The 138,366-nt window shown below is 36.8% G+C and overlaps 2 protein-coding genes across 3 annotated transcripts; both read right to left on the reverse strand.

The window, feature by feature from the left end:
• Positions 1 to 1,041: 1,041 nt before the first annotated feature.
• LOC114135573 (serine hydroxymethyltransferase, mitochondrial-like) lies at positions 1,042 to 29,331 on the reverse strand. 2 transcript variants are annotated; one of them, XM_028002961.1, is made up of 13 exons: positions 29,187 to 29,331; positions 21,671 to 21,862; positions 17,315 to 17,394; positions 15,206 to 15,406; positions 14,878 to 14,959; positions 10,986 to 11,108; positions 9,742 to 9,881; positions 8,903 to 9,065; positions 8,514 to 8,613; positions 4,182 to 4,337; positions 2,797 to 2,904; positions 2,480 to 2,619; positions 1,042 to 2,211 (listed from the first exon to the last, which is right to left on the reverse strand). In XM_028002961.1, exons 1-12 carry the CDS (start codon positions 29,217 to 29,219, stop codon positions 2,492 to 2,494), a joined length of 1,506 nt encoding a protein of 501 aa, XP_027858762.1. In that variant the 5' UTR covers positions 29,220 to 29,331; the 3' UTR covers positions 1,042 to 2,211; positions 2,480 to 2,491. The 2 variants fall into 2 exon arrangements, with proteins under 2 accessions (XP_027858762.1, XP_027858761.1); XM_028002960.1 differs by having other exon boundaries at positions 1,042 to 2,619.
• A 2,416-nt stretch (positions 29,332 to 31,747) lies between these two features.
• Positions 31,748 to 91,072, reverse strand: nxph4 (neurexophilin 4). The gene is made up of 2 exons (XM_028001769.1): positions 90,406 to 91,072; positions 31,748 to 33,132 (listed from the first exon to the last, which is right to left on the reverse strand). Exons 1-2 carry the CDS (start codon positions 90,457 to 90,459, stop codon positions 32,326 to 32,328), a joined length of 861 nt encoding a protein of 286 aa, XP_027857570.1. The 5' UTR covers positions 90,460 to 91,072; the 3' UTR covers positions 31,748 to 32,325.
• Positions 91,073 to 138,366: the final 47,294 nt, after the last annotated feature.

Below are 138,366 nucleotides of genomic sequence, written 5' to 3' on the forward strand. Positions count from 1 at the left end.
GACACAAAGATAAAGTGAATAGAAGGTATTGAAAAAATAAAAAAGCAGCCATGAAATCCCAAAGGAAAGTTTTCCTCTCACATTTTGACAGTGAGCTGCAACATAACTCTCCAAACCAAGTTGAAATCTAGTTTGTAACTTCAGATTTCATTGTCGTGAGGAGCCATTTCTCTTAAAGAATCTGGACCTTTGATTAGCTCTATGGTCCATATTTGGTTTTCAGGAAGAACAGGGGCAGCTGAGGTGCAGAGGAGTAGAGTAGCGGTCTGACAATCTGGAGATTGTGAGTTTACTTTCAGTTAACCCCCGCCACATGTCGGAGTGGCCTTGGGCAAGCGACTGAACTCCAGAATCCTAAAAACAATGCATATAAATGTAATGATGTGTAAGTGTGTGTCACTCATTGTGTACAAATTCTGGAGAAAAAGAAAATCAGCCCAGGTTCAACCAGAAAGTGTAACCTTCAACCACATACAGCTGGATTCAACAGCAAAAAACAAAAACAAACGCGCGCGCACACACACACACACACAAAATAAAACCACAAAGACCTAAAGAAATTTAGAAATACAGCTAAGTAATGCATTACTCCCTATTCTATGGACTCAAACAATAAACCTACACGTTACTGGTTTCATGGGACACAAATAGCCAGAACTGCACATAAACATCTTATATTCCTGCATCTTTCACAATTTTTTTATATGTGCAACAGCTATATAGAATATTTAACTTTCCAAGTCAGAATTAAAATTTACAAGACTATTTTATTTTTATAACTTGAAACTTGTAAAAGATGACTTGGGCCTGATTAGTACCTTTTAATGAAAGACTATAAAAAACTTATGATCTTTAAAACAATACATCTCAGAATGCTAAAAAGTGTTTTATGTTCCCTGTTTGACACTAATCCAAACATAAGAAACTCATGAGCCTTTACTTTTGGAGTAGGTTTGTTTGTCCACGCTTACATCTACATAAAGATTAATCAGGCCCTAATTAAACAATTTTTTGTATAAAATAAATCACCCCACATACAGCTTACCTTTGTATGATTTATTTTATTAGCATTATACAAACAAAATTACTAAAAAATATTCTGTAAAACAAAGCTGCGAAAGGTTTCAGTGTACAATGACAGCGTCTCAGATGATTCATAGACCAACAGTTGATGAATAAACATGTTAGCAAAATACTTCCTGGTATATTTTGGCAAATGCTTAGCTCAAAAGCTGTAATATATGGAAAAAATGTTTTGTAATCAATTTACTTTGTGCTTTGTGCAAAGTAAGAAACAATCTCAGAGTTAAGAAATATTTCCTCATTATGCTTTTTTAACATCATTTCACAAACAGAAATCCCACTTTATCACTGATGCAGTGACCATGACAACAGCACTACACTGTGAACCAGTTAAGACTACAAAACACTCAAACATGTTTTATTAAGCCTATATTTCCTTACTGTTTTAAGGTTAGAAGAATATGATGAAAAATTAGATAAATAAGACATGACAGAAAGAACAGTTAAGAAATCTTTTCAAAACTCTTTAAATGGTCAAATGATGGGAATTCTGTATTTACTTTTTTAAAAACCATGAATAGAAAAGTATATACTCTTTGTAAACAAATTACATGAGAGGTTGGCATGATTAGTCGACATCCGTACAACTGAATTGATTAATTATAATACTGATTTCATAGCAAAGCACAGAACAATTAAAATCTGAAATCTACAACATGCTCCTGTTGTGTAAACAAAGAAACAAGAAAACATAGGTTAAGTGAGTCAAAAATATGCTGGTCATAATTTGTAGTGTTGTAATAAACTACATCATGTTGAAATATATAGTTTCATATAACTTCGGCTCAAAATATTTTTAAATTGCATTTCAAAAAATAATATTCTGACATCTTAAGTAGAATTGCATCTTTTCAGAGAGAAATTAAGACTTTCAAAACAGCAAATGATGCCACAAAACTGTAAAAAAAAAAATCTTATTGTGAAAATAATATAGGTGATGCACATTATAGGAACCTTTAAAAAATTAAGACTTGGACTGTGTCCTGAAGATACAAGTTTGTGTAAAGTCAGACTGAAAAGTGTTTGTGTAGCTTTGATTTGACAAGTTTTTTCCTTTCACACTTGCACTAAAACTGTGTGAAGACAGCTGAGAATAATCTTCTCACGCGCCACAAAGAGCAGCTTCTTCTGTGATACAAAAAAAATGTCAGTTTTTTTTCCAGATTATTTTCTTCAATTGAAAGCCTGTTTTTTTTTTAAATACATCAATGAATGACAGCAAAGTAGTATGAACAGAAAATGTGTCTCTGCAAGTCTGATTGCAAAAAGACAAAAAAATGAACTAAAGTCATCCTAATTCTCAGGCACCAACCACATTTCACTACTATGACATTTTTTCATTTTCTCCCTGCACACTTCTGCCCAGCCAGCTGTCTGCCACCTGGCTGTTACAGACCTGTGACTCCGCCTAATGGTCGCAGAAGCCAGGCATGGGGAACGGCCTGGCAAAAGCCTCCACCCGGTGTCGCAGATCTGCAATGCGCGCCACCGTCTCCGGGTCCTGGAGGAGGAAGTTCTTGAAGTCCTGGAGCTTTGCTGCAGTAGAAAACAGTAAAATACTATGATTTAGTTGCTTCTTTTTGTCTTCCCACCAGCTGGAAAATTGTCTCCTCTCATCCAACTTTCTGATTTAACTCACTAACGCACACATAAATATGTTCACAGCAACCACTGAGTTACAGACTTAATTTACCTCTTTTCAAACAGGCCTACCTGTCTTTTTCTTGACATCCAAAGCGATCTTAAATCCCTCATCCATAAACTCGACAACCTGCACAAAGTCGTCTTCTTTGAACTGTCTGGAAGTCAGAGCTGGAGCACCTAAGATAAAAAATAAAATCTAATTACTTACATTTTCTTTCATGCTTTTGTAATTTCTCCTAGACTTTCTTTTTGTCTCTCAGCTTTGCAGACTATAGTGAAAATATGCTTTTTGAATTGTCAGTTAATCTGAACACTATGTCAGTGTGTCAAAATAACAAATTAAGACAGTTGATGCAATTGTACAGTGAAAATTGTTCAAAACATAAAGTAATATCTGCAAAACATTGCACTGCAGCTCAAAGATTGTGCCTTTAACTGTACTTTCTAGGAAAAACTTTTTTTTGCTTGGGAGCACATATTTTTGTGTTTCAGAAAGAAATGCTTCTTAGCAGTTTAGACCTACTTGGTGGAAAATCTCATTAAAACAGTAGATCTGGAAGTATGCCACTTTCACTACTTTCAGTCAAAACAATAAAAAATAAGTGCTTCCTGTTTTTATCTGTGTATTTAAAGAAATAACCTTGAATAGATATGGAAGTGAAAAGTCCAATGAAAAGTTTGAGGTATTTTTATATACTTTTTCACCTTGTGTACTGTAGGTGAAGTTCAGAAAGGCATAACAATCCATCAGTAGTGCTTTTTAACCAGAACCTTTCTAGAACACAGAAATTCAGATTTTTATTTGAATGAATGGAGTAAATGAGAAGATACTTTATATACTTTATGGTTAAAATGTTATATGATCAAAAAAATCTTTAACCTATAAATACTCAGGTGTTGTAGAAGCACTGACCACAGATCTGAATGGATCAATTTTTCTTTTATCAGTAGATCAAAAACTGATGAAAAAATTGTTAACAGTATAAAACATTTTTACAGTCTATGAACACATCAACCACCAGTCTGCTCTTTAATACAAGCAAAAAGCAACAAAAAATACAGCTAACGGAAGATATACATGCATGAATAAAAGGGGATTATCTTACAACTCTTTCACTTTCTGGTGGATTATAAACTACAACCTTCATTAAAGAATATGCAGAACCCTTTTTTTCCTGCTGATACATTTCTTAGAATAAATTGGAGAAAGAAAATGTCTGATTGTTAAAGATCTAATTATTATCCATCATGCTATACAGAAACACAAACAGTGAAGGCATTTTAGGCAAGATCTTCAACGGATAATGAACTTGCAAAATTAAAACATATTTCTGCAAAAGAGTAAACTAATAAGACAGAATATGTTGGTTTCTCTTTTTCTAATCTAGGCTTCTGATCATAAACTGAGATACGACAAGCCTATTATTTTACTATATAGTGAAAGCAATCCTTACCCAGCCTGAGGCCTCCAGGGGTCAATGCGCTCTTGTCTCCAGGACACGTATTCTTATTGGCCGTGATCGACACGAGCTCCAGCACTCTTTCAGCTCGAGCGCCGTCAATACCTTTTGGCCGCAGGTCCACCAGAACCAGGTGGTTGTCAGTTCCACCTGAAACATTTTAATCCAACATATCATCGACAGCTGTATGACTAAATCTAATCACATTCCTTCTCAGAAATGCTTTTAAACTAATTGCTTTCCTCATTATTTTTACCTTTAAATGAAAAATGTCTTCCAAAACTGACCTCAAGATGTTTTAATTAACGCTCGCCTTGTACAAAACATCTGACAGATGCTACAGAACTAAATGTTCCCACTTGACATGCAGTGTGCAGAGAAACTTATCTAATCAAAGTGATAAATGAATAGTTCATATATTTGAATAGCTTCCACACCCTTAGTAGCCACTAATCTTCCCAGACTCCACACCCAGCAGATATATCATAAACAGATACATCTACTTGCAGATGTGCTCTGAACCTCCAGGAAGAAAGAGCAGGACTGAAAACTATTACAAATCTAACTAATCACAATTATCAAAAAGGTGCCATTAAATAAATGTAGGTATTTTTCACCAAATCAGATTCAAGTTGAGGCAGGATAGAGGGAGTTCCATCCATACGGACTAGATGCAGACATGCTTCAAACACCTGGACTTAGGGTTGCATCCTGTATATCTTAAGTCTAATTTGACACAATTATTGTTTAGATTCATTTTAAAAACATGCAATAAACCATACTTCATTAGTATTTTCATATTATTTGTTTTACATTTTCTTAACATATATTCTTTAAAGTAGCCAAGGTTGAAAACTGTTCAAAAGTGTTTTTTGAGTACTAATTCTCTGAATTTCTTAGGTTTATAGTTGTTTCTCTTTCACCATGATCTATTTTAAACAGTTTAAACACTGTAAACTCAGTATTTTTTTTAATTTCATTTTAAAGCTATATTGTTATAAAAACCTTTTTCATTTAGTAATCTGGTTAATTTTCGTCTTCTGAAACTTGGTCATATGTGGTTTGCACGTACAAAACTTTACAATTAATTGACTTTTTATTATACAAGACAATTAATTACTACAAGGGGGTTATTAAATACATTACAAATTAATTATAGTGCAGGTGGTATATTTCAACACAGGCTTGTTGCACCTCAGTTGAAGCTAGCGTACAGAGACTTAGAAAAGGCTGGCAGTGCATCTCTAACTTAGCTTGGTACGTGTAAATACAGCATTAGAAACCTGAAGAAATCAGACTGCACATCCATTTCCCTCAAACAGAATTGGGAAAAAATATAGTCATTGTGACATTAGATTGAGCTAATTTGATGAGCTAATGCTGAATCCTTCAACATGTTATGCGTACATCTCTGAAGCCACTGTGATTAAAGGTTTATTTAGATGCCTGTAAATACATGTGCAGTTATCTGTCGAAGTTGAATGACTTTATTCTGCTAGTTCGGAACTCAACAAGCTTTTGAAATGATCCACAATTAAATCACTATCAGTTAAATGTCAAAATGAATCCACACTCTCTTTTTTTAATGCCCATTAGTAAAAGCCGCCTACAGCTTACCAGTTCCACAACTAGACCTGTCATGATAAATTTTGCTGGATGATAAATTGACTCAGAAGTTATTGCAATAACCAATAATGTTGTTTTGAGAACATTTTCAAGTAATATAATGGTAATACATAGTAATGCAAGAACACATTCTCAAAGATCAATAAAAACTAAATTCAAATGAACATTTAACACTGGGACTGGGAGACATTTAAAATATAAAAAATAAATAAACAAAACTACACATACAACAATTTTTTTTAAAAAAGTCTTATACATTTATGAATTATTAACAAAAAAAGACTAGTAGTGCACCAGAATGAAGACCATTTTTTTTGTAGAAAGAGAGAGAAAAGAGAAAAACAGTAAATCACGCAAATGTAAATTATTGAACTTGGTGATTAATTGATTTATTGTTTTTGTGACAGGGCCATTCACAACAATAGCTTTGTTGTGGAACTGCCTCCACATTGCTAATGATGAGTTTCAGCAAGCTTAGTTCTGCTTAGGTCTTGCGACTACTAATTATTTCAGTAATTGTTTATTCTGTTTATTAATTGGACAAAAAATTGGCATATTCTGTAAATTTTTTATTGAACCACTTTTTACACAGTATTAGAAATACATTAAGATACATAAATAAGCAAACAATTCCTTTTTAAATAAGAAAAATGAATTTCTTATTTTAAAAAGGAGCACCTTAAAGAGAATTATTATTTATTTTAACTCGTTTGTGCAGCATTTGAACCGGGTGAAGCCAAAACTCCCATTCAGGAGTTCTGTAAAGAACATATTTACATCAAAGGTTTTAAATGCAAAATGCATTTTTTGTACAATTTCGTCTTACTGCTCTGTGTTCTTTTTGAGTCAGTGCACTCCAGTTAATGATTAATCAATTACTAAATTAGTTTACAATTATTTCAATAATCCATTAATCACAATTAATTTGATTGTTTTAGCCCTCTACTAGGGAATCCACATTATTCAGAAAGATTACATAAAAACACACAAAAAACATGGTTTTTAAAAAAGGAACTACATGACGCCATTGATTATAAACATTGGTATCATGGAAAAGGAATATTTTAAAAGATCTTAAGGAAAAGCTTGTTTGTCTGCTTGACAATGGACAAAGAGAGATGCTCATTCCACAGTCGAGGTAAGAGTGATCCCTTCAAGTGAGGATCTCATGGAGACATTCAGAGGTCAGTCCCTGGAGAGAGCAGGCCAGCAGGCCTGAGGGTGACCTTTCCGCTCTGACAACAATGTTTTTCTAAAGACGTTCAGTTTTGCCTGCACTGGGGAGAGGAGTGTGGGAACCACACCTGCTGAGGTCCAGATTCAGTGTCCAGACAGAGGTGAGGTCAAACTGAAGTTAGGTACTTATCAGTTTTATTGTGATTGGAGGTAATGGACCAAGGGAAGCTCACCTGGATCTCATTCCTCTTTACCCTTTAAATCTTTACTTTAAAGTCATGTTGGGTATCTGGAGATCCCTGGTAACTGCAAAAATTGTAGTCCGAGTTTTAGAGAAAGAGACATTAATAATGCATTTTAATAAAGTCAGACCTTCACTGTTTCATTAAAAGTCTGAATGTAAATGTAACTTTCTTTGGAAATTATCTGTAAGTGGTTAGAGTTCATGTTTTTTGCTATGTTTATCTTTCCTTGCTTTAATTGTTCAGATAAACCAGTGTGATCAGTGAGAGATTGGTTCCAATATATAATCACTCAATTTTATCTGAAGTGTTGATATTAAAATTTTGAGAATAATTAGTTTTAAAATGTTTGTAAACATTTCCATACCATCTGAATAAGAAAAATTATTTGCTCCTTCAGATGTTGGTATAGATTGTCAGTCATCCAGGTCTTGGTAATCTGGAGAGTTGCTTTAGTTTATAACTCAATATCTCTCCTTCACATGAATTTTGATATATTTGAGACACACAAGAAAATGTTTACTAAAACTAATAAGAATCTAAGTGCATAAATACAATTAAGAAGCTTTCTCAGTTGCTACATTCAATGCTACATTTTGAGGTTTTATTATTCCCTAAAGATTCATGAGTCAGATTTTATGGACTAAAGAAAGCTTTCTAGGTACTGCAGATCATCATCCTCAAAATAAGAAAACCATTGAATATCTTTGTTTTATTTAATTCCATCATTTAATTTATCAGATTCTTTTCCATTTTGTTAATCATTTCAATACATTGAGGCAGTGATGGATTAGACCCCAGTTGATTTAAAATATATTCATGTTGTACCAAGACCTTCAGGTGGTAGCTTTTGGCAAACTGAATTAAATTTCCATTTTAGCAACAGAACATCTTTTTCTTTTTATTTTACTTACACGACAAAAGGAATTACATGCTGCAGTGTAAGCACAAAACATTTTTAAAAAAAGTATCAACTTAGGGCCATAGATCAAAAAGGAGCTGAGGCCAGCATATTAAATGCTAAACAAGAGTCAAGCATTTGTTCACAATCACATAGCGAACACGTTCATCAGATTTGATTTTTCTGACTGACAAGGCAGCCTTATTGGCATTAGTCCATTTACACATCATGAATTTAAATGCACCTTTGTTTTTTTCTCCTGCTGTGTAATTTGCATTTTTGTGACAAGGGGTTCTCGTGAGTTTGTTTCAGCACTGTTAGATGAATCAGTGTCTTATCTGCAGGTTAAATAAAAGTCAAGTGTAAAACATGTATGATTACCTGATACCAGAGTGTAGTCTTTGCTGAGAAGAGCTGCAGCCATAGCCTTTGCATTCTTTAGTATCTGGGCTATATACTCCCTGAACATAGGAGACTGAGCCTGGACACACAAACAAAGAAACAGTGGGATTAGCCTTAGAGAACTATGATGCCAAGACCAAGTATTTTACTGTCTTTGCTAGAACTGAAGACAGTATCAAAATTTATACAGTTAATAAAAAAAATAGGGGAAGATAAACAGAAAAGATTAAATAACTTTGCAAGAACATAGATCAACAAGATTCAGATTTACTCTTTTCTGGTAGATAACAGCAATAACAGGTCTGCTTTCCATACAAATCAAAACTTTGTATTCACATGTCCACTAAGCATTTTTTTGTTAAACTGACCTGTTTAAGAGCCACTGCTACTCCAGCAATGGCGTGGTTGTGAGGTCCACCCTGCAGGGAGGGAAACACTGCAAAGTTGACTTTGTCTTCCAGGTCGTACATGATTTCTTTTCCTTTCTTGTCCACTGAGTGGACGCCCTTACGGTAAAAGATAAGGCCAGCCCTAAACAGAACAGAGTCATTCCCCAATAAAACACTGCTGCAATTACAAATTTACAGCTGAAAACTCACAACTCTGAACATTATTCTTGATTTAATGATTTGTTATTTTCTACAAGCCGTGCAAACATATTCACACACACTTTTTTTCAGGTTGTTACAACAGAAAATGTCAATGTCTTTCACAAATATGTAGTTTCATAGACCAAAAATAGTGTAGAATGGAGCAGTGGAAAGAAAATAATGAATGGTTTTGTGTCTTATTTTCAAAATAAGACACAAATAAAGAAATAAAAAAATGCAGAAAAACAAGCATTATAGAGAAACAAGATAGTGGAAACATCATCATGCTGTCGGAACATTTTTATTCTCTATTGGATAGAGGTAAATGAAAGGTAATTCTGAAAGAAAACCAAAATATACAGCCATAGCATAGTTTGCTGTGTCTGAATCTAAGCCTTTCAATCAAATGGTTAGATCAAAGCACTTTTAGAAACTGGTCAAAGAAAACCTAGCATCACTTTCTTCTACTTCATAATTGTATGTTACCTTACATTGGAATATCCATTTAAAACACATCAAAGTTTGTGCTTGTAACATGATAATATGTAAAAAAAAAAAAAAAAAAAGGTTCTCGGGGTAGGAATCTTTATGCTTTATGGAACAATGACTGTCGTTACCTGGATCCTCTGAGAGACTTGTGTGTGGTGGAAGTGACCAGGTCAGCATGTTCAAACGGTGAAGGCACTGCCTTTGCAGCTACCAGACCACTAATATGAGCCATGTCCGCGAGCAAGTAGGCATTAATACCTGTGCATAGCTGTGAGGAGAAGGATTGAATAAACAAATGTTTAAATGTTCAATTTTTTGGTATAGTAAGTTATTATTAAAACAAAGAAATTGCTTTAACATCTAACTTAATTATTTGTAAATCAAGGGTAAAGCGTACTTTGTTCAGTTGCCTTTGTTGAAAGTTACGTTAAGGAAGCAGAGTCTCAGCTGTTGTGCATTAGCATTTTCTCTGCATGATTAAGATTTGATAACTAACTCTACATCTGCAGACGTTACCCGTCTTCTCAGAGGCAAGATATTTCAAGATGTGTAATTACACTCTCATTGGCAGTCGTAAGAGGCCTGAAATATGAAGGCAACATTCAATAAATCTATGCTTTCACTTGCCAACATTTATTGAAAAAGACACAAATAATAAATAGCTTGGTAAAATGTAAATGAATCTCTGGCATGGGATCAGAACAGTAAACTGCATTACAATTAATATGCATCATAGTAACATTCCCTTCCTTTAATACATAAACTGGATGTATGTTTGATGGAAAAAAATCAGGGGCAAAGAGTGTCAGAATGCCAACAGTGGAAGAAAATGAAGGTAGCATGACTGTCAAAGTCTAGTGGTTGATAAAAACACAGCTCCATAATGGTAGGACACTCCATCTGATGGTGCTATCTAAAGTGGAGCTCTGCCACAAAGGCAACCAGTCATGGAGTGAATAAAGTAAATTAGCTGGTTGGTATAACAAAAACAGATAAAGGGCCCCCTTGTGCACCATCAAAGAGGACAGTGAAGCGTGTGTTTAAAAGTTGCTGCTGTGAGGCAACAAATGATGAAAGCATCTGTATGTGCATGAAAAGTGTTTTCAAATGTTTTTACACAAAATATCTGAAAAATGAGGGCTACTGGATTTAGAGCTATGCAATTTCTAAAGCTGAATAGAAGTTAGTAAAGTCTGGCAAGGTCTGACCTATTCTTACAGCAGACGGGTGGGTTTGACATCTAAATGAAAAAGGTTGACTGAGTTTTACATTAAGGACAAAGATACTCTGAACTTCTTAACACAGCAAGTGGTGGAGCAAACAGGTAGGGTGAAAGAAGGGTGAGGTTTGAATATTAGTGAGCTCAGTTCACCTTCTTGATGCGGGCATAGTCAATGAGGCGAGCGTAGGCGCTGGTGCCAGCGATGATGAGCCTGGGCCGGAACAGCTTGGCTGTCATTTCCATCTGCTCATAGTCTATGAGTCCCGTTCCAGGCTGCGTAAAAACAGCCAGGTTGAGAGGAGAGAAAAGAAATATTGATAGAAGAAGAAGAAGTAGGGGAGGAATATCAGAATATAAAAGGGAGCATAAGGGTCAGAAGGGGGAAAAAAAGAGAAAATGAGAGGATGAAAAAAAAAAACCTGTTAGATATTTGAAGATCAAGAGCGGGCATATCAACACGAAGAAGAGATTTTTCCATTTGAAGCTCATTTGAAGCAGCTGCAATTGAAGTACTTTGGGCACTTTTAAAAGAGGAAGGAATGTATCTAAGGAAGACATTTACACCAATCATATCATGCAGGAAGATGGAGCAATTGCAGTAATGCACCACTACTTATCCTAATTCAGCCTTTCAGGGGCCTCCTAAACTCGTAAGATGAGGCTGAACGGATCATGCTGGTTTTAAGATTCTCCCCGCTCCTTTTCAATGAACTGGGCAATTTAGGAAACATGGTAGTTAATCTGTTTCACTCAGGACAGAGTTAAAGGAGACATGAACTGACCAGCCTTTCTGTGTCCTTAACCTACAGCTTTACCCATCTAATCTTCCTCCCAGCTTTGGAGGAGAGACAAAGCTGGGAGGACAGCTGGATGAAAGAGAAAAACAAAGTGGGAGACAGACACATTGGAGAAGAAGGGACTAGGAGACAAGAAAAAAAGAGAACAGAAAAGAGGAGAGAAAGCTTTATTTAGACAACCTGATAATCTCCCATCTCAAGAGCACATCTATGGATGCCCTCCTCACTCCATCAACCTGCTCATTGTGAGGACGGAACCAGTGGTGCTGGCCAGCCTGTCGATTTCCCATTATCTCTCTCGCAGAGGGGTCCTGCCTGCCCATACATCAGCAGGTCTGGACAAGCAGAGCCTCATCGCCATCCATCAGTTGCTACCAACACTACCATACAATCACGATCCCTCAGTAGAAAATACATTAAACATTCTGAGGAGTGATCATATCTGTTGGATATAAATACTGTTATGTTTGGGGGACACAGATTTTTGCAGATCACAATTTAAGTCAACAAGTAAATAAATGTTTTAAATCAAGGACTCCTCCACATTTTTTATTCTTACAATTCTAGGCTTTACTTTCCAGAGTTCACAGTTATTTATGTTTGTTGTAAAATATAAAACATGCAGATTGGCAGTTCACCAATTTGTAGCAACTATTTTTACACTTGTTGTGCTTTAAATATAAACTCCAGAGAGAGAAGGAACAACAAGGAAGGAAGACAGGACAAAAAGGGGGATGCATAAAAAAGAAGGAAGGTAGGAAGGGAGGATGCACAAGAAAAGAGGGTGGGAGGACATAAAGGAAGGAAAAGTGCAAGGACAAATACAAGGATAAATTGTAGGAAGAAAAGAAGGAAAGGAAGAAGAAAGTATAAAGGGAAGGATTCCTTGGACACTTGGTAAATGGTGGGAATAAAGTCTGAAATTATATTTTTTTTCACAATTTTTCCATCCTTCATTACAGTAAATGTCCAATAAAATGACATTCATAGACTACCTGCATGACTTTTTTTTTACCTGAATTTCCCCACTATTCTTCTATTTTATTTACTTGTCTAGAAGGCAAAGGTAACTTTATTTATATAGCACATTTTCAGCAACAAGGCAGTTCAAAGTGCTGAAACAAATTAGGAAGAGTAAAAACAGGTATTAGAAAACTACAACTACTTCCAGACTTTGCAATAAACCACGGTCTTAATCATTAACAGCTGCTACACAATCTGGCCAAAAATGAGTGGTGACTGCAGGTCAGAGCAACAAGTGAAGCTCTCCCAGGACCACGATAAGATCAGCCAAAGGTTTCAGTGTGACACACACTCCTCCTTCTGCCAAAACTCACTGTCAGGGCACAATAAGTGGATCTCTGTGTTCAGACAGCACTTTGTGATGAACAGCTGTTTTGTTAGTTGCCCATTGCACATTAAGTTTGTATAATATTGTAGTGGGTGCCAAGAGATTATAAAATATCAAAGTGTCATAATGTTCATCATTACAGTGAAGTCATTTAGTCATTTAGACATTTATTATAAAACAAAACAGACTAGGGTGTGTGGTTTAAATTTGACTCTGTTTTGAAGAAAAAGAAAAAAAAACACATATTGCCAAAAGGTCCTGTTTGATAGGCTCTATAAAGAATGGCAACATTTTATAAACCTGCAAACTATAGTGAGATATTTGTATTTTAAACAGATTAGTGTTTAAATTTCAGCAACCTTTGACCTATTGGGGGCAAAAAATTCACCTGAGCTGCTGCTATAATGACGCCTTTATCAGTATAGGAACTTAACAATAATGTGGCATTACAACACTGGTTTAAAATTGTTGTCAGTAAATTTCCCAAAGAGGAAAAAGAAATGAGGAATGGAAAATATCTGAAAATGGTGGGTTACATGACTTGCTAAATCTGGGAAGAGCATCCAGTCAACTGAGATGAGAAATTACTTTTACAAGGGAGAGTTCCCATAGTAGTAGTCACTCAAATCAGAGCCAACATATAAAAGGAATATACATTACACAAACAAAAAACACTCAATAAGTCAAAGAGAGCCCTAAAGAGATTTGATCAGCGGTCAGTGAGCTGGTCCAACATGAATAATAATCATCTAAAATGATCTAAAATCTTAAATCTTTTAAGATTTCGGAAATTAATATACAATAAGGTAAAATTATACACGCTTTCAGAATTTTTAAATTATTCATCTCCATAATTAATCAGTTATGAAAGTAACAAGAAAGTAAGTTCAGTTAAATTTTAGTTTATTATTAGAATGCCTACTAGCAAAAATTGCTATCTCAAAGCACAAAGCAAAACAAGCAAATCCAGTTTATTTAAAGAAATATAGTGTATTCAATTGCAACATATGGGCATAAAATCTGGATACAAACTGGCAAAAAGTCAGTCAGCAGGAAGCTCCTGATCTTTCAGTAAGTAAATACACATGAATGGCATTATGTTACAATTCAGAAAGCAGAATAAAATGCCTCAACATTTTTCCACAAACAAATTTGATTGTTTATTGAAAAGCAAACGTCACAGTGTATTTGAATCTATGAATGGCTCATAATGTTTTTGAGGGGCTATTAGAATGAGTGTAATTTCCAAACTTTTTCACATACATTCAAATCAGTCCAACAAATCATTTCAGGCATTCTTGTGTTTACTGAGCTGGTCAGTTTCCACAACATTACCTTTGTGCTCACACATTTGTTTGACGTTTGTTGTAATTTTATTAAATGGTTGCACAGCTTTAGTTTATTGTAAATCACAATTATGCACATATGTTTAAGTGGCTTAATGCTTTTATAGAAACATGTCTAATTGTTCCCATTATAAGAGCAGTTATGGAAATCCAATTAAGTGTTGCTACAGTGCAAGCATTGCAAATTGACAGGGATCAAAATAGCGCTAATACATAAATGCAAGAAATACATAAATGCTTTATTCTTATATAAAACAAAAACTTGGAACATGTTATAATTTTTAAAGCCTGGAAGTGCTACTGACAGTTTTTCATTACTTCAGAGTTGAAGTAGGTGAAAAGGCATCAGAACAGCCACTGGAAAAAGACAGCAGTGCTGCCAAGGTTCCCCTTAAGCAGAAAAAGATTCTAAATTAACAAATTTGAAGAAATTTGAAAATTCTGTTTTTGAAATGTGTAAAATTTTATCGCATAAAATTTTTTTTAACCACATCAGGCTTATGTTTCTTTGGTGTGTTTTGAAATGTATGCTGGAGGCATCTGCTTACGTTTAGCTTGTAAGGCATGGACTCAAAGTAGATTGATGTTGCAGAGATCCTCTTCACATCTGACATGTAGCCATGGGTCAGACTGCGGAAAAAAAAAAAAAATTTAATGTGCAACTCTGACAACTTTATGCAATAACAATAAATAGCTTTAATAATAGAAAGTATGTAAAAAAGAAGGAATGAACGATAGTGTTGGTTATTCAAGCCTGAAAGTGACACACTAGCCTTGGTCAACAAAGAAACTGGGGCAGCTTTGAAAAGAAAGAGAATAAGAACAAAAAAAGCCCCAAAGGGGAGAACAAAATAAAAAGCAGCAGTGGATACTGACTGTCCACCATCGGGCAGGTCCAGGCCCATGATGCGGTCATGCGGCTTGAGTACAGCTGTGTAGGCAGCAAAGTTAGCAGGAGAACCCGAGTATGGCTGGACGTTGACGCCCCACTTCTCTGGGTCCAGGTCAAAGGCCTCCAAAGCTCGCTTCTGACACAGAAGCTCGATTTGGTCAACCACTTCTGCTCCACCGTAGTATCTAAGGCCAAAGAAAAAAAAGCAGGAAAAAATATAATTGTCAACAAGAAAAAGAACGAACAAGATGTACTCAACCGGCAAATCTTTATTTGGCCTTAATATTTCAACAGTCAAAACATGAAAGACACTTTTTTGGTCCTTAGGAGGCAAGAAACAGTATTTTTCAGAGAGTAACTGCTATGAAAAGTCAGAAGTTTATGTCTGTTGCTGTAAAACACCAGGTTGGTATCCTGAGTGCAGTTTCTCTTTCCTGTGCAACAAATGCAGCAAGCTCAAAAATGTTGTTTTTTTATATGTTAATGTGCGACTCATCAGAATTTGTTACTTTTGCAGTAGTTGAAATAACTTTACTTAAGTTATAAAGATTATGCAACTGAAATAAAGCTTATGGCTTTAAAATCAAATGTATTCTCCTGTTTCAGTTTCTTAAGGGAAGCTTCTTTTTCTCCGTCAGGACATCAGAATTTGTAAAACTACAAATACAAACACTCACTTGATGATGCTGGTTGGTGACAATGTTACAAGAAAGTTTCAGATTTTAATTCTTAAACTACCATCAATCAGCTTGATGAAAGTTGATGCTAGAAGCAATTAATGAACAACTGTGAAATTTAAGATTTTAAATGAAGCTGAAGCTCTGTGACGTTGTGACAATATCTCTCCGATTGCAGATCAAAAGGACATTTCCCCAGCTTATTCAAATTGGTTAAATAAGAGGGTTTAGATATTGTGCTGCAAACAAGCATTCCTGCTCTACAACTAGAAGTTAACCTTGATCGCCTGGATATAGGCAATATATAATTTTCAGAAAGCATCTCTCAATTTTATGATTTTTCGTTTTTATCAGTTTTACGAGTCAGAGGATATAATTTGCATTAACAGCACGGTTCATTGGAAACCCTTGCAACAAACAATCCCAAAGAGATTAGGGGTTTTAAATAAGTTCTGAGGGGTTAAAGGTTCAGGAAAAAATACCATAATATGCAAAACATTTGTTACTTTATTCATTCATATTAATTCAGACTTGCAAGTTTGTGTCCTTCATTATTACCCTCCTGTTAAAATAGTCCATTACATTTATAATCTATCAGGATCAGCAAAAATGGTTGTTTCTTTACAACCATTACTTCATACAACTCCTGATGTATGAAGTAAGTAATCAAGTAAACTGCACTGAAAACCCAGCAAAAGTGTATATTCATTTGCATGAATTGTTTTGTTATACAAAGCATAACATCAAAATCCATGTCATCAAAATGTTTTATCACTTCCAAAAGCATTAATCAAAAATGGAATCATTAGTTGAAAAAAAGCTTCTCCCATCTTTGACCCAAATGTGTTACGACAAGCTGAGGGCATTTCAGGCTGAAAATACTGAAAACGTTTCAGCGGAATTGCAGATGAAAAAGAGACCGACTGCCGCAGCACAAATCTTTAAAAAGAATCAGATTATGCTTTGTTTCATTACACTAAAGTGTAAAACAGCAGAGAGGGCAAATGTGGGCAGAGGGTTCAAAACTAACACCAAATACAATAGAAAGGAGGCTTATAAGGCTTTTATTTAAGACATCAAACGATGAGTGTTTCACAGTATTAAAGCTTTAATTTTATTGCTGATATGTGAATTATTCAAACAGAATAATCAATTTTAAAAATTATCACACTAAAATAAATGAAAACTCAATTAGAAACGACTGTAAATATATCCAATGTTCCCCATTGGGAATCTTCGTCAGCAACCTAGGGGCGGTGGATTAGTAACATGATTAGGGTATGCAACACACAGAACCCAGTATAAATCAGTATGCATGCATGTATTCCTTTATTTTTGTAGATCTGCAGCAAATGTCCCAAAGCCCAAAGTATCAGCACTGTTAATAAGCTGAGGTGTGGCTGAATAAACACTCACCTTCTCCCTGGATAGCCTTCAGAATATTTGTTGTTCAGACAGGAGCCCTGAGCTTCCAGAGCTGCTCGGCTGCAGAAATTCTGTGATGACAACACACACACACACACTCAGATCAATGACATGAGAGGATAGAAGGGACAAGGATGGCAAATTAAAGTCTGTTAAGTGATAGTGAGAAATCCCCCTTTGGCTAGAAGCAATCATTACAGTATTGAACCTGTGGTCGGCCATAGACTAACACTCAACACTTCTGAGTGTTTATCTCTACACTGCTGGAGGACACACGATAATGTGATAAATGTTTGTGCACATGTTGAGATATATTCATGTGGCCCATTTTTATGTCCTATGTTGAAATGTGCTTTCATAGATAAAGTATTGTTAGTATGTTCAGCTGAAAAATAGGTACAAACCTCTGACATTATGTTAAAGACTCCATCCTCAAGTTAAATAACATCTCAGATTTGGACTAAAACCTGAGCTGTTACTCTTTTAATCATGCCTCACATGTCATTCACATTTCATGAAATGCAAATGATTGTTGTGTAATCACAGTAAAAGACAAACAGTAGTGAAATGATAAGACTTTGGTCCTTATCAGGTACCTTATATTTGTACAGTCAATAGATGGAATAAACAACTAAACTTATCTGTGAGTAAACGTCAGATACCCTGACATCTAGCTTAGGTTTTCCAGTTTAACCTCTGCAGCAAACCTAGTGTATTTTATAACACTGGTCTGTAATACAGCGCTTTGTAAAAATTTGTCTTTTCAGCAGATACAGGGAAGTTGATGTGAAAAATGGATGGAGCAAGATACAAGCAAAAGACCTTATTTAAGGGTTGAGAGGTTTACTTCCCACAGGACAACAATCCCAAACATACAATAGTTTAGATTTGAAAGATATTCCCTTTTTAGAATGGCCCAGTCAAAGTCCAGACCTAAATCCATTTGAGGACATATAGAGTTAAAGGATGCTCGACATTCAATCCGATTGAGTTTTAACTTCTTTTCTAACAAAGTCCTCTAGATGCCGGTAGATCCATAATCAAATTACTTGCACCTGCAAATGCAGAAAAAATTATTGAGTCTGGGGGCTTAATACAAATACACAGGAAACCTTTTTTTGTGAAATAAAAGGTAAAAAAAAGAACAAAAAATTTAAATTCAAATATTATGCATCACACAAAATCCTAGTGAAATACAATGCTAGTGTTTTTTTGTGTTAAAATGCCAAAAAGTTAATTTTCTATAAATTAAGGTTGTTTGACATTTGAAAATCTTGCAACGTTGATATTGTTAAATACTGTGATGATCATAACAATTGTAATGAATATGTTTTTCTTTCTTTCATGCCCACCAATGTGGTGCAACCCTTTGTAACCTTTAGTATTTCTGGTACGACTGTGTATGTCAAGTTTGGGCATCTACGGCAATGAGACTCCATCCAATAACAGTAATAATAATAATTTAAAAACAGATATTGCAACAAGAATATATTTTGCAGACCCAGTGTGAATACTTTTTAAACTGTACAGTCTATCTAGGCAGACATAGAAAAATGCATTCCCCACCCTCTGTTTTGATTGGGTGGTGCTGGTGTATCATGTGTGAGTGGTTATGTTAATGCTTATCAGAAGAGGAAAGAGGAGATCAAGGAAGATAACAGCTCCAGTAACAGCTTTCTGTTGCACCCGTCTGTCATGAAAATAAATGTGCATGTATTAGCAAAGGAAAAGCAGTCGCTTTGAGGTGTGTGTGTTGGGTGGGTGGGTTGGTAACGTGTGTCAAAATGTATGTCTTTTCTTTCAAGGTGTGTCTCCCTGACTGTTGCTCTGATGAGCCATGCAGAGTGAGTTAGAGAGGAAGCAGGATGAAGATCTCAGCTTTATCTCACACTAGAGCGGTCAGGCTTTGTGCTGAGAAGAGGCTGATATACTTCACTGAACAACTACTGTGGCAAAAAAGAAACAAGGGAAGAGAGAAAGAACAACAGAAGATAAAACACTGTCTGCTCTTCTGAATAGTAACAGTCTCCATTTCACATTATAAGGCTCTGGAATAAAAACAAAAAGAATGACAAATTTTGGCTCTAGGGAGTATTCAGATATTCCATCTTATAATGAGTAAAGCTTTCTCTGAGCAATTTTATATAAAAAAGATTATATTTAATAGCTATACAGCCTGCCAATGAGTTCCTAACATTCCTTGGTTCTTGTTAGGCTTTGTGTGAAGTGTTACATCATCGTACGCTTTAGAAACAAGGTCTCTCGCAATTACAATAAAATTGGACATGGGGGGCAGGGGAATTGGGCAAAGTGTTGTGATTTGGCACAATGAACTGAGAAAACATTGAGTGAGTAAAAAAAATTATTTGGACTGGTCCAAGGAAGAAAAATTCAGTAAAAGTACAAACAAAATGGGGCAGCTATGAATTGGAACCACAGTTAGACAAAAACTCTGAATGTCATTCAAAATTTAAAGACTAAAAGGGCCACTGTTTCCCAACCAGGTTCGTCACTCTCTGGCAGGAGTTTGTACACAATCTAAATGATGGAGTGGAATAACCTTCAGCTATCTGACTGTACTGGTCTGAATTAAAATAAAGTGAATTTGACAAAACTAAATATTACACTGAAGTGAATTTGATATGTGTAATCCAGAGGTAAAAAGAGCCTCTTTTAAATAGAATAAATAAATCTTGTGTGGAATACATACATGTGTATGTAGTAAATATGGGTTTATAAAAAGAGATGAAATAATTGACATGAAAAACTGCATACACGTACAAATAAATACTTTATCTTGAAAGGACTGGTTGTAAACATATACTATCAGGGCATGTTATTATTGAGGAATTAGCCTGTATGTGTGTCTGTGTGTTACCAAATGCAGTCTACTACACAGAGTGTTCAGACACGCCTTTCTGCCGTTTGCACCAGTGATGGAGACCGGAAGTGATGTCAATGTAGCACAGCAGTACAGTGACTATAAATTTGAAGCATAAATATTTAATTCTGTGAGTGACTTACGACTGTACCTGATAGTTTGAAACACTCAGGAAAGTCTAATGTGGAGGGCATGTACAAGCTAAAATGAAAAATTTGTACTGGTGAGTTTGTTGTTCTGCTAGCTTTTATGTCAGCGTGCAAAATTATTGAACTGAAGCTTCTGTCTGGTGCAGGTCAAGAGAAAAGAAAAAAAAAAAAACGAATATCTCGGTTTGCACTTCAGAACAGAAAAATAGTAATCATTACCTCTCCAGGAGGTGCATATGAGTAGGATGATGATGTGTTTAGAGCAAACTACATTTCCATAGGAAAGACATAAACTTAATGTAAACAGATCAGGTCACAATCAGAGCAAAATTTATGGTGGAAATAAAAATATATTAGAAGACTGGAGATTTATGTCATTGACACATTAAGAGTTTTATATCTTAAAAATGTTCAACTCATCATTTATCATATCTAGGAAATTTTAATCTGCAGATTACAACAGCTAAATCATGAGTCAGATAAAGTCAGATAAAAGAACGAAGCTTCTTGCTTCCTCCAGTATTCATTATTTTTCCTAAAGCTGTACTACTAGAAGCTGCTCTGCTGAACTGAAATATGTTTTCACACTACAGGTTAGGAATTTTTACATAAGTTTTTTGAATATTGAAGGTATTTAAATAGTTGGATTTTATTATCCATATGCCCTGGTTACCTTCCAAAAGCTGCAGTGTGGAAAATAACTATTTTACTGGGTTTTTTTTTTTTTGTTGTTACTGTACTAAATAGGACAAATTTCTAGATAGGACAAACAAGAGTTTAACATTTGAAACAGGTTATCTATAGTAAACATAGTAGTTAAATTCGTTTTTCATTTCTAATGCCTCTTTACTTTGTAGTAAAAAATACAATTGAACAAAATTTTAGTTTGCTTGGCACCTAAACTAGACCCAGCTTACAAACCAGATGTCAAGTTGAAAACTCTAATTTCAGACAAAGAGACCAAATAACTGAAGTTGTAATTTTTCCACTTCTGAATGAGTTTCTGTGGTAATCAGTGGTTTTCTCTTATTAACTCAAAAACAAAATTAGTGAGTTGAACAAAAAATTTGATGTGTCATCTAAACATAAATCAGTGTGAAAAGGTCTTTATTTAATACAAATTCAGATTTTATCTTCCAGATAATGGAATACAGTGCAGAAGCACAAACATTTTTCCTGATTCAGTTTACCTTTTTCCCCCCCATACTCAGAAATTAATAAAAAAATGCCAAATACATTTTAAAACTGCATAAAGATTATCATAACCATAAACAGAAAGATGAAAATGATTAATTTTTACTGTTGATTTTTAAATACCTCAGACGCAATGAGCTCCAAACCACGGCGCTGTCTGTCCTTCTCCTTCCGCAGCAGAGCCCACATTTCTGGGTCGTCCTCAGCCAGACTCTCCTGTCCGGTCCAGGATCCATCTTCATCCACCGTTCGGGTGGCTGCATGGGACTGCTGGAACCGTACACTGAGACGAATGGAGGGCTGCTGGCACAAGGGCTGGCGGCAAGAACAGAGCGAGGATGACCGAAGTAACACAGATGGAAAATGTTCAAATTAAAGTTTGTCAGTTTTAGAAACACATCTTCTGAAACTGGATTATTGGGCTCAAAGTAGGTTGTGGTTCATAAAGGCCAACACAAATTATAGAAGTATTGGGGGCTGGAAGGAGAGAGAAAGTACTTCTGTTATCAGTTTCAGTGAACATTTTTAACCATTCTAAAGGATGCAGGCAACTTACACATAACATAATGTCTCAGACTTGAATACTTCACATTTCAAAGCAAGAGCCAGATTTTTTTTAATAATATTTTTTTTTTCCCCAAGACTTTTTCTCAGCTCATTTTCTCTTTCACTTCAATGCATAGTCTGGTACAATTAGAAGATTGTGTTTGCACGATATCAATAATCAGCACAGTTATTCAATTATGCTTCCATCAGCAGTTCTACAAACTGAGCGACTGACTTACTGCCTCAATGTACCAGAAGGGATGTATAGAGAGAACAGATTCAGCACTTCCTGCTTATCTAATCTGGACTAGGGCTGGCAAGTTCTGCTGCTGCCGCTGGAATGCCGGATCGCACAAGAGTGCAGAGACTAAAATTTTAACAAGTCCTTTTTAAAACATGAATCCTCCCACTGGGTTGAATTCTGCCTCCACTCCTCAGTTTTTTATCCACATACTGCTTGGACAGCCAAAAAACTTTCAAGCAGAAAAAAGACAACGGTTTACATAAATAGATATGAGAAACTATTACAGTTTTTAAAAAATGGTGCTTTGTGAGAGAACACTTTGGGGGTTAAATTAAACCCATGATTGGTTGATTACATGCAGAATAAACTGGCTTCTTCCTGACATTTAATCAACAACATGATTATAACTGTGCTTCGATCAATCGCTCCACAACCATAACCTGTAGTTATCATCTGTACAGGTGGGCTAGGGTGTGAGGGACAGCCTCCCTTTAATAGCACCATTAAAAAGCAATTAACACAATGCTCAGGACCAACTAAGGACATTCATTTAACAAGAGCTATTATCCTCTTCTCAAATGCGGCAAAAAGTTGAGGGCATTTTACCTTTCAAAGAGGCCTTTTTCTACATTTAAGGTGCAAAAAGAACAAAAAAAAAAAGATTTAAAAGTTTTACTTGATATTTTCAAGAAAAGAAAGGTTGAATAGTGCAAGATAGGAGAGGGACTACAGTGGAGATGCATTGAGAAGTTGTCCTTTGATTAGAATTTGCAACTTTTCAACTTGATTGGCCTGACCAGTGGTCCCTTAGTGGTAATCTAAAGAAATCCAGTCCAATCCACAAATTCTACATAAGTGTGGAAAGAATGATATGCGAAGAATTGAGGTCAGCAGCCTAGAGTGTGGAAGCCTTTTTTTAAGTAAAACAGACTCAAAAGTTAATTACCAGGATGAATTCAAGGTTTAGAAATGTAATCTGAGGAAGCACAAACACGTGAGAAGCTTATTAACAAGAAACTGAATTTTCTACGATATATCTACGATACATTTGTGACTTATTCAGGCTGTGAAAGAGCGAGAGAGCGCAAAACTTAACAGTTTTGTGAGATTCATTACTCGGAAAGGACGGCGCAGGTGTTCAAACCAGAAAATCACAGATTACAAAACAAGCTCAGATTAATATCACAAATGTTAGCCAATAGCTTTTGGCAAATATTTCAGTACTGTTACCAGTAAGACATTCAACAACTTGGACAGAGTCTTACTGCAGTATATATCCACGGACTAATAGCCTGACTGTCTATGAGCTTTAGCATATCTGAGATGCTAGAGGTGTGCAGGAAACATGCATGACAACAACAGGAAGAGGAAATGTGGATTTATTGCAGCAGATGTTTGTGCAATATCTGCCAATAAAATTGCCGTCCCATAACGTTCTACTACTGTTTAGTGCAGAAATAGCTAATCAGAATCAGGTTTTAATATGGATTTTATAGAGAAATTAGAATATCCCAGAAATCTATACAAGAAGATCAAATAACATTATTGTCAAGTTAATTACCAATTTTAAACAAAATCTAACCCGGCATTCCTTCGCTGGTGGCAATGGCAATCTTAGAAAAGAAAGATCTTTGGAAAAGAAAAGTAGGGTTGCCTCTGAGGATCTACATCACACAACGAAATCAGAGGGGTCATTAAATCCTGACAGAAACTCTCATTTGCGCTCTTGCATTTCCACTGGGGCAAACAAAAGCAATGAAAGTCATTGCCTGAAATGACCCCAAAATAAGCCAACGATGCATCCATTATCTGGTAGACAAGGGTCCCTCTGCTTGTTGTAAGCTTCTTTCTTCCCCCTTTCTCATCCTCCTGTCCCCATCCTGTCAGCTGGAGCTGCTAAACAAACTCAAGTATGTAATACACAAATGGTGCCCTTATTAGGCACCAAAATAAAATAGCTCTGGGCTTCTACAGACAACTCACAGGTTGTCCCTGTGATCTGCCTCTCTTCTGCTTCCTTTCTCTGCACTGATGATTACAGAAGATTAATTAATAAACACAAGATAAAGTGATCCAAGAAAAGTGAGAGCCAGCATGTGAGCACCAAATATGTCACAGTGGGACTATTTTTAGACAACAGATTACACTGTTGTTTGAAGGTGAACTCTGCAGAGAGAAAAGGGTTGAATAGACCACATTAACCTGGATGCTAATAACGGGATAACAGACCTCATCTTTGTGATGACCAGAACGTATTTGTTGCTTTTCTTGTCAAATGTGTGTGAAAGGAATAGTACCAATAATTATGAAAGCAGAAGAAAGGAAATCATTTAATTAATCCCAGCTTTGTATTATTGTTTGTCCATTACTCCTAAGGCAAGTCAATTTTACAGATGACTGCTGTCCTTCAGTGGCTATACCAAAACAACAATCAACCCCGCAACACAAGAAAAACAAGTGGGTCTATAGTGGTGGACCGGTAAAAAAAAAAAAAGAAAAAAAGAAGATATGTAAGAAAGAAGAGAAGAAGTGTCAACAGGGTAGAAATCCATCAGTCTGACACATCGATGCCCCTTTTTCCTGTCACTGACTAATAGTCCAACTGTCTGTTACAAATTGCCCTGGGTGACACCAGCCTGAGAAATCTGGATGGGGTGGAGAGGCACAAAGGAACAGAGGCTCAGCCCAGGACGTCTGCTTTCGGATCAAAGGCTGGTCATGCTTTCAGAAACTTCTTAGTCAATAAAAAAAAAGCCCAAAATTAGGCCTTGTAGATTTTGATTTAAATGTTTCAATTTTATGAACATTTTCTTCCGACTTAAAGTAATCAAGTTTCAGAGTATCCTCAGTCCTAGAATCTGTGGATGAAGCTAAAGACTAGGGTGATTGCAAGGAGCTAGGGCTGTTGTAAAAGAATATTTCAGCAATCAAGTACTCTATAGAATATTTTTACGATTATCCGAGGAATCAGATCTCTCTCTCGACGTGATTCCGATGCCACAAAAGCTATTGTAGTCCAACCATCGCAACGCAAAATTCAATAATCCTTATTTCTCACCCCAAACCCAGTGTTAGCAGCACTTCACAACAACCTGCGCAAGTAAGAGCACTGCCCACCACAAATAATCATCCAGCTGGAAAAGGTGTGCTACATAATAAAACACAATTTAGCGAAGCTTCGAATCAGATAAATTTTTCTTGAGGAATTTTAATAATCAAGGTACTTGAATCTTTCGAGGAATCGTTTCAGCCCGACAAGGAGCTCATCACCAAAGATAAGTCATCAAAATACAGAAAATGTATGCAAAAAGCTGGTGAGCAACTCTTAGGGTTTGATTGCTTCAAGCTAAAAAAATATTTTCAATGCTTTAATGAGAAGGGTAAAAATCTTTGGACAAAACACTTTTCTTTTACACTTATACTCCTTTAAGATTCAACCTCATCTCATATTGGCTGAATAAAAACAATTATAAATCAAAATCTGCTAAAGATATGAATAATTTTGGTCTTAACTGTAGAGATAAAGAAAAATGTTAAAAGGAAAATACAAATAAAGCATCTGGGTTGCTTGCCCTTAGTCTACCAAAGAGTGGCAGACCAAGGAATATTGAGATATTGAATGCAGCAAAAATGTGAGGTAATTAAAGAAGCTTATTTTCTTGACCGCCTCCATTCAATCCTAAACATGTATGTTGCACATGTTGCTATTCCACTACAATGGGATATTTGGATTGTAGTTTTTGTTGGTCATCATGCTCTAAGAGTGATACATTCATGAATGCATGCCAATAATATATTTAATCTGTTTGAAACACACTGAAACAGCTAATAGTGCCCAAGATGCTGAAGGTTACAGAGAACATTGCAAGAATAATAATGACAGATGACAAAAGGAGCGATGTGGAAAATATCATAGTGTCATTGCAATATTCAACAGGATATTTAAATTGTATGATTTCCTAATATCACATAACACTACTCATAGAACATTGTACTTTAGTACTCTGTCACCACGACCCCATCACATGTGGAAATGTGTGGCAATCGGACTGCATTTAAATGGTGTAATAATACCAGCATTTTGGAGATTCAAGGCACTAGTAAAAAACTTAAATTACAGTCTAAATACTGTAGGAATGCAGCACATGTTGGTAATGTTATATAAAAATAAATATATGCAGGACTGATGCCTCTAAAACTGCGGGAGGCAACGTTTATAAAAAATATATTTTACATACTTGCTAAAAAGGTCACTATGTTCTAATAGCATAATGCAAAACAGATAATCTGTAAAAAACAAAACACATTTGAAGGACCCATATCACTGAAGTTATATTTCCAAGACCACAAATGACCTATGATGAATTCTGCTGCTGTCCTTCTAAAAATCAGATGTCTACCATAGTTATGGACTGAAAAACTCTCACTAATATGTGTCCCATGAGGACACGACTAAGATAGCACAAATGTACAAATGTCTTGTGTCTGTCAGAACGTACTTAACCAATTTCCACCAACAGGAAAAGCATGCATGCATGTGAACTGACTGAAGTCTTTAATAAGAAATGCACTGAAAAGTACTGACTTGTAAAACTAGGGCTGAGTATATGCCACAAAAATTTGGCTCAAACTTGTCACAGACTGTTTCTGAGTAAAAATGTGAAATTTGCCATATTCCATAAATAGGTTGTGTGATCCAAAATTATACAGTTAATCAGCTAATTTCTATGACATTTCTAACTAAATTCCAAGCTTCTCTCTCTAAACTAAAAATGAGAGTATTTCCACACACTAAACAGGAAAAGAGTTTGTCATTTTAAGAAAAAACAACATAAATTAAAAGCAAATAACCTTATAATATGCAATTTACTATGCTGGTGGAGTTAGAACAGCTCAGTTGTGTATTTTGAGCAGCTAATGTAAGGAAGTGTGAAGTGCTGAAGTTAAAAAATTAGACAGAGCCATAGATTAATGCAAAAAGAACTGTATTTGTCCAATCCATTTGGATATTTTAGAAAAGTTGTACATTCAACATACAATTGCACTGCACTGACAGCTACTCATACCAACACTGCTAATTTTAGTTAATACAAGTTAAGAAGTTGCTGACAACTACTTCCAATGCTGAACACCAAACCTTCATCTACTGCTTAACAATACCAAAGCAGGATGTCAGGAAGTTAATCATTTCTCTGCTTTGAGAGAACATATTAAGCTCTATTGCACTTTCAACAGTACTGGAATAGAACCAGTCATATCTAGTTTTGACATTACGGTCAGTCCAACTTTACATTAAAGTTATCAGAAACAGACATTTGTAACTTAATAAATCCCATTCTTGTTTAAACTAAAATGTGTTTTACATGTTAAAAAATGTAGAAGAAACAACAGTAAACAAATAACTAACCCACCAACTCTATTTCCACAGATAAGTCAACAAAAAGTAAAAATATGAGGGAATAAATATATTTTCAAAAACACTGAGAAATAAAAAGGAAATGTGTTATAGATATTTATTTATGCAGATAAAGTATTTGTTGAGGTTTGGGAACTTTTAACTAATTAGATATTGCATGAAGACTCATTAAGTTGTCATTTCACAAACTTGAATTTAGAGATGCTTTTACCCAGCTGTACATCAGAGTTATAAACAAAGTAGGCAACTTCCATTGATTTCTTCACAGAATTTACTTATACTTTTAAGACATGAAAGTTTCACTAAAATATGTCACAACTATAGACCTGATTCAACATAGTGAGTTCAGTCAAAGATGTGAATTGAAAAAGAATAACTGAGAAAGTTTTGTTGTATTGCAAAGTCTTAAATAGGGTGATTAATGAAAATTAATCATATCCTTGTGTGCATCTCGCACATTTAATAACAAATGTATTCACATACTTTTTAAAAAGGAAAACATACATAATTAATAAAGCATTTTATACTGAACATTTTAAAACAGTTCTCAATTAAGAATAAATAACCATAAGTTTAATCCAGGGTGGATCTTCTGGGCTTTAAACATCTTTCCAAAAGACGTTTGGAGCAGATCAGCTAAAACTTTTGTTGTTCTGTCTGTTCATAGTAGATGCAAGAGGCAACAGCTTATCTCTTCTTAGTCTGTTAAAACGCATGGCCATACCCCAGCCCTGAGCACAATAAATGCACCCTCCCTTTAACTTCATTCAAAAACTTGGGAGAACTTACAAAATGATAAATAAAATGTATTTTTTAAATACTTGCATCCACCTTGGAAGTGTGCCCCTTGTTTAAATACAATTTCCTTTGTCAGTCCAGTAGATTTCACACTCTAAAAATAAACTCTCTGATGTGTAGAAATCTATGAAATGCATAAAAATAAGATATACTAGCTATTCTACCTAGAAAAAGCTATCTGATTTGTTCGTCATTAGATTATTAACGAATAACAAGGACTGTTTCTGAATTATGTGTTTAGGTTCTTGCACTTTCCCCTCATGATGACACAAGGCAGTGGATGTTGCATCATTAGATTCAGGAGTAACTAGTAAGTACTGCAACTAGAAAAGCTAACCTGCTAGCCCATCTGATAGAAAGCAAATGCCAATGTATAAAAAGTAGTAACTGAGCAGGCCAGAGGAGACAGCTAGCTGTATACTGTTACACGCGATAACTTTAAAAGCAGTAACTGTAAACCATAGTTTGCCAGAAGGTGTTCTACTTATACCCCTTGACTCCAAGTTAGTAACGATCCACGCTGACTGCAGCTAGCTAACAGGTCTTCTGTGCAAAAACGCTAGCTTAGTTACACAACAGAAAACACCGAGATGGAAAACATGACAAACAGAAATATTTTAGAGAATAATAGTTACCCGTGTGAGCTGCTTGAAAGCGAATGACAGCATGTTTACAGCTGTGAGGCTGGTGGGTAAAGCGGTGCAACAAGCAAACCTGACACAGACCCAACAGGGAGCTTCAAGCTGTCTGCAACGGCTGGTTACCCTCGTTCCACCGAAAGGGTCGATGGGTATTGTAGGCAGTCAAAATAAATTACATAATTATACATTCTAGGCGTGTAATGTAGTTAGTTACCTCTCCAAAATATTTAATATTTTGATATGTTGATATTTTATTAATTTTACCACATTTAAATAGCATGAAATGTAGTTTTATGATTTAACACAGACATAAATCTGTGTTAATTGTACAACAAAAGGTTGTACAATGTTAGAAATTAAGCCATTTAAAGCAAGGTTTTCAAACTTAATTCCTCAAGGGTCAGTGTCCTACAGCTTTAAGATGTCTCTCTGCTTCAGCACACCTGGCTCCAATATTAACTCATTAGCCAAGCTCTGTATAACTTAGTGAGGCAGTTTCACCATTTAATTCAAGTGTGTAGGCCAGGGAACACTTCTAAAAGTTGCAGGACTCTGGCCCTTGATGAATGCCATTTGAATTCACTGATTTAAAGTAATATTTTAGTCTGAACTATAAAAAGTGAGTTGATAGTAAAGAAATAATGGAAAAATAGTAATATGTGCTCTTTCCTCCCTCAAGGACATTGCAAACAGGTACATTCCCTCCAAAGCCCCTTAATCTGATTAAAGATCTTTCTCAACTGATTGGTGAGCTGTGTGATTGATTACCTTCTAACATGTACAACCATTCCATCAAATCCAAAACAAAATAAAGCTTTTACTCCAAATATAACAATACACCCACAAGATGGGTGTATTTAGGCATGTTAGGCATGTATTAGGCATGCACAGCTCACTTACCTCAGGCAAAGTCACTGATCATGACTCAACAGTATGAAAGAACATCACACTGACAGTCAAACAAGATAGTGTGATGGTCGGGACTGCTTTAATACTTCAGGGACCAGACAATAAGTATTTAATGAAACCATGCATTCTGCTCCCTATCTGAAAAGCCCAACTTTTAGTTTCTGACCTTAAGCTCAAGTACACTTGCGTTATGCAGCAACCATGATCAGAAGCAAACAAACAAATCTACCTTTGAATGATTCGAAAAAAACATAATCTATGTCTATGTCTATGTGTCTACAACTTAATGGTTTTGGCCAAAACTGGCTTTGTCTTCTAAGACCTCCAGTAGATGGACACTCACACTTAGCCAAGTTCTGTAGGAGAGTTCATCCTGTAAAAAGGGAATTTTCTTTTCCACCATTGCCATATGAATGCTCCATATTGCTGGAAAGTGAACAGATGGATGTCAGTTGTTGTTCAGAGGGAATGGTTGGAAAATCAGGCACTCAGTATTATCACCTGTGTTTCCTTAGATTACCAACTGGTTTGATAAAGGGAACTGCATGGCTTCGACTTTGAATCTGGCTATATATTTAGCATTTATTTCTGAATTTAGCATATATTTCTGTATTTGTACTGGATCTATTGGATGTAAAGTGCCTTAAGAAGATCGTTTTTGGACATTGGTACTATTTAAAAAAGCGCACTGAATAAAGGGTTCTAAAAGAAGGAGCCATATTAAATAAAATTTAGGAAAAAAACCTTATCTCACTTAGTTTACCAAAGATGGGTTTTGGTGGTTCGCTCAGTGACAATGAAATGAGACTCACTGCTAAAGCACTAAATAAGTCCCTTAAGAAGAATCATGTTCAGCCCGTTGTGATGTCTGCCAGTCTCAAAAACCTCAGTCCTAAAGGAAATCTGTGAATGTAGCCCTTGTCTTCTAGAAACTTTTAATTTTCAAGCTAAATATCATATTTTACTGACAGAGCAATAGATAATGCTACTCAATTAATCAATTTACAGTTTTAATGAGATGCATTGTTTCAGCATTTTTGGCTCATTCCTATAAAGTTGATATAGAAATTAAATAATTAATTTGAGTTTCAATTCAGTTTATTCACATAGCGCCATTTTACAACAAATGTCATCTCAACGCACTTTACAAGAAAATTTCGTTTCAGTTCAATCACACATGCCAAGTGATACCGGTCATGTCTTTGTAAATGAACAAACCTTTAGAATCATCAAAGTATTGTTTCCATTTCTGCAATATTTTCTTCCTTTGTGGGGTTTGATAAATTAGAATATGTCATCTTCTTTTGCAAGCTTCATAGTTTGCATTGGCAAATAAAAGACATAACATATCCTTCTATAGGAGTTTATTTCCATAAATAGCAATTTCAAAAGAAGAGGAACATTGTCTCAAAGCAGTGTCATGGTAGGTTTTTAAGTGGAAATCCAGCCCATAACAAGCTTCAGCCAATATATTTTAGAAAATTGAAGTAGTGTATCTCCACAGAAAGCTTGAATATGAGTTTCTAATCAGAGTGAAATGTCTTAATTCATTAGTGGCCTTGCACAGTTAGATAACGTTCTGCACAGCTTGTGCTAACCAATCATGCTTTAAGCAACAAATGAAAACATTCAGTCAGTGAGAGACAGACAGTTAAAGAGATTTTAATGTGCTTGTTCAAACAGTATATTGTATGCATATCCAGCATAGCATTTCTCATACATATAACTCTCTTATATCCATGGATTGAAATGTAGAGCTGAGAGAATGATTAACAGTCAGTCTACCATAACATTATGTCTGCCACACAGTGATGGCACAGCACAGCTGCCTGAGAGGCTCAGTCTGTACTCAGAGGGAATAATACCCATTCGGGCTGCTTTTAACTGAATTCTCCAACTGCAGAAAGTAATAACACTGAGAAACATAGATCTAAAAACAATAAAGTCTGCTGGGGATGAGTACATTATTTACAGAAAAGAAAACATAAAAACGAAGGTTAACAAATACAAAGTTGGAAAATATATCAGAGAAATCCACCATTTCCTGTACATTCCATAGCTTTGATTATACATTTATTTAAATCCACAATTCACGTCAGTTCAGAGGGGTAAACAACCCTTGTTTCTTCATCATAATGAGTATCATTTCCATATTCATCCTTTTGCTCATCACTGAGATCATGAACATTGTCTTTTTCCTCCTCCTCGCTTGAGTCTAATGTATTTATCCAAAATAAGGGCGCTCACTTTGGAAGTTGTAGTCCGGACACACTTTTTGAACTAACTTGTAATCGATGCTTAAAAAAGAGATGAAGATGCAGATCACCTTGAAGGGTTTGGCACACAGCCAGGCAGCATGAGACTGAGTGTGCTCTGTGAAGCAGGTCTGAGACGGATCATACAGGCAGGGTTTGGATTTCTTCGACCTGTCGGTTTTCTCGTACTCCACCCGACAGTTGAGGGTCTTCCCCTCTTTGGGGTCAATGGTGGCCTGTTGTGTCTCCTGGATCTGGACGTCCTGCTGGGTGTGGGGGTGCAGATGCTGCTGCGGTAGAACTTCAAACTCTACCACTTTTGATGGCGGCACAATGCTCACTGACACATTCCCAAGGCTGGACGAGTTGTGGCGGAAGTAAACGGTGAATGTACCATTGATGTGATCAACAATCTTCCCCGTCACCAACAGACTGAACTTCATGGTCTTAACGCTGAAATAGAAGTTTCCCCAGCCGAAGATCTTCTTGGTCTTCATGTTTGTCTTTAATGATGGCTTGCGCTTGGAGCGGTAGTCAGCCTGATCCAGTAACAAGGACTGGTTCTGGCCTGAGTAGTAGCGGTTGTAGACAGTGTAGGTGGGCGGCTTGGACTTCAGGGGCGTCTGGTCAATGGATGTGGAAAATATGCCTGTTGGGTATGGAGGCTTGACAACTCCTCCAGCGGTGCCTCCTCCCATGCCATAAGGAAGAGTCTTCATTACTGAGCCAACAGAGCCCGACTCTGAGAAGCCCACTTGCTTCTCCAACCCTTGGACCTGAAAAGACAAAAGAAAACGGGAAAATATTTATTAATATGCAGATGCCTCTTGAAATTTATATTTTTTTTTACATACTCTCCTACACAACAACAATAATAGAATTTACATTTTAAATGTGTTAATTTTCAATTAACTGAGTTTATAGGAATTAGGACTGCTGTAGCGACATCAGGAGCACTGGAAGAAAGAGCGAAAAGTTGCAAAGAATGTGAAAGAATGTGGCCAGTGTTGACTTTTGAATGGGCCTCATTATGTGCAGCTGTTGGATTAATTCCCCTATTATTCTTCAAATCCAAAGAGGAAGGCAGCATCCGTCCAAAACAAATGTTTCTAATAGGAAACTGGTAATCTTGAACCTTGATTAGATTTTTGTTCCTGATTTTGCAAACTGGGATTGCTATGACTGGTGTTCAACATATTGATCTCTGACATATCCAACTTTAAAAGAAAGGGGAAATGCTTTGAAAAAGTCTGTTGTTTTCATAGACAACAGTCTAAAGCCGACATAATCCAGATGAGATCAAATTTTAGCCCAGCAACAAATATAAACACCCTTTCTCGCATTTTGAAAAAACCCCAAAACAAAACAAAAACGTATTGAATTAGTGTGGCAGTATTGTTACATTTCTGGGCTTGTAATTAAGGTGGACCAAGCAAAGTTCTGCCCATAACGTGCATGTTGAATGTGCCATGTCTGAGCTTTTTATTAGTATATTACTTTCCATTTTCAACTACCCCAGGTACAGTGGTAATTCACAGAAAGTTTAAACTCAGTTCAAACCAAGTTCATATTGCTGAAAAGTTATGAAATTTTATCATTTGTTGATTACATTTAAGTATTTTTTGGAATCAGCACTTAAATGACATTATTAAAAGCATGTGCCCATTACTTTTTTCAGAAACCAGGTTGGTTTCCTATGACATTATTGCATCCCTTCATTTCAACTGAATTGGTCATCACAAAACAAATGACCAGAATACAAATTTACCCCAGAAACAATAATTATTTTGCCATATCCATTTAGATATGGCAAAATCTAAAGGTCATCAATATTAAACCATTAACTCCAGACTATCTGAGGTGAAATAGGGAGTAAGGCATTCATTCAAAGTAGTTGTTAATACTTTTACTAAGTTATTTTCTGAGGCATTAAGAACAGCCATAGATGGATAATTAACAGATTTTGCCATTGTTATTCAAAAGTATGCACTTTATGTTCCTTTAAGGCATTTCTCTCAGGCGTTTTTAGTAAATATCTGTGAATGTCTCAAACTTCCTCTGAAATATTGTGGCATTACCACAAGTTCGTAGCTCAAAGAGTGGGTTTTAAATCCCACCAGAGCTTTTCTTCTATTTTATGACGCTGAAAGTGTAAAAATACTGATGTCCACATTAGTAAAATCCCTTTGAGATCTGTTACAGTTAAAATCTTATGAGGAGTCTGACTCTTAGTAATTTATAACGTGTAGTGGCTGTGACAGAATCATTACTGTAGCTTATATAATGAAAATGACAGCTTTTAATTTACAATGTGAACCTCTCTCACACACAGAGTCCCTCAGCAAGCTTCAGATAACCTTGCTGCATTGAGACCTTGCTCCTTAGCATCTGCTGACACTGATGTTCCAGTTTTGACCTCCACAGTGGAAATGCTCACAAAAATGGTTAGGGTAAAAGAAAGTTCCAGGAAGAAAGGTTTGAGGAGATAAACTTTTCAGGTGTCATAGTCAAAAGAGATGTTAATAAAGAGACAATAATTACTCTTCTAATGTTATTTCTAACATTATGTCATACTTTTATTTGTTAATTACTCCATCAGTTGAGAGGCAATAATTCCAACCCTCTTTGTCCCTGTAACAACAGGGAACTCTGGATAACTATACAAAGAAGCTGCAACTAGTGCTTGTTTAATCTTGTTTTATATACATACAACCAAAAATAAACCATGTATGATATTTTTGGTGTTTCCATTTTCATTGAACTCACAATTTCTTTAATTGAAAAATGCTTCTGGGGTCACTCTTTTCTATTCTTTTTTTACCTCACACAAGTTTTATCTCCTCGGGCATTGTCGTTAGATCTCTCTACATTTCATCTGCTCAATTCAAGTAAACAAAACCGTCTATTTTTGCTAACACACTTTAATTTTGTTGTCAGAGTTGTTCGGCAGAGCAAAACAACTCTGCGTGTAAGGTAATAGTTGTGGGTCTTTGTTCAGACAGCTTTCTGCCTTTAATCCACAGCCTGGGTGGTTATTCGCAGAGCTGATTGACTGGAAATCTCGGTCTGCTCTCTTTTATGTCTCATCAATCACAACCATGCCACTTCCACCCATACACACAAACAGTGCAGCATTTGCACATATGCAGACTTCTAGCTCGAAGCTGTCATGAAGTGACAGCAAGAATTATTACAACTATTGAGAGGGGTTACGTGCTCCTCCCCTGAGGATGCTTTTGGATTGAGTTAAAAACTATTTTTTAGCTGATAAACAACCACTTTCTGAGACAAAAACAGCGTTTCAAGTCGAAAGGACTGCATCTTTGTGTGCACTCATGCGAGGACAGTTTCTGTCTTCCATCACTCCTATCCAGAGCACAGTAACCATCGGGCTTGTGCTAGTGTCATTTTCATCAATCACTGACCCTAATAGCAGTCACATATTGCTACTCATTGAAGTAAAAGTACAGCGCTCAATACAGCTCCTAATGTATTCAGTCATTCAATTAAACTCTTTATTTCTGCTTCCCATTCATTAACATGGCTGCAGAGCAGATTTCTAAGTAGATTGATTGGAGCGAAAATAACAGAAAGTTTATTGACCGCTGGAGGAATGAATTACCAACTAAGAAAGGTTTTGATAAATGACAAGTGACTGGAATAATGTCTTACTGCAGATTTTCAACACACCCTTATTCCCTTTTGTGCCATGACGGAAAGCGCATGCAGAGGTCTTGCAATTTTTAAGCCGGCGAATGTGCGACGTGAGCCGACTTTGGCATTGACAGGTAGGAATAAGCCTCGGTTGACGACAGGAAAAACATCAGAATATATACAACAACAAACAGTGTGCACAGTGCATGCAATATGGGTACTTCCTGTGAACGCTCTGTCAGCAGTGCTGTCAGCTAGCTCCATGTGTTGCCATCTGTCAGGCTAAAACTCTGCTGGTGCAGTCCTCCTAATCATTTCTCTGGTGTATGGCGCAGAGCTCGGAGTAGCATAATCATCATAATCCTTAACATCTTCAGGAGAAACATCGCAACGTGAAATGCAACCTAAACTTCAGGGTCAACTGAATGGAGCTGGAAAAGAAAATGATTTCATGATCGGGTCTGAGGTTGACGTAAGTCTGACTGAAGATGGAGAATGAAAGTGTTCACGGTCAGCAACTTTAGCAAACATTGACACAAAGGCAGCGGAAGGGGAAAAGGATGGAGATGGAGGGTAGATGAGTGTGGAGGAAGGGCCTCTTCATTTGTGGCATGGAAGTAATAAAATGCCAGCAGAGACTAAACAGATGGACTTTCCATTAGCATAAATATGAAATTTTTTGTGGCTGACAGTAAATCCATTTAAAGGGTGAGGGTTTGTTAGAAGAAATATCTGATATTTTCTCTTGACATAAAAATCTATAAATTATGGACTTTTTGAGACAGGGAATGTTTGCTGTAAGGTCATATCAGGCTGTTGCATCCAGGAAAGGGTTTGGAAATGAAGCACTGTGCTTTTCTTTACCTTCAGGTGCCAATCAATTAAATTACAATAACTTGGAGAGTGGTACCCAGAGGGGTACTGTTGGCATGATAAAGGGACAAAAAAAAAAAGTTCAATAAGATCAAACTCAGGCTTATAGGTTGCAGCCAAAAATAAAAAGTGATATTCAAAGGCCTGGTGAAACATCAAAATTATATATTTCGTTGAAGTTAAAGTTAGAAATATGGAGAGGAAGCGAGACATAAAACCTACATTAGGTCCAAAGGTTTCAGAATTTTTCAATGTGACAACTTTTGAAGAAGTTTTTCTCAGGAGTTATAATCAATGCTGGATTTTATATCCTTTATTTAACTCTGCTGTTGCATGGGAAGAATACGATAAGTTGAAGACAAATCATTTTAGAACTTTCTGGCAACAAAACAACTCAAAATAATAAGATTAATGGAAAAAGATTACTGACCAGGTCATAAGGTCATATTACATTGTGTTGAACAAAAATAATATGCAAAATATAACTGCACATTCTAATTAACTTAAGTTATCCAGTTCTTACTATGATTTCTCTAAAGATGTTAAGTTCATGCCACAAGTTATGAGCTTAAAAAATTATTACATGTTGCTACCAGCTTTAGCAGAAGTATTTTGAGCAAAGAATCACAAAAGGTATTTATGTAGGTAAGCATGGTGGTGGGTTATAACATGCAAAAAGTTAATATTTTGTCTGAGAGCTTTAGAGAAGGGATCAATGGTTGGATAGCTGGGTCAAATTATCAACAAAACTGCAGCTCTTTGAGATGTTCTACAGTGGTGAGTTTCTCTCAGTATTGATTCAAGGAAGGAACATTGCTGCCTCTCAAAAGAAGCAAGGTTATCTGATAGACGGGGAGTGAAGTCTGGAACCACAAATCCCAGTAGAGTTGAAAAGGAGGCAGCATGGACACAGAGCAGAAGCAGAGGGGAGAGAGAGAAGGAGGAGGTTCAAACCATCTCTTCCATCAGTCATAATAGGACAGTGTCAGGTTGTTAGCTAACAAGTTGGATGAACTCCAAGCCCTGACAAGAACTCAGATACTCTGTTCTACTGAGACATGGCTGCAAGATCACATCCATTGAAGAGAAGCAGGAAAAGAAAAGGAAATATTGTCAATAACAAATGGTGTCATCATGTTACTGATGACATGATGACATGTCATCAGTCATCAGTAACATGCTACTGTGAAGTGTCATCTCTGCAACCTAGATATTGAACTCTTAGCAGTAAGTTTCCGTTCATATTTTTCTCAAGAAGTACAGCACGCTTCTGCAGGTCGTACTTTTTAGGTAAGGCTTTGAATTTAGGTCCTTAGAGGTTTGCTATAAGATGCTGCCAGTCTTTAATAAGTCTGTTGTCAAGAGTGTAATCTGTTCTGCCATCATCGGTTGAGCGACTCTTCATAAAATCAGGAACCTGGTGGACAACCCTGAGCATCTTCTTCATCATAATCTCAGACAACATCACTGTCTTGTGTCGGGATTCTTCAAAGTTGATGTGATACTGACTGCTACAGGAAGTCCTTTCTGTCCACAGTCATCAGCATCTACAACTCTTTGAAGAAAATTATGAGTTACAAGAGCATTTAATTTCCCTGTGGGATCCTTAAAATATTGAATTTAAGTTTATTTTGAACTGCAAAGATAACCAAGTATAGGCACATGAACGTTCAAAACTGGAAGAAAGTGCCTTGGTGTGATGAATCACTTTCCTTTACATTTCATGAATGATTGGGTGTATGAAGACATGCTAGCCAACAGAAGAAGTGTGATGCTTTGTGCAATGTTTTGTCATAAACCCTTGGGTTGAGCCTTTAATGTAGGTAGTGATTTGACACACAACTACAATACATATGTATTGTTGCAGACTACCTACAATGTGTATAAATATTTTTTTTAAATTGTATTTTCAGATGACTGTGACCTTCTTCAGCTGGGTAATACACCCAAGTATAAAGATTGAGGAAGCACAATAATGAGTTGGAGGTTTTGGCTTGGCTTTCAAATTGGTCTAGATCTCAATTTCTTATCTGTGGGTTGAACTAAACTTATAACTCCAATCCATAGAGGCCCCAACTCACAATTTACAGCATCTAAGGATTCACTACCATCATCTTAGTGCTTGATACTACAACATACGTTGAGGGATCTTGTATAGTCAATGGAGTGTTTCAAATATGCAAAATCAAATTTTGATCATAAGTGCAGTTTATGTAAAGTTGTGCTTACATGGCTGATGTAGCGTGGACCATTCTGATGTTTGTAACTTTGGTCTTTGATCAACAAGTATGTAAACATAGCTGAGTCAGATTTTTTCTGAAATTATATATTAAACTCACAGTGTTTTTACAGCCACAACTGTATGAGATTTAGTCCTGAGTGTCGAAAATTAACATTCTTGCAAACAAAAAAATGCAAATGAGGACAAAACAAAGATGCAAATAAACATAGTCTCTAAAAGATTAAGATCTACCAAAATTTAGAGTCTGTAAATTGACTTATAATACTTTCAATCTTCAATTTAGAGCATTCTACATTTCAGTATTTTTCTGAGTAATCTGAGTATTAATCTTGTTCTTATTAAGTGTGGCATTGCACAAGGCTGCACAAAGGGCATCAGCAGAAAAAGACAAATTGATTATCATGTGCCCCCTTTGATGGAAATCTGCAGAACTCCCCACAGAGAGATTCCTTTACACATGTTTAACACAGCATTAGCGTGAATATTCTTGTTTGGTTGGATCCTAGAGGAAACAGCAGCAGAAGGTGATATAAGTATGGTGGCAGACTTATACATATGTATGATGCAGGCAACTCAATAACAGCAGTATCATAAAAGGAACAATCAGATTACTGAGCTTGGGAGATAGAAGGATATAGTGAAGAAAATGTTATTAGTGAAGAAGAGAGCAGAGAAGAGGGGAGGGTAAGGAGATCTTGTACATTTTCTTGGAAAGGAGAACATGAATCATCTTATAACTTCATTTGTAGCTTCATATGAGCAAAAGGCATACTTAGTTGCTGCCTAGATGGAAGGCCTTTAACTTACTTGGAAGTACATGTAAGAATAAAATGTCTGTTCAATAAGGAGACTGCAGGAACAGCAAAGATAATTAGACCAAAGTAACAAGACTCACCTTACTGAAAATATAGAGACTGGCTTAGAGAGAGAAAAAGATCCTTGCTGATTAAATAAGGTCAAATGAGCTCCACAATTGACTGCTAAAAGCTGATCTCACACATATCACCACAATTAAGGTCTCTTTTTAACATTAAGAATGCTTTGGATCAATTGTTAACACCGCTGCCTCTCCTCTCACTACTTTCATGCTCTATTTATCGGCTATCTGATCCCCTGTCTGCAGTTTGCTCAATCTTCCATTCATCTATAACTTCCACGCATGATGGCAAAAATATTCAGAGGAAATGAACAAGCTGGCTCTCCAGCCCACATCCGAGTCCCAACCCCACCAAGGACTGATGTGAAGATGAGAACTGATGTCTCCAAGCTTTCTCTGAGGCCTGCTCCATAGTTTAATTGGAATTTTATTGGTGACAATCAATTCATTTCTACCCTTGCTCCAGGGTGCATTGATCCGCTGTCACACAGACGAGTCAAATGTACAACTCCACGCCCACCACACTACAAACCACAGGTTCTAATTTTACAGATTGCTTTCCCGTTTCAAGAGCGTTACCAAACTTTAAGAGTCAGAAGCTGATGAGTGAGAAAATGTGTGCTAACAGAAGATAAATGTGTTTGGAAGAAAAATTCCTGATTTGAATTACTTTTTGCATTAAGAAGGTTAATGATGTTTATCAAATGGCCTTGTTGCAACTTAATGCCAAAACATTATTGACACTTTGAAGCGTTAGAATTTGGAATAATTTAGCAAAGGAGAAAATTACCTTTTTTGAATTACTTAAATACAGATAAATAGAGAAACAAGGATGTAAATCTATAGCGTGTTTTTCTAGTTAAAATCACCACTTAAAGCATATTAACTCTTTAGAACGCTTTTACACCTTCACACATTCATAAACTGATGCAGTTTATGAATGTGATGGGGAGGCAACTGGAGTTTAGTGACATGGCAGGAGAGAAAGCTGGAATCAAATCTACAACTTTCTGATTGCCGTACAGCAATCAGAAAGTCTCAATCAACTAAATAATCTGCAATTATTTCCATGATCTTAACTTCTCAGTTCAAAGACAGTGAATGTTCCTGAAGCTTCTGTTTATAACAACAACTGACTAACCTTTCCTATTCTTTTTAAACCAATGCCCTATACTCATTTTTGGATCCTACCATGTTCAAGACTAACTGTATTTGCAGTCGTTTCACAGATATCTCTGTATCTGCACAGTGCTTCTACAGACAAGCTATACAGTTTGGTACACTGAAACTGCCTGAAGCAACCGTCACTGATCCGTTTTATTAGAAGAATCTGGGTCTTTGGCCACTGCAAATTGCTTCTGGATTTTTGACTTCTTCATTCTGTTCAGTGGAGCAAGACCTGAAATGTCCTCCAGGGAATGTGGGTATTTTTTCTTCTTGTAGAGTAACATTTATTAGGTTTATTCAAATATACATCAGGTGGTTTTAGAAAAAGTCTCTCTTGTCATATTTTGCTGTTTTGCTTTCCAGAAAGCAAATTGAGACTCTAAAAATGTTATAAAGTAGACCATTAGGACTTTCTTTTTAATTATTGCCACTGTCAAAGCAACATGACATTTACTATTGATTGTCAGATCAATAGTAAATATTCACTTATGTAAATTACTAACAATATTTGTAATTTACATATATTGTAAATGTTGTACTGTAATTTCTTCTATTCTGTAATTTCTTCTAGTCTGCCCTCTTCAAAAATATGTTGGAAAAGCCAGAAATGACAGAGTCACAATGCTTTCCAGCAATTGGCGGATCTTTGCTGTGATTCTGAATAGACATCTTAAATCACTCCATGAATGAGGCAGGTCCCAGTGAGTTACCACCGCAGATATAACTCAGCACAGTCTTTACCCATTGATTGTTATGCGATTATCACTACAGTCATTTCAGTTAACTGTAAAGTGATGAGGGAGGCATACATACTATTAATGACCAGACATAACACAAAAATTCATACACACAGCAGACCAAAAGGTTGTTTTTGTTTTTCTTACTGTAGCTAAATCAAAGGAACATTTCTGTAAAGAAGTTTTAACTTAATTTGATGACCTCTAGGACTTTGAGATTTCTCAAAAAACACCACCTGCACTCCAGTTTTTGTTTGTAAACTCTTTGTGGTAATATAAAAATGGAGATTCTATATGCTATAGTTCAAAACATATAATTTATGACAACCAATTTTTTAGAAAATACCATCTCAGAAAACTCATCAGTTAAAGTCATTAGTGCATACTGTATTGGAGTAAATAGTTTTGAAGTGCTCCATATGTTTTTATAGAGGATATCTTTAGCAGTGAAAATTTAATGGCATGGACTTTTATGCCTGAGTTATCAGTTATATAAAAAAATGTATAAAACTGAGATGGTATTTATTTTGGTTTATTTTGTTAAAAGCATTAAATTGTCAAATGATTAAAACACAATGTTCTGATTATCATTTCATCCACCCAGCTACAGGCAGTAATTTTTTTGAAAAACATTGCTAAAATATAATTTCAAATTATTGTTGTAAATTTTGTGTCCCCTACCGCATTGTTTTATGAGCAAGTGTGTCATAGTAGACCTTATGTCTACATTTTGATCTGGCATATGTTTTGCAGAAAAAAAGCATGTTAACTTGTACTGTTTAAAGCATTTATTTAAAGTTCTTTCACAATAAGCCTGATCTACCACTAAACAGAGCAGTAACTTCACTGTGTTTAAGAAATAAAAAAAATATCAGAAAACTTTGCAAACTTTTAACACTCCTCTTAAAAAGAAAAAAAAAACTGGAGTGCTAAAACTAAATTTAATTACAAAAAGCACAATAAAGCCACGAGGAAAATAGATAAACCAGACCTGTAGGGGAAAAACAGAGTAAGGGAAAGAAGCAGGAAAAAGGCATGAAGGAAAGAGAGGCAAGAAGGCAAGGAGAAAAAAAGGCAGTAAAAGCGATTTCGCAGTCCAGTGGCGTCTCTGGATTATCATGAAAATGAAAGCTACTGAGTCAGGGAGTATCAGAGAGCAAGGAAATGGAGCCCAGGCAGATAACACAGCAAGAGAGAAAAAGAAAACGAATAAAAGAATAAAAGTCCAAGGGGGGAAAAAAAGAAAAGAGAGATGTGTAAGACAATATGAGGCGAAAGTGCAAAGAAAGAAAAAAAAGGTAAAAAGACAATATATATACGACACACAGTGAGATTATGAGTGCAATAATACAAAAATGAGAATCACTTCAGCCCAAAGAGAATAATCAGAGGTTTCTTGAGAAGTAATATCTCTAATATTGTTTCAAGAAGACCTGCTCAGTTCTGAAATAATTTGAGTTAGGCTCAAGTTCTTTTTTGAATTTAGGAGAAAACTTAATAAGTTTTCTCAAGAGAAAAACTTTCTCTTTTTAAGTTTTTATAAGAAAGAAACAAAAGAAGAAATGATTGTGTAAAACTAAAATCTGGCATGAGATTAAAAGGAAAGAGAAAAAATATATACATTCTAGTTCAAGTGCAATAAGAAGATGTCATAGTAAAGATAATTTCAGAAAGAGAAAAGTTGAGAAATCCCATTGTAGCCATTAAAACTAAAGCTTTTGAATCAACTGTCTTTACTCTTTTGCTTATTTGTTTAGTCACAAAAAGTCACCAAATGATATGAAGATGTTTAAAGCACACCATCATGATGCATCATGTCCCTCTGCTTGCTTTTCCATCTGCTGTTTGAATTTCATCAATCAGTCAGGAACAAATCACCTCATCTCAGCTTTGCACACACCTCACTGTTAAATGTTAAAAAAAACTGAAAACGTACATTAGAATGTAAAATGTGATTCTACCACAATGGGACTGCACCTTTTAGTGTATAAAAGTCAACATATATGGTTACACCATCATATTTATAAGCTTTACCACATATTTCGAACTGGATTTAAATTTAAACTTTAACTGACCCTTTCCAACACTCAAATAAGCCATAATACCGTATAAAACCACAGCTGCATTTCTGGCTGAATGCTAAAACTTGCTGTCAGTCTGAAAGGTTAACTTCAAGTCTTTTGCAGCCTCCAATAGGTTTTCCTTTAGGATTGCCCATGATTTTAGCTTCACTCCTCTGTCCAGTAACTCTTACCAGCTTCTCTGTCCCTGAAGAAGAAAAGCATGATTGATCTGGATGGCTTTATTTTCCCTCTGATAATGAAGTAAAGAACCTGAGTGTTATTTTTGAGCAGGATATGTCAGTTTAATCTTTTATACATTCAATGGGCTCAAACTGCTGAAGTGTCCTCTTGTTTAATATTTAGCCCACTTCTGGATGAGTCAGCCATCTGTAAAAGGACTTCAAAACATCAAGTGTAATTTTTAATCCACTTGTCCACTTAAAAGTAACCATGCCATTAGGGTTGCATAAGAAAACAAATATCCAGATATGTTTTGTATTGTGAGGTAGAAAGTGTATTTTATTTAATTTTTCTTTGTTTTATTTATGGCTTTTGCAGATTTAGGTTTAAGCAAATCTTTTTACTTGGCCAATAGGTTTTTTTTCTGGCTATTTACATTTTGGTATGACACGTTCACAGTCCCACCTCGAATCCAATGGAAAGTCTGTAAGCAAATCTGTCAAGGGAGCAAAGGATTAAGGTGATAGCAAGGAGGCCATCATACCTCAAGTAATAATTTTGCACATAACTATAGAAGTGTATTATCATGGAAATGTAACAACTTTAACAACATAAATAGGCCAATGTAAAGAAACTTAAAAAACCAAAAGATTATTTAGTTAAAATTGTATTTTATATTATATAAATGTGCAGCTTTTACATTTAGCCTTTAAATTTAGCTAAATCCCGTTAATTAAAATGTAAAATGCAGTCAACGTTTTCCAGGATTAAAGGACTAATGTCTCAGCCAGATCTAGAGAAACTTATCCATGCGTTTATCTTCAGTCGCATTGATTACTGCAACAGCATCTTCACAGGTCTGTCCAACAAATCAATTAAACAGCTGCAGCTGATCCAGAATGCTGCTGCTCGCGTTCTCACTAAAACCAGGAAGATAGAGCACATAACACCAGTTTTAAAGTCCCTCCACTGGCTCCCTGTAGCTCAAAAAATAGACTTTAAAATACTGTTGTTAGTTTATAAATCACTGAACGGCTCAGCACCACAATACATTAAAGATCTGCTGTTGTTGTATCAACCTTCCAGACCTCTCAGGTCTTCTGGTTCTGGTCTGCTCTGCATCCCCAGAACCAGAACCAAACGAGGAGAAGCAGCTTTCAGCATCTATGCACCACAAATTTGGAACAAACTTCCAGAAAACTGTAAAACAGCTGAAACACTGACTTCTTTTAAATCTCAACTGAAAACCCACCTGTTTAGAATTGTATTTGAAATGTAATCAATTACAAATTTATTGATGTAACTTGACTTAATGACTGATTCTATAGTGCTTTGTGTTTCTGTGTTTGTAGTGATGTAAAGCACTTTGAAATGCCTTGCTGCTGAAATGAGCTATACAAATAAAATTTGATTGATTGATTGATTGATTGATTGATTGAACGTTTTGCCAATTTGTTATTTATGTGGGGAAGTGATTAGATTAGGTCCTAAAGATGCCATTTGTATATGTCCTTAATTTGTGTTCATACACTCAACCACTCATTTAATCATGGCTTGAAAGAAGTCTGGAATATTTGTAAATTTATTTTACATGTCTGCCTCCTACTATTTTATTTGTTTGTTTTTTTAACCAGCTAATTTTTAAAACAACACAACAGCAACAACTGAATTATTTTAGAGATAAAAGCAGCATCTAACCTCTTTAGCGCCTCACATTAGGCCAAAAAATGAGTCATATAAAATAAAGTCTGCATTAGAAATCAAGCAGTGGAAAAGAGTTTCTGAAAAGTCAGACAGACTAAACTTTATCATCAAAATGGTGTGGAAAACGTTTACGTAAAAGAAAAAGTTTAACCTAATGAAACTCACAGTGTTCACAATCCTCACAATGTATTTAATCAATCAAAATTCAATTAAAACCTAAAAGCAGTGTGTCATATGTGTCTGCCTCTAGCATGCTGATAAGAATACAATTTTCATTTGCTCAGATTTTCTCTTCTATTTGTAGTCAAACATGTCGTTATAATATAACTATAACACAGTTACACATTCACATTTAAGTTTTTTTAAAAAAGATCTTTTTTCATGCCAATTTGAATTAGCATCTGCTAAAGATGACTCAACAATGAAATCATTCACCCTTTGACCATCTCTCATAAGGATTCATGTTGTTGAATTTTACTCCAAATTAGGCTTTTCTTTTTGCTTCATATTCTGAACCAGTCCCATCTGCCCTCCCAAGCTGTAAAGTTACACACTGAACCCTGTACCCATCAACCAGTGACTCATTAGTTTTAAAAACATTTTTAGGCACGTCTGAAAACTGACAAAATGCATGAATGTAACAAAGTTAACATATTGTCATTCTTTTTCACACTGATAATCCACCAAGGTTGGTACTTCTAGAGAGATTTGAGAAATTACATAATCAGTGTTAGGCTCTTCTTAACACTGTCTGTTGTAAATGACTGAGAGGTAGAGCTACACAAGACAAAAAAAATCCCTTGTGCCAAATAAACCCACAGCTTTATCATCAAAGTTGGCATTAGCCTTTTAAATGGTGGATTTGCTTCAACAGTGAAAGAGCTAAAAAAATATATATCTTTTACATGGCAGCAGAGAAATAATCTTAAACAAAACAGAAATCAATTTAGTAGTTTTTAAATTCTAGATTTTATACATAAAATATACCTATATTTATACATAAAACATATATATATATATATATATATATATATATATATATATATATATATATTCCTCTATTCCCTTCTCACCTACCGCGGGTGGTTCTTATCCTCTGAGCTCGGGTCCTCTACCAGAGGCCTGGGAGCTTGAGGGTCCTGCGCAGTATCTTGGCTGTGCCAAGGACTGCACATTTCCGGACTGAGATGTCTGATGTTATTCCTGGGATCTGTTGTAGCCATTGGTCCAGTTTGGGGGTGACTGCCCCGAGGGCCCCGATGACCACAGGCACCACTGTGGTCTTCACCTTCCAGGCCCTCTCCAGTTCCTCCCTGAGGCCCTGGTATTTCTCTAGTTTCTCATGCTCCTTTTTCCTGATGTTGCAGTCGCTTGGTATTGCTACATCTACCACAACGGCTTTCCTCTGTTGTTTATCCACTACGACAATGTCTGGTTGGTTCGCCATTACCATTTTGTCTGTCTGGATCTGGAAGTCCCACAGGATCTTAGCTCTGGCGTTCTCCGTCACCTTTGGGGGTGTTTCCCACTTTGATTTCGGGGTTTCCAGTCCATATTCTGCACAGATGTTTCTGTACACTATGCCTGCAACTTGGTTATGTCGTTCCATGTATGCTTTCCCTGCCAGTATCTTGCACCCTGCTGTTATGTGCTGGACTGTCTCAGGGGCCTCCTTGCACAACCTACACCTAGATCTGGGCCTCTATTGCTCTGGTGTTTAGGGCCTGTTCCTGGGCGGCCAGGATGAGGGCCTCTGTGCTGTCCTTGAGTCCAGCTTTTTCCAGCCATTGGTAGGATTTACTGATATCAGCCACTTGGGTTATTTGCTGGTGGTACATCCCATGTAGGGGCTTGTCCTCCCATGATGGTATCTCTGGCACCTCAACCTCCGTTCCCTGTTGCCTGAGATATTCATTGAGCACATTGTCTGTTGAGGCTTTGTCCCTGATGTATTTATGGATCTTAGTTGTTTCGTTCTGGACTGTGGTTCTCACACTCACTAGTCCTCTGCCTCCTTCCTTGTGGCTCGTGTACAGTCTCAGGGTGCTGGATTTGGGATGGAACCCTCCATGCATTGTTAGTAGTTTTCTAGTCTTAATATCCGTGGCTTTTATCTCCTCCTTTGGCCAGCTAATTATTCCAGCAGGGTATCTGATTACTGGCAGGGCATAGCTGTTTATCGCACGGATTTTGTTCTTGCCATTGAGCTGGCTTCTCAGGACTTGCCTTATTCGTTGGAGGTATTTAGCTGTGGCTCCTTTCCTTGTGACCTCATCGAGGTTGCCATTTGCTTGTGGTATACCTAGGTACTTGTAACTGTCCTTTATGTCTGCTATTGTTCCTTCTGGGAGTGAGACCCCTTCTGTGCGGATGACCTTCCCCCTCTTGGTGATCAGCCGACCACACTTCTCTAGTCCGAATGACATCCCAATGTCCGTGCTGTAGATCCTGGTGGTGTGGATCAGTGAGTCGATGTCTCGCTCACTCTTGGCATACAGCTTGATGTCATCCATGTAGAGAAGGCCCCATTTTTGAGTCGGTATCCGTAGCCAGTCTTGTTGATAATTTGGCTGAGGGGGTTCAGGCCTATGCAGAACAGTAGCGGGGACAGAGCATCTCCTTGGTATATGCCACATTTGATGGACACTTGTGCAAGTGATTTGCAGTTGGCTTCAAGGGTGGTTTTCCACAGCCTCATCGAGTTTGCAATGAAGGCTCTCAGAGTCATGTTGATGTTATACATCTCTAAGCATTCAATGATCCAAGTATGCGGCATTGAGTCATAGGCTTTCTTGTAATCAATCCAAGCACAGGTGTCGGGTTTTGCAGTCTTGGGCAACTGTGCGGTCTACGAGGAGTTGGTGTTTGGCTCCTCTACTATTTACACCGATACCTTTCTGTGCCGTGCTCCATGTGTTTGCTTATCTTGGCCGCTATGATGCCTGACATGAGCTTCCATGTTGTGGAGAGGCAGGTTATTGGTCGGTAGTTGGGTGGGACTGGACCCTTTGATGGATCCTTCTGGATCCATCAAAGGGTCTGGATGTTTGGCAGTTTCGGGTGCTTCAGGTATGGGCATCTGCCTGTAATTTCTGGGTACTGGTCTTTTCATTGTACCCTTGTGGAACTCTGACAATTGGCTCACTTCCCTCCTTGTTACCTTGATTTTAGCCTCTAACAGTCTTTTCCATGGTGGGTATTAGGTCTCATGGCTGCTCTTATAGCCAAGTGTCTCAAGGATCACTGATGCTGAGTTGTAGATCAGCTCATTGGTTTCTGTTATGGTGTTGGTAGGGATTGTTCTCAATGCTGCATTCACATTCTCAATGATCTCTGATGGTACTTCACTCAGCCGTTGTAATTGGCGCCGAGGAGGTCTGGTTGTCATTCGGGTCATGATTTTCTCTCTCAGGTCAGCAGCTGTCTCGTTCAACTCTGATTCGCTCAATGGGGCCGTGTATCCCCTGACTGGGTGGGGACTTGTAGTTAAGTCCCCACAGTTCTGACATCCAGGTTCCTCCTTTTTGCCGTAGCATTTGTGTTGTATCTCGTCAATCTCAAGTTGTGATAGCAGTTGCCGTTTGCGGATGTTGGAACACTGAGCTACTAGTTGTTTAGCGCTTAGTGTTGACTGGGGATGTCGAAGTAACCATTCCTTCACCAGTCTTTGCATGTAGCCTCTCTGATTAGGGTTAGTTGAGTAGTAGCATTCCAACAGATCCACATTTTCATCTCTCGCCCATTTCCGTCTTGTTCCAGTAGCCCATTTGTCATCAAGGTGCTCTGGTTCCCCAACACCTGACGCAGACCTTGTTTGGCCGGGCGACGTCTGAGCCGGCATGTTATGCATATTAGTATCTCTCATGGTATGAGGTAGGCAGTAGCTTGAAGGGTCTTGCCTAAGGACCCAGACTGGATTATATATATATATATATCTATATATATATATATATATATATATATATAGGCCTATTAGCAAAACAGAAATGGTGATCAATAAGTGGAGGTAATTAAAAACGTTTGGGATGCTATGCAGAATGCAAACAATAAAAACTGCTGGCTGTCTTACATATTAAATGTTAAAGCTATTTTTCTAGTATCTCTCATGGTATGAGGTAGGCAGTAGCTTGAAGGGTCTTGCCTAAGGACCCAGACTGGATTATATATATATATATATATATATATATATATATATATATATATATATATATATAGGCCTATTAGCAAAACAGAAATGGTGATCAATAAGTGGAGGTAATTAAAAACGTTTGGGATGCTATGCAGAATGCAAACAATAAAAACTGCTGGCTGTCTTACATATTAAATGTTAAAGCTATTTTTTGTCACCAAAGTATTTCCATATAACAAGGACAGCTGACAACATCATAAATATCAAGTCATTTTTGCTGGGAAAAAAAAGTAATTAAGATTAGTATGTTCATGAGGACTGTGAACTTTTAACTTTTTAGGTAAACTGTGGTCACTTTTTGGAGAAACAAGCTAAAACATTTTTTCTCAGGGGTCAAAGCTTTGTGACTTCTGTGAGCATGTTTTGCTGTTATGCACTCATATCCGTCTGTGTGTGTACTCACTATAGGCAACATATGCCTCTATGACTCTCTCATTTAAATTTTAACATAAAGCAAGGGCCCAAACCAAGAAAATTCATAGATTATGTAAGGTTGTGTCTGCATCCTGTTTTTGTATGCTTCTGGGTACCACAGGCTGAGTCCAGACACAACCGTGTGGAGCTGAAGAAAGTACCCACAGCTTAAAATGGCCTCCATCTATTTCAAATATTGTTGAAATTTAAAAATACATGTTGCAAATTTAATTGAGAGACATATCTGTACATTGACATGTTTAAAGAGAATTTAGATTTTTTTTTTGTCAGATCTACGTTAAATTCAGAGTATTGAACGTGACTACATTCACAATTGTAGTCCAATGAATCGCTTTCCAACCAGAATTTTAGTAAGATTGCTTTCTGACAAATAAAACACAGAAATATGTAAATGGTAGCCCAAATTAAAATAAGGTTTATGTGAGCAATGAAATCAGGAGAATTAAACAGATGTAAATAAAATGGGAAAGGCCATGTTGAAAATGCTATGCAATGACATTTAATATGTTTACTGGTGGCTGATGGCATATTCTATACAATTTAACATTATTCAATAAAAAATGTAAATGAACAACAACAGGTTTATGCTCTCAATGTGAATTTAAAACAAATGGTGAACTATGAAGAGAACTTAGTTTTGTCCTCTATGAACTGAAGTTAGACCAGCTTCTTGTTTAGTGTGAACTTCAGGTTTAACACTTGAAGTGTTTTAAATTTTGTTCTGAGTTCTTTTGACACCCTTTAGATTTACCTGATATGCTTTTATTGAGATACCACAATATTACCAGTCCAGCCTATCTTTTATCTTAGAAAATAAAAGTCATGATACAGCCAACAAATGTTCAAATTAATGTTGTGAAGTATAGTGCTTAACTAAAATAGACTAAGTAAAATAAAATTTGGTTAAATATGTTGTTATGGCTACTCACTTAATTTATCAACTTAATTTATGTAAAATAATCCAACTGCATAATGTCAATACCAATAGCTGTATTTTTTTTTTTTTTTTTTTACCAAAGTCTGGTTTAAAATCTCTCTACACAATTAGTTAAAGCCTTTGCTAGATTGCCCTTTTCAGTAGCCAAACTTTAGCACACATGGATTAACAATGGGCTGTACTCCTCTTTTATTCCTCGTACTGATCAGATCAGCATGTTGGGGTGTTTTTTCCCCCCAGTTGTCTGGGTGGGCAGACTTCCCATGTGTCTCCAATGATGCCACAGTAGTACCTGATCAATCATTAAGGAATGTCGTTAGGGACACATATGAAATGAAGAGAGGGATTGTAGGCAGAGCATGACTTGTTTGCATGCAGGATGGTAGGCAATGCATCAAAAGATGACAGCTTGCCCATTCTTCCCTTAAATAAGAATGGGGAGACTCTTGCTGGCTGTGGCTTAACTTTAATCATTCATCTAAATAACTGTTGCAGAAGTCTGCTGCAGGAGCGGCTGCAGAGTCAGGCCGGCTGCCAGGGGCTTCCAGAATATGAAATCTGACACTCTGCTCCTGGATTTCTCATTTGTAAATGTGTAAACATATATTCAACTCAGATTGCAAAAGCACAAAAAGTACTTGTCTTCATCCAGCTCTCCCGCCTCTTCTCTCACTCATCCCCCTTCTTGTAGATTTATGTATTGAAGGAGTTGAAAATTCATCGAGGTTAGACGAAGCAGTAAAAGTGTGGAAGAACAGCTCTGTCTGCAGCTGACATGTTAAGCAGCTAAGTGACAGTGATTGATGCCCTGTGTTTCGTAACTTACCAAGCGCAAATTCACACACGCTCTGCCGACAGATAAACAGCAGCAACATTGGAGATAAATAAAGAGTCGAATAAACAAGAGGGACTGGAACAGAAAAAAATACCATATCTGCATAATGAATAGATAGAGATGGAAAGAAGGATGGAGCAGGGAGGAAAAGATTCCCAGCGGGTGAAACTGAGCCCGGGAGACGTCAGCTGGGGAGGGATACAGGGACACGCAGGCTCGTGACAACTCCGACAAGTCGCCCAGGCGGCAAACTAAAGCCCGGCTTCCTCAGATTTGTTTCCAGTGCTCATCAGTAGGAGAGCTGAATGACGGATGGACTGGCACTGGGCACAACGCGAGTGTGTCAAAGTTACTCGCTGTAATAAAGACCTGTTCTTTTTCATTCCGTTGGTTTTTCCTTTTTTCCAACCACCTGCAGTTCTGCTACTGCAAACTTGTTTCATTTCATTTTAAACTATATTCAGTCGTGTCTTGCCCTGCTTTCTCTCTGTAGCGTGCAACATTTTCATATTTAGTTTTTAATGTTTGTCTCTCTCTTTATTTGTTCTAAATGTTGTTTATTCAATTTTCTCCATTGTGAGCATGAATAAGATCTATAAAGCTGTCAGTTGTTCAGTTTTGTCATCATAGAGTTATTTAGTTTGTTGAAATAACTCTAGACTGCTTACAGGTTTAATCAAAAGAATGCATACTGAGTAAGAACATGCAAAGCTTTGCGCATTGTAAAGTCACGCCCTGGAAAATCTGACAACATATTGCTGCCATGTAGACCGTGATGGAAACATCTGTGAATGTTGACAGTGTGTGTTTACTGATCATTTTGCTTTGCTTAAATACAATACAAGGCCCAGTGGAACCCAAATATGAAATATAACATTCTGTAATGGGATCCGCTTTGTTCACAATACACAGACAATGCATGCCAGCTCATAAATTCACTTGATTCATTTGCACATCAAGCATAGATGTATATAAATATATCAGTAATTTGTTTCAAGTACAGGTCCAACTCATCCCTGACTGGTACATAGCTGCATTAAAGTCAAATTCATGCAATTATACAAAAAACATGGAAGTCACATGCGATCACCAAGCTCATTACGAAGAAGTGGAATGTGCATTTGCAATGAACTTTAGTAATTTCTATCAAGTGTCCAAAAGCTCAAATTGCACATGAAATTAAAGATAAACTCAGAACTGTGTTGGTGGATGCGTTGTTGGGCCCATGTTTTTTGTGATTCTGCTCTTTCCTTTCTAACACCGAGATCATGACGTTAGAGACCATACAGAGCGAGTTTTGTTATTACTATAAATAAATTATTCCTTTCACTATACGATGACTTCCTTGAACTATATGAGGGATTGCTGCAAAGCTAATAATTCAGTACTATCATCCGTCCATTGTCATCACAAACTTGTTCAGGGGGAGGGATTGTTGCACCGCCAATTACTAAAATTAGTCAGATTGGTTACCTTAGACAAAAACCTTTTTACCAGATTGTATGTATATGACTGGATTGATCTGGTATTTATTTCTGTAAAGAAGTTTATTATCACAATAATACTTTCAAATTTTAAAAATGTACAAACATAGTAAGGTGCATCTTTTGAGTAAAATGTTATTACCTCCAGTGTCAAGAAAATCCGAGCTCATCCCACTTCCCCATGCTGGAGATTTTAGTTTAACAGTAATAATAAATAAAGTTATCTTTAAAATGAATCACTCAAGTGACATCAAGGCCCAACAGTAGACTTAAGTGTCAATAAAGTTAGTTTAACAGTAATAATAAATAAAATTATCTTTAAAATGAATCACTCAAGTGACATCTAGGCCCAACAGTAGACTTAAGTGTCAATAAAATAAATCTAGTTGTGTGTGTTGTTTTTGTCTCATGCAAACTTTGCTTTAATTCTACTTTTTTCTATCTAATCATAAGAAATCATAGTCAGTCAGAGAGAGTCATTAAACAGGAAAAGCAGGTTTCCTGGAAAAAGAGGAAGTTTCCAGCCTGCAGATTTATAAAAATAGCTGAGACTATTTTAAAGCATGAAAGTTTTAAAAAATTAAATCTAAACATTTTGAGTAATTTGATAAGATTCAAAGTAAAATACTTATATTAATATTGATTTACTTGTAATAATACTTACACTTATATTTGTGGGAACTACAAGAAAAACAAGTAACTGTAACTTTAGTAGTAAATAATTAGAATCATGTATTATTCTTGGTTTCTTTTCAGAAAAACATCTGTAATAACTCACATTAAGATTATAATAAGAGTAACTAATAAGTTATGGTTATAAAATCATAAATGAATGATAGATCAGAGAAGCTGAAGAAAATAAATGTGATATAAGTTATGGTTATAAAATTATAAATGAATGCTAAATCAGAGAAGCTAAAGAAAATAAATGTGATATTAATGTGATTTTGACATTGAACTTGAAATGGTGTAAAAGGTTGTAAAACTGCAATTAAACATCACTAATATGTTGGAGGTAGATGGTAGGTGAAAGGTGACAGGAAGGGAAACAGGGGAACTAACAGGAGAGCCGAGATGATCAGCACCTTATATGGAAACAGGAGGTTGAGCAGCCCTGAGACATTGGCACAGACATCATGACATGATGTCTCTTAAGACAGTGACGGATATGAGATCATCTGTCTAAGCAGACAGATGAACCCTATATAAGGTGGGTGCAAAAGAGGAACCTTTCGTTGGATCCTCCGGGCAGCTTCGAGCCAAGATCGAGATGGACAAAGAACTCTGCAGCTGAAGAAGAGCCGGGGCCACGGAGCCGGAGACTGTCCTGCACATGGAGACCAACCCGTCTGGCCCACAATCTGTGGCTTCGAATCGCACTTCTCTCATCGGCTGGGTTCTGACCCCAAAGACAAAGATGAAGACAAAGACAAGGAAGAAGAACTGGTGCCTTTTTTCCTGCCAGCACCAAGTCCTGTGTGACCTCAGCATCCATGCGGAGAGGAGGCTCATCAGACCTGCGGAGATCCTGGCCTTCATCGATCGGCATCTTCCTCCTGTTGCAACACCTTCTTCATCATCAAGCCAGGTCTGGGGTTCGAAACACCAAACTCCGTCCGTCTCGCTCTAAGGTTCCTTTTTTAGTTCTCAGTATCAGCAGTAGGGAAAGATAGACTAGATGACTGATTTTACTTATTTGATTATTTCTGCTACTGAATTAAGCTGTACTGACCCTTGCAAAAATGCCTTACTAATAAAATATTTAGCATAAAGAAAATCTAAAAGATGTTGTGGACATTCAGTTAATGAGTCACCTTAAAGTTCTTTGATGGTTGTAAAATAGCTGTGATGTTTGATTCTGGAGAGGAAGATGTGGAAAATGTTTTTAGGTTGCTGGTAGCCCATATTTAAAACCTCATCCTTGGGACTCGACCGAGTCACTAAAACCTACCTGGTTCAATAACAAATGCAAGTTGCAAAATAGAGAACGAGCGACCGTTAACAGGTGTGCTCTGTGAAACTAGTTGGCTGTAGGCTGCTCAGTCTGGCTAATTCACAGGGGGAAGAAGGGTGGGACACCTGGATGTAGGCCGTCAGATAACCAGGCGAATCGTTTCTCGAAACCAGCTTAAACAGAGTTTACTTCGGTTCTGGACAGGGTAAATCCCAGCAGATTTAGGAAACTCAACGGACCCGTTAGACGGAGAGCTGGTAGCACATCTCCCCTCTCAGAAGAGGAAGTACGAGAGTGAGAGAGTAGAGACAGAAAGGAGGGGGGGGGTGTTGCGCAACAACACCAGACATATTCAAACAATAACCACAACTAGCAGGTACAGCAATCAGGAATAGGTGTACTCTGCAAATTGGAAGCCAAAGTAAGAGAAAATGTCACATATCCAGCAACAAGACTTATTAAAAGGCCCAGAGGCTTCATGTGTTTATCTTTATAAACAGTCTTGAAAGATGCTTCAAGAGGAAATAAAGTCACATTTTTACAGATGCTTAAACAAAGGTCACTTATCACTTCCACACTCAAAACCCCAGCTGACCTGAACTCACTTATTTTCAGATTCACAGGGAATGGAGAGAAACAAATTGGATGTAATCAAAGAACATCTGTAAGAAACCAAATGGTACAACATATCTTGTCCCTTTGATAAAACATCTTGTTACTATCTGGCTAGCAAAGTTTTAGACCTTTAGACCTTTTAGATTTTAGCAATCTTTTAGAGCTGCTTCTGTAAATAATTTTTTAATAAATCTGTTGATATGTGTTTTTGATTAATTGACACATGTAGATGTTTTTTTTGTTCTTTTTTTTTTTTTTTTTGAAAAATTCCAAACCTTTGAATATGACAAATATGGAATTCATTATATTTCTAAACATGTGCTTTAAACAAAGATCTTTACTTTTAATGGAAAACACAGGTACAAAGGGGCAACCTCAGAATGACAAAAATAAATCAAAAAAATTATTTGTATTCATTTTTTACTCCATATTAATCATTACGAGAATTTTAGATGGGACAAAAATACATCTAATACAACTCCCTCCGCAAACAGAGGGAGCCTCAGGCCTTCCTCTGATGCAGATTATATCAATGGGTTGGTCCAAATGGTTTTCCACTTGGACCCGCTTCCTTTCGAGGATGTCTCCAGCTAGCACTCACTGAGAGCGTCTGTAATCAGAACTGTGACTATAATAATAATAATAATAATAATAATAATAATAATAATAATAATGGAAGAAGTGGGTTGTGGTCTAAGAGAGAAATTCAAATGATTGACTTTTTTTTACAAAGGTAACAAAGGGCAATTTCAGAATAACGAAAGTAAATCAAAAAAAAATTGCATTTATTTTTTACTCCATAGTAATCATTATGAGAATTTTACTTGTGATAAAAATAAAGAGGAAATAAACCAAAACAGAAATACTGTAATTTAAGTCATGAATACAACTCCAAGAGAAAGATACTGTCTAATCCTTACCTGCCTGAATATAGAAACAAATATATATTAAAAAAAATAATTATACTAAGTAAAATGTTCATTTTAAGGTATTTAGTAGAGAGATTAGCAAAATCCAGCTATATGGGTAGAACCGGCCACTAGAGGGCAGCAAAGTGCTTCCAGAATGATCCCTGAGTATGTGTAGAATGTAAATAACAGATATCAGTGGTATAAAACCTATATTTGGTCTGCATCAGTTTGATGTTGAAGCATATATATCATCGTAGAGATTAAATCAAATTAAATCCATATTTAATCTGAATTGTTCATTGCAGAGATTGTAAATAAATTTAATCAGATTTTTTTTAGCCTTGACCAGGACTTGCTGTGTCTTTGTTTTCTTTATTTTCAATGTCATTATTAAATCATTATGGAATGGCCTAAAAGTTGCTTCTCATCCAATCCTTATATCTTATTCCTTTATTTACTAATGTCTTCTCTTCTCCCATCTTTGTTTTTTAAATTTTTATTTATTTATTTTTTGCTCTTTACCTATAGCTGTAATGCGATTTTGTTAAATTTCCTTTTCCCTCCTTGCCATTTTCTTGATTCCAGTATTTTCTCCTAAGATCCATTTTTATATTTGAGTATATTGGATAGCACATGATCTTTAGAGACAATCATCACACAGAAACTGCTTTAATTAAAGTCAATGACGACCTCAAGATCAACAGTAATAACAGTGAGCTTTGATTTTAGCTCTGCTTAGTCTCAATGCCGTCTTCGGCCGTGTTGATCATAATAATACATTTCAAAAGCTTCATTATTTAGTTGGTGAAATTGGCAGGATCCCCAAGTGATTTCCATCCTGCTTAAGGGTCAGGTGGGTGAGAAAAAAAAATCTGCTGAATTTGAAGGGAAATACAAGAAAATAATACCGGGGCATGGTTATGATGTGTGTATATGTGTTTTTATAACCATGCATGTTTACATTTACTAAATAAAATTTAATTTGAAATTCTTACAACTACAACATAAAAGAGAGGGAAAAAGTATTGTGTCATGAAAAAAGATTTAGCTTTTCCTTTTTTCTTCACACCTAAATACATTTTTATAAAAACCTATGACTGACTGGATTTTTAACTTCCATTAAAAGTTTCTTTTTTTTTTCCTTGTTACTCTCTTTTTTTTCAAAAATGAGAAAAAACATAGGAGGTTCCTTTTATACACATCTGTCAGTCTGCAACAACATTTTGGGGAGACTCAGAGAGGAACTGCATACTATTCTGATATCTTATAAAAAAAAACTTTTGAAGTGCAAAAATATTATGACCCCAAATTGTTGTTTCAAAACTGTGACCTCTTAAAACATTTTGAAAACCTAGAAATCAGAAACCTACTCATGGCTGAAGCACAACACTATTTATCTCAATGATTAGAATATTATTGGAACATCTGTAATAACTCATGTCAGTAACTGAATTTACATAATGGTCGTTAAACTGAATATAGAAATTAGAATTTGACATGAGACAATTAAATTTTTGTAATGCCACAGACTGAACCATCATATGTAGGACTACTGATTCATCAATTGTGCGGAAAAAAGTCACTGGTCACCTTCACAAGGAAATCATACAACTAAAGGCCATTGTTACAGAAGAAAGAAAATTTATAGTGTTTTGTCCAAGCATATTAATGAAAAGTTGAGTGGAAGGAATAGTGGCATTAAAAAAGTTGGGAAGAACAGCAGCAGTCTGTGGTTCAAGATCCACCATGCAGAGATGCATCCAAAAACTAAGACATTTGTAGGAGAAACTTAATCAAGACTTTTTGTTCGGTTTAATGCAAAAACTACAAAATTAACCAAAACAAATGCTTGAAATATGTAACCAAACTTGAATGAATCTACAGGTTTAATACATTAGCCATACTTTGATTTGAATTCTTGGGGAAAAGAAAGTTATCTAATTTTATAACTTATTGAATCAATTAAATTCTAAATTAATTTGTATAATTTCAAATTGATCCTAGTTAGTGAAATTATGTTTATTATTGAAATTGGTTACAAAGCTTAGTGAGGAAACACAGAGTTCTCCAATCCAAATGTATCAATGCTTTGTGAGGTGCTGTCTGTCTTCCTTAATGTTTTCCATTCTTCCACAAATCCATCTTTCTATTCTTACTTTCCTACCCCTTCATTCTTCATCATCAATTCTTTCCCTTTTCTGTTGCTTCTTTCTACACTTTCCTTTCATCTTTCTGCCAGAACCAAAAGCCTTCCAGCCTCGGTTCCCTGGTCTGGGATTCAGTTGACTTTTAGGATGTAATGGGATAAAAGATGAAAAGACTATGTGCTTCCATGTTTGGTCCTCCCCTGCTGTGGAAGATGCTCTCCATGTGTGGGGGGCTCAGGGATAGGACTCAAACTTAAGCCTGAGAGGAGAGCCATGGCACTCTGGTGGTGTGCAGAACCATTTTAACCACAACCAAGGCTGGGGTTAATTGAAGAGGAAACAGTGGGAGGTGCTGGAGGATAAAACCCTGAGGAGAGGCAGGCAGCAGGGAACTGCAACATTCCCCTCTTCACCTCAACACTATGCAAACACACCACACATCTGCTGCTGAGGCTGAACTGACAACATTTGTTTATTATTGCAAAGTGCACAAGATTAGATTCACCACAACTCTAATCTGCAAGGATAATTTAATTTAACAGAATTTAAAATGACACACAACTGAAAGAAAAAATATCTGATGCGATGCAGCACGTACTATTTGAGAGCACAATGTATAGTCAGTTCCCCCCTCTGCTGCCTTTCGGATGCCTTTGCCAGTATATAAATCACCTGGCTTCAAGGACGCAGCATTGGGACCCCATACTGGGATCTTTCACATTCACCATCTGGATGCAGAAAACCAGAGTGCTGACCAGCAGCCCTGCTTTCATTCTGTTCTGTTCTTAGGATGAACTGCAACATGGGGGGTGTTGAGCATATACAGCATATAGAAACCCAATCAATCCCACAATGGGCTAGCGTGACCGGACTTCATATAAAATCTTAACGGCGGATGGAAAGGTAGAAGGGGTGAGGATATTTTGAAGTGTAAAAAAAATAACAAGATAAGACGGTAAGAAAAGGAAATGTTAAATGCTGGTTTAAGTGATTTGAAACATTTCTTATGACCCCCAATCTGTTCTGCTCTCTTTAATTAAGACATTTATTTACATAACTTGGGTTTACATTATAAGAACCAAGACAAGTTTACATGAGGAGAGAAAAGAAGCACATTGTCACTCAGAGTCAAACAAATCTGGTTCATCTCAGATCATCTGACTCGCAGGCGGTGCACAGATGCTCATTATTTGGTCACTGTTGACATTTAATCTTGCACATGAAAATTATTGGTGACTACAGAAATGTCTCCAAAAGTCAATGAAAAGTGCTTTTTAAATAACTTTATCATGAAGAAGTTTAAAGTTAGTGCTCCAAATCTTGTTCTCGTTCTAACAAAATGTTGAATGTTCTGAAGTGCTGAAGTTTCTTACGAAGAAATAAAATACCTGCGGTTTAACAGAACATGAGCAAGAATACCTTCTATAGTTATTTCAGTGTCTTTCTTGAAACACTTTTCCTTGCATGTTTTGGGCGTTTTCAGGGTACAAAACACTGTGATCTACTAATTAATGATTAACAGGCTTCTATAGAGTTATTGAGGTACATAGTTTTGCTCAATAGGGTGTTATGTAGAGGTTGGGAGGTGAAGCGGGGAGTGGGGTGCAGCCTAGACTGCAAAAAGCAGTGTCATGTTCAAATAGAATACATATAGCAAACATTCTTAATTCTGATACTATTCAAGTAACATTTTTAGATATAAACTGACAAAGATACTGAATTTTCAACACTTAGCATCATTTTATACTAATATTTTCAGAAGAAATTACATGAATATTCTATCTTTCTAAAGGCTCGGTTCAAACTGAAGTATTTTCAAGCTGGTTTTCAAGTATACCGGTAACTTAAATCTGGGGAAACTAAAGTTCTTGTCTCAGATTTCATGTTCTGATGTGTTTTAATTGCCTGGATAAAGTATTAGATACACTGGAAGTTAATATCAGTTATCTGATCCAAGATGCAGGTGCTTGAACTACAACAGATTCTAGTGTATTTTCTTTTTTCATTTCCATCAATTTGTTCAGTTTTAACCATTACTTTATTATAGTGTTATACAACATAGCCAATAACTATACAAGTACCCAAAAGAAATCACAAGCGATGGGCAGTAATTATTATCATCATAATAAGGAAATTAATCTTAACTTATAAATCAAAACACTTGACCAAATGAAAATGCAATGTTTTGAATTTTCTGCGCTTAAGTTATCTTTTAAATGTTACATTTTTTCTGGCACAAAAAGAGTAAAGTTCAGCAATTGTCTAAAGAAAAATGTTTCGCCGCATTCTTTGAGAGCTACATTTGTATTACCGAGCGGCTCTCATTCGCGCAGATTGTGTTGATTCAACAACGATAAAAGGTTCTGGACAGAGCGAGACATGTGACTAATAGTCTGGCAGGAACTCTGGTTCAATTACAGGGAGGACCAGCTCGGCTCTGTCCCTGGGCTAGACGCTCCTGTGAAATAGCTGAAATGCACACACACACAGACACACACACGGGCGCACTCCCGCGCGCGTACGAACAAAACAAACAACCCCCCCTTAACCGCACAAACACTCAGCCTTAATAAATGTGATGTCACTGACCAGAGGATAGCAACACTGATACATTTTTCTGCCCTCTTCCTTAAAGATATGTCCAAAAGAAACGTATTGGAAAATTGGATATTGGCACTATCTAAATTAATGTTTCAGGCCCCGGGGAGGCAAATGCTTTCTGCACGGTTTGGGTCTTTAAAAAAAGTCAGGGGACAGCTGATGAAAAGCTTGGTTAAAGCAGTTTATCCACAATGAGAAACACAGGAAATGAACAGTGACCTACGCAGTCAATTCCAGCTCTCTCAGAGAACCGAACGGGATGTTTGGGCAGGGCCCTTGAAACTTTAAACTCAAGGACTCCTAATTCTTCTCATCTTGAAAAAACAAACCTAATTTATTGGTAGATCTCATTGGCATAATATTTTGTGGAGAAGAAACAGATTTTTTTTTTTGAGATGCAAAAGCAAAACATCACATAAAGTTAGCCTGGCCTTGAAAATCCCAGCAGCTACGATGATGGATGCTACCAAAGCATGACTACGTTTTTTTTTTTTTTTGTTCTCCCTGCTGGTGAAACCAGTTCAATAATAACAAAACTGAACTGACGGAAATACACACACTCTCACAAATACCCACATGGTGTAAACAGAAGACAGGTCTAAAGATCTGGCATATTTCCAGAGCAGATGGGTGGGTGGGGTAGAGGAGTGAATCGGGCCTGGTGCGTGGGGGGTGGGTTGCATGGAGGGGTGCAGGAGAGCGTCAATCTGTCATTCCTAACAAGCCAGGAGACTTAGAGCTCAGGCAGGTCAAAGACACATTCACACACGCCCGGACGTCCTTATGCAGGCGTCACATTTCAACTGTGGCATTCCTGCTAATTAGAACACAAATTAATGATCCAAGCATGAGAGACAGCCTGACTCTTCCTCTTTCTAGTCAATGTTTTACCCTCCCTTCAGCTCCATCTTCCACCACATTAGCTTTCCTTAAAGTGTTTACACAGCTTCATGTTTTGTCTTTTTCATTTGTTTTTGCTCTTTCAAGTCAGGTGAAATTCTTCAATCAGCTTCTGATCTAATACTTAAAAAAATAAAGAACCCTAACACAAAATGCGGTGCGAGATACAACACAGTATCTGTGGTTTAAAAACAAAATGTAGAAGTCAGGATTTCAACATGGTGATGAGTAAGTAAACATTGTTTACAATACCTCTTATGAACATCTTTTTAAGCTTTATTTTCCATCCATTTTTAATTTGTTGAGGTTAGAGTTACAGTAATATTAATATTAGATGCACTCTTATAAATGTGTTCTGTAAAATAACCAACTTCGGAGGTTGCAGTTGATTTTTATAACTGGAAAGTCAGAATTTCTGAGTTCCAACTACAAATGAAACACATCATAAGGCACCCTTGACTAACTGCTGCTGGAGATTCAAGGATTTCTCAAACAAGTATGAATGACTAAAAGCAACGCTTCAGGTATGTTTTTGATGAGTGAACAGCACAACATGATATAAAGCATCAAAAGGTCAGTTCTGCTACACTTATTGGCATCTCTACTGTTAACATTTTGTACAAGCTCTTTTTTCTATGGCATATTGCAAAGTTGGAGAATGTCTCTGATTACTATCCTGTTGAAACACTCAAGCATGACTCTGTCAGTTTTCTGTCTAAAGAAGTCAGATTTCATTTAAAATCTTCTGGTATTTCAAGGGGTTAACAATGACATCCACTTTAACAAGGATCCTATGATCCTTAAAAGATAAACAGACCCACAGAATCACAGATTTTCCGCCATGATTAACAATGCGAATAAGGGGATTTTACACCCTTGTACCTCCATTTTCACATTCTTAGACAGCAAGACCATGAGGATCTAAAACTCCTGTCTCCCCTCAAATCACTCATTAAAGGCTTGATTTTTCTAACTTACCCAATAAAAGATTATATTATTGTAAAACATTAAGTAATCTCAAGTTCTTTTACTAATATTCACATTTGTCAACAAAAAGTGACCTGTGTTCTTTTGGAGTCTATCAAATTTGGAATATATCATGTTTATCAATATTATCAGAAAATGTAATGATGTCCTCAGCTGGGAGAAAAGCTAAGTATCATGAAAAATAATCATGTAATGTGGTCATGTCACAATCAATGACAATCATTTCTAAGCCTTCATTGTTATTCAATGGTTCATTTTTCTAGAGAAAAATGTTTACAAAAGAAACGACGTTTATTTTTCCACCAGGAGCAGGTGTAAAATAATCATTGTATAAGTTGTGAAAACAGTGACAGATCAGGTGTATAACTTACAGGACAAGTGCTGCGCTGCTGGATGAATTGCTTGTTCTCTGATTGTATCTTTTTTGCTTTCCTTCACATAGAACGGAGATCAATTCTGCGGCAATGTCACACACAAAAAACAACTGAGACAACTGCAGACAGCAGCGCTTCTCCAGGTCCAGGACATCTTGCCCACAATGCATCAGTGAAGAACTGACCTTGACTGCTTCATATTAAGGTTAGGAAGATCATTAGTCCTGCTTCCCAACTGCATGGCTGAGAATAGGAACATGGTTCGCCACTCATCATCTTTGTGTGGCTCAGCTTTTGTGTTTTCTTTTTTAGTTTCATTTAATCTTTCTGCTTAGGGTGCACTTCAAAGGCCAAGATAATTAAATAAATTACTGTCGTAAATTGGGCTTTAATAAATTTGATTGAAAAACAAGAGAGCAGCCACCTATCAGTTAAGCATAAAGTTATGGATTTATTAGCACTCACAATTTCATTAGAAATGAGAAATCTGTCCCTATTCAAACAACACAATTTATTAACAGTGCCATTTATTTATCAATTATTAATAATTTATTAATAACACCTTGTTATTAATGCATTAATACTTTTGTTTACAAGATGTATTGCAAGGTGTATTAATACTTTTACATATTCATCACCATAACATATTTATTATAATATTTTGTTGACTTACTACTACAAACATCAATGTATTTTATTCGGATTTTATAATAGACCAACCCTAATTAATGCATAATTGTGAACTGGAAACAAGAGGATACATGGTTTTCAGAAGTTTGTACAAATACAAATCTGAAAAGTGCAAAGTTCATGTGTGTCCAGCCCTGTTTATTCTAAAACCTCTAGATTTGCACTAGATTTAGTAACTCAAGTCTAGTGCAAATCTAGAGCAACCAAAGACATTCAAAAGTCAAGCAGTCAGCAAGTATACTACCTTTATATTGTATGTAAAGTTATTCAATGAAGGACTCAAAGGTATTTTTTTTAGAAAATAATATAGAGAATAATGAAGGAATGCACAAAAAGGTCAAGGAGAAAGTTTGTCATTGTTGAAAGTGTTAAGAAGTCCATTCCAAAGTTTGATAGACAGCAAACCTGTTGAAGAAGGTTCCTGTTGAAGATTAGTTAGACTGCACCAAATAATTTGTCTGACCTGCAACACTTTCTAGCTGTAAAACACAGTGGTGCCCATTGATCAAGTCACATTCATGTGTTACAATGACCTTGTCACACCCAGAACTACATGCAATTGAGAATCTGTGAAAGATCTTGAAAATTGCTGTTCACAGATGTTGATTCAATCTGACTGAACTTGAGCAGTTTTGCAAGAATGGGAAAACATTTAAGCCTATTCTTTTGCAAAATGGGACAAAACATACTATAAAAGCCCTGCAACTGTGATTGTACTGACAAGAGGTTGCAAAACATTAAGTCAGTGTATGCTGCATGACACAATTTTCAGATTTATATTTGTAAAAATGTCTCAAAATCATTTTCCTTCCACCTCACAATTGTACATTACTGTGTTTGGGTCAGTTGCATAAAATCCCACAAAAATTCATTAAACTTTGTAGGTTTTAATGTGACAAAGTGCAAAAAAGTTCCAGATACATAAATAATTTTGCAAGTCGCTTTTTCCTTTTTCACTTGCTTTCTCACACTGCATCGCCAGTACAAATGTGTTTTTTATTGGTCATATTTTCATGCTCCAAACACCTACTCTTGCTGTTAGATTGTGTCTGCACGTCAGGACTTGTTAGTCAGAATCTTCCAGATGCTGATTCTTAAGTGAGTGAAGAATGATTGAATGATTTATTCGAATACAGAAATGCACTCTCCTCTTTTGGTAAAATGCTGGAAAACAAAATCTTACATGAAGCAGGGAAAGAAAAAAACAACAATGTGTTTTTTTTTATACAAAAACAAATCACCTGCCATTAACAGCTCTCTCCTCCCATCTCTTCCTTCCTTTAGTCCCAGTTGGAGCTCTCGCTCACAATCAATACCTTTCACAGTTAAGCCGATCTGCAATAATAAAAGCATTACAGACAGGGAAAAATAACATTAAATCTTATTAAAAATGGGAGCTGGTCTCTACTCTTCCATGTCTTCCTGTCTCTTGTTGCCTGTGTGATAAAAAAAACAGCTCCATTGGAGAGATCAGAGCCATTGGGATGATCCCTGAATGTTGCGGGGTGATCAACAGGCTCAGGATCAGGGCGTGCATTGTGGGTAACAGGTAGAAAACGGAGCTTAGCATTCGGCTCAGCTCTCATGCCAGCCATGTATATTTCACAGGATTGTCTTTTATATTCAGTCTGTGGCTCAGTGGAGCACTCATCTTTATTTCATTCTGTGGCATTTTTTTAATTTCAGCTGACTTTTTCCCCCCCTTTTGCTCACTCCTCTTCTCCTCCTTCCCTGCAACCTTCCTGACAATCCCCTCTGCCGACTGAATCGGTAATGACATTATGCGTCTTGCACTCTGAAGCTTTCAGCAAAGCAAACAATAACTCCTGGCAACTGGATATCACCTTTTCGCCACACTAAGAAAAACATGTAATTTAGATAGAAATGTGCATGTGTTTTGCTTGTCAAGGCCCTTTTGAGAGATATGTCATATTAAAGAACAGTTGTTCATCAAGATTTAACTCCAATTAAAAAAATAAAAAGGTTTTATTTGTATGTTACCAAACTGTACAGTCTGTATATTTAAGATGAATAATTTTTTATTCAGTCAGCATTAGAAATTATGTCTAAAAATTTATTTCTCTTCCTGCTAAAAGCTGCTCATTTTGTTGTATTTTTAAGCTTGGAAAATGATAAAAGGAAACATCTCATCTGAGATTATGAATTAACCTCAATCCAGCACCATGCAAGCAAAATCAGATCATATGTTATTACTTATTTTTTATGCAAGCACTGTGTATGTTAAACTAAACAGAGATGTTCAATAGAATTCAAGTCAGCTGACAATGATCACCACTGTAGTGTCTTCCAGAGCTTCTAGTTCAAACCTTTGATATTTGGACCAAATCATTGTCTCATTAGAAGGTCCGATGCACACAGCATGACATTTTCTCCCAGGATTGAATGCATTTGGTTCCCCACGTGTTTCCAGTTCCAGAGCAAACAAAGCAGCCACAGCAAATAACTGAGCCACACCAATGTCTCACTGAAAGAAAGATGTTTTTTTATGCTTCATTTTTCCTCCTACAGGTATACTGCTGCTCCATAGACACAAAATGATCCAATTTTGAATCTTCTGCCAGCTGCCACCAAACAGAAACTTCTTTGGCCTGTTTATTCAGTTTCAAACAATTTGAACACCACCTTTCTAGTGATTTGGGGTAATTAGTTGTGGTGGATGTCTAGAAATTCAGGTGCAGCACTTCATAGTTTAGTATATGTTATACTGTAGAAACTTCAACCTTAGTGGCTACTGCCACCGAATTCTTGCTGTAAGTATTTTGCAGTCAGTTGAAAATTTTTGACTACCCACCTCCTCAAGATTCTGGTGACAACTTCTGATAGCTTCCTCTTTTTGCTGCATCTAGGTGGAATATCCACTGGTCTTTTTACTCTAGACTTGTGGGCTGTTCTTCTGAATGCATCTCCGGGAGCAAATTTGATTTACAAATGTGAATTATTCAATAATTTTGAGACAGCATTTGTGCTAAATTTACATAAAATCCTCATAACTTTGGTCTTAACGGGTCTTGTGTATTTTTTATTGGAACCACATGGACAACTTTGCTAATAAACTTTACGTGCGGTAGGGGCTAATTAGTGTTAAGAACAACAATATCTTATATTTGCAAGAATACTTCCTTATAAAGTGAAGTGAAAAGAAGGCATTGATTTTCTCTTCAAAATCTTATGAGTTTCTTATTCTTTTTCAGATCGTAACCATCCTCCATTCCAGCAGCCTTGAAGCAGCTGAGAGTTTCAGATACTCTCATTATGGTTACTTTGTTGTCAAGGGGGCAATTAACCCATAAACAACCCAATCCAGCACACTGTGTTAGGTTTGCCAATACACTCCAAAGTCAATACAGCCAGCAGCCTGGTCTTTATTTACACATTTGTTTCTGTTCTTGTTAAAGCTGCTCACTTTGGTTCAAGAAAATTCGATTACAAGGAAATAAAAAAACAGATATCAACCCCTCCTTTTGGTGCCAAAATTATTGGGAATTCACGTGAAGTCATTAAGAAAAATGAAGCCGAGCGAAAATCACAGCCAAAAAATGGAAAACATTATCCAGCAGCTTTTATTTAAAATGGAAATATAAAAATTATTTTTATTGCCACTAAAATAGAATTAATGGGTGTGGTCCTGTAGGTGATGAGCAACTCATAAAATGCCGGTTTTGTTATGGGATATTTATTTTTGGAACGGTGCTGGCAAATGCTGCTGCAGGGTAAATGAGATGACATGTTCTGCGTGTCCTGACCCACAACATGCTGCAAGCACAAATATAAAGCACAGAAATCAGGTGCAATTTCAGTGCATTCAGCAACAGCATTAGCATTTTTACCATAATTCCCACCAGTGGTGGCTCATAGAGTTCAAAAAGATGTATATTTCCGATAGTTTGTTCAGAGCAAGGTCAATTTGTAATCAGACTAGATGTAAACTGCAGTAAATTCATTCAGAAGCAGACGGAAGCCACCTAAAAAAGCGGGTCTCAGTCTGGTTGTTTGGTTCACACCAGGATTCACTTGAGCATATTTACACCTGCACAAGAAATCTGGACCAACAAGTAAAACAAACTCTGGTCTGTTTAAAGAAGACTAAATATGTCAGGTATGAATACAACCCAGCTGTTCTGCAGGGTAATGCTAGCATGATTATTCATTTTGAAGACATATGTAAATATTTACTTTGCACTGTGATCAGTTTAAATAATGCCGTGGCTAAAATATAGCACATTCTAGCACATTTGCTTCTAACATTTTACTTTGCAGTGTTGAGTGCATTTAATGGTGATGTATTTTAGCTAGTGTCTATGCTAATGCTCCAAAGCTGGCATCAGATTTAAAACCGTGATATCACAAGCCTGTAGTATTTATAATCAAGGTTAACTCATGCAACCTACCACTTTAATCGGAGAGTAGTAGCACTAGCAGAAGTACATTAAGGTATTGCTTTAAAAGCTGTCGGATTTTTACTGATGCATTCACTGCTTTTTTTCCCCATGGTACCACATTTTTAGTTGACAGTTATTTACATTAAAAAAGTCTAACTGAAGTACTATATAGGCATAATCTTACATTTCCCAGGAAGAATTTATTATAATAAAACAAATTTAAAGTTTCTATAAATTGCATCAAAGGCATTTGCAGCTACTCACATTTTTCTTTATGTGACACATCACTGTGTTATCTGTCACTGAGGAAAGGAAATAATACTCTGCATGCAAGAAAAAAAACATAAACATGACTGATAAACTGAGAAAAAGTTGCCGAAACATCTCCAAAGAAATAAAACAGCATGAACTGTGACAGCATGTTATCCAACATGACATTGAACCTGATGTATAAAATGAGCATACAATTACCCTCCTACGTAGCAGAGCCTGTGCAGCATTGGATATGTGAATAAAAAGGTGACAGAGAGGTCTGATATCTCAATACAGGACAAGAATGAAATCATTAACCAAGCCATTTGGCAACTGAATCTAATCTTTGCAACCAGAGATGTAGCGAATGAAAATGTGAAGGTGGGTTCATATCTCAACAAAAAAGCATTTGTTATGACAGAAGAAAATCAAAACAGAAATCAGTATGTGACATAAAGAAACATAGCGGGTTTAGTTGAGCTGCAAAGTTATTAGAGGCAGTTTACAAAAATAGAAATAATAGATTTTGAATATTTTTGTAACGTGCGCCTTTTTGTTGTTGATTTAAATTGATGTTAACATAAAAATATGTCAGCTTAGATGGGTGATGGGGTTTATACAAAAGACTGGCCTTGTGGATTAAAAACTACAAAACATGTATCAGGCGCATTCATTTGTAACCTCATTTTAATCTCGATCCAGTGGATGTGGCAATCTCTGCATAAAGCACCTCTGGTTAGCAGAAATTGCTCTGGCTGATGAGATTCTGTTAGATGTAATAAACCTTGAGGCAGACAATTATACTGGGGCAAAATTTGTGGATTTGTCATTTCTGATATTACTTTAAGGTTAAGCCGTCAAGTCGATCCCAGAAATTATGTTCGCAAAAGACATAAATTTTGAGCACATGTCCCTCCTGATGTCAGGGTTTACTCGTTCAAGGTCTCACAGAGGCACTCCTGCACATATATGTATATTTACAGTAGTATTTGTGTTGGCCCTTCTTTTTCGCAAGGTAACATAGTGCTCAATCACTCACAGATATCTTTTTAATCTCTTTCTTTCTGTCCTTGTGTGTGCATTTGTTTGATTTATGAGTCTCAGCAGGCCGCAGGGACACAAAGCTGGCCTCTCAATACTCCACTGCTTGATGCAGCAAGACGTAGTTTCACCCTGGCCTCCTTATCTAGACTGCACAAAAACACCTCACCACACACAGTGACAGAGAAAAAATGAGGAGGATATGACTACCTGGAATACAAGACAAGTTGGAGCAATGCAAAAGTCTATGAGATATAAACAAAGACAGTCAGTGAGAGGAATTAATAACAAAACACCAGTATTTCTTTTATTTATTGTTTTCTAAATGTGTTTGAGGAAAAAAAAAATTAACATAATAAACATATTCACCAAACCAGTTTTCTTGACAATTTAAAGGTGGCGACTCTTATGTAATTCCTTTGTCCTCCACACAATGCATGGACATTTTTTAAGAGCACTGGCAAGAGATCTGATGAAATCAAAATATTCTGCAAGGTTGTTCAACCAAACACGGGTCAAATCAAGTCTTGTGAACGAACATGCCCTCTGTATCCTTCTGGGTTCTGGTGTTATTGTTCCATATTCTGTAGTTGCAAAGTGAAGCAAACATTGATTACTTTAAATGACTGTAGTGTTCATAATTTAAGGCTCACTGTGTGTTGTGTGAGCTGCAAAGTCCTGTCCCTGGACAGCTGAAATTTCATAGTCAAACATAACATTTGAATTCATTTCTCATGACAAAGTCCTTCATTTCCTATAATCTGAAAGGACGGATTAATTTGATGAGTTAGTTAGGCATTTCGCTCCATTTTGTCTCCACCAGGACAGCCACCACACCCCATAGTGCTACATAAAGTTCAAGTCTGGCTTACGTGGTGTCCTTAGTACTGACTGCACTGACTCTCAACCTTATCATCTTTGTTTTCCACCAAGCAGTTTATTGTGCGACACCAAATACATGAACAAAGTTGTAAAAATGTACAGTTGAGTATGCACAGACATCCGTGGAATAAAGTATCCCCAAGTATGTATGTGTAGGCCTTTACACTTAATGAACTTCAGATTTCCCCATTTAGGTCATCTACTTTCCTTTTAAACAGCTTCCCTTTCTGCTGCCTTTGTCTTATTGTTTAAATGCCACACTAAAAATGTCTAAATTTCAATCTTCAGTAGCTACTTCCACATTGAAGAATGTTGTGTCAGGACAACAGGGTAGCGCTGCGGTAGTTGTAGTACTTTTAACGATCGCAAAGAGATGCATTTTTTAAATTTCTGATCAACTGGCCACTAGTCTTATAGTCAAATTGTCATATTACAGTCACAAACGTCTCCACCAGGTTCTGCAAATGCCTGCCATAATGGTTAAATAGCTGTGACAGTGATCAGATGTTTGATCCGGTGGGTAATGAGGACACCTATGTCATGTCAGACTGTACTGTATCGCCCAGATCCTGTCCAATTGCTGTCATTTATGCCCTCAGGTATTGTTCTGCAAGTACCAGCTCCTTATAAATGAAATGTTTTGCATACAAATTACTGATCTGCACTAGTGCAAACTTACAACCAAGTCACACCATTTCTTTTCCATGCAAAACTTTTTAAAAGCATATTTCACTACATGCAGTGCAAATTGTATAACTGTAATCTTTGTTTGAATGATTTTCCTTTGTTCCTAACTTCTCTAAAGCATTTTATATTACATTCAGCTGTACAAAAGTACTAAATATGAGTGTTTGTTTACTTATCAAGGTCAGATTGACTGTTTCTTGCAGAAACTTTCTTTATCTGGCAAGCCAAGGTCAAGTCTGTAGCCTTTGTAAGTGATTTCATTTTGAAGTCAATAACTGACAAACTCCTTGTTTTGTAATTTGTTCCTCTGAGGCAAACAAGATTTTGTTCAAATACTTAAAAAAAAATCACCAGGCAATTCTTAAAAAATAAATGCCAAATGGGCTGGAAAGAAACTAAGAAGTCACTGAGTTGATCACCAATAAGGATGCAGTGTAAACGATATCTACGTGTTTGAATCTAGCATTTTCCTGTTCCTTTGCCAATGGTATTGACTATGAACACAGTGGTGTTTAGCATGTAAACAGAATAATGATGATAACATAAAAAGAGAAGCTCTTTTTTAATTGGCTAATTAGAGTTGTGGCTAGTACAACCACTTCCTGTAGGGTTTGTTTGGCAGCTAACCTCAGGTGTGACATGAGGATTGCTGGCTCATTGTCAGTAGAGGTGTTTTGTTGGTAGGTAATCCTCTTTATTCTGCAGTTTACTAAATGGAGCTTTGCTTGCTGATTCAAAGTACAGGTTTTTTTTTCAATTAATGTGTTCTTTTTATATTTTGCTTTTCCTGGAACTTTTCAATGAAAAAAAGTCTTCAACCTTACACGTGGAGGAATTTTAGCGATTATTTTATTCTGTACAAATGCACTCCTTTAACTTTCCTATCAGTTTAATCGGAAAGACTGCCATGATGTAACACTAACCTTTCCTCCTTCTCACTCATGCAACATATTTTCAGCAGTGTACCAACATCTACTCAGTTCAGAGTTATAAGGACAGTCTCAGAGCTGGCCACTAAGGGATCAAGCTGTTCTGCTGTTGCCCTTCTTGAAAAGGCTGATTTACATTGTTCACACTCTCCTTGGCTGAACATACTGTAGCGCAGTCCTGTGCAGAGAGGTGTCCAGCCTCTCGCTGCTGGAACATATGTGGTAGTTTTCCATTTCTTTCCCCATCTATCACCTCTCATCCTTCATTCTCTGTCTGACTGGTCCTCTAGGTGCCACATTATGTCACTGTCACTGACTGGTCATGTTGCTACTTGCAGGTTAGGGTCTGTTCTGAGACTTTGCTGAGGGGAGGGTGACATCTGCTGAGCAGAGTGAACTGAGGCTTCGGGACACTCAGTCTGTTTAAAGGTTTTCTGTTCTCTGTTTTTCCAAATCTTGTTGGGGAAATGTAACTTCACCTGGGTTCAATCAAGAATGTTGACCCATAGTTTTCAAGAGTGACTGCTTTGTGAAAATGAGGCATAATGAAGAGATCAGATAATTCAAGTTTCATCGACATTTCTTAATGCAGTAATTAGTAAGGACATCATGGTTTTATACTTAGTCTCCAGATTCTACAAGTCTTTTTTGAAAAGCACACTGAAAACGTTGACTGAGTGTCAACAATGGATTAATCAGTGATGCAGGAGAAGTGGTTTAAAAATGAACATAATGGAGTTACTAAATAGACGGCTAATTAACTTTTAACAATGTGAATAATTCTTGCTAAGAGAGGAAAATAATTGCTGAGGCTGATTTTAAACCAGCCTATTGACCATCCATATATCCTGTTTTGAAAAGGTTGTTATTCAGGTCTACATAAAGAGAAAAAGGGGGTTGAAGAAATGTCTGTTGTGTCCATTAATGTGACTAAGAGAACCCTCCCAATATGTATCATTGTAAAGCAAGAAAAAAAATTAGAAAGTTAACTTTCTGATTTAAATCTTACAATCTCAAAATGCACTTGATTTGATTGGATTAAAGGGAATTAATTTTATTTTGCTTAAATGAGAATGATCTAGATACTGGTAATAATATTCTGTATCTCTGAAAAATCCCAAATTAAGCTGGTTGAACAGAATAAACTTTCATTTTCACTAATATGTGGTTTAACAACATGTGTAATGTATGAGATCTCAGTAACAAGCTAGGCATAGGTTGGCATTATATTTTCACTGCGTGAAAACCTATAAAAAACTTTTTTTAAACCTGCTGCTATTAATATTGGTAATTACAAACATTATGTTGTTAATAGCATTTGTTGTTATTTTAATTATTGATACTGGGGCAAAACAGAATAAATAACATCTACATATGGCAGTACATTTCCATTATTTTTTGTTCAGACTACCCCTTATTTTTGTTCTTCTTTTAATAAAGTAAAACTGGGATTTTAACCAGGAAAACAGAGTTACCGTAGTAGGACGGCTGGTGCTTATTTAGTTTCAATTACATGTTTTTAACAACCAAAACTATTTTGGTTGTTAAAACAGCCAAATGTGTCCTTCCTCTAAGCAAGGAAAATTATGGTTAGTCAGCCAACTGACTGGCAGCAAAAGTAAAAGATAAGGGGACGGGAAGCACACAGTTTGCCATAACTCTGCCTAATCCATAACTTTTTCCAGCATCTTGTTAAAAAGCCTAGAATATAGAAAAATTTGATAGTTTTGTGTTTTTATTAACTGAAATAAAACCTTGTCTGCTGCTCATACCGGGCAACATCTTGTGCTAGTGCTCCAAGTGAGCAGCTGTTGTATCTGCACCATGTTGTCCAAACAGTTTTGTTTGCTTTCTAAAGCACAGGCTCAAAGAGAAGCAAAATTCAATGAAGGTCTTTTGGCCTTCATTGAATTTTGGCATTCCCGCTCCCCAATCATGAACTCTCCAGGTGTGGAAGCACCCTGAGAGTGACCAGACCACTTCCTCCACTTGTTGGCATAGACACTGAACATGAGAAGCTACCAGCTTTTTTTTTCTTTATCAATGATTTGGGATCAGCATAGTTACAAATCAACTTATTTAGTTTAGATTCTGATATTTTTTTTCTCCTATCTTTTAATAAAAGAGGCAAAGCCTGAGAAATGGCGTAAGCAGTTATCCTAAGGTACCCTATATCGATACAGATATCTGGATCAGCTCATCCCTAATATTAAACACACCCTACCAATGCAAACATTGGTAGGGTGTTTGCATTGGTAGGGTGTATTTAAGCTACAAAGTGTCCTGCTGAACTCTGCATTTCATTTCATGAGCTGCTGGTGCTACTGCCAGGTTTTCCTTGGTTCTCTTCAGAGTCTCCACCACCCCAGCACATCCCTTGCCTGACGTGTGAAAGACACGTTCAGGGGGTAGAGGTCAGCTCATCACTCAATGAAATGTTGAGCAGCATGACCACTAGTGAAGACTTTGAAGCCTAGATGCCAAAATCAGACTTACTTCTATAGTGGCAAATACATTTTTAAACACTTACACCTGAATTGTCTGAGTGAAATTTTGTACTTTTCTGGTGAAGAAATTTGACATAATTTCTGCATGCATGTTCTGTTATATGTTGTTTGGAAAGCATTTAAAACCGTCATAGAGTCATATCTGGTCATATCATGGTGCACAACAGGACAAAATGAGGTTTTGAAGCAGTGGTATACCTTAAATCCTATAAATGCCACACGACCATGACAGTTAAGCTATCTATGAGGATCACAATGCCAAAATGTAAGAATTAAAGACATCAGATGTTTTTTTTTCTGATCTTGCCTGCTGCCCACACAGCCTCAAGTTCATTTTGCTGTGGACTCTTCTTCATCCATAGCTCTGACCCAGTCTCCCTTCCCAGCAGCCTCCTTTCGGCCAAGTTGGACCAAGTTAAAGGAGGGAGAGTCTATCCTAGCCACATCAACACACACACACACACACAAACACACGCGGCTTTTGCCATGAGCCTAACCATCTCGCCCCCCAGCCATTTGCTCCCTGCTTTGGCTAATTAACTAAAAACCAAGCAGAGATTTTTATATAATTCAGCAGTAGGAAGAGCCATGTCTTAATTCAGAAACACCCAGGGAGAAACACAGCGACTGGAGCCAGAAACCACCAGGAGAGCGAAAGGGAAATATAAAATCTTGTCTCTACTGTAGAAAACTTTCAGAGCAAAATAAGCTGGAAACTAACACAACAATATCGTCCTTATATATTTTTTCTTCTAATTTTCCATTTTAATCAAAGACACTGGCCAAGTAGTTGAATGGCTGGACAAAAGCAGGTTGGAGGTAGAACAGCTTGCAAGATGAGAAATAGAGCAATGGAGAGAAAGATAGAAGCTCAATTGTGAAGGTTTTGACAGGCAGGTGGCAGGTGAGAGAGGTGTAAGATGAAAGCCAAAAAGAAAGACAGAAAAAGACTGAGAGATGTGCAGGGGATCTGTGACCAAATGGTTCTGCTGAGTGCCCCGATCTGGACTGAAATCTCCTCTCTCCAATAAGCCTGAATTCAGGAAACAATATATAAAGAAAGTTTTGACTTGGCGAAACAGTCTACAGTGAACAAACTGTGAACAAAAGAAAAACACAATCATATTGTCTTGCTTTCATCTTAATAATGCATCCAACACAAATCCTGCAGTGCTGCCTGGACTAAAAGGGAATGCAAACAAGGGTCTGTTATTACATGTCTTCTTAAAAAACAACACAACAGCGTCAAATCCCCCAGATTTTATCACCAGTGGATTGGTATGAACAGAATCTTTTATTTATTAGGATAGTGTGTTTGTCTGAACGTCAGTGGAGCTTACTAAAGAGGTCACCAATCTAGCTGTGTGCGTGTGTGTGTGTGTGCGTTTCCTCTTCTCATTCTGCTTCAGTTTTCAAATATATCCAATGGTTGTATGAATTAATGCATTACAAGCTCTATAAGAGATATTAAAAAAATGTTAAAAAAACTAATCCATCCTCCACACCCTGTGTGGGCCAGGGTCCTCACACTAATCTGACCCTGAGCATTCACCGCCATCTGCACCATGAGTTATACATATATTACATGTTGCTTGGATTAGACTTTAATATCTCATTACTCAAATAAAGTCCTGTCCTATGTTTCCCTCAGGAAAGTTACTATTATTCATTAGACGTAAAAACGCAAGCCCTGTTAATTAATTACAAAAGGTGAGAATTTAATAAATGAGAAAGAGTTAAGAAGTAACTCTCTCCCATGAGAGGTGTACGGAGCCTAGTGCCGGAAGAAAAACGGCGAGTGACTGAGGGCCACTGCGCGTAACACAAACCCTGTAAAATTCTAGACACTAACAGGTACCATAGAATTGCACAAAAATCCGTGAGGGACGGCGGAGTCCCTGCTCGAAATTCCGTGAAAGAGGTGTACGGAGCCTTGTGCCAGAAGCCCATTAAAATGCTGTCTGCATCGTTTTAAACTGTATGATTGTGAGCGTGAGTCGGAATAAAAATAGCAATAGGTATTTTGTTCCATATAACACAGTAGGAGTGTAACAGGTAAACCTTTTATGGATGCAAACTCGACTAAAATCCCACCTATTTAGGATTGTATTTGAAACGTAATCAATTACAAATTTATTGATGGAACCTGACTTAATGTCGTGTTTTGATTGTTGATTCTATGTTTCATTGTGTTTCTGTGTTTGAGATGATGTAAGGCACTTTGAAATGCTTTGCTGCTGAAATGTGCTATACAAATAAAATTTGATTGATTGATTGAAGTATAATTCTCACCTTTGTGACTATGTCGACAGAATTTACAAAGGAAAAGTAGAAAACTCTGAGCTTTTTGTGCTTAACCCACAAAAAACCATCTATTTTCTAATGATTTCTATTCTACATAGTATTATTTTGTTCATTTGTCTTTCCAAAATCTTTCAAGCTCAGTCAGATTGGTATACATTAGATTATTTAGTAGGCTTGCCAAAGGTCCTCAATTAGATTTACGTCTAAGACTGACCCATTCTAACACATGAACATGCTCTGATCTATCATATTGCAGCCTGGCTGTAATGTTTAGCGTCATTGAACTTTGCCTCAGTCCCAAATGTTTTGCACCCTCAATCTGGTTTTTTGTGTAGTTTATCCTGCACATAACTCCATCCATCCTCCCTTCAACTAGAGGAAATCATCCATATGGCATGATCCTGCTACCACCATGTTTCACTGTGGTAATGATGTTTTCATGGTGATGCTAATATTTCATCACACATTGTAATTTGCTTTGTAGGTCAAAAAGTTAAGTTTTTATTATCATGTTCCTCATGTTTGGAGTATGTTGTGACAAACTTTAAATCTCAAATATTTTGTTGGTAGCTGCAAGGTAATTCTGTGTCGACCATTGTTATCAAGACCAAAAAGGTCAGGGCGTTCAAATCTAACCTAATTTGCTTTTTCTTTTTCCTGTGGACACGTTAGTTTTATTCAACTCTAAACACATGAATTGAAGCATTGACACGTGAAATGCTTCACATGTCAATGCATTTAATTTGTTTCATACGCAAATTAAATGCGTATGAAACAGAATAAAGAAGCACCAATCAAACTTTAACCCCTTAACCTGCAGTGGAACGCCCGCGTGCTGTTTTTCTATTGTATTTTTCGGGGGTGAAAGTCAACCCTCACTCCCGAAAAATACAATAGAAAAACAGCACGCAGGCGTTCTGTTGCATAGGGTTAACTGGTATTATCTTCTATTTTAAATTTTCTAACTACAATAAACACATACAGACTGATTTCTGAAAATTTTGTTTTAGATGAAGCATTACGATGAATTAACATTTATAAGGAGAAATGGAGCAACAGGTTCCTTGATAAGGGTAGGTGCTTTAAATTTGATAAGAAATTAATAAATTGCAGGATTATCCTCATTTAGCCATGAAAGCGTATGCTCCCATCCTTTAACAAAATAGACTCCATCGATCAACATGTTGTTTATTGATGCAATAAACTAAAAGGAATTAAAAAAAAAAGATATTTCTGAATTTTACCTGCAGATCACTGGGACTGATTAATGGTTGATTCACTGACATAATGAATGATTGCCCCATCATTAGAAAAAAATAACAGAACACTTTTTTTTTTTTTACACACAAATACAGAAGAGGATATTATTTGAAAATGAAGACAGGAAAGGTAATTTAAAAATATCTACAAACTTGCATACACAATGCTATATATTCAATTGTTTTCTTTCAGTACAACACGTGAGCTAGTGTCGAGCTATAATGCATGCTTCTCACATCAGCAAACACAGGGCCACACCGGTGGATCAGATAGCTAGAGTATGAAGCACAGTGTGCATTTCCTCCCTGGGGAAGCTGAGACTCGGCAACATATTGACCATCAGCAGTGGTGTTACGCCACAACTGGTGGCCCCCTCTGAGAGCTGAGCTACTCATCAAGCATGTATGAAACAAACATGGTGCCCATCATCGAGAGCCAACCGTCCCTTCTGATGTGATCTATTTCCAAAGCTCGACTGTGCTCCTCACAGCCAGGAAAAAGAGAGGGGGGAAAGGGAGATTTACACCCTCCCCATATCACAAAGATGACTGGGGACCTCTCAAAGTGGAGCAACATGAGTAAATAGGGCTGACCATTTTACCCATAACCTCCCTTTGCTGCTTTATTTTATTAAATAATGCAAAAGAGGACAAAAACAAAACTGGAAGAAAATTGGGCAAAACAAGAGTGGCATATTTTTACCAGAAAAAGGGTGAAAAAAACATTTTCACCCAATGTGAAGAGAAATTTTCAGACAGATGATGATAATAATTCCAACATAATATCAAAAAGATGCGCACTGAGATTACATACATTTTAGTGTTACAATGTTTGAAAAATACTTACTTCACTTTTAAAGCTGCAAGAAAAGCAACACTGCACTTGAACTGAAACACAAGTTTATGTTAAAATGTAAGAATGAAACTAATATGCAAATAATATAGAATGTTTTCTAATAAAAGCATGTCTGTCACCATGAAGGTGAGGAAGAAAATCTAATGTAAAATAATTTTTGAGACCATCTATAAATTACGATGTCCAACACTAACATACAGAATAGAGAAGAGCGTGTTCATCTGTAAGAAACTGGACTGGAATCACAACACTGATGCTCTTTGAAGGAGGGTCAGCTGCAGACTTCTCCTGCTGAGGAGATTGAGATCTTTTTGAGGTTATAGGGGGCATTCCTGGAGGCCTTTTTGACTTAGCGGTGGCATCAGCCATCTTCTGCGGTGTAGTTTGTTGGATCAGCAGATTTTTACAGCTGCATGGAAGAGGTTAGATAAGGTCATCAGGAAGGCCAGCTCTGCCCTAAGATGCCCCCTTGATCCAGTGGAGGTTGTGGGAAACAGAAGCACTCTGGCGTAAAAAACATAATTCTTGGACAATGTCTCCCACCCCATGCATAAGGCTGTTGCAGGACTGCAGAGCTCCTACTAACAGACTGCTGCATCCTAGGCGCACTTATGACCATAACTGTAAATCCTTCCAGACAGCAGCTGTTAAACTTTATTACCATCACTGCTTCCAACAAACTCAGACCACTTTTATGTGCAAAGTTTTCCATATTTTGTAACTGGTTTGTTATTTTTTATGCACAAATACACTTGGACATTTATTACTTCACTCTCCTACTCCTACACATTTCCTTAATCTGAGTTTGCTACTTTTAATACATGTAAAGAATATTTTATTAAGTCGTTAACTTGTTCCATGTTACATCAGGAATTCAGTGTTTTAAAACACAGTAAAATTAAAAACATAAAAAAAAAATTAGGAAACCATTTATCAAGTTAATCAGTCTAACTTGATAAATGGTTGTAAAATGTCAAACGCACAAACTCCTGAGCAGTGAGGCTTTTGGTGGTCTCCTGGGATGCTAGTTATAGCTGCAGACCTTTTGGTCCTTACTTCTATCAGATTTATTCAGATTCTGACACTGATGTCTAACAAGCTTCGATACCAGGTGACCTCAGGCTCTTTGAGGTGACTTTGATCCCTTAATCCACCATTTTTGGTTAAAATCTCCATTTTATTTTTCTCTTAGGCAGGGATGGGATTGTTTAAAAAAACGACTTGTTCATACCAAGCCTATAGCTCTTTGTTTTCTCATTGACAAACATAAAAATGTTAAATAATAATTACAATAAATTAAATCATTAAGTCAGTGATAATGTCAATATCCACACATTAGGAAACTTGTACACGAAATAAAACACTCCTAATGATTTTCAACAATGTACTAATTTATTGATCTTCCTTAATATTAACATCAGTTCTAATCAAGGGAGGTGATAAACAGTTCCTTCTGGTGTTCTGCTCAGCATATGGCCTGGTTCAGTGATTGATGTTTGATCTTGTCAGACTGTACAGGGCAACAACACGCCCACCTCTATCATTATGCTTCCCTCCCTGGCTTCATAAGTATTTGGTAATGCTCTGACAAGACAATCTCCTTGTGGTGCCCATGTTGCTCACAACAACAGGAGACAATTAGGAAAGTACTTCAAGCATTTGCTAATTTTTTTTCCCCCCTCAGCTCAGAACATGTTTATGAACACGTTCAGGGATGATTTATGTCATTCCCGATACGTTATATACATTCACATCTGTGTTGCGTTTTATCACAAACACAATAGAAGCAAGTCATTTCTTCGCCAGTCTCCTCAGTCTCCTCCGAGCTTCTCCTTTCAGCCTCCACTAGCTCCTCTCAGGGAGTCATTTTCCCCAGATAATGTTCAATAGTAATTCATTAAAGTGCTTTGAAAATGTATTTGGCCCATTACAGACTTGCTTTGATTTAGCTACTTTTGTCACAGGACATAGTGTTTTTGATCATTAAATCAAACAATAACATTAGTAAATACAAAAAGCAGGTTTAAAATGATTAATTTACCCATTAAAGGAACAAACCAACTTGGCCCTATGATGAATAATAATTGTCCCACAAGTCTAATTACTGGTTTTGCCACAGCAGCAACTGTCTAATATCATACCAAAGCATTGAACTTGAAGTCTGGACTTTGAGTAGGATACTCAAAAAACTTCTTGTTTATGAAGCAGTTGATAGGCAGATGTTCATATGTGCTTTGTCTTATTGCCCTTCTCTAAAATTATCTGTTATCTATCTGTACTGTGGAGTGAAAGACTGTGTATATTAACACAGATCATTGCAAACTTGTATATTTAAGAAACCCTTAACTTTGGGTTTTGGGAACAAAATCTGAAGTTACGAAAGTCAATTATGAAACTGTTGAACAAAAATTGACAATTACAACGTCACTTCTAGGATTGTAAAACTATTTACTAATCTAAGAGTCAAATTAAAATGCCATTTAGCTCTGAACTTTTATTTACCAGTCTTTACAAACCCCCTCTTTAGGTTAAATATAAGAAGAATATGAAAACAGAAGCAGATTGAGGCTGAAAATCCTCCTATTTTCAGCCTCAATAATCAAAGAAAATCAAATCCGATACACTGATATGTGATTTGATTAGAATTTAGTCAAAATTCTTATTGCCCAAAACAAACAAAAATGATCATTATTTAAGGAAAAGATTACTCTTTTAATACAACTCATTAAGACCGTTCTCACAACTATGGTGTGATTCAGCTTTGGTCTCTAAATACAGAGGTGAAAGTGTTTGTGGATTGTCTTTTTGGAGTGGCGTAGACCCTCTCTCAAAGTATTTGTATTAATGGCAATCTTTGCCACTTATAGTCATGTCTCTCATACAGCACTTATGTCTGCTTCTTGCCATTTGTTTGCTTGTTAAAATTATCTATATAATGCACTAATGCACTCAGGTACCATTACAGAAGCAGTATATGTATTTTGGGGCTGGACGTCAGGGTAAAGAAAAACATTTCTTAGGACAAAAGGTTGAGGAAGATTCTGCTTCAACAAGGTTATCATCATCTGGCAAGCTTTTGTTTGTCTGTTATTTGAAGTAAATCCAAGCAGTATTCCTTAGAAATAAGGTATAATCAAGCGTTTTCACATTCATAAGTTGAAAATCACTAGTCAGTGCAACTGCCAGACTCTTCACTCTACAATTCAAAACTTCATTTTTCATAATATCAATAAAACATCAGCAAAGTTCCCAAAGGTCATTCTGCTTCTCTCTCTGTGGATGTTTATGTTTCTACAATTATTAGACATATTTATCAGCTTGTTCAAATAGACTTTAGTAGTTTGTAGTGATAGTGCAGGAGCATAGATAAACAAAAGGTTTAACTTGGTGCATCCGGTAATTAGCATTTATTTGTCATAACTTAAAACCTAATATATAACAATATAAAACCAAACAGAAACATAATAATTGGAAAATCTCTTTTTGGGAACTGAAAAATTACTGGCTGAGTGAAATAATATCTTTTATGCTACATTGTTGGCCATAAAACAAACATTTACATTAAAGTGTTTAAAAACCAGTAGAAATGGTAACAAATATTTGAGTATTTCAGTACTAACTTAGAAGAGAAAATGAAACCTCAGCAGTCTTTAAAAACTATTCTGTGAGGGGGTAAAATACAAAATGATGAACAATGAAAAAAAGCCAGTCCTTGTTTGAGGCATCAAATGTAGCTGAGCTCTGTGTCACTCTAAAGGAATAAAGCATAAAACTTGTTGACTTGATGGACAAAACCTGCTATATGCAGCTCAATCATTTAGGACTTTTAAACCAAGTTTTCATCTGCTTATTGTAGCACATCTGATTTTAAATGTCCTAATGTGTTTTGTAGTCTGGTTTGGTAGCAACTTCTGGTATCAATAAAACATGGCATTTACAAAGAATAAGAATGAGTTAGATATTTTTTTCAGCATTTAAATTAAGCTTTATTGTTTTGAATAATTTGTAGCAAGGTTATGGTTGGGTTTATTTTTGACTATTTTGTTTATTTAAAAAGAAAGAATCTGTTCCAAAGTACAGCAGCATCTCCTTGGATCTTACATCCTGAAAGCAGCACAGCCAGGCTTGTTTTGACGGGTCAGTAAGCCTAAATTGGAACATAGTTCCAATCTAGATCTTGATTTAAAAATGTTTAGTGACCTGACCCTGAAACAAGCTTCAAACACAACTTCGACTCTTCTGTTATGGTTGAAAAGGTCTGATATGTATCTGTATTTAAGCCTCATACAACTGATTCAGCATAGCTGGATGGAAGTTAAGAAAATGAATCTAACTTATTTTTCCTCTTCTGTTCCTCACCAGAAGCATGCATACTAGTCATTAGAAATATTTTTCTTTCAAAGGGGCTAATTCTAAGGGCCTTAATCAAGAACATGAACTCAAACAAACACTCGCAGTTCACATATCCAACAATATTCTTAACAACACATACTTTTCAATAATATCAGAATATTGCGTTATTTGTTATTCAGAGACATGTCTGTACCTTACAAATCCCTTTAACAAAAAAGAATATACTGTATATACAGTATATATATACACAATTGTTGCACTTTCTCTGAACACTATTTCTTTTTTCTCTGCAAGGAAACAGTTCTCTCACAACTTAGATTTTACAAATAAGAGAATAAAAGATAAAGGGAAAATCTTCAACACTATTCTTTAAGACATCAGAATTTCCTTTTCTCCAAAATGAATTCTAGTGTTCTTGGATATCTGATCCTTATTATTAAAAACATTAAAAAAATTGTAATATTCTCTGCAAGTTTGTTATTGAGAGTACGACACAACTTTCTAACTTTCTAATTTTTTGTTCTGCATAACAACATAAAGCATTCATATACACCTGAGCAGAATGATTGTCAAGAGACATGAGAAATTCTTTTGACAATGATATTAAATCGCATTTTAGAAATGGTCATAATTTTCAGTAGAAATCTTGTTTTTCCTTAGTTCTCTGATCAATTCAGCTAAGTTGTGATGAGCTGAATCATCTAAGCATCTCAGACTTCTTCTAATAAAAAGCAGTTCTCCACCATACTCATTCTATTAGGTTTAATAACATTTTCTATATGAGTAATCCTACCTCCAATCTGGACCATGACTGGTGTTAAATACTGTATCTTTCACCTGACTGAGGGGCCATAAGACAGTTATGGTGCACACATCATAAAAAGATTTAAATTATGCAATGTTATGTTATACATGCCACAACATTACACAATTCATTGACATGACTGAACAGTGGTTTATTTTAACCATTTCATCAACCTCACTGTACGTTTCTAACTGTGAGCTCGTTCTTGCAAAAAAGTTGCCACTTTTTGCACATTCGGTCATGTCCGTTTTCAGAGTTTTCCTCTTCACTGTCTGAGCCGCTATTGTTCTACTTTCCATCTTTTAAACACCACTGACAGAGAGCATCAAGGTTTGATGTCAGGATGTCTCTGAAAAAATCTAAACAAACAAAAAGAAAAGCTGTTGGTGGTGGTGTGTTGCTTCTTTAGGATCTATGTTGCTCTAATATGGCCATGGGTTACGTTAACATTTATGTAGCTTATAAAATGAGTCTGAGATGATGCAGTTTGGGTTCAGCAGAATTTATCAGTTTCAAACTCAAAGCAGAAACCTCTGAATTCTCAGTTCCTTTTGCTGGTTCAAATTAGTTCCAATTGTTCTTGTAGAAAATATCCAACTGTAAAGCAATCCAAAATCTGGTAGAAAATAACTTTATTTATGATGAAATGCTTCTGTTAGTGATCCACCTGTTTTCATGGCCGACACCTTGGAGGTCTGACCTGCCAATCCTGATTTTGTAAGATTCTTATTTTATTTCTTAGAAGCATGATGTATCAAAAAAAAAAAAAAGATATACACTCCAGGTTCTTTGATGGAAATGGTATCTTCGAACCCAACAGAAAATGTTCCAATAGCATTTTTTTGTTCATGTACCACAGCATATTCCCGTAACCTTTATCTGATGTTTGCTAAACTAAACTGAAGTGTACAAAAGTAAATGTCGTTGGTGTGTTTACAAATTGAATATTGTGAGGATTCTTAAAAAAATTAAATGGTTCACTATTTTACTTGCAAGTAACCGATAAAAACCTAATAAAAAGGAAAATTGCCATTTTTCAAACATGATGGATTGGTACGTCCCTAATTCCTACAACGATAGAAGCGTTGCAACGTAACATACAAATAATTCTCATGAATGATTTGTTGAGTAAAACAAAAATGACGTGCAAAGACCTTTATATTCACCACATGTGAACCAAAAGAGATTCTGGGTGGTTATTTTGAACAGCTCTCTTCCGCCCCACTTAAACCCCCATTGTTTCTTCTTTCTCACAGAAAGTGTTATTGCAAGAGCTGCAGTGAAGCTCTTCTAGCAGCACGCACGCCTGACTCTGGTTTTGCTTTCATTTGTCAGTTGTAAGAAGCCATGATGCTTTAAATTATGTTAAGCTAAAATGTATACTTCTTTTCCATATATAGTCTTTACACGGAATAGTCTCTCCTATAAGGATGACAAAAAAAATTAAATATTAACCACATAAAGAAACGTGATGATTCATTTCAACAGCAATAGCGGCTCAAAAATGAGACAGTGCTGTTAAAAAGGAAGCAAAGAAGTTAAATTAAATGAATTGTTGGTTAATCCCAAGCAATTCATGTCAGAATTCATTAAAATACTGTATGAATCCATGTTGGGGTTTTTTTTTAGGTTAAAGGAGTATCTGATCTCTGGGAGCAATTTCAGAGACAACAGATATGGCAGTAATGTGATTGCTTCTGTCATCATGATTCAACAGATTACACATCTAATCAGTGAATAGAGAATATAATTCACACGGATTACAGAGCAGTAGTGGCTCATGCTGACTGAAGCTGGAATGTTTTTACAGTCAAAATGATCCACAGATGAAGAGATGGGCGAAAGGACAAGAGTGGGAGGGAAAGCACCAACCACCTGGATTAATCCATGATGGAAAAACATCTGATCCCGCTGTTTGCTGATTGATCATTTTTTTCTTTCCACCACTATCATGTTGAGAATGGAATCATAACATGTGGGCACGGAATAACGCACGGGTGCATCTCTCATGCACGTTTTACAAAGACACATAGATACCGCTGAAATGCAAAGCTATGCAGAATATATGAGACACGACTGCGAAGGAAGAGGGGCGATATACAATGAAATTAAAGTGACTCAGTTGCCGTAATATCCCTGGGGTATACGGATAGTTGTTTTATGGGGGGAGATAAGAGGATTTCGTCAGTTTGAGATGCTGGCTAATGCTATTGTTTCTCCTGGGAGCATAAAGGAGCAAAGAAGCTTTTCACACATCTTTTCTTTGTCTGTAGTGCTGTTACTGGAGATATGATTTCAAAGAACAAGGTGAAATACATTATAATGTTGCAGTGCATGCATAAGGAAACTACAGTTTCATTACTTTCTTTACCAAAAACTTTTGTCAACTGTGTAAATATACTAAAACGGTTAAAATTTAATTGAAAATAGTTTTGTAAATTTAGATCAATGAGACCCACTTATCACTTTTCTTGCAAAATGTCTTTAAGTGATCTTGAGTAATGACTTTGGGTTGGTTTAGTTTAAACAAATCATCAAATTTAGGTTGTCTCCACGCTGTTTACCTCCTTTTCTCATTTTTTATTTTATCTGTGTTCAGATTTTTTTTATTGCATATTTTACCGCCTCACATTTATGTCCCTCAAGCTAATTGTGCTCTCAAAGATGTAACTTGTCATGCAATGTCAGCCAAATTACTCAAGCTCTACAGAGGTGATTTTTTTTTTTTTTTTACCAACAGACACAAAGACTGCAACGCTTGGCTGATAAAATCTAATACAGAATCAATCCTAACACTTGAACCCCAAACTGTCTGTGGTAGTTCCCCCCTGCGAGAGATACTATTTGCATTCAGTCTTGACAACAGGCCTGCATCTCACCTTTCACAAAACAACCCCCCGCCACATCTCCTGATTTGTGAACAATCCAACAAAAACAAAGAACAAGTATGTATTTTTTTTAGGAAAAAAAAATCACTGGTGGTTTCTTGTCACCAGGCAAATCTGTGGGCAGCAAAGATTCCCAACCCATCCACACCTCTGAGTTCATAACACTTCACTTTGTCACTTGAATCAAGTGACATTAGACTGTTAATAAGATTTGCTCTACACATAAGGGCTGCTCATTGAACCCTGACCTGCATCTCAGTGAACTAGAATACTATCATAGTTCATTTATTTTCTTAAGTGTTACTGAAGAGCCATTGCGTACAGAGAGATTTATTTCATAAGTTTATTTCCATTAATTTTAAGGATTTTGGCAGGAGGAAAACAAAAATCAAAAATTCTGTTTCTTATGAACTTTGAACATTGCATTACATAAGAATGATTTAAAAAGTATATTTGATACAGAAATGTAGTAATTTGGCATACATAACCATGGAAGAACTACTGACCTGACAGTAGTCATGGCAACAGTCATTCACATCCTTAATAAGGAAGATAAGTCATCTAAGGTCCTTGTTAATAAAGTTGCTATTCAGTTTACTGTGCTCAAGAAAAGTTGAGTGTAAGGAAAATGCATGGTAATAAATGTTGCACAACCACAGTTATTAAAGAATTGTGAAGTAAAGCTCATTCATGAGTTTAGGGGAAACTATGGCTGAGGCTGAAGCTTCAGCCACAGGAAGATGTTTCCAAGAACTGTGGTCTAGTTGCAACAGTATCTGTGTTAAGCCACTCTTGGAGGAGAAAAGGTCTGAAACAGGACAGAACCTTTATTCAAAGTGATTTTTGAATTTAAGTTGGAAACAAAGTACCGCAGTCTGGAGGAAGATTGAGAAGCACAAAATTGGAGGTTCAATATGAAGTTTCCACATTTTTTGATATTGCGCCTGACTAGACCACAAATTCACCTGACCTAAACTACATAGAGAGTTTATGAATGATTTTCAAGATGAAGTTCAGATACCAGACCGAACAACACAGACCAGCTGAAAGCACTATAAAAGCAATCTGGGCTTCATTAACATCTCAGCAGAGCTACAGGTTGATCACCTCTATGCCACACTGCACTGATGCAGCAAATAACGTAAAAGGTGCCCCAACCAGGTCCTCACAATATATGGAATACAGTTTCATAAGCAGACATTTCATCTGGATGACATTCATGCATAAAAAGTTGTTGTTTTTTTTCTGATGTAAGACAAAAAAAATCTGATCAACTAAATATTGGATGTCTATTAGCTGTAAGCCAGAATCATTTAAATCAGAATTAAATATCTGAAATACGTATATCAGTTTGTGAACAATAAATCTAGAGAATATATTACTTGATTTTTAAAATTCAATTATTATAATAAATGAACATCTTGTTAACATTGAAATTTATTAAGGTGCACCTTATATAAAACAATTTCAGAGAAGAGAAAACAAAAAAATTAAGGGCTTTCCTTTATTCACTAATGTAAGAAAGTATGTGCTATAACATTTAAGCTGTGGCAATATGGAGAGATGGAGATGAACAAGACAGAAAGGAAGCAAAGTTTGTGTGATATTTAGAGGCTGAGTTGGTGAAAGATAAGAAAAATTGTTAAAATTATAATCTTTAGTCTGGAAACGGACAGAGGTGCGTTGTGTATCAGCCTTTCACTTCAGGTGTATCTTAATCTTCTATTCCTGGGAGTAAAGACAGAACAAGAGCAACATTACGGTCAAAGTGAGGTTTTGATGAAAACTTTGATTCCAAAATAGCCACTTGCGCTTATGTGTGTGTATAAGCGTGCACATTTAGCTCACACTGCAGCAGCTTCAGCAAACACAACTGAGCGCACCAACTCTTTGCCACATAGCGATGGGAAGATAATAAACCAAGCCACGGGCGTATTCAACTTCTGAAGAAAATTTTAGAGGAAGTTGCTGGAAGGGCAAATAGATAAATGGATAAGGAGGGCTGCTTAAGTGGGAATGAAAAGGAAGCGCTCAGGCAGCACAAATCTGCGCGCTTGGAAGCGGAGGCGCACATGCGGTTTTTTTTTTTCTTTCCAGTCAAAACGTAAAAAAGAAAATGCAGAAAGCAATAGAAACAATGACACATCAGGACTGTTTCATCTCTTATAGGCTGTCCGTAGTTATTTTACATTTAACTACGGATGTTTCTTGTGTTGTAAACATGTTCAATCAGCATTGAAAGCATGCACCTGTGCAGTTTTCAGCAGGTGATTTCTAGGAAATAAGGAAAATATCAGTTTGTTCTTAACCTATTCATAAGTACAACTCACCTTCTGTAGGATCCACTGACAGAGGAGAACTGTGGTCCAACCGAGAACCTGCATGTCACCTTCTTTAGAACGGACCACCCTGAAAAACTACACGTCTCCTCGGCTGAACATAAAAGAGACACGCCGCTGAATCCCAGCAATCCCAAGTGACGGGCCAGGTGACGGGCGGAAAGTGTCACAGGAGCAGAAAACACGCTGAAAGTTGCGTGTGCGCTTCGTTAAGAGTCACAGTGGTCTCCGTGGGCAAAGTTTGAGCACTGCTTTCAGTTTCTCGAGTCCGCCTCATGTGGCACATCCGCGGCGTTGGTCCCCGCTGGACATGCTGGAGCTTCGGCGCGAAGTTTGCGCGGAGACCGAAGTCAGTCTGCGAGCTGGTTCGTTTGATGATCAGAAGCTCTTCTCGTGTTTTGGGACACTGACTGGTTGATTTTGAGAGATGAGATCTGTCGCGCACAGCAGCTCTCTCTGTTTCTTCTGTACCCTCTCTCTCCGTCCAAGTGCAACTGACTGTGCACAGCTGATTTTTCTCTAACTGGAAACCACTCTAACCACAGCTGCATGTGGAGCAGCTTGTCTAGTCGATGTTCAGATAATGAGGTGATAACTTACAGAAAAGTGTGAGTTGTGGAAAACATATGAATCCTTTCCTGATATTCAAATCTATGTTGTTTTTTTCATAATGTTGGATTTTTTATTTATTTATTTTTAGTTATAATAACGAACGTCTCTGTTCATTTCTTATCATCTTAATTAGTTAATCACTTCCTATAATTCAGTTAATATTTTAGTCTGTTACACTTTCTATAATTAGAGTCAATTTTTAATAAGTCTGGACCAATTTAGGGCCTCCAGGTCAGCAGGGGGCCCCCAAGAACGTATAATTTCTAGTAAAATATAAAATTCTAAAATTTGACTACATTGATATTACACATAGGTGTTCATTTTCAGAAAAAAGAAAGTTTTGAATACCAAAATTAAAAACCATTTACATTAAATTTCACTGAAATTTAAGGGGTTTTTTTAAATAAAGAAAGAAAAATACTCATTACAACCCACACAAACACACTCTTACTTTACTGAGTCAGGATCAAAGAGCCGCACATCACACAAGACCAAATGACTACGCCTGAAGTATGCCTGACTCCAAACTGAAAATGCTATTTATTTAATTAATAGTGCATATTACCCCAAATTAGGGTCAAGGAAACATTTTCTGTTATATGATTAATTTAACTGTTTGCTAATGAGTGATTCATGCATGGGCGTAGGTTTGGGTATGGACGGTGGTGACATGTCACGACCAATATTCAAGGGATACAAAATAGTCCCGACCAATTTTTGCCATATTAATTAAAAAAAAAAACATGTATTTTTTAACAAAAACAAAACAAATAAACGAAAATCTACATTGATTAGTTTAATATTTCAATATACTACGCAGTGGTAGCATTCATTTTAAAATTCGCTGTTATGAACTATGACGACCCGCTATTGGCTCACAGAACGTGGATCTACGTTCTTTGATTAGCTGCAACAGGCGGCGGCCAGCTGGCCACACGCGGAACGGAAGCTTGGTCCATGGTGTTGAAAGTGAACGCGTCTCCTTCTGAGTTTGACATTTATTATGAGTCTCCATGTCGCCACCAAAAAAGAAAAGGACGACAGACATTAGAAGTTATTTCGCTACCTCGGCTGTAAGTACAGTGAGGGGACCCATAAGTTAGATATCTATCACGCAACGCATTTGTTGTAAAGTCCGGGGTTTAGTAAGGTCAGCACTGAATGTGAGGTAGAATAGGTCTGTTAATTATGTAATATTTTTTCACATAGGGAGGGGGTTATCAAGCCAATGTGGTCCCCCCCCCTGGTCAAAAACTGGTCGGATCGGGGAGGGGGGGGGGGGGGGGGGGGGTGTCAGTAAGTTGTAAGGTCCCACCAAAACTTAGACCAAACCTACGCCCTTGGATTCATGGTAGTAGGGGGGTTAAACACTCAACACACAATCAATCAATCTCAAACAATGAAAAATATAAGTGGCTGTCTCAGTGGCTGAAATTCTGCTTAAGGTCCAAAATAATTAACACTGTCTTCAAATCTTTACTTGACCTCAATTAAATAGGTTTTGCAGCATGACAAGGGGCATGTTTGAGGGGAATTAGGAGCTCTATGGATTTACTAACAATTACAGTTACTTCAAAGGCAGCACAGCATGACTATAGATCATCAAATCCCAGATTAAGAACAAAGGTGAACATAAAATTCAAATGTTTCAAGATGCTACGTTACTTGTAAATTTAAAATAATAAACTCTCTTCACTAAAAGAAGCTTAACAGATGTCTGCAAACAGTTCTATCTTCTGGTCACAGTAAATCAAGTAAGATCATTTATGTAAACGCAAAGCATGGGTCGGTGTGTATACAATCAACTTTGACAACCTAACTTTTTATGACAAAGATTTTCTGAAATATTCTTCAGAGAAACTTTTTTTCACGTGTGGTCAGCACTTTGGTCCACTTTAATTTAAAATATGGTATTTTGTAATTATATATACATATCTATGTAATCAAATAAAAGCCTTTTATAATAAACTTTTTGTCATGAGACAAACTTGAGTTCATGAAACATTTTTATTTCAATCAAGGATATAACCAGCAGGTTTATACACTGATAAAACAAACTGTTAATTAATTTGGTGCAATAATTTGCATATATTTTATTTGACTAGAATTTGGTTAGTGGTTCTTTGTAGAAATTATATATGTACAACAGTAAAAAAATAAATGCAATATATCCCAACACATTTTTGGAATTCACGAGTAAATTTGTTAAATTCTAACTAATTATCACAATTCTTCACTTTTCACCTTTCATTTGTTGGTGATACACCCGATAAATTCCCGCACTGTGAGACGATAAGTTCTATTCTGTTCTCTTTTGGATCTTGGAGAATAAGAATTGCCTATGATTAAGCTTAAAGAAGAAGCCAAGCTCAGTTAATACCAAAATTTTAGTTCTCTTGCTAAGCTGTTTAATGTGGGATACAAATATGCATTCTTGATTCAGTGCACAAACCTTCTTAAGTTGAGGTTTTATGACAAGTTTTAAACTTTTACCAAGTTCACACAGTCACAGTACAACCTGTATCGACTTAAAAGCCTTACCTTTACATAATTTCTATGGCTAATTTGAATCAAATTCATAAAATTTCCTTTTTATAGTGTATGGATGGGAAATATATAGACGATACCTAAGGTTCAGCAACAGTAAATAGTGAAGTAAGCAAATAGCTTGAATTACAGTACTTTTTTTGTATTTTTTTCACCCATGTTTGCAATTTTCTTCATCTTTTGTTCAGTACCCATTACAAATTTGAAGGAAAACCATAATTACCAACATTATGCTCATTTCTTGAAAGTTCCCAGAAATGCTGAATGTGACTCACCTTTGAAATTGCTGTGACGGAGGCCACTGGTTCAAATTATAAAAACAAAATTTCTTCAAAAGAAAAAAATCTCTCTCTCTCTCTCTCTCTCTCTCTCTCTCTCTCTCTCTCTCTCTCTCTCTCTCTATATATATATATATACCAAAGACATACTGTATATGGGACTGAGAGATGAGAGGCCACGCACATCTCTCAGTCCCAGCTGCTGAATGCTTATCACTTCACTTTCAAAAGTGACCAATGGGGGAAAATCAGTACTTTCCTTTTGTCCTGAATGCTCTTGGTGCTCTTGGGGTAATTAGTGTTTCTTTACATTCGGTGCAGTAAGTTCACAGGGAAAGTGTCGTTCTCAATTGCTTGTATGCAATATCCTTTGAATACCTTTCTGTCCTATTGTTGTTCCATGTGCTTCTGTGTCTGAGCTTTCTCAATATCTACCATGTTGAACAATTCATAAATGAGACACCACCTTTCCTCTTTTCTCTCTCTCTTCTGAATCCAGGATCAGTGTTTGGAACTCCAGCTCTTTGCAATGATTCACTCACTCTCTTCAGTGTGTGGATGACACAGCACTGCCTCCATGCGAGCCAAAGTCTCACTGCACACAGGGGCAAACACAAAGACTCAGTGGACAGAGCTGTCTGTTTTCACAATGGAGGGAATGGAGTGCGAGAAAGATTTAAATAACTCAAGATCTTTCAGCAAAATGTATCAGAACAACTGTGGGAAACCAGCAAGAGACTGTCATGCTAGTATGTCTATGCCTATTGTAATGACATACAGTACCTATTGCAGCAAAATGTCTGTCAAACAGTTGTCCAGCTGTATAATAACTTTGCAAGCTACAATGACAGAATATGCGTACCCTGCAGTGTCTGACTCCACAGAAAGTGACACCTGAATATTCAAATGTGCTGAAAATCCAATTTAGGTTCCACAAACAGTACAAGTACTCAAGTAGTCTAACCAACACTAAACCTGCTTTGGTGATAACTTAAACTCTGTGTATTATCAAAACATGGTGGGATTTTTTTTTTATATAACATCCATCCATCCATTTTCTAACACCGTTGTCCAAAGTGAGGATGGGAGAGGTGCTAGTGCCTATCTCCAGCTAACGTTCCGAGCGAGAGGCGGGGTACACTCTGGACAGGTCAACAGTCTGTCGCAGGGTAACACAGAGACAGACAGGACAAACAACCATACACACACACATTCACACGTAGGGAGAATTTAGGGAAACCTGTTTGTTTTTGGACTGTGGAAGGTAGCCGGAGTACCCGGAGAGAACCCATGCATGCACAGGGAGCATGCAAACATGCAAACTCCGTGCAGAAAGGCCCCAGGCCAGGAATCGAACCCAAGATCTTCTTGCTGCAAGGCAACAGTGCTACCAACTGCGCCACTGTGCAGCCCATATATATAATAAACCTTTTACTCATGGAGTAGGAGTAAAGGTACCAGCTTCTTGCAGCCATTCAAGAAGCTGTATGTAGACCAGCTGCAGACCAGTGGTCTCATACCACTGTCCTAGAGGGCCAGAGTCCTGCAACTTTTAAATGTGTCCCTTTTCCTATATATTTGAATTAAATGAATTAAATGGCTAAACTGCCTCACTAGCACAGTCAAGCTCTCCTAATGAGGTGATATTGGGGCCAAGTGTGATGAAGCAGAGAGAAATCTAAAAGTTGATGACCAAATCCAGAGTAGATTTTTGTAAAACTATGGCAGTAAGATGAGGGCAAAACATATAACTGTGGATATATGGCACCTAAGAGCCAGAGTTTGCTGCAACACTTATTGTAGTCTCAAAAACTGTGATATTTTTAATAAAAACAGAAGGATGATAAGAAGATTATTAATTTCTCAAGAAATAATCTTATTTTGAGTAAACCATTCTAATGGCTAAGCTAAGGGTTCATTTGGGCTGAATCAATAAATTCAGCTGGCCAGCTGAAGTGGGCAGGAGAGCAAAGAGTCCTTGTAAGTGAAAAATCAACAGCACATTATAATTACACATGGTAGCATAAAAATTGTTCAAATCTAATAAGATAGAAATTATGTTTTTTTCAATTTTTGACTGAAAACCATGAAGTTGTAATCAGCCGTTTTTTCATAACTACGACTTTTGCATTGTTGTCTACATATGTAAAAATTAAAACTGTATCACAACCGTCAGGACAGGAAATGTACATTATTCCAAAAAATACACAATATTTCATACCAAAAAGTCTTAGCACATGTACAAATAGATCAGAAGCAAACATTTTCCTGAAATATCTGGCTTTTTATGTTTGTGCTAACAGTTTCTTTTTAGTGTTTGAATTTTACTGTCATGGTTTTTGACTCGTTTTCAAAAGAGTTTGAATTTCTGTGGCTCAGGCAGAGAAATGAATAGTTTAGCAGTTAAGATATCAAGGGAATTACTTTGCTTTGGGGATACTCAGTCAGGTCAAAGTGCATTGTGATCTATTTCAACCTATGCAGTGCTCAGCCTATAAAGACTTTTACTCTGTGGAATTTCAACATCATACAGTACTATGAATGCACTACAAAAGGATAAATATGTTTGAAAAAGTACACATATTACATCAGCTAATATATAAATAGCTAATCAGGATGATGGTAAGACGGCCTGGTTCAATTGGTGACTCAATTTTAACCCCTTCTGTTGACCCATTGCGTATAGAAAGCATTGTTGTGTCATCTATGTGTGTAGTCACCAAAGCCCTTAGTGGTACAGCCTCTGCTAAAAGTGGTTTTAGAGACATAAATCATCAAACAAGCTAATACACTGTCAAATATGGCCAGTTTTTATGTGAATTGATAAATATGCCTGGCAATGGCATTTAAACCATTACTTTGCTTACACACAGTGTGCTTTGTTTTCTGAAGATCAACCATAACATACTACATCAGAGTGCATTGAACTAAACTAGTATTTCGATTGAAATACTTGTAATAGAGCATGTGTGACTGTGAAAATGTCTCATTTGCAGATGGAGCATGTTGCATGATCACTTCACTCCACTTTTCTTTAACTAAAAGAAAAGTACTCCCCATCCGTCAATAAAAATGGGCAAAACATGGGTTGAACTTGGATTCTACCTTAATTGTCACCATGAAGTGTTTTGGCTTCTGTCACTCTCCGGGCTGCTGTAAATCATTGTGTTACAGCCATTGCTTCATTTTTAGCGAACCATGAAACCCCTTCCATCAAACACAGCAGGTCTCTAAGAATGTGACCGTTTCCCGTTTCCATCACTGACCCTCGTTCAATCTAGTGTCTGTGATTTATTTGGCCACAGCACGCTCTGTCCTCCAGTTTCTCCAAAATTTGTTCTCCTAGAGCTGGAGAAGAGGGTTGCTGGTGTGAGCGCAATTTCTGATCCACATTGGAAGTGGCAGGTGAATTTCGCCCAGCTGCTCCCCGTCTCTGTTCCACTTAGCAGCAACACTCCTATTTCGAGTCACTCAGTCGCTGCATGGTTATGGTAAATGAATGAACACGCTCTGAAGCAGCAGCCGAGTGCATCTACTTTTACAAATATCATCCTTGCATCATTATTCCTCTTTTGCCTCCTAAAATGTCAAGAGAAAGTTTCATCATTTCCAAAACTGCAGAGCTAAAGGCGGCTTGTGTTTATCATCCGTGTTTGCAAACAAATGAGCAGGTACGTATCATTAAAGAGAATGAATTACACCAAAGACTAAGTGGGAAGAAGTTTACATAGTTTAGCATTAATGCTCTTTGAAGGGTTGGCTATGCTGGTGGAGGGGAATGTAAAGAAGGATAATGGAGGAGGACAATGATGAGAGTGTGATGGAGGAGGTAAAAGCAGGATTAAAGAAAAAGGAGGCAGAAATAGAAAGTGCATCACCAAGAAAAATGGCGGTGGTAAAAGATGGACGAAGGGGACAGAGGAGGAGCAGAGGGCGGGAGCGAAAAAACAGGAAGGGATGAATACAAACGAGACATCGAGAAATTTAAGTTTGCCTTTTGAAAACTTTTTTTGATTAAGTAATCAGACTACAGTAATATTATATTTATGGAACACAAATAGAACTTTTACTTTTACATTAATGCAACAACTGAAGACGTTGGAAACTCATAGTTAGTCGACTACATTATCAGTCAAAGTTCAGAATGTCAAATGTGTTCCATGTTTTAGTTTGATAAAGTTTTCACACTGCCAAAAAATGTGCATGACTTTGACATTTCCAGCCTGGATTTAATATCCACTCAGTTCATGGTCAAAAATAAATAAAATTAATCCACTTTGAATATAAATACGCATCTAATTTTAGCAAACATAATAACATTATATAAATATATATATATATATATATATAAAATAAATATATATATATATATATATATATATATATATATATATATTTTTTTTTTATCCATCCATCCATTTTCTTCCACTTTATCCAGGGTCGGGTCGCGGGGGTAGCAGCTTCAGAATATATATATATTATATTTTAAGGGCCATCACAGTGTTTGTTTTACAGATAATAGGTTAATACAAGTATGAGTGAGTTCCAAGTGAAAACCAGACTAGACTGACACTTTAAATAGCTGGAAGTTTAAGCTCTAAAAATAGAAGGACATGTCATCAGCACAAACATGACAGCAAAAGGAATGTGAGGGAAAAATATTTGGATGAATGACAGGATAAATTCCTCTCCACTGCATGACAGGCTTCAGTACAGACACAATTACACTGCTCACACACACACACACACACACACCCCTTCTGCCACATACGCTGAAGCGCAGATCCTGGGGTGTCTAACTCAGAGGTTAAGGAACACAAAGACAGGAGGTCACCTGGCAGTAATGGAGCCTTTTGTGTGTGGAAATAGTCATTTCCCTGTGTAGTCTCGGGATATCACAGCGGTGATATGAAACCCTGTCATTTTGTTTTCCTTTTTATCGATTTCAGAAAGGAGGAGGTGTGGGGAGGAGAGAAACGGGGAGAAACGCTGGCAAGAAGAGCCTGAGCCTGAGGAGGGAGCATGTTGCGGGTGTTATGACTGTGCCATTGTCATTCAAATGTTTCGTTGCGGGATGGGAATTTGAGAGCAGAATGAGAGATGAACACTAATGGGAATCAAATGGAGGAGTGGAATAATTGGATTTGATTGCGTCTGTCAGAACAGGACAGGATATAATTTGCGGCTGAAGTGATTTTGACTCGACCACAGTGTGAAAGTCTGTAGCTGTACAGACATTTAAAAAACAGATTCTTAGTCTTAGTTTCTTCTGCAGGTTGCCTGTCAGTTTTTCTAAATGCAAAATTATCTTAACTTTTTGGTTGGATTATTACTGAAATGTTGGCGGACATTCATCATGGCCAGTCAATGAAGCATCATATCATTAACCTCATGACTTTTCCTCCAGCAGTAGTTCCAGGATGACATTTGTGGTCGTGAATCAAGTCTAGATAAGCAGTTTTTATACTATACTGCTTTTATTAATCAACTTTAGACAAAGTATCTTTGCAGTGAAACCTAAGCCTTATGCCACATAAATAATTCAGATCGGCATAATCATACAATAATATATGTCTAAAGCAAATTGACAAGTGGTTTTAGAGGTCTTCCTAAACAGCTTCAATCCTAAACCTACTTAATTGTTCTGTTTCTTTTTGGTTTTATCTCCGTTTAATAAATAATGACATGGTTGGATATGTTATGGTTAGGTTTTACCTCTGGTATAAGGATTTCTTTTCTTATTTTCTGATTATATTAATTAATTACTCTTTTTAAAACACTTGTACTTCTTCTAGAAAAAAATCAGATGTTACTTTTCTAAGAGTCGACACTTTTGTATTTTTTTTTATTTTTATTTTTTATTTTGAGAGATACCTGCATAATTTCCAACCAGAAACAAACTTCCTGATTGAATGAAAATAATTTTAAAGCCAAATTTGTTTGGGATATGAATAATTCTGGGCTCAGCCGCAGATGAACTAATTAGTGTCAATAAAACAACCTCACTTAAAAATAGAGGTTGCAAATAAACAAATAGGTTTTCATGCTATAAAGAGGATATATTATCTGTCTCCTGTGCTTCTTTGTTATTTTTATTTTTACAATGCTGCAACATAATTTTAGGTCTTTTGTTTACTTGCTCACAACAAGAGAATTTCTATATAGAGTACTTCTATATATTTATTTATTTATTTATTTTTATGCACAAAATACACAAAAAGCAGAAGCACAATATCTGCTGGAGTGAGTTTCATTGCAATTGTTGTTGGAGTGCTGCTGCCTCTGTAACCGTTGGAAATAAAAGCTCCTTTAAGCAACAATGGTTATAAATTACCAAAAATAATCTGGCAGCCAGGAAGCATAGAGGGCCTGTCAGCACTCTGCAACTCCCCATCTGTCTCACACACACAGAAACACACACATTCTGCAACAGCAGCAGCAGCATGCTTTTTGTTTCCACCTCCTCCACCCCCTTCATCGTCGCCTTCATTAGGATTCATATCCCAGAAAGGTGACTTCTAAGTCGGGCACAGTGTCAACTCTACCACCCCCACCTCCCCCAGTATCCTGCCCCACAAGCAGCCTGGAGGTATAGGCACTGTGACAGGTAGCGCTTCACCCTACTGGGAAGGGGTGTAGATCTAGAGATGTGTGTAGAGAATAAGGGTTTCAGGGTGATGCGGGTGACGAAGAGCAGGATTATCAAGTCAAAGATGCCCCCTGTAGATAAGAGGTCTCAGGGGATGAGTGGCTGTCGGAGCCAGTTCCCAGAGAGCTCTGGGAACTGAACCCTCTCTTTTCCGTCTCACTTGTCCTCTTCCTACTTGTGTTGCCTTTAGTCTGCTTGTCTGTTCTCTTTCCAGGTTTATCTACCTCTGAACTCCTACAGCCTGCCATCTTTCTTTATCCTCCGACACTCATTCCCTCTCGTCCTCTCCTGCAGCACTCCTAACTTTGAGCACTCCCTCTGCACTCCAACAAATTAATCCAACCACTTGACTCCTTATTCACTGTGTTGTTAAAGCAAATAAGCTGCTGCCCACAGCAGCCACCAGGGAGGTTGGTAGGTTAGGAAAAGTGCCTGTTTTCTCTGCACTTGCTATTTTTCAAACAGGTTTGTCTGCAGCTGCTGTTGCATTTCCTCTCTTCTGTGAAACACCTAATCATAAAAAAACAGATTTTCTTTTGCAACCTTTAAAAACTTTGAGTTTAATTACATCTAAAATCCACTGTGCAGGTAATATTACGGCCCATCAAAACAACTTTGATGAATTGTAATTGAAATTGAGTTTAAAATACACACCTACAGGAGGAAGAAACTGTAATGCACATGAAAATACTATATATTTTTACCTCTCTCACTAGAGCTATGCATTCTTGAATTTCTAATATTTTAAAAGGCAGATTTTATCACACAAAAAAATACACCAAATAAAATGAACAAATACTATTTTTTTTATATCTGACAGACTACATCTTAAGTAAGTTGTGTTGCATTTTACAGAAAGGTTTTCCGAATACCTCTTAAGACTTTTTAATGCAGATAAAGCAGCTTTCAATAAATGACATCTAAGCAATGCTGGAAATGACTGAAAGCAGTCGCTGCTAATTTCAATAGATACAAGAGTAAAGGTTCAAATACAGAACTCTCAAACATTAGCAACAATCGTGTTTTGTCGATGGAAGTAGGACCCAAAACACAGAGCAGGCAGAGGAGAGTCAATTGTAATTCTTTTGTTTTTTCTTCAATTGAAATTTATTAGATGGTTTGCTTCATTGTCTACTTTTAGGATTTGTGTTGAATTTTAGCTCATAATTATATAGATGTACAGAAAGTTATTGATTTCCTCATAATGTTTATATGATTAAGCTGGGGTTCAAAGATTACTTACATGCTGCTTTTTTATGGTTGTCCATAAAATGTTGATGTTTTTATTACATAAGTTAGTTTTATTGGAGATAAGTTAGTTTTATTGGTGGTTTTAGACAGCAAATGTACAATAAGCTAATCTCCCTCTGTAAATTTTGTCATCAAATGTTTTATTTTGACAGATGGAAGGTTAATACATCACTGTATCAGATGTAAATCTGCAGGAGGAAAAACAACCCCAGATCATGTCTGTACTGTGAAAAATATCCCTTTAAAGCATCACAGCCTGACTCTTAGTTTTCATTTTATTTGCAAAAGCAGTTCTGTAAACAGTGGACAGCTCTGCTGGTGCTCTCCTTCCTCTGGAAGCACTGGCTGCTCGTATAAGAGAGAGGCAAAGTTGAGAGACTGAAGATAAAGTTCTAGATGGTGGTATAACCATCAAGTGAGGTGTTTAATGAGGCACTTCAAGCACACCAGCAAGGATAATACCTTCACACCAGGCTGATTAGTGTGAACTTCCCTCCCTTCAATGTATTGCCAGCTAGTACAGATCTGGGTGCCACCCTGGTTCTCATTATTGCTCTTCAGGAGAAGAAAGGTGACTTTTTTTTATTTTATATACCTAAAGTATAAATGCAAGACTTACTTAAAATTTAAAATGACTCTGGTTAGGTCTATGGTTGTAGAATGATTTTAAAACTGGAAAATTACTTTAAATAGAAAACACTGGAGATAATTCAGCCTTCTCTGACATCATGTCTTATTTTAAGCCTTAGATTTCTGTAGGAGAAAATCAGGTGAATGTCTTAAAGATGTTCTCTCTCATTATTTACATTACAGTCAACAAAAAGTTATTTTCCTTACTCAAGTTGGTAAAGTCTTTAGTCACCCTCCTCCTGTAAATAACATAAGACTATCTAAATATCAAATTTCAAAGTTGTGCTTTGATTGTAGAGCAACTATTGCAAGAAATTAACGTGGTGAAATTTAGTCTCAACACGCTACTTTTATTTTCCAAATGTGAACAGAAGAGTATATTATTAAATACATATACACTGTCTTTGTTTTATCTTTGGTGCAGCACAATGAATATGTCATAGTAAAACACCTTGCACAGAAACATTGTAATATGTTCATATGAAGGGCTTTTTCATGAATAATATATATACATTTGATCAAATACAATTAACACAATTTAATCACCACAAAGTGTCTTATTAGCACTAGTGTGCAACTATTACATGTAGTGTGAACAAAATCTTGAACTTTATCTTGAGAAGGAATCTGCTTCTCTCCCCATTTTAAATGACTTTGTAGATTATATTACGTGATAAAATGAATTCCTACTTGAGATCAAATTCAGCTTCTTTCTCCAAATGAGTCTGATTTTTGTGATGTTTAGAAACTAATGCTGCATCGCTTTGTTTATGCAAGATAATATGAAACAATGACATTTTCTAAAAGTCTGCTTTTGATTTGTTGATGAGGTTTGGTGGATAGCCCACATGCAAGAACCAAGAAAACCCAAGTTTGATTGCTTATTTACTCCTAAATAAGCTAATTTACTCCTAAATAAGCAATCAAAGGAGTACCCAGAGAGAATACATGCTTGCAAGAGTCAGAACATGCAAATTCCATGCAGAAAGATCCCAGGCTAAGATTCAACCCCAGGTCTTTCTTGCTGTGAGGCAACCATAAAACAAAATGCATCATCATGCAGCCTATGTGGTATAATTTTTTTTGTAATCTTTATTAAACTGTTGCTTTTCTGTTTATTCTTTCAAAATCTAAATATAAAAATTAAAAAGAAATGTCTTTAACTTTAAGATGGTAGTTAATAAAAAAGAGGTGTAATTCATGCTTGACCCAGAATAAATTTCCTTGACATGATTTAAAGAGGCAGATAATGGTTGCATATGCATGTTGCATATAATTAGTCATTTGAAGTAAATCTGAAAGTTCATGTAACATTAGCAGCATCCACTTGATAACTTATAACACAAACAATAATATGCTACCTTGTGTGCTGTAGCTGACAGGCAGAACAAACACCCAGTACAGATTTACAGCACAAAATGCAGCTAATAATAGTCCAGTGGTTTCATCTTCAAAATTAACAACAAAGGCTTGGAGCCCTTAACATCATCCAACGCGCACAATTAAATGTGTTTGAAAGTCACAAGTGGAAAGAAGCCTTTGATTAGAATTTTTTTTCTTTTCACCATGAACTGTAGACACAAAAACACTAAAGCATGAAAAGAGAAAAAAAACTAGTTAGGAAATAAAAAATAATTTTTTTTTTTTTATTCATCTCCAATAAATGATGAAATCTTGTTTTGTTGTGCTTTTGAATAGCAGCTCTCTGTTTCCACTAGCAGCGCCGTCTATGTTATTGTCAGAGCTTCCCACTGCAAGGACCATGAATTTATTATGATCCACCTGAGAAGACGAATACACTTGAAATATCTAAACACTTGATGGTAGCCATGAAGAGCTCAGCCTTCTACTGTGAGTAATTATACACCAAGACGTCAGCATCAAACATCAGCTCAGAGCTTCATTATCATGCGCTGTCCAAAGGAGAAAGCAATGCTCACGTCCTGTCCTTCATTTAGAGATGTGGATGGAGCAGGACCGGGCAGGTTAGCAGGGACTGGCTGTAGCTCATAATGAGCTCCTTTGTGACTTCTCATTATCAATGGGATGAGTTACCCTTACATCCAGCGAGCTTGTTAAGGGGCAATCCCCTTGGAACAACTGTCTACCACCAGCCATCCCATTCCTTTATTTGTCTCTATATTTGAATAGAATTAAATTATGTCATGCCTGTTTCTTCCCGACCTGACCACCTCTTTCTTTTCATGGCCCGCCATCTCTTTTAGCCTCACTCAGATCAGTTAGATTTCCCTGGAGTCATCTGAAGATAGCTCTGGATTCCCGGGAGAACAGATCCACGGCATGCCATATTTAGGAGTGATCAGAATGACAGCAAGTGGAGCATGAATGCAGCAAAAGTTGCAAACAATACATCTGAAAAAACATTGCAAACCAGGGCTGGTGAGAAATTGATTTGGGAGGTTACCACAGCACCACATTAGTAAATAATGTGCAGTTAGAGTATTGCATTTTACTGTGTCCTTGCTAATAAGTCAGTTAGTCTCATAACTCATCAAAACTTACATTTGAAATTGAAAAATTACCTTTCCAGCATTCTATTTGATTACACAAAAAAGAAGATTTTTGATATTTTTGTTAATTTCTTTGAGTTTTTAATTTCGTTGAACTAGGTGCAAGTGTGACTAACATTTTAGTTAAGTAGTTACAATGAAAATTTAAAGAACATATTATTAATCAACTAAACTCTATTTACTACTTATCATCTTTATCTAAATTTAAAGAAAAAAATGTAATCTTTCAGTAGAAAAGAACAAGATTTTATTGCCTAGTTCTAAATTTTAATTCTTAAATAATTAATTATTTTAACCTAGGAGGAAAAGGAAAAAAGGATATTATGAAAACTTGGAAAAACCTTAATTTGTTAAATATTGTCTCCCAAAATGTTACAATAGAACAAGAAAATTAAAGAGATCAGGGAAAAGAACAGCTCTTATAGGTGAAACGTAAAATCTAAGCTGCTTGCATTACAATTAATTTGTTTTTAAGTAAATCATTTGACTAATTAACAAGTCAGGAACTCTTTGCATTACTTATGAAAAAATATTACACTTATACATTTAAAAAATAGAGAGTAGGTGACTACTTTATTCTTGCACTGAGATTTTCAATACAGAGTTGGTAAAGCTTTGAAGAAAGTTCAAACAATAATGTCAAACTATGATTCTTTTACATTTTTGTGTAGATTGTTAAATCTATTAGATTTTTAATGTTTCATTAATTGATCTGGCGGATCCAATGCAGTGGCTTTGCATTGGAGTTCAAGCAAAGTTTAAGTCTGCTTAAACTTGCAAACTTCTGTGCCAAAAAAAGGATAAATCACAGGTGTCAAACTCTAGTCTTCAAGGGCCAGTGTCCTGAAGTTTTTAGATGTGCCACAGGTACAAAACGCTGGAATTAAATGGCTTAATTACCTCCTCTTTGTGTAGATAAGTTCTCCAGAGCCTTGCTAATGACCTAATTATTATATTCAGGTGTGATGCAGCAGAGGCACGTCTAAAAGTTGCAGGACACCCCTGGCAGAAATACTCCACCTTGAGAGAAATTTGTAAAAAAAAAAAAAAAACTAATATTTTTATAGCTAAGAAGATTTCACTTTGACAATAGAATGAAAGTTTGTTAAAAAGTTCAGAATTTCTGTTATATTTACCACATAACTTTGCATACTTATGCCTTTTGTTTCACAGGGGTATTCTTGCTAATAAAGCTGTGTCATCAGTTCAATGAGATGTGTGAGAATGCTTCACAGAAAAAAAATAAGAGCTATTAACAAGTTTTTTTAAAAGTGTTAATGCAGCTCAGCTTCTCAGTTTGACTTTAAAGATCATCATAACACAATTAATGGGGGAAATAAAAAGATGATTTTTAAACAATAGTTTAAAACAAAAGATTTCTAAGACAAATAAATGTCTGTCCTTGTACTTGACGAAGGCCAAATTGAGCAGTGTGAACTGTCCTACTGAACAAAAGTGGAGGTTTGGTATGACATACTCAGAACCAAATATCTACAGAAGATTAACAAAATCTGATCTAGTTTATAATTTGTCTGGTAAAAGTAAGCCCAAAACCTCTGTTGCTTCGTACAGAGGGACTGGACCACCGGCTATTGAGAAACGATAGCTTGCTGTGGCCAATCGCTAACATTTGTCCATGATATATGTCATGCACCAGTTGGATGCCATGAAACTCACTGAGAATACGCTGTGAATCATCATCCACTGTGATGAGAGTAGTGCCGAAGTGAAAGAGGCATCTGTTAACGTTAATTCAGTATTTGGAAACATGGCCCACATGAACTGAATTACCTTGTTCACTTTATCTGCTGCCATTGCTAAAATTTACAAGGAGGCTCGAATTCTAAAACAGTGCAAAAGATCTACGTCATCATTCACAACTTCTTCTGTTCGCTGATTGGCCCGGTAGAAAATCTACCAGACGGCATCCAAGTCAATGGGAGAAAGTTCAGATGGAGCACTGAAGAGAGATTGGAATCAAGCAGATTGCATAGGAAAGAAAGGCCAGCTTATAATTAATAGCAGTAATAAAAAGTAGATTTTGCCTTTGTGCTGTTGTAGCAAAAAACGTAGTTAGAAGCAAATAGGCATGATCAATGTCACATGATCCTGAATAATCCAAGAATTAGGGACATATAAAGTTTTGAGGCTGGAATATATGGCTTAGTAGTTATTAGAAAAACCTATTGTCTCACATGTCTTGATTCTGCAGTCTTGGAACCCTACTATCGAAATCTCCAGCAGTCATTGGTAGAGAGGCAGAATACTTCCTGGACAGGTCAGGAATTCATCAGAGGGCAACACATGGACACAAAAAACCTCCATGTAGACGTTCCTCCATGTGTGATTAAATGTGACCTATATAAGAAAGTGGTATTTAAAATTTAAAATCTAAAGTCCTCAGGGTTAAAACAGGAAGGCTGAGTGCACAACACTTAGTTTTTTTGATCAGCATCGTCTCACCTTAAACTCACATTCAGCGCAAGAAGACATTGTTTAGCATGATCACAGCAGTCACTGCCTGAGTAGCCACCCCCTAGGTATAAGACAGATTAAACAAATGGGCTTTGCTGCAATGTGTGGGTTCCTGCTCTTTTTGTTGCAAAGCTCCTGTAATGAGCTGCGTTCTGAAGCCTGGCTGTGGGTTTCAGTGGAGTGGCCTGACAGATTGTGAGGGAGCCGACAGTGGAGGGTTGTAGCTAGAGAGAAGACACAATCCACTCACACCCCCGGGCTTTTCCATTATCCCACTCTTTCTGGATCATAACACACTGAGCTGCACGTATGTGTGCCCTCAATGTTTAGCTGTAATTGCTGATGTGTGCATAGGATACCGGCTTGTGCCACTTTTGTTTCTTTAAAATCTTTTCATTACAGTTAAAATTTGTTTCATTGTTATCAACTGAGGCCCATGACAGACTCGTCTCATTTTGATTTAACCAGCGCCTCTGGTCCTGGGAAACAAAATCAATTTTTTTCATTGTTTATGTATGCCAAGATGAAATACTGAGCCATCTCATTTTACTACGCATATTGAAAATCGCAATTTAGGTCACTGGAAAAGCAAATTTACTGAAAGTTGTTCACAAATATGTATAACAAGTACAGAGTTTCTCTTTTCTGTGTTATGATGTTAGTACAGGAAGTGGGGACTGATTGGGCAAGCTGCGTCATAGGTTTGACTAAGGCCTCCATACATGGGTTGTGCTTTACCTTTACGCCACCAAAACTCCCAGCAAATGTGTTTTAAAGCAATTTTAAGTTTACCTTAGCAGGAGATACAGACTGAAAGAAGGAAAAGACTTCTGACAGTGGCTTCTGATTGAAAAATTTGCACCTCTATAAGTTTCTAAATGTCTCGGAGGAACATTGTCTTCAGTGGTGCCATGTAGCTTTTTTGTTCTTCATGGTTTATATCAGAATGTGGTTCTGAATTTTGCCATTACTTTATCATGTATGTTTTTATTCTACATTAAAATAAAACATGCAAGTAAAAAGCAAGTCCCTTTTGAAAAGATATGTGTTTCAGTTGTTTACAGCATTACTAAAGTAATAATGTAGTGTTCAATTATTTTAGACCAGGCATTTGCTTCCATTGCATGTAGATAAGTTAGCATGAGGCAAACAACACTTGCATTCCAAATTATCAAAAGCCTCACACAATCTCATCTTTTTCTCACATTAAGCCTACACGGACTCCACTGAGGCCCCTGAACATTTGGTTGACTGTGTGTGCCACTGTTTTACCTCTGTACCTCCCTTGGTGCAGTCAAAGCCTGTATACTCGGTGTGTGTTTTGATAGACACTCCATGTCAGCGGCTGTGCCCTGGGTCAGCGCACGCCTTCTCTTTCTCACCCACCGCACAGAGTTGCAGCTGTCTGTGGCTTCACAAAGCGATGGAGTAATGAGTCCCATGACAGTCCAGTGGAATAGGCTCTGAATAGGTAATGATGGAGTCTGAAGGTGCTGGAAACACTGCCAGCGTCTGATCGGGGATTTTAATGCAGTCTTGAAATGTTCCTTGCTCTGGTTGTCAGTGAGAAAATCCAGCATGCACAGTACATGGTAACGGAAATTTATTGTTTAGTTCTACATCCCTGTATTGGATTTGTGCTCCCTATTCAAATCAAATCATATTCCAGGCCCTGTACCTGATTAATGGTCCATGCATACTGTAGTCCCCATGTGTGTATTCTGTTTGTGATGCTCAGCCCATAATAACAGAGTCAGACAATATTACAATGACTGCTTTGCTTTATATTCAGAGTTGGTTTTAGTGCAGACAACACCTGACTGTCTAGCTGGATTGAGGAACCACAGCTGACATATTCTTTGTTACATTCCAATGACGTAGATTAATGTGCTGTTCACTGCAGCTCAGATGATGCGTCTGTGGATCTCTGAGGTCCACAGCTTTTTCTGCCTTTTTGTCCACCTGCCTGTATGTTATATTTTGTCACGTACGTATTTATGTATTTATGCTCAGAGAGCTGCTTGCTGATAGCGCCTGAGGCATAATTAAAGCCCGAGAGTAAAAGTGTTAGAAAAGTTCTGGGAGGTGAAAGAGAAACGGAAGAGACTGATGAACAGAAATAGACAATCATTTTCTGCTTCTTTCAGCTCCTGGGGGTCTGGACCCAGAGCGCTATGTCCTTCTATATCATCTGCAGTATAAGGCAAAAAGATAGGCCTCATATTATAATTTATGGCCTTTATTCTCATCATATATCAGCTCATTTTCATGCCATAAAGTCACCTTTGTCATCCAACTGCTAATGAAAGTTATGACAATTGATAGGTATTTTCCTTTCGAACCTAAATAAAAGAAAGAACCACAGACAACGTATATGAATTTTACGTTGAGCTTTTGCAAAAGGAGAAGCCTCTGTTACTGCTCCTCCGAGCAATTCACAGAGAGTTCTGATCTGCTTCCACATGAGCTCCTGTTTTTATTGTCAGAGAAAAACAGGCAAGGGGGCAGTCAGGAAAAACAACAGAGGTCGTAAAGCTTCTAACCCAAACAACTAACAACCCAGTTCCAGATGTGATATCTGATCAAAGGTCTGAGCCCGGTTCAAATCTCGGTCAATACTGTCAATAAAACAAAATACGACTGCTCACAGGTAGTTACTAAATTAGGAGGTGTTCTTGCAAAAGGATTTAAGGTCTGAGAAACTCAGTGTTAACTATTTCTCGTAAAGTTGAACAGACAGTAGTGACCTCCATACACACATAAGGAAGAGAACACTTAAAACAGAAAATCACAATGATCTATAGGCTGAATGTGAACTAAAGAATAAAATGATAATACCAAAAAATATCTAACAACAATTGCATTTCTTACTTTACAAAAACGCGATGGGTGTTATTAGCTTCTTTCTGCAACTGCAGTGAACTCTTGGTTTGCTCCTTCACTCTAAGTGAAAGCAGTCGAATGGAAGGTAAAATTATTTTTGAACAAGCATCACTTAACCCTAGGTTTTTTTAATGTCAACTTATTTTTGCTTAAGAGTAAAAAAACTATTGTATTACAAAACGTTATTGCAAAAAAAGTAGACAAAGCTTTTCTTTTGAAATGCCATGCTACTAGAATCCAAAGATACTTGCTGCACTAATAAGCAGATGATATTATAGCTGATGATTATGTCCAAAATGTGTCACTTTAGATACATTTTTGAAGGTAGCCAGAAAACAGAAGCAACAGTAAAATATCTAATTTGGTCAAATATATTTAATTTATTGAATCTTATTTTGTACAGGTTAGGTAATGTAATCAAACCTAGGTCTTTTCCTACCTCTGGGTGTCTGGGTTTCCTTTTTTGATCTGTTTCCCTAAAAAAATGTATCTGAAATAAATGGAATACAAATTATGTTAATCAGAATATTTCAGAAAAGCTAATATTAACATTTACATTAATATTAACATTTAGCAAAACTTGTTCAAATGAACTTAAAGTAGTACAATCTAGGGCTGCACAGTGGCGCAGTTGGTAGCACTGTTGCCTTGCAGCAAGAAGGTCCTGGGTTCGATTCCCGGCCGGGGTCTTTCTGCATGGAGTTTGCATGTTCTCCCTGTGCATGCGTGGGTTCTCTCCGGGTACTCCGGCTTCCTCCCACAGTCCAAAAACATGACTGTTAGGTTAATTGGTCTATCTAAATTCTCCCTAGGTGTGTGTTTGTGTGTGAATGGTTGTTTGTCCTGTCTGTCTTTGTGTTGCCCTGCGACAGACTGGCGACCTGTCCAGGGTGTACCCCGCCTCCCGCCTGGAACGTAGCTGGAGATAGGCACCAGCAACCCTCCCGACCCCATTAGGGACAAGGGTGCACAGAAAATGGATGGATGGATGGATAGTACAATCTAGCCAAGGTAAGATACGTGCTAGAAGCCTTCACTTCCGAAGATACATTTATTTTGATGAAGTGTTGCGAATGTAGCAAATTTTTAATAAATACCTGCACTATAATTATATATGTATGAATGATCTGACATCTCAGTATCTTTGTTATTTATTTAATCATAAGATTGGACATTTTAATTAATCATGTTTGTCGTGCAGTAACATGAGCTTCAAAAAAATGTGTATGAACACCTGCTGTATCTGGCAATCCTGAGAAGGGAGGGTGGGCGGATGAATCAAACAGTTAATCACCGACAGGAAATATCTTCGTCACTTTGCTATTTTTTAAACTTCTGTGCCTCTTATCTTTCTACTGACACTAAAGACATCATTACCTTGAGACATCTGGTGCTGCTCTGTATGGAGAGGTCACAACCTTCTCTTGAAGGGTTTTTAATCATAGCTGCAAGAGACCCAAACATCTCGGCGAGACTTTTCAGCTTACGTCAGCATGATCAGCAAAAGGTGCAGCAAGCAAAAGGAAGAAGAGGAGGAAGAAAAATGGTGAGGGAATGCATGAAAAGACCTACTCAGAAGCTGTCAGCCATAAATCTTCAAACTTCTTCACAAATTGAATGACTGCATAATAGCTTTGGGGGTGAGGGTGGTTATCACTTCCTCTCGGTCTGTTAAAAGCCTGTCTGGTGTGGTCTTATAGGTGTGGATTGTAATGTGTCTCTGAGATGCTCAGACACGCATACAGGTGGAGTTTTTATCTGTCTGAGGAGGGTGCTGGAAGGGCCAGCTGGTAGGGTAATGAACACAGTGTACAGGGACCCATTGAGTTACTTTACACCACTGATTAAGGATAACAGAGGCAGGGAGCTAACTAAACTAACAAATTCACTTTGCAACTCTATACTGAGCCGCTTACAGACTCATGCAAATACAAAGATGATCTTTATCCACTGCTGGCAGTCCCTCTAAAGCTGTTTGTTATGTGTCTTTCATACACCCCCAAACATGCGCACATGCACGCCCCCACACGAGCACACACAGACATCTCAGTCTGTAGTTGCAGATATGGACATTTTTCATTGTCAGGAACTTGCTTGAGGAAAAACAGCACAGGTATGCTCTGCTGATTTCAGCAGGATTGGGATTTAAACATCATACCTGCATGGCATTGTTAGTGGGAGAGCCTCTTTACTCTGCTTGATAAAGCCATCCATAAAAATGTAATTATTCTCTTTAGTGGGTTTTGGCAGCTGGCGTTAGGCAGCAGTGGTGGGCAGTGAAGCTAAAATCCCTTTGGGGTATTAACAGACTGGGGACACAGCACATTGACCCCCGTTACATTTGTAGATAAGACTCGGGTCAAACCCAGACAACAACCACCATGACTGAATGCATAAGTTATTGTGAGCCAGCATTAATATTGAACCTTTTCTATAGCTATTTTATAGAAGGGCCGTGAAAAGAAACTAGCTATTTGACAGTTATTTTGATAATAAACTAATAAATAAGGCACAAGTATCATTTTCTGTGCTTGAGTACAAAAAAAAGTAAATATGGCTGCTGCAGCCACAATGGATGAAGATTTATTTTGTGGTGGAGAGCCACATAATTTTGATTTGCCTGAAAAATGTTTTTCTGTCAGAGATACCACTATGTTAACCCTATTTGTTCTTCATAATCGACAGGATCAGATTTATAGACATATTTATCAAACAAACAGGTTCTAAATGATGTTGAAAAATTATTGGTAATCTTGATATAAGTTCATTATCATTACTATGCTGTTTTTCTAGACTCCTGCTTCCACTGCCTGTGCTCCAATTCAAGCACTGTCCTGTAAACAAACAGGGGTTGAATACCAGATTTTGTCTTCTTTTTTCCCTTCGATTTTAAATATTTGTCATTGACAATTTCCACCACACTTTATTGTTGATTAGCAATTTTAATGCTGATTGTAGCCAGTAGTCACCCCAGAGAGGCTGCACCTAATGCTTCTATTAATTTTTTAAATACATGCATGTTTATAGTAAATTTTTCAAAAACGTGCAGAATTGTTTAGTGTTGTCTTCTCGACACTGTGGAAAGATCTATTGTTTTTTTGAAAAGTAATTTTTTTAATTTTCCACTGTTTTTCGTCACCAGGTTAAAATTTCTATATTTTGTCTCTTGATGCATGTCTAGTTTTTCTTTAGTCTTCTAATATTTAGCACCTCCTGAATGCCAAAAATCACTGATATTGAACTTGAATGTCATCATTCAATTTCACCTTTTTGTTTTGTCAACTTTTAGTAATTTTGAATTAATCTGCCAAAGCATCTAAATCTTAAAACTATTAGAAGAGTTAATCTGTCCATGTCTATGTATTACATAAAGGGTTCAAAATAATTTCTAAAACTATTTTTCTGTTCTGAATTTCAAGTTTAATTAATTCCGAGTGTGTTGCAATGGGTAGTACATTAAATAGTCAGGCAAAGTGAATGCAAAATAGAAATCTGCAAAAAACATGCAATCCAGGACAAAAAAAACTAAATCCACAGTGGGCAATAATGTCAACAGAGAATAGAACTACGGGTTGTGTGTTTATACTGTATATACCAGAAGGACAGAGTAGATTATCTAAGCTAATTATATGTGCACTGGGATGTTTAATGCTGCATTTACATCAAGAAGTCTGAAGTCAAGTTCATGTCTTTTTAGGTCAAGAACTGCTCAGCTACAAGTCTAATTAAACTAACAAAAAGTGACTCATGCATATTTTTCCTTCAACGGTTTACATGAGATCTCTTTTTACAGTTAAAAGCTTCACATCTGGTGGGGACGAGGTGAAAAAGAAGCCAGAGAAATCATCATAGTGCCCCCTCCTGATTTCCACAGCCACTGCAACTCTTAATCAGCTCCTCTCAAGTTAGAAGTGCTTGCAAAGTGACTGCAACTCTGTGAGTAATGCTACTCTGCAAAGTTAAAATTTTAACTTTTTGTAGAAAGGAGAAGGGGAAAAAAAGAAAAAAACTCCACAGAATAACTTACATATGCCCTTTCCTGAGCCATTGTCTGAAGAGAGTTTTGTTCTGTAACCTTTACCCGGTGATATATGAGCTTAGAGGAGTGGCTGTAGGCCGGTGCATCCATAATGTCAGAGAGAAGTCGAGGACAGCACAGAAGGGGGGCAAGGAAGCCATAAACAGAACCGTTATCTTTCTAATTGCTTTTAAATAATTAAAAGACCCAACTTCTGTTCACAGAAGTTCCTTTTCTTTTTGCTTTCACACGTTACTTCATGTTTACCTTTGAAATTTACATAGAAATATTTCAGGTAAGGAAACAATAACTTTGATGTAGAAAATATTGGCATGACTTTGTGAGATTTTGTTTTTTCAAATTGTGTTTAAATTCAATTTTAATCCTCTGTAGAGGCAACTGATTGTAGCTGTGCTGCTATCTTGGCATTTTTCCAACCTAAAATCAGTGGAGTTAGATGGAGCTAAATAAGAGACATCTCTCTGTGAAATAGACAGGCTCTATGGCTGAACATGAAAGGCAACATTTCTGGGAAAAGGTTTTGTTTGATGCACCTTGTAACTGTTTTTTAAGTCGCTTTGATGGCTTCATTTATAAGACTTTAGCACAAAGTACAACGGCCGTCATGTTTGTTTTATCATGAAGATACACTCACTGATAAGTGATACGAAAACGACTCACCTACCAGGCGAACACGCAGCCACAGCTATAATAGAAGCTTATCATTCGGAGGCAATTTCACACCAGCCTGCCCCTAATTGAACAGTCTGTTTGTAACACTTCTATTTTCCCCTCTCCGCCCTCTCGGCATGCCTGCGGGACAGGCCTGAGAAATGACACTCTTTGCGTCTCATTGAGCATCCTGGAGCTCAAACAAAGCTCACGGAGCAGCACGGCAGGGCCATGCATGGCCGCCTTGACTCATTGCCTCTCCTCCCTCTGCTTATGAAGGAACGCAGCTGAAAAAAGCAGCAGCAGAAAGAAAACAGTGGGCGCGGATGGACCTGCAAGATTCTCTTCTGATGGCCTGTCAAATCGATTCTGCTGAATGGAGTATGAATCTATTGGGATGTTGCTACGATGTCTCTATGAAGAGTAATATCTTTAGTTTTTAACAAATAGGTTCCAAAAGCTATCACAGTACAGACCATTCTTAATTAATGTTTCTCTAATTGGGAAGTTGTTGAAGGTTCATAAGCAAGAGAAGAGGAAAGGCGGGAAGTCATGAAAATGCTTAATTGGTCAACTGATTGGCTAGCGCTAATTGAAGACAAAGAAAACCAGAGTGACAAAGTGGGAAAAAGAGGAGCAAGTACAGGCACAAAGACAATCCGAGGGTCTGCTGCTGCTGACGGGAAAGGAACAACACTTCTGTTTGGTGTGAGATGTTGTTCCAATTAAAACCACTGAGGATGTCTTTCTGTTTACGCTCTCTATCTCTGTGTCTCCCTGCTTAATTACTGCCAGAGTTTTGAACAATCAGCTTCTGGAAACAAAGTGGACATTGTGTTCTTTAATGTAAAGAACACAAAAACTAAGATAAAAGGGAATTACATTTTTTTGTTTGTCGAAACTCTCCCTCCCTCTGATTGCAGCTGAAACGTGACGGTGATTAAACTGATAAAAAGAATAGCAACTTTGATCACATCCTGCAACAAGTTTTCTCTCAACTTTAATACATTTCTTCTGTTCTTAAAGCACAAATGTAAAAAAAAAAAAATGACGTGGTGAGTTCTGTTTTTCTGAAGAATATCAAACCCTCTGCAAAACATTGCAACAAAACTCAAATTATGGTATGTCTAATCATAAAAGCATTTGTTCAAAATACAACAAAATTATAATTTTAAGAAAATTCATTTCTGAGGACTTTCTTCCAAACTTTCTTTTAGCTGGTTACTTTTGACTCGTGCGATTTAAAGCACAACACCCTTTTCTAGACAAACACCAAAACAACAACCACAGTTAGGAAATAAACTTATTGTATTGTTACTGACCACTTTTTACTCACAGTACCTGTGAAAATCCACATTAAACTGGCCCACATTATTGAAGAAGTTATTTTAAGAGTTATTGTGCTTATGTTGGCTTCCCATTCTGATGGTGTATTTAATAGAAATAAAGTTTAGCATATCCAAGTTTATGCATTTGGTGCCAAATGTGAAAATTATATTTCTATGCTATTCTAATTATGTTAGAATTCCTTATGTTTCTAAAAAATAGTATTCATTGATCAATGGGATATGTTACTTTGAATATTATATACATTGAACTTGCATAATCAATGAAAAATGAGGGCTATTCAAAGTCTTTTGGAAGTTAACTACACTATCTCTAGTTAATAGATCGAGAGCCAGGAAGAACAAAAAAGTATTGTACTATTCTGTTTTAGGATGTAGAAAAACCAATATGATTTGAAATTAGTTGGAGAGGGGCTGCAAAGCTGCAGAACTAGAATGCAGTCCTCATTGACTTGTGCTTTTCCTACACTCTGCAATAACAAGAGCTGTTGTGCAACAAGGCTACTCTTTGAAATGTAACAACTTTAAATGGCACAATCTCAGACTTAGGAAAGCTCCAACTAAAATCTTTCTCTTTTTGTTTTCTTCAGTTAGTACAGACTGTACTTATGCCATTACAAGCTCAGAAAAAGCTACAATTTTCATTTTATTCGGTTACGTTCAAAAGCAGAACTGAAAATTTAATTTAAATTTATGGAGAGAGAAGTAAAGAAAAGCAAAGCAAGTGAAAGAGACAGGATCAGACCTAGAAATCAAACAAAACCTGTTATAAAGAGGAAGTTTGTTTATCAATAACTTTTTTCATGAGGGTAGATTTTGTAAAAAATTTGTAAGAATCAAGTGGTGGGTTATTGGCTACTAGCTAATATGGTAGACAAGGCAAATAAACACTGGAGAGAGTGGAAATGGTAAAAGTTTGGTTAGCAATTTGGAAAATATAGAGGAAAACATTCAAAATTAATTAAATGAGCACATTTAATGCAAACTGATAATTGAAAACATTATGAGTTTGCAGAACCCCCAGCATCAATCTGGTTTTCAGACAATCTGAAGTCCAATAAAAGCATTTCATTTTATTTAACTGTTGTCTTTATCTTTCCCAGGATGTTTTCTGGCAATAAATTCTTGATCAGATTTATCCACACATGGAGGAGACAATTGTATTGAGTCAGAAGCTTTGAAACGCCACTGCACTTAATAAAGTTAAAATGTAAATTAGAGCCTGCAAGTAAACTGTCAATGTGTTTAATATTATGAGAGTCTCAGTAAAAATCGTATTAATACAGTTTCAGTTGGGTTCTGGGAGTTTATTTTTAAGTCTGTTAACAGCACACCACCATTAATCATTACCATCTGCTGACAGCCCGAAGATGGTGCCAATTATACAGAAGCCACTGCTGTCTCAATAAGGTGACGAAGATGAAAATTAGACTTTAAAATTTGCTCAGCTAGATGAAAATGCACAAGAAGAAGAAATTTCTTTTTAATTCCAGCATTTGTTGTCTTTTACTATTACTTCTTTTCAGTGTGTTCACTGATTACATTAAGCCACAAAAGCTCAGTCTGTCCCTTCCCAGCTGCTCTGAATATATTAAGAGATTATATCTCACAATTATTCACTTTACTCGTCTTCTTTTCTCTATCATGCTCAACCACCATGATTTTGACCTCAACCATCTCCCTCTCTTCATCTCCTTTCTTCTGGCATCCTCATCCCCTTGTTCCTGTGGCTGTCTGGGATATGATGAAGTGCGCATATTGAGAGACACTGGTTCCCATCTTCGTTTTCTTTTATCTACCCTCTTATGGAGTGTCAGTGTTATTAATGCAGACCCTCTATCTACAAAGTGGAGAGAAACTACAGAGAGGGACAAACCGGAGAGAGCGAGAGACGAAGCATGGACTTCCAGTAACAGTAAATACACAGACAGGAGCTGGAGAAAAGGACGAGTGTGTCTCTTCGCGATTTATCATTCAGCGACAAATAAAAGGTCAGAGAACTTTTCAATGGGTCCTGGCAAATGACTGAAAATGCAAAGAGTCAAACGTATTGTCAAGAAAATCCGAGCTCATCCCACTTCCCCATGCTGGAGAATTTAGTTTAACAGTAATAATAAATAAAGTTATCTTTAAAATGAATCACTCAAGTGACATCAAGGCCCAGCAGTAGACTTAAGTGTCAATAAAGTTAGTTTAACAGTAATAATAAATAAAGTTATCTTTAAAATGAATCACTCAAGTGATATCAAGGCCCAACAGTAGACTTAAGTGTCAATAAAATAAATCTAGTTGTGTGTGTTGTTTTTGTCTCATGCAAACTTTGCTTTAATTCTACTTTTTTCTATCTAATCATAAGAAATCATAGTCAGTCAGAGAGATTCATGAAACAGGAAAAGCAGGTTTCCTGGAAAAAGAGGAAGTTTCCAGCCTGCAGATTTATAAAAATAGCTGAGACTATTCCTTAGTTTAAAGGTAAAGTTTTAAAGAATGAAATCTAAACATTATTAGTAATTGGATAAGATTCAAAGTAAAATACTTATATGAATATTGGTTTACTTGTAATAATACTTACACTTATATTTGTGAGAACACCTACAAGAAAAACAAGTAACTGTAACTTTAGTAGTAAATAATTAGAATCATGTATTATTCTTGGTTTCTTTTCAGAAAAACATCTGTAATAACTCACATTAAGATCATAATAAGAGTAACTAATAAGTTATGGTTATAAAATCATAAATGAATGATAGATCAGAGAAGCTGAAGAAAATAAATGTGATATAAGTTATGGTTATAAAATTATAAATGAATGCTAAATCAGAGAAGCTAAAGAAAATAAAATGTGATATAAATGTGATTTTGACATTGAACTTGAAATGGTGTAAAAGGTTGTAAAACTGCAATTAAACATCACTGATATGTTGGAGGTAGATGGTAGGTGAAAGGTGACAGGAAGGGAAACAGGGGAACTAACAGGAGAGCAGAGATGATCAGCACCTTATATGGAAACAGGAGGTTGAGCAGCCCTGAGACATTGGCACAGACATCATGACATGATGTCTCTTAAGACAGTGACGGATATGAGATCATCTGTCTAAGCAGACAGATAAACCCTATATAAGGTGGGTGCAAAAGAGGAACCTTTTGTTGGATCCTCCGGGCAGCTTCGAGCCAAGATCGAGATGGACAAAGAACTCTGCAGCTGAAGAAGAGCCGGGGCCACGGAGCCGGAGACTGTCCTGCACATGGAGACCAACCCGTCTGGCCCACAATCTGTGGCTTCGAATCGCACTTCTCTCATCGGCTGGGTTCTGACCCCAAAGACAAAGATGAAGACAAAGACAAGGAAGAAGAACTGGTGCCTTTTTTCCTGCCAGCACCAAGTCCTGTGTGACCTCACCATCCATGCGGAGAAGAAGTTCATCGGACCTACAGAGATCCCTGCCTTCGTCGATCAACTTCCTCCTCCTGCTGCCGCACCTTCTTCGTCGTCGTGCCAGGTCTGGGGTTCGAGACGCCAAACTCCGTCCGTCTCGCTCTAAGGTTCCTTTTTTAGTACTCAGTATCAGCAGTAGGGAAAGATAGACTAGATGATTGATTTTACTTATTTGATTATTTCTGCTACTGAATTAAGCTGTACTGACCCTTGCAAAAATGCCTTACTAATAAAATATTTAGCATAAAGAAAATCTAAAGATGTTGTGGACATTCAGTTAATGAGTCACCTTAAAGTTCTTTGATGGTTGTAAAATAGCTGTGATGTTTGATTCTGGAGAGGAAAAAGTGGAAAATGTTTTTAGGTTGCTGGTAGCCCATATTTAAAACATCATCCTTGGGACTCGACCGAGTCACTAAAACCTACCTGGTTCAATAACAAATGCAAGTTGCAAAATAGAGAACGAGCGACCGTTAACAGGTGTGCTCTGTGAAACTAGTTGGCTGTAGGCTGCTCAGTCTGGCTAATTCACAGGGGGAAGAAGGGTGGGACACCTGGATGTAGGCCGTCAGATAACCAGGCGAATCGTTTCTCGAAACCAGCTTAAACAGAGTTTACTTCAGTTCTGGACAGGGTAAATCCCAGCAGATTTAGGAAACTCAACGTACCCGTTAGACGGAGAGCTGGTAGCACATCTCCCCTCTCAGAAGAGGAAGTACGAGAGTGAGAGAGTAGAGACAGAAAGGAGGGGGGGGGGGGGTGTTGCGCAACAACAGTATTCTTAGTTACAATTAACCTTTTCCTCCAAAGGTTTGTTCCCCCACCTCCATCTCTTATCTGGCCCTTCACTCTGCGGTTCTGGTGGTGTAGATTTCTTTGACTTGAGTTGTAAAAAGTTTGTTGTACAAATTGTAACTTATTTGTCTTATTTATTTCAGCTTCACCAGGTTTGTGTAGAGATGTTTCCTTTACTAATGAAAAGAAAAATGTCAGAACTTTGTGGGGTTTTCACACACAGCACGAGTTTCACAATTTATGTTTAATACATGCATGCTCCATTATTTGATCTAGCGTCCCAGTTAAAAGTTGCATATTGTAAAAATGTACTGAAGCTCCAGCTCAGTAGCTACTTCGGTTTGTAAAACCTTTTTCAAAGCCTTGTTATTTTTATAAATATCTGAGCATTTTATTTTAATATTTGTGATACCAACTTTTTGAGCTTATTATCTTCTACTTGCATGCTAACACATCTTAAACGTAATTAAAATGACTTATTGCAAATAATAACCTACAGTCTAACTTTAGAAATATCTTAAAAATGCTAGTCTTCTCAGAGACAACAACCTACATTATTTATTGCTTCAATATGAAAAAGCTAAACAACATATCTGGGCATTCAAATGTGTTTAATGTCAAAACAAGAAACAAACAAGTGTTTCTGGACAGCAGTAAGAGTGGTTGTAATGGGAGCAGAAACTTTCTCTATGAATTCAAAGCTCTTTAAATGCTAAAATGTTGTTTAGAAAATTATATAAATACTGTTATCTTTTTCTAATCATGATCTCCTTCAATAGTTTCTTACATTTAAATCACCATCTGTTCATTGTGCAGTCAGTCAGTTCTGCATAAGTCAACTGGAATGACTCCCAAAGTCGTGATGGAAAAGTTGCAAACAAGTTTAAACATGGCTGCCTTGCCCATAAACAGTGATGCTTGCTGTACTAGTAATGCACTGAAACTAGTTGTTTACACTTTTTGACAGTTTAAAATAGCTTAAAATAGCTATCATGTTTCATATTTAGAGCAATCTATTGCATGTATTGTGTTTTCTGTTTGCTTCATCTGTAATATAATTGAGATGATCAGACATATTGACCCTGTCCTATAATGGGAACAAACATGAAATCACAGTTTGGAAAAATGAAGGTACGAAGAAAATAAGATTTTGGAGAACACTGTCACAAGGTGCCTACTATCTTACCACAGTAGGATAATAAACATGTAACTGGAAATGCCATAAAATACTGATAAGCAGGACCCAAATGCAAGAAAAAGACAGAAAATAGGGAGGTGAAGATAAATAGTTTTTAGCTTAAAAATAGAAATGTATCAATTTACAAGAACAAAGGCTGAGGTATGAATCTAAAATAAAACAATAGGATGCCCTGACAAAGAGCTGACCGAGACGTTTAAGCTGGAGAGTCGATTGCTGAACGAAGAGCAGATGGTTGATTAGAAACTGGGTGCAGCTGTGTGAGAATGTCTGCTTTACATGGCAAAGTAATCATGTCGATTTTTAATCCAATTTTCCCCTTCTGACAATCTTAAGAACACACATTTTGAACAAATGTTTCTGGACTTAGTCAGGACAACGTGAACCTAAAGTTGTCTTTAAAATCTATCCATAAACATCAAGATTGGTTTGCCCACTAAAACAATTGTGTGCAAATCACCTGTTGTGACATGCTTAAAAAATGAAGCACAGTAATAACACATAAGACTGTAAATTTGCTGGTTTACTTTTTTCTGCACTCTATAAAAATTTGAAATAAATTTGGTTGTGAATTATATGCTCTTATGCCATTTTTTAATCATTGATATTCTGTCTAAGCACAGAGATTTGTAAAAACAGTGTAGCTGTTAAGTGCTTAAAAATACCTACAATACCCTTGGAACCACTTACTTTCATCGTTGATAATTAATGGCACTGAGGGAAACTGCACTTCAAACATATTGATCACTGTGTGAAGGATATTATAAATTGTTGATGCAAAACCTCAGATGGCTCAGTGGAATGAAAACAGAATGAAACAGAGCTTTTCTGAAAATGTCAATAAACATATTTAAAATTAAACTTAAGAAATACTCTTTAAAATAAAGTTATTTGAGAATTAAAATTGTCATGTTGAAACACGTACTTTTAGATATAATTTAGGTAAAATGAGTTCTACCAAAACATTTCAATTCTATAGACAATATCTGAAAGTATTCCAGGTAACTATTTAGAAATAATATTTTAACAGCTACAGTCACATTTACTGTATGAAAGAAAACAGAACAATTAAGACAACCAAGAAAAGAGATCTTAAAATTCATCACAGCGTACAGAATTCCAACTATTTTAATATCAGCTATCCTTTAAACAGTCTGCTGAGGTCTGTGCTGCAGAAATCCTGCAGGTTTATTGGGTTATTAATGGTCTCACATGTCCTGCTGTGAGGTTCTTCTCTGCAAGCAGATGCTGTGGTACCTGCTAACTGCATGCTTAGATGAACATTTGTGCAAGGCAGACTCTCAAGCAATGTGCTGAAATCATATCACCACCTGTTCTCTTCAGATCCTAAAGACACAAAGCGACACACTCTCCTTCACACATGCTTTACCTCACTGACTCACTAACACTCCATCTCCAGCCTTTGCGGCCCTCCACTTCACTCTCAGTTTTTTTCCTCTTGTGATTTCAGCATTTTTTTTTATATGAATGTGTGAGAATGGGCTTCCTGTAGAACGATAAGCAAATAAGTGTTTATGCTGACAAGGAAGAATTTAGCTGATGTTGTGATATTTAAGTTTACAGTTTCTTCTACAGAGTGAAAATTATGGTTTTCTCATATACTGTATTTATGACAGATAGGAGAAAAATTAAAGATAAAATTCACATTGACAAACAAATTGCTTAGAGAAATGTTTCTTAAGACTGTTTTTTGACACGATAAGTGTTGCTAATAAACTTTAATATTATATCACAAGGTAGTGCTTTCCTAGAGTTAATCTGTCATAGTCATCTTCATCCTCTGAGGATGACTCAGAGTGGAGACAGTGGACTCAGAACTTTGTAGACTGTCTAAGCGGTCAGATAGCGTGATCCGATCACCGACCCAACTGGAAACGGTTTGCAACAACCAAAGGAAAATATAGGCAGTGATTTGACATGGGCTTCAAGACATAAAACAAATGAAATTACTTGTAAAACTATAGATGTAAATGCAAAACAGCATTGAACATTGTACAAGTATCAACTAACTAAACATAATTGAGTAGTGATGAAACAAAGTAAAGTGGTAGGATAGTTCAGACTAAAATATACGAACTTATTTAAGTATTGTAATAATTTTTTAATTAATGAATTTTTTTATTTTTTTTATTTCATCTTTTGTTGTATGTGGGAGTGGCACAGAAATAGAACCCATCCAACTTCTAAGAATATCTCCTATTACTATCACCTTAATTGTGGGAATTTCCATGTTGGCCTTTGTTGTTTTAACAGTTGGTTATGTGTGAACAGCTTCAGTAATCCACTTTACAAATCTGGACTTTATGGAAGAGTGGCAAGAGGTAGAAAACCATTGCTAAAAGAAAAAGAAATCAAATACATCAGAAGTTTTCCCTCCGTTCTGCCGTTGCACACTACACAATAAAACACATCAACACAAGTTTGTGGTTGTAATCTGATCTGACATCTCTTTCAGTTATTCTTCTATTTTCAATCTTCTCACATTCCATATACAGTTTGCAAATTTTAAACTTAACAGGGAGACACTGCACATATATGTGCTTCATTTACACTTCTTAATCAAAAGCTGAAACTTTTGATAGTCAGGTGTGTTTTCTAGTCGATGTAACTGTGCTAAATATTGGCAGACAGTTCATCACGGATGAGAAAATTTTTTTTATCACAGGTGTTGAAATTAACATTTCTTTCCAATAGTGAACTATGTTATTAATGGGGTGATTTGTCATTACAGGAGACCTAACGCCATAGGAGAAACCTATAATGATAATAATCAGTTCATAAGTGCGACAGTCTCAGTCATTAAAAAGTTGAGTGTGATCCTCCAGCTGGTCAACTATCTGGTCTTCACCTTTTGGATTTTATTAGCTAGTGACACAAAATCAGTTTAATTAGAAGTATTCATCAAAGCTTATGTTAAGGGAAAACATGTACAGGTAATAGCTGCACTGTAACAGAAAGCCCAACAGTGTGAGTACATGAACACACATCTCCAGTGCAATAGTTCAGGGATGTAGTTTAGCAACTAAATTACACCACCACTGCCTTTGACCTATTATGACTCAAGCGCCTAGTGGACAGTGTCATTCCTTGTCTTTTGGACATCTGTAAGGCCACCGCCACAATTGTGTGGCCTACTGATTCAGATTATTTTTGGCTCAGCTTAGTGTCATGATGAAGGCCCTCCGCAAAAGTGTCATCAGTGTCAAATGTGTCCACATGTATGGAAAGGGTCATGGCCACTACAGATGCCTCACAATATTCTTTGGCAATCTCTACCAGTTAACCTGAATAATTCCCTTTGTAAATCCCCATGCAACATGTTATGTAACACTGAATTCCACCTGTTCAGTTTTTTTTCCCTCTGTGATAATTATTAAATGCATGTTGTCTGGTCCAGTATATATATATTAATTACTGAGGAGAGGACTTTAAAACAAATCGGTAATGATGTGGATTCCTTTTAAGCTTCAAAAGGTATTGCTTTTTTTAAGTTTAGTTTAAAACAGGCAGGTTAAAAATCATCTCTTTCTCATGCTTATTTGTGGCTGCAGGCATGACTTTACCGTGGCAGGGCAACAGATGGGAGTGCGTCCATCTGCCTTTCTGTAAATGCATGAATAGTGTGTGTGTGTGGCTTGTGTGTGGGTGTGTGTGTGTGTGTGTTTAAAGCAGTGCAGTGAATTGCTATGTGACCTTTCAGGTGGTGTAGAGGTGGCATCACTGTGACAGTGTGACAGAGCGGGCCTCAGCCTTCCTGTAATGGATGAGCACTCTCAAGGTGAACACCTTCTCCTTTCTCTCTCCTGTTTTTTTCTCTTCCCCCTTCATCCCACATGTCCTCTTTTCCACAGAGACCTGCAGCGTGTGGCACAGCTCCTTTGGTTGTTTTTGACCTATATGCGGGATGTTTTCTTGTTATTCACAAGGATGCCATGGTTCTTCACATTTTGTAGATCTGCTGCACAGTATGTGCCGTATAACTGACAAGAACAGGTGTTACTAAAATATTTACGTAAAGTCAAGTCTTGTGCAAAGTTTAAAACTGCATTAGATATTTAAACTGGGACAAATTTTCAAGCAGTTTTGATTAAAAGGTTCCCGGCATTTTAGAGCTTATTTTAAAAAAAGATTTTCTCTTAATTTCTGCCAGTTCCTTGTATCTGAATGTGATGTGCACAAAAGGTAAACAAAAACTGTTGGACATCAAGAAATAGCTAGAGTCAATGCATAAAATCAGTTGTTCTAAAACACAAAAACAAAGGGACAAAATCAAGCAAATACTGATTCAGCCTGATCAATGCTTCACTTCTCATTTTTTGTTCCGTTTACCACAGAACAAAAAAAATGCCACATTAAAAATAGGTGAAAAAATAAGTCTTGCCTCCTTGAAGTAAAAAACATGGAATGAAGACAAATTCAGTATCTGAGCAGTTCTGTGTCATAAAACATGTCCCTTTTAATTTCTTACATGACCAACAGAAATTGATTGGGAGCATGATTGGGAAATGAATGAAAAATGTTAAGTGGTTTTCAAAATATTCTACAAAAATTGCTGAACAAGAAGATGTTGAAACATATTTTGCAACTGAGTTACAGCTTCAAGTGTTTTGTTTATCTTCATGAGTGTCACACGCCCAGAGACTCTTTTAGACTGGATTGATAAAATCTTTGACCATAAATGTTTAAATTTTGCTATACGGTTTAACAAGGCTATTCTAACATATGAATATGTTGTGATATAAGCCATTAAATAAAGTCTGGTGATACATTTTGGGTCATCATCACTGCCATACTCTCAAAGCTCGTTTTTATTTGAGAACGTAACATGTTCTGTTGTGTCTCCGAGTTAATCATGGCAGCAGAATCTGAAGAAATGATTGGCGTTCCAGTACAGCGATGTATGGTAATGATGTTGAAAAGATTGACTTTAATCCCTCAGAAGGGGGAAGTAAAGATGTGTGGTTTACCGTGGGTGAGCAAACTGTCAGTGTTATGGATCAGACAGGACATGCATGGCAGGCCACTGCAACATGATATTGACGGGTGGCCGAGCAGCCGGCCCACATCTCTGAAAAATGTTCTCGTACTCCAGACTAAGAACACTGTCACTGACAAAACTCTTCTGCTTAGAAAAAAGGAGAACAGTTCTCATAAAACTTGAAAACAGATGACATACACGCAAAAACACATGTAGCATTACTTGATGTTTTAGATCATTTATGTGACTAAAATGATTTCTGTTTGCTGAATGACAAAGAGTAAGACATATTCTCATAGTTTCTATTCATAATTAAAATATTTCACTTGAATTTGGTATAATTATCTTTGTTTTAACTGGAATTAAACATTTTGGATACAATTCATAAGTTTATCAAAGTAGTTTGCGTTAATTTTGAAAAATTTTTTGGTATGGTCCAAAGATGTTCTATTGGACTGATATTGGGGCTTTTATCTGAAACGTTCATTTTGTTTCCCTTAAGGCGCTGTAGCTTTTTTTCAGCATACCGATAAGACCAATGTTAATTTGAAAGGCCAATATGCACCAAAGTTTTAACTTTCTAGTTGATTTCTCGGGATGTTGCCTGGATATTTCTCCAAAATTTTTGTTTCAGAGTTTGTGAAAAACTTTTGAAAAAACTGTATTTAACAATTACTGTATTTAAACTTTATTTAACATTTACAGTGCTCACATTAAAGGAATTATTTGATAAGATGTTCGTGAAAATTGTTTTATCCGCTGGATTTTGAAAACATAAATTTACTTCATCACAACCATCATCAAAGCTTTATGTCAGTTCAGCTTCACAACTACAAAACATCACTTAAAAACATAATTGAATGCTGTGGCTTTGCCTTAATTGTCCAATATGTTAATGTAAATGCCAACCAAGATTAACATTTACACAACTGATATGAGGAATTAGTTACACATATGTGCTCTGAAGTCGTTGAGCTAATTGTCAGATCATTAAATGTTAATGACCCGATTAGGGCGCCGTTCGGTCTACCTCGGCACAGCACAAAAGCTCTTGTCCTGAACTTGGAAACAACAGAGCGATTCAAAGAAGATTGCATTTGTGACAAACACTATTCTCAACTCATCCATCATGCTTGCCAAACTTACACATTCATTATAAAGTTTGCCGATGGATGCAGCTTGTTCTGCTCGACCATTCATTTTTTAGACCCTCTCCAGCTTTCTCTCTCTGCCTGACTCCATCGTTTTTGCCTCTCTTTTGCACACTGTTTGTGCTTTGTGAGTTTCTCCTGTTTCTTCTCTGCGACTGCAGACTGAAAGATGCTGAGCAGCAGTGGAACAAAGGAGGCAGTGCATTAATTAAATACAGCAATTTGCTTTCCTCTCCTTTTTGTTGTGGGGACAGCACTGCTAAGATTGATGAGGCTCTGTCTGAAACACACGGAGCTCACTACATCTACTGTACATCTCAGCCTGAGTGTGATGGAACACCTATTAAACAGCAAGTATGTATTAGAATGTCAACTTTTATATTAAAATCTCTGTTGGTCTGTTTATTAATATTTACTTTAATTTATTAATGTTTTGTCTTCTCCAGAGTGTGAGTATATTTTTTTTCAAGCCGCAAACTGGTCCTGAAATTGCTAATGTTAGCAAAAAACAAGAAATAAGAAAGGCAGTTAAAAATCCAATGAGGGTTAGGTTAATATAGCACAGAAATAATTGCCAATGCACCTGTAGCCGAAAAACACATTAACCATTCCTTTTTTTAGCTATTGTAAGAAGGTCAAAGCTGCACCAAAATAATCTGTTGGATAAAGAAAAGTAAAGAGTTGAGAACATTTAAAACTGTACTCATCTTCTGCTCTCTCTTTGTCACCATTGTTAGGCCCTGTGTAAACGACAACAATTTCTGGTGAAAATGGAAAAGTTTTGTTGCGTTTGTACTGTACATTTACATGAAACCACCAAATGTTTCTTCTGACAACGGCACAGTTTGAGAACGGGTTCCAGAGTGCAATGGTTCTAAAACGTATCGGTGTCCGTTGTCTTGTAAACAGAATAAATGGATCTTTTCTGTCAGGGAGTACCTAGCTCATGCATAGTATGACGCAAAACATAATTGCTTCCTACAATCCACAGAACAAGAAACTGCTGTGTAGGTGAGTTTGCTCTAGGGTTGAAGGATTGTAAGGCACTGTTCGTGTTTATCACTGCTCTCAACCTGGAGTGTCGGCCAGAACACGTGTTAGCACAGCAGCTCAGCTACCGAACTTGCAAACCAGATATCAGCAACGTTGGTTACAGCAGTGTGCTAACGTCATCACTGCCCTAACTACGGTATGCCTTAAGGGACAAAAGTACCGCTGAACAAAAATCAAGTAATACAAACAGCAGTACTCAACATCAAACTTAAACCATTTACGGGTCTTTTGAACATGCTGACAATGCTGGAGTTATCACAATTTGTGTCCCCCCATCAGATACGGTTTCTCCAGCGTCTCTTCACCGCTCCGCACCGCCCAGGTGGCAAAATACACGCGTGCTTGTTCGGTGATCATAACAAGCGCGCACTTGTTCAGCGCTCTTATCTAGAGAACTACGGACACCGTGAAAGCTCATACAATGTTTGTCAGCGATGTTATCCCACTTTTTTCCAACTGCACCCTAATCAGACACACATAGTGCTTGTTTTCCCCCAATATCTGGTGGAATGGTATCTGCCTTCAAGTAGAACTTAAAAAAAAAAAAAACATTCGCACTTACCTTCAAAGAACCTAGCACCAACCAGTGGCTTGGCGGGGGCATTACACCTTTTCAATGTGTACCGTTACTGTGTAGATTGTAATTAGAATGTCTTCATGCAAATGTGTTAACAGAAATGGAACAAAAATTCAATTTTTGTTGTATCATTGTCATGTATACAGGGCCTTAGAAGAGCAAAAATGCCCAATTCAAACTGTCATGGATCTTGTGATATTGTGGTAAAGTTGTGAAAAAAAACACCAGAGTATTCTTTCAAATCCAGTGAAAAGAAGGAAGCATCTGTGGACCGCATTCCAAGGAGTTTGACGTAATCGAACTGTAAAGGTGGCCTTCGAAGGAAGAAGTCCCTTTGGACACACCCAAAGTTTCAAAAGAATTGTGAGTTGTGGTTGCTATGGTGAATCCCACATTTCCAGGGAAACCGGTGGAGAGGAAGCACACAACATCCTGCAAAACAGAACTCAAGCCTCAAAAGACGCTTTTAAAAGCATTTTTAAAAAGTTCTTCAACTGGTTATGATACGACCTTCTGGTGGTAAAACATGAAGCAATTTTTACATGATAAAAAACCCTCCTTAATATTTAACACAATAAGCTAAGCTGCTTAAACTTTGCATGGTAATATTTAACACAATAAACTAAGCTGCTTAAGCTTTGCATGGTGTTTCACCTGCATACATGGGTTGTGGGGCTTAAGAGAGCCCCGGAATTTTTTCTATTTAATGGCCGAAATGTGATTCTAGTCCATATAGACGTTTTTTTGCAGTGTTTTGCAAACATTTCAGTGTTCATGTTAAAAGGTAGAGTTGCACCCAAAATTCAGTTCAACCTTACTGCAAATTAGGGTATAAACCAAAAAGCTGTTGAAATAAACTAATGTAAATTGCTCAACACGACCAATATTACAAGTGGCTTTTCCAATTTAAACACAAAATTCCACTTGTAAAAGCCACAATGGGGAATGGCGTGGTGACGTAGGGCATAGCGTGACCCATATTTGGAGGCCTTGAGTCCTCAACGCGGCCAGCGCGGGTTCGACTCCCGGACCCGGCGACATTTGCCTCATGTCTTCCCCTCTCTCTTTACCCCTTTCTGTCAGCCTTCTTTTGTATAAGGGACACTAGAGCCCACAAAAAGACGACCCCTGGAAGTTAGAAAAAAAAAAGTCACGATAACTGTCTTCATTACTTGGAAGCATACTCATTTTGCACCTATCTTTTATCAAATCCCATCAGAGGTTTCAATAAGAGTTTGAGCCAGGGATCTAAGATGGTTATTCTATTCCACGCCTTCTTCTGAAGAAATAAAGCTTTGATGGTCTTTAAGATATGTACTTTTTTCACTTTCCTGTTTGAAGATCCAGTGACATCTGAGCCTTCACTTCCTTACAGTGTGATTTCCTCTCCCAGGATTTCTTGATAATTGATCAGTGTACTCCACACACGTGGCACACGTGAAGAGAAAAAACAGCCCAGAGCATCACTTTCTTCATTTGTTTGCCATTAAAATTCATTCAAAATATGGGGCTAAAATTTCTCATAAGGTCTCTGAAGATACTCTTTGACTGAACAGCCACCCTATTCACAGCATCTCTAAGCCTCCTCTGTCCACAAGTCTGTTTCTTTTGTGTCCCTCTTTGACCTCTGGCCTTCCTTTGGTGCCACAGGCTCTTTCCTCCTCACTCTAATTGATAGAAGCAGAGTTAGTTAAGATGTCACCTGTTCACGTCTACAGCCACTGACGGCCCACGCCATGCCGTGCATGGAGTAACTGATGGCTAAATTGGTGTTGCAGGGAGGTCAGGAGTGGCTGCAGGCCCCAGGGAACATTTGACCCCCCCCTGTCAAAGACACACAAGCTCACACACGCACAGGCTTTACACTTCAGCTCGTAAGGCCTAAACTCCCCAATCCATTTACTCCCACAGCAGCTCAATTAACACATAAAGCAAGAAATGCTGCCGCTATAAGCTTTCAAGCATGCACATAATGCACTGTGATTGGTAATTGCATCCATAGTTCTGACCCAACTGTCATGATCAATGGGTGGGACGAGGTGATTAGACGAGACGAGCACCGAAAGCCATTGATTAGATATGTCCGTTCCATAGGATATAGATTTATGAGCCCCTCTGCTGCACAATGAGTCAACCCGATGGGATTTCTTGTGTAAAGGTTACAAAAGGGTAGAGAATCTCTTCCTAAAGGATTTTCATTTCTAACAGGATAGAAATGACCTTTTCAAGAAACTTAGAATAGTGAGGGATGCAGCACACAAGAAATACATCTTTAAAATGTGAGCTAATGGATTCAAGTGTTTTGGCTAAAGGGTGGACACAAATATTTTGCAGCTTCCCTCCTCACTTGTGATGACAAATGCTAAACCTTCAGGAAAAGAGAATGTAGGATAAAGAGAAAATTTTATGCAAAAGTTTATAAAAAAAGGCTCATTATGTACCAGTGGTAAAGCCTACTTTAGTCGAAAATAACGACTTTTAAGCATAGCGAGACCCCCAGTAAAGTGTTCCAAATATTGTAAACTGAATTAACTGGAATCAATAGTCGGCAGCTATTATTGCTGCAAGGATCAAATCAATAGACTATAATACAGTAGAATTGCTTTTGTGGTGTGTTTTGTAGATAATGTAGCTGGAGGTTCATTTAAGTTTGTATACGTTTGTCTGTGTGTGACTATATGGCATCTATATTTGATGTGTGTGCAAATTACAGAATGAATTGTATTTTACAACCTGCTGGAGGACAAATTCATAAAATGCAAGTATATATGCTTTCTATATACACATCATATTAAACTTATAATTTTTTTTTATTGAAGTTATGTGTTTTTGTACCAATCAACAAGTAGTCTACATACATTAGAAAGTAAAAAAGAAAAAAATATATAATTACTATTTCCCAGATGGTAAAATTAAAACTTATTAAAGAGAAGCCAGTTTGACCAAGAACTAATTCAGTTCACAGGTTAAAACTGAATTCATTCATATTCATATTTCGCCTTGTAACATTTTAAACTAATTACACAATTGCAACACAACTTTCTTTCTTCATGAAATACGTGATATTATGCTCAAATTAGGATAATGGTAATTTTACTGTTTAACATTTGGAACCTGGCCTTTGCCAGTTATGATGGTTTAATTTCCTATTGTCCTCTTTGCTAACAAAAAAAAAATATTTTTAACTGGCCATCCTCTCAAAAAAAAAAGCTGCTTTCAGTTCACATTTCTTTCCTTTATTGTCAGAAAGCAAAATTTGTCTAAAATGTTACAGAAATGGGTCCAAGCCTACAAAGCACTACAAAGTTGGGCTTCCTCTTTGGTAAAATCTGCAGTTAGTTTTGACATGTCAACTAACAACACTTACATAAATCAAGACAAAATCAACTGTTTTTTTCATCCATATATTTGCAATGGTCAGCATGCAAATCTAGAAGTGACAGATTGTTACAATTTGCTGCCATCTAATTCCTGTCCACCTGCAAACCCACAGCAGGTCTTACTTTGACCTTGATAAAGGGGGTCATTTGTTCTACAAGGTGTCAATAATAAGGAAATAATAGGGAGATTAAGAAAAAATGAAAGTGTTTGATATCTCTTCTGAGGGAAAGAGGGAGAAGGAGGTCTCATTAATCCTGGGGAACACATCCCAACAATATATCTGTGGATGAAAACTGGCCGTAGAACAGCCCTGCTGTGCATGTGTAAACAAAAAAGCAAGACTGAGCATCTTTCCCCCCTGCAGTTCCTGGTGATCAGCAAAAGTGTATCTCTCGAAACACGCTGTCAGGCAGAATGGATTGTACTTAATTTCCAATAAGGTGCTTAAGAGCGATTCCTAATCATGCCTTTAATTAGAATCTTGTGGTCATTAAGGGGAGATAATTCAGTGAAAAATACCACTGCTCTCTGTGGGAGCAGCAGAGCAGCAGACGGACGAACGATCTGCTCCGAGCACGAACTGATTGCTCTCATCTGTGTAACAGAGGAGTTACTGCTCAGATTAAAAACTGGGTTCATTGGCTTTATCTTTCAAAGCACAATAAGTAAAAGATAGTTTAATTGTGTAGTTATACTTATCTTTTAAGGAAAGATCTAATCTTATAGGTTTTATTTTTAGTTTGGCAATAATTTACGGTAAATCAAACCTGTCTGTGAGAGCAATAACATTATAGGATGCAGAAAAAGTAACAAATTTCTCTTACCGGGCAGCTTATGTTTGAAATACTAAGACTAAGGACAACACATTTTTCTAAATCTATAAAAAAAGAAATCCAATTTGTCTTCATATGTAGTCTTTGAGACATAATGGGCATCATTGTCCCTCTTTGAGCTGAAGGTGAGGAGTGGCTCAGACCAATGTCAGACACTGGTAGAAGGTTGCAAGAAGCTTCTCAGTTATTTTATTAATATTTTTTAACTGAAGGAGGTTATGGACAAATTATTGTGATTAAGGGCTCCTGCCTTTTTCCTCAGTATATATATTTTGTTGGATGAGCAAAACAAGGTTGATTTTTTTGTGTTAACACAAAAGAAATCACTTTCTTTCCCAGATCTAAATTATAAAAGCAAGTTAAACATCAACAGAAGGCTATTTCTTTTGAAAGACTGAATATTTAAGGGAGTGCCAAAAGAGATGTGAAAAACAACAAAGAGAGTGTAAAGGCCAGTGGATGTTTTTTATTCTGAATTTACCACTAAACTGGCATTAAAGATTCAAGCACCAACCAGTTTAATGGTGATTGTTCCTGCTTAACATTTTTTTTTTTCTAATTACTTGAAAAAGGACCTACATCTGGAGGGTTTGGTGCTACAATTCTCAGACAAATCAACTTGTATGCATGTAAGCATAATCTCTCTGGCAAACAAGAGCTTCCCAAAGCCAACAAGTTCAACCCTGTTACATGTTCACAACAAGCAGCTGATTGTATTATCTTCAGTCTGTCAGTCTGGAGAAAACCCCTGAAGCAGAGCAGCTACACTGCGTTATGTTAATTCTGCATAGACATATTTATGTAATCATTTCTGTGTCAGTGGTTCTGTTCTGTTGACTTTTGTTGATCTTGTTTGTTAGGCTTGAGATTCACTCTTTGTGCACATTTGTCTGCTGTGTGTGTACATATACTATATATATATATATAGCTGCGTTTGGTTAATAATCCCCTGACCGTTTCATTACAGTAATCAGGGCTGGGATCAGCGGCAGTGGCAGGATGACTTAGAGCTCGGGTCCTTGCCTCATTAACTCTCGGTGACCAACGAGCGACACCCTCACGACAAATTGGAATTGCCTCAGTACCCCAATTCTTCTCTTTTTCAGGCCTCTCTGCAGAAAATCCAGTGAACACCAAGATCATATCCCTTCCCCTCTTATCTCCCTCCACTGACAATCAGAAGTGACACATCCTTCCTTCCCTGCATTTTTGTATGGTGGTGATTTAAGGTTATTTCTGAATTCTGCAGGGCAAATGTTTCAATGTTTATACTGATCATGTTTGTGTATCAGTGTCTTGTTTAATTTGCATCCATGTAGGAATAAGCTGTAACACCCCTCAATCGTTCATAATTCCTCCAAAAAGCTTTGCTTTCTTGTAATAGTGAAAGTGGTTTGTCAATTTTATCAGGTTGTGTGACATAGACTACTTTTCTACTCTTGTTCATTTCAGAAATGCTTTTGTTTAAGATATACAACTCTTAGTTAGTAAGCATATTTAGTCATGTTTCTAAGTTTTATATCTACACGCAAAAGAAAACTTTGCAGAAAACTACTATAAAGTGTGCATTTCCTATGAAAATGCAAGTGTGAATGCTGAATACTTTTGGTGAAAATGGCAAAAGAGTCTGAAGCCAACTGCTGAAGGTAAGAAATAGTCCATGCAGTGTGAAAACCCCACATAAAAACCAAAGTTAGCTAAAAAGCGAAAACTAGCTAAAATACTAATGATAGCAAATAGGCTACCACTAGCATGCTGGGTTACAGTAATATATTCCATGAAATGTATATTAAAAAAAAAAGATTAAAAAAAAAACCTCATGTAAACCCTAACATTTTAAAAGGACAGAAACGTTCCCCTATTCCTTCTGATAAAAAAGGCGAGTGAATGAAATCCAAACATTTTATGGTTCCTGAGATATCAACAGGAGGAATCGTTTAGCACGGTGACTACAAAAAAAAACATGCTACATGCAGTACGAAAAAAGCAATGTCAAAGGTGTTAAACAGCATAAAAGCTGTTAAACTGCCCAACATCAAAATGGCCACTGCCTTGTTTCCCCCATGGCAGCCCGAAAACTGGATGATTGATTGCCATTAAAAGGCAGGATCTGAAACATCCACTGTAAAAAAACGACATTTTATATTGTAATTCTCAATTCTGCCACAAGGTGGAGCGTTTTCCCTCATGGGGAGCGGTTCTCCCCCAAGTTACAATATTCAACTTTTATTCAATAAAAAGTTGAATATTGTAAAAAGTACGAAGGTTATGATTACCAACAGATATAGCCAGCATTAGGAGAATAGAATAAAAGTTGAATGGTGAAAATAGCACAAAGTATGCAGGAGAAGAAGCGCGGCGAAATTTACGGAGCAACCAGAAAAGTGGAACTCCTACAGCATTCCCACTAATGAATGCCTACAGCATTCACACTAATGAGAGCTTCTGTTTTGCCATAACTTGTTCCTCTTCTTTAGTTCATTCTATGAAAAATCTAAAAAAATGAATAAATAAAATTATTTAGCTTGACAGAAAGAAGTAGTGTTTTAGCAGCAGGAATGTGATTCCCAAAGCGTTATCAGCTGAAAACGTCACACACAGTAGATCTTCAGCTGAAGGTTGATGCTTCTCTAAGAATCTATATAAAGTCATTTTTTTCCTATTTGCAAAGACCTGACTTTCAGACACTGTTCATCTGCTGGAGATGTTTCTTTTAGCTCTGACATTTGTTCTTGAGTGCTTCACTTGTCTTTTTTCACTTCTTAGAGCACCCACTGTCCCTGCCATAAGTACAGCCACTGATTAAAAACTGAGAAAAAGAGCAGCAAAGAACAGAACAAACAAAGAAAACATGTAAAAGATCTTTCAGAAAGCCTCAAGAACTATTTATCAAAACCTTTATCAAATTATTACAAGGACATCTGGCCCTTTTGAAGCAAAAAAATCTGAACCGAATATTGAGACATTCTGGTTCCAGTTCACACCTCATTTGCAGGGCATAGTCAGCCAATGCTTTACCATCAGCCTTGTGGCAAAAATATGAGCACAGTGCAGCACACGGTTGCAACGCTAGCCTTTAATATTAAAGTTCAAATCAAACTGTTGAGTTTTTGAAGTGGAAAAATATGCAATTTGTTTAAACAAAAATATATTGTGATAAGTCATTTCAAATCATATGGAAACATTAGCCTAGCAGCTCAGAAAATATCTCCAAGCAAAGATCCTCAGCAGAACCAGATCCATGCTTGCTGAAGATATTTTTAGCTGTATGTTTGAACTGAGACATTCCTTTAGAAATACATAAAAGCTATGTGTGGTGTAAGTGATGTTTTGATGTGTGGTGTAGGTGATTGTAGTGTAAGTCCCCAAAGTTCAGAATAAAAAAATAAAGATGAAATATCCTGTAAATCGGAGTGACATGCTAATAAATGAAGTGTGAATACTAAGGTCCACACTGCAGAATTGTTTTTTGCTCTCATATGACAAAAATGCAACTTCTTTATTCAGATTTCAACAGCTTACAAAACAATTTAATAAATCTAAATAGAATCATTAACGCTTCACACATTAACCAGAATTAAATACTTGGTTAGGTTATTTTTTTATGAAACAAAACTTTGAAAATTAATACAGGAATAAAATCGGATCCTTGGATTGGGTAGCTCAACAGACTCAATTTTTGTTTTGCATTATTACATTAATATTTAGTAGTTGTCATTTTTTTATCTTAGTTTTTTATGTCAGAGTCTTGTTGCACTTTAATATTGGCTCATTTGTAAATTGTTTAGGTTTTGGGTTATTTTTTGAAACACAAAAACTGGATAACGTTGAAGTTACAATTTCAAGAGTGCACATTATGACTTATCGTTAAAAAAACAGAGCAACTCATGTTTACATGTAAGCAGTTGGAAGAATTAATTCTCCATTTTGTTTTATTCTAAGGTTTAAGCATTTTTTGACTTTTAAACTTAAGGAATTAGGTCTTTAAAACTTTTACAAGTTTCCTTTCTGTTTGAAATTGCTTAAAATGTGATAAACATCCTAAATGTGCAGTGTTGTCAGTTTACCTGTCATGAATTTTGTTCTCCATTAAATCAGTGCACTAATTTTATTATTGAACTTTCATTCATTTCTGGAGCAAGATGCTTTTATTCTACATTTGACCCAGGTTTTATAAAAATGTAGCAATATGTGAAGGATATGTCAAAGGTCTCAGTATATTACTATTTAGTTAGTAAACTTCATATTCAGTCTGTGAAAAATGTTTTGTCTGCTGGTGTGTACTTTGTGAGCGACCCCTCATGGTTTCAAATTCGCTAATTTCTAAATATCTAAACAGACTACCCAAGGCTTAAATAACAACCTGCTGTCATCTCCATGCCCTCAGAGTACCTTTCCTAATCAGCCCCCTCCATGTGCAGTCATACAATTTAATTAGCTGCTCACCAATGTTATCATTAAAATTAATCACAGACATCCTACCAGACACTGATCACACCCCAGTGCTCATTTTATTTCTCTTTGGTGAAAACGGTAGCTTTACAGTCGATGAATCCTTATTTAGGAATAGAGATTTATATACTCAGTATTTAAATTTTGCATATTATGAAGATGCATGAATCAGTGACACTAGGTCA

The sequence above is a fragment of the Xiphophorus couchianus genome, chromosome 20 (assembly GCF_001444195.1).
Source record: "Xiphophorus couchianus chromosome 20, X_couchianus-1.0, whole genome shotgun sequence".
Taxonomy (NCBI): domain Eukaryota; kingdom Metazoa; phylum Chordata; class Actinopteri; order Cyprinodontiformes; family Poeciliidae; genus Xiphophorus; species Xiphophorus couchianus.

Excerpts from the sequence above, each read along its gene's own strand:
- nxph4 (XM_028001769.1), bottom strand. The coding sequence starts at position 90,459 with ATGCAGGTTCTCGGTTGGACCACAGTTCTCCTCTGTCAGTGGATCCTA. Across the intron at positions 33,133-90,405 it reads GTCAGTGGATCCTACAGAAG|GTCCAAGGGTTGGAGAAGCA; the intron begins GTGAGTTGTACT and ends TTGTCTTTTCAG.
- LOC114135573 (XM_028002961.1), bottom strand. The coding sequence starts at position 29,219 with ATGCTGTCATTCGCTTTCAAGCAGCTCACACGG. Across the intron at positions 21,863-29,186 it reads CTTTCAAGCAGCTCACACGG|CCCTTGTGCCAGCAGCCCTC; the intron begins GTAACTATTATT and ends TCTTGCCGCCAG. Across the intron at positions 17,395-21,670 it reads TGGAGCTCATTGCGTCTGAG|AATTTCTGCAGCCGAGCAGC; the intron begins GTATTTAAAAAT and ends TTGTCATCACAG.